Source organism: Topomyia yanbarensis, chromosome 1, assembly GCF_030247195.1.
Source record: "Topomyia yanbarensis strain Yona2022 chromosome 1, ASM3024719v1, whole genome shotgun sequence".
Classification (NCBI taxonomy): Eukaryota; Metazoa; Arthropoda; class Insecta; order Diptera; family Culicidae; genus Topomyia; species Topomyia yanbarensis.
The window spans coordinates 68,277,969-68,414,699 of record NC_080670.1 but is presented as its reverse complement, the minus strand read 5'-3'; the positions used below and the strand labels follow the sequence as shown (position 1 = coordinate 68,414,699).

The 136,731-nt window shown below is 38.1% G+C and overlaps 5 protein-coding genes and 1 long non-coding RNA gene across 10 annotated transcripts; 2 read left to right on the top strand and 4 right to left on the bottom strand.

Moving 5' to 3' along the window:
• The first annotated feature begins 21,796 nt into the window (after window positions 1-21,796).
• Window positions 21,797-34,097, top strand: LOC131677860 (uncharacterized). 3 transcript variants are annotated; one of them, XM_058957935.1, is made up of 4 exons: window positions 21,797-21,921; window positions 22,400-22,998; window positions 33,607-33,739; window positions 33,836-34,097. In XM_058957935.1, exons 2-4 carry the CDS (start codon window positions 22,416-22,418, stop codon window positions 34,095-34,097), a joined length of 978 nt encoding a protein of 325 aa, XP_058813918.1. In that variant the 5' UTR covers window positions 21,797-21,921; window positions 22,400-22,415. The 3 variants fall into 3 exon arrangements, with proteins under 3 accessions (XP_058813918.1, XP_058813917.1, XP_058813916.1); XM_058957934.1 differs by lacking the exon at window positions 21,797-21,921 and adding an exon at window positions 21,953-22,225; XM_058957933.1 differs by lacking the exon at window positions 21,797-21,921 and having other exon boundaries at window positions 21,953-22,998.
• LOC131677863 (peroxynitrite isomerase THAP4-like) lies at window positions 33,830-35,127 on the bottom strand. The gene is made up of 3 exons (XM_058957939.1): window positions 35,110-35,127; window positions 34,669-34,790; window positions 33,830-34,603 (listed from the first exon to the last, which is right to left on the bottom strand). Exon 3 carries the CDS (start codon window positions 34,595-34,597, stop codon window positions 34,094-34,096), a length of 504 nt encoding a protein of 167 aa, XP_058813922.1. The 5' UTR covers window positions 34,598-34,603; window positions 34,669-34,790; window positions 35,110-35,127; the 3' UTR covers window positions 33,830-34,093.
• A 1,940-nt stretch (window positions 35,128-37,067) lies between these two features.
• LOC131677856 (phosphofurin acidic cluster sorting protein 2) lies at window positions 37,068-132,199 on the top strand. 3 transcript variants are annotated; one of them, XM_058957921.1, is made up of 12 exons: window positions 37,068-37,236; window positions 37,298-37,982; window positions 111,772-112,576; window positions 112,635-112,938; window positions 122,963-123,130; window positions 123,363-123,864; window positions 123,930-124,084; window positions 124,146-124,405; window positions 126,590-126,910; window positions 126,971-127,061; window positions 127,117-127,233; window positions 127,292-132,199. In XM_058957921.1, the coding sequence occupies exons 2-12, from the start codon at window positions 37,873-37,875 to the stop codon at window positions 127,420-127,422; spliced, it is 2,964 nt and encodes a 987-aa protein (XP_058813904.1). In that variant the 5' UTR covers window positions 37,068-37,236; window positions 37,298-37,872; the 3' UTR covers window positions 127,423-132,199. The 3 variants fall into 3 exon arrangements, with proteins under 3 accessions (XP_058813904.1, XP_058813906.1, XP_058813905.1); XM_058957922.1 differs by having other exon boundaries at window positions 37,095-37,167; window positions 37,275-37,982; XM_058957923.1 differs by lacking the exon at window positions 122,963-123,130 and having other exon boundaries at window positions 37,068-37,982.
• On the bottom strand, window positions 57,567-58,858 carry LOC131677862 (uncharacterized). Its single transcript, XM_058957937.1, has 2 exons — window positions 57,697-58,858; window positions 57,567-57,632 (listed from the first exon to the last, which is right to left on the bottom strand). The coding sequence occupies exon 1, from the start codon at window positions 58,763-58,765 to the stop codon at window positions 57,896-57,898; it is 870 nt and encodes a 289-aa protein (XP_058813920.1). The 5' UTR covers window positions 58,766-58,858; the 3' UTR covers window positions 57,567-57,632; window positions 57,697-57,895.
• On the bottom strand, window positions 63,865-64,711 carry LOC131677865 (uncharacterized). The gene is made up of 3 exons (XR_009303442.1): window positions 64,460-64,711; window positions 64,330-64,395; window positions 63,865-64,259 (listed from the first exon to the last, which is right to left on the bottom strand). It is a non-coding gene; the product is annotated as an uncharacterized LOC131677865 (long non-coding RNA).
• A 379-nt stretch (window positions 132,200-132,578) lies between the features above and the next one.
• Window positions 132,579-134,714, bottom strand: LOC131677864 (zinc finger BED domain-containing protein 4-like). The gene is given in 3 exon segments (XM_058957940.1): window positions 132,579-133,899; window positions 133,954-134,260; window positions 134,262-134,714. Coding segments are annotated over 3 exon segments (1,635 nt in total). The 5' UTR covers window positions 134,348-134,714; the 3' UTR covers window positions 132,579-132,657.
• Between the last annotated feature and the right edge of the window lie 2,017 nt (window positions 134,715-136,731).

The following is a 136,731-nucleotide window of genomic DNA, read 5'->3' as shown; positions in this document are numbered from 1 at the left end:
GGGTTGTTCGATTATAGTTGACGGGTAGGGTAAAGTGTTGGTAATCTAAGTGCAATTTTGATACATCTGATCTGCAAAGTTTGAACTTTCTTTAGTTTCGATTTGCTGGCGTGTCCCCAAGCTGAGACAAGATATTGGACTTGTGAATGGATGCACACGTAGTAAAATTGTATAAGAATGCTTTGTGGGACGTACGATCTCACTTTCCAAAGAGCACCCGATAGCGATGAAACTTTGTTTTCAAAGCTTTTGATGTGTGTATCCCAGGACAAAATCGAGTCCAAATGGAGGCCCAAGTATTTAAAAGTGTTTACTTTTTCTACATATGTGTCATTTAAACAAGGATTTTCATGGTTTGGCATTTTTTTCCTAGGTGAATAAAAAATCATATACTTTGTTCTAGACAAGTTTAGTGAAAGTAAATTCGCATCGAAGAAACTTTTAAGAATTTTAAGGTCGTGTTCAATGTAAGAGATTACTGTGTTGACGTCTGCACAGGGATAAAACAGAGCAGTGTCATCAGCAAAAAGTCTAGGTACACCTTTTAATTTCAAATTGCCAATATCGTTAACGTAAAATAAAAATAACAGAGGTCCTATGTTGCTGCCTTGAGGGACACCTACCCCAACAGGGCGACATGAGCTGCGAGCACTTCCAATTGACACATACTGTGATCTGTGCGTCAGATAACTGTTCAACACATTATGAGCAACTCCTCTAATACCATACAACTCCAGCTTATTAAGTAGTATGGTGTGATTTATCGTATCAAATGCTTTTTTTAAGTCTAGAAATAAACCTCCAACTATTTTTTGTTGTCAATTTCACCAGCCAGATAATCAATCAACTCTGTGATGGCCGTCATTATGCCACAATTCTCCCTAAAACCGTATTGGAAATTGTTCAGTATTTTATTAGTTTCGATGAACTCTACTAACCTATTGACGAGAAGCTTCTCTATAATTTTATTTAAAACCGATAGCGTCGATATAGGGCGGTAGTTACAGGGGTCACTTGTGTTTCCAGACTTGAAGACTGGAGTCACTTTAGCAGTTTTAAGGCAGTCGGGATAAACACCAGTTTCAATAATTATATTGAACACTTGAGTGAGGATTGTAGCAAAAGATAGATAATTGTGTTTTAAAATACTAGCTGGCAAATTATCAGGGCCACTACATTTCTTAGCATCGAGGTTCCCAATTAAAATAGTTACTTCGTTAATATTGGTAGGCCGTAAGAAAATTGTGGTACGGTTTCGTTTCACATATCTTAGAGGGTTGACGTTGATAGGACTTACTATGCTGCTTGCAAGATTGCTACCAATATTTGAAAAATACTCATTAAAAGTTTCGCAGACATCTTGCTCATTTTGAATTATTGAACCATTTACTGACAAATTGATTTTTTCCTTAGCCTTCGTTCGCCCAAAAATAATATTTATATTTTTCCACAGTTTAGAATGACATGTGGTATTTAGTAGGTTTTCATAATATGACCTTTTGCTTGATTTTTTGATTTTATCTACCTTTTTAGTTATATGGCTTAGCATCATTTGGAGGTGAATATCATCAGGTTTTTTCCTTACTTTCGTTAAGTAGTTTGACTTCATTCTCATTAGCTTCCAAAGATCGTACGTCATCCAGGGGCAGTATTCATTTTTTGCAGTTATTACTATGGTAAATGTTTTGGTGCACTGTAGGAGCATCTGGTTGTATTTTGTAGTAATGTCAGACAAGGTGTTTTTAACGTTTTCGACGCAATCAACGCTCTCAATGTAACTTTTAAACATCGATTCAAGTTTGAAGTGATCCACAACTTTTTTAGTGAGTGTTTGCTTTTGTTTGTGTCCAAATAGCTGAATCGTGGATATAATTTGCAAGTGATCGCTAACGTCAATGAAGATTGTATCGTTACGAACTCGAAAAGCGTCGTTCGATTTACATATAAAATGATCTAGTATATTATTACTTAAAGGCCTGGTGGGGATACTGTTCGAGCAGATGTAACCATAAGACTCCAGTAGGTTTATATATTTATGTACTACATTGTTGTTACACAGATTTAATGGTATGTTTACATCGCCTGAAATAAAGCAAGGTGCGTGTTTACTGGAATTATGTAACCAACATTCCAACATTTCATAGAATCTTTGAAAATCAAACGATGGAGGCCAATAGATACTAATAATGCTATAACTACGCCCATCAATTGTGAGATCAGCATGGATGGTGTGCAGACCGTCTGTGAATTCATTTTTGGTAACATTATAATTTATTTGGTTTTTAATATATAGTGCTAGTCCTCAATGTGATGAATTTCTGCACGAAAAAATTGCATTGTATCCAGGAATGTTGAAAATATGACAGTTGTCCACTTTAATCCATGTTTCCCCCAAAATAATTACATCAATTTCAATATTACAGTTTTCCAGAAAGTATAAAATATTATCAAATTTATCTAGTTCATTCATTCCACGTATATTCCACTGAAGTATTTTTAAACTTTTAAAATTAACATTTTTATATTGCGCAGTAAATTCATTCAAATTATCATGATAGAAAGTTCTGAGTCGCTGAGTTTGAGTTTCCATTTTGAAAGGTTACGGACAACAAATGACAAAAAGGTGGCGGTAGATGAGAAATCATTTTTGTGGGTCAGTTCCACTTGCATTTTTTCTTCTCTTAGGGGACGGGGACGAAACAGACATGTTTAATAAGCGTGACATGAGTTTGTTCAAATCTTCGCGATCTTTGATGATCTCAGGTTTAGAACTGTCAGTTTCTTTTGCCAGAATAACACCGCCCCTACCAGCCCATACGTATTTCAGATGCAAAGTTTCTTGTGCTTCACGAAGTTCTTTTAATATTTCTAGGGAAAGCGGTGTAAGTTCATCGCGGATTGAAACAACTGTAGCTTTTCCGTTCAGAAGAAGTGCGCTATCAATTGAAGTCGACAGCAGTTTCTCTCAATTTTCTTTTTGTTTAGTATTTCCTCTTTCAGCTCCATTTGTTTAAAAACAATTCTGATTGGGACGAGTGAATTACCCGGTGTTTTGCTTGCGAATATTCTATTGGAAGAGACTATCGAGTCTGGATCCAATGATATTCCAAGGCAGGACAATGTCTTTTTCACGAGCTCTGGTGCGACTTCATTAGGCAAAACAGGAATCCCAAACAGCATTGCATTATTACATGATGCAAGCTTGTTGGATTTATCGAGATTTTTTCTAATTTGGAGACAATGCTTGTTAGGTTGGCGTTCGACTTTTTCAAAACGGAAACCTCTTCTTTCAATGAGACGTTTTCTGCTTTAAGATCATTGAAATCTGACACAATTTCGTCAAATTTCGCAGACAAATATTCCTGGGACGTTTCAATAGCAGATGCTATTTGCTTCACTTAATACTTGACGGTTTCCATATCTTGGGCAACTGCAGTCTTAAGTTCGATTGCAAGAGCAGAGACTATAGATGAGGTATTGTTTTTCATCTCAATGATCCTTTGGTATGTAGCGGAACAGTCCGACGAGCAAAAATAATCTAATTCTTTAACGCGTTTGACTGCGCTACCAATGATATTACGACACTTGAAATGTGCGCTACAGAAACAATAGAGGCAAGTAACAACTTTATTTGGATCAATTTCTTTTTTCTTGCATACTACACAGACAGTTTCATCATCAGTCATTGTTGAAAAACTAGGTTAAAAATATTTGAAAACCAACAGTAGTCGACAAAATCGAATGTAATAAGTTACAAAAGCACAAAATAAAAAAATGCAATAATAATATAATAAAAATACAGCAATTGAAACAAATTTATACAGTGGAACAGTTGCATTGTTTTTTACATTTTTTTACTAATAGATTGTTGCAGAATACAAACCATAGATCATAGTCAAATTATCATCACAGAGACCAGTGGAGCCGACAGAACCTACCTTATGTAAAAATCACATTTGTACACAACAGTCACGGAACCCAACCGCTTTCACGCAGGAACTGTGCGAGGCTATGGTAAATAGAGCTCCAGGTATATTAGCAGACTCAACGAATGTTAAATCAAGAAAAAGACCGAGCAGTCCAGATCGCATCCAAGCTATTAGACGTATAGCCGCATACGTCTGTAGCACGCCTCTATCTTGATCAGCAACAACCGCAAGTATGCTTCAACGAATGCGTGCCAAGGTGTTACTAAAGAAACATATATGCTCTTGTTTACACTGCCTAGCCAAAGTCTCTCCCCTGTGCAGTATACTCGAGTTGCACCAGAACTATTGGGTGTATAGCCGTGTGTAATCGAGAAACTACACAATCTATCCGAGATTGACCTCCACAACCGTTTAAGCAAGCGCACTGCAGTAAAAAAACAGTACCACTGGTTACGTTCAAGCAAATTAGAGTACCACAACTGAGTGTAGGGTGACTGTATTGGCAGATCACCACCAACACCACACAAACAGTGAAGACAATCAAATGGTATACAGACTTAAATCCTACAAAAATCACTTTTTTAACACCATTTACACAACATTTAGGCACTAAAAAAGCATTCACGTTCACGATACAGACAACAAATCTATGTAAGAACACTGTTGCACAGATGTATAAAGAATTTCGCATTTTTTTTTCAATTAATTTAGATTAAAGCCGGGAGCAGAATGAAGACGTGTATCAACCACAACCGTGCTGCCGAAGATGAACCACAAACTTCACCACAAATTGGGTCATTCGATTCGAGTTTTCGCCGTTTTCAGACCATTTATATTATTATTTATGTTCTTACGAACGAATTTAAGCGGTTAAAATCATTTGAATGAATGAAAGAGTGAGGCATCCTTCCTAATAGGACCTAAATAGGCACGTTACCCTAGGTAGCTTATATAAGATTACGACGCTGCGACGAAATTTCTTACCGAAATAGATGAATGGTACACAATGACAATCATTGTTCTTCGATCAAGACACACCTCATAAAGCCATGCTTTTAGGAATTGAAGTGCTATCCTTTCTATAGAATTCGGCTTCCCTCGATTTCTAGCGTTGAGATTGTTGCTTGTCAAATGACTATTTTTTATAGTATTGTCCTACTAGAGCTGTAGAGCTAGATTCTCGCAAGGGCTCCCCGTCAGAATCACTCATTAAATTACAGACGAGACGGGTAATGTCACCCACTAACACTCTGCTTAACCTTCCGGCAGTCGCGCTAGTGCGCTGAGTACACGCTGCTCTGAAAATCTAGCGAAATTGTCTTTGGGCACCAGCGGGTGTTCGTTCAGTGAGCCATGTGCGCGACTTCCGGAGGGTTAAGGTCAATTGCAGCGAGCCGTGATTCTGAATGTGATATTCATTACACGGTTCAGATATGTACGAGCACTTGTATGATAACGTGTTCGATCGCATGTGCGTTTGTATGTCGCGTGTGCTAACGTGTATGTAACTTCGCGTGTATGTATTGAATTTGATGACCGTGCGTCTTTCCACACATTCACGTGTGTTCTTGGATGACCTCGCGCAGACCGTGAATCTGACATTTAATATGCGGTGTACGGTTTAGATGCCAGAAGAAAGTGAGTTCTTTCATATCACTATAGTCCCCGGTGATGTCGCCGGATTGTCATTAGCATTATTTTTTGATTGGTCCAACTGCATGTATGGATCTAAGTTGCTAGGACAGAGGGTAAAAAGTTCCGGACGTGACCGATTCATAATCGCAAGAGCATGGGTGTTTGTGAGTTCACGTTTGAGACCGAGTTTGTAACTTCATAAGTACATTCACCTTATTACCAGGGTGTTATCAACTTTGCGTGAACGCGGATATAGGTGTGCGTGGCTGATCGTGAATGGCTTAAGCGGTCGTATGTTAACGTGTTTGTCACATGTGCACAATATTTCATAGGTAAACATAATTCCAGTGTAAAAAAATTAAAGAAATATGACGGTCTCAATTTCCCCGTAGGGAGGTCCGAATTACCCCTACATTGTAAAAGGATGAAAAAACCGTAGAGGTTTGCAAATCATTGCCTAGCGCTGCCATTGAGTGGTGTAAATGAACATTTTATGGCACCAAAATGTAGCTAAGGCTTCAAACTAACAATTAGGACTTTTAAACGGTAACTTTTTTCACATCTATCCACCTAAAAGAGCGATTTGTTTAAATAGGTCCGAATAGCCCCGGGTTCCCCTATGTAACTACACGTCTATACATTATTTTTTATAAACGTGGCCATTCGCATGTTCGCGTGTGTTTTTGAATTTTCCCACGCGAATTGTGAATATACTTATTTTTTAATGCATGGTTCAGATGCTAGAAGAGAGTTCTCCCATTTCACTAGAGTTGCCGACCATGTCGTGTTGTCTAATGAGTATTAGCGTCATTTTTTGATTAGTCCAACTGAAGGCATGAGTTTGGGCTGAGGGTAGAGACTTCGATTCGAGATCGAGATACGAAGAGTTTAAAAAAAGCTCGTGGGATGTCTCTTTTAAAAATTTTCATCTTCATGCATCCATATTACCCATTTAAGGTTCAAGTTACCTTTTTTGAGCATGTGTTAGATTTGAACGCTGGGTAGTATGGGTAGGAAAAAATGTGTTCAGCTTTGCCCCCGGATTATTCATTTAAACCTTTTCAAAACTCTAAAAGAAGAATATCAGTCGATTTATTAGATCATCCCGATTCAATTCATGCAAAATACCTGCGGGAAAAACTATCGATTTAGCTAAATGGTGCTTTTGAAAAAGTGGCTGTGATTTTTTGTCACACTACCATACCGTGCTGGGATACACAACACAACTGCGCAATGAAAAAACAACAGCCACTTTTCAAAAGCACCATTTAGCTAAACCGATAGTTTTTCCCGCAGGTATTTTGCATGAATTGAATCGTGATGATCTAATAAATCGACTGATATTCTTCTTTTAGAGTTTTGAAAAGGTTTAAATGGATAATCTGGTGACAAAGCTGAACACAGTTTTTCTTACGCATACTACCAAGCCTTGAGGTAACTTGAGCCTTAAGTCAATTATGTTTCTGATGTGCAAAAGAATATCATTAATTATAGTGCAAATAAACGCTCGGTATTAAATTAAATTAGAGGTAATGTACTTTTCGATTTCTTATCATATGCCTCTCCGTAGTGCAACGTTTCGAAAGGTTTTTCCTTCATCATCAGTGGAAAGCACGGTTTGAACACAAATTAGTTTTCTCATTATGAAAATTTTCTCACGACTACAAATATTTTTGTCAAGAGAGGTGTAATATTAAATTTGTTTCCGTGAATGGCTCTGCTCTACACTACTAGGGAAACAGCAAACAAAATTTAGTTAGTCTACCTTAAGCTACACAATTACGCCGATCACATCAAATTAGATAACAAATATTTCAGATTAGTAAAACATGTTATGATACAAATTAGAAATGGATAGAGGAGAATCGCGGAAGCAGCCACGAACACAGAGATAGAGGGGGTGTGGGGAGGGGGAAGACGGGTGAGGAATGGTAACTGATGGTTAGGCTTCGTAGAAGGTATTTTTTAGCTTTCTATACTTTTAACTAGCTGAATATGGCGTGGTTGTTTTGTTTGGAAGTTATATGCTGAAACGAAATCAATTTTCACTCTTTTTATTAAAATAAACGATTCCCGGCTAACTACTCTTTCTCTGGGCAAACTAGGAGATAGAACGACAGATTGGCACTTACCTTCTCCAAAATGACCTCACAATGATCTTTTTCGGAACCGATTATGTAAAAAGACTAGTTTAACTGCATTTCACGGTTATTATTGAAAGATAATTTTTAAGTTAGATTAAATTCTATAAATTTTATCTTGCGCAATCATTACTTTACAAATTACAATTTATTCATTTTCGTTGGCTAGCATGGTGCGGCCGTTAGTTGGGTGGGCGCCTTGATGGGTAGAAACTACCGGATAGACTGTTCGTCCGGACAGAGCAGACAGGTCATGTTAGGGGTACTCACATACCTTACTGAGCGACTCGCCGGTCGCAACGGTGGTGGTGACGGGTCGTCGGCGTTCGGTGAGAGTTCACGATGGCCGGGTAGTGTGGGATAGCTGGATCGGACTACCACCGTAGTAGTGGTTGCTGATGTGACGACGAAGGGGGGGGGGGCAGGATGCGGAGTCAGGCTTCTTAGTGTTGGGTCCAACGTGTCTTTTTTCACAACGGTATTCCACATCGATCGTAATGGCGAGATCGATGAGGTATAGTCACCCGCGTGGGGTGATCGATCGACGGGATGCGGGATCGTGTGTTGACGTACGATCAGGGCGTACTCGAGCGGACACTAGATTTACAGGGTGCACTAATAAGAGTGGGTTTTTTTTTAGAGGGGGAAGCCGCACGACATATTTTAATTCGGGCATGCGTCTAGCTATAGGACCTCTAACTTTTCGACACGCTCACTGCTGGTCCTGATAGCAGCGCTTTTCTTCGTCCAAAGGACACCACTCCACGAACTTCCCGCCTCACTATATCACAACGATCACGTGATTTTTAATGGCACACTTCACTTAAAATTTCGCCCGAATGTAGCTTTTTGGTTTAATCCTTAAACCGCGCTCGAGGGACCGCATTCCCGTCACACTAGTGTCGTACTTAATAAAAGAGACCTACCCACATCACTTCATCTCCTTTTATAGTCCTTGCTCTCTCTCCCATACCGGAACTCTCACTCTCATATCCCGAACGCAACGAAACCTGCCAACTATATTGATCGTGGCTCTACATCCCGTAGACGCAGAGTTTCGTATGTAGCCACCCTAATACTCAATTAGCGATTATTTTTAAATTGACGGTTATTATACCCTAGCTTTCAATGTTCTTTTGAGAGTGATTACTTCGCTATTTTTCCTATTTTTTTTTGGCGCATGGTTTAGTATTATACCTAGCTAGATTTTAAAATTATAGGTTAGTAAATTCATTATACAATTCAAATATTTCGATCAAAGTTTGCCCCTTGATTCTGCTAAATTCAAATTTATATAATTATCACTCTCAAATAGATAAACAATATAAAACAAAACAAATTTTCATATTAATTTGGGTCGAGTTGGAGAAATTGAAACCCGTTGGTTACAATACTCCCCGGGCTGGGAGAAAAAAAAATCGAAGATTTTTTTTGTCAAATGTTTATACTGGATTAATCAAATTATCTCTAAAAAGTCTTAGTACATCAATTATACAGCATACGGATAAATCTGAAGACTCAAAGAGGTTCTTAATCCGTTCAGATAAACCCTAAGCGAGACCTTGAGCTCGTCTATTCACACCTCCGCTTTCCTGCATTCGAAAAGAGTTAAAAAAAAGTAAGTGAAAATCTCTCGATATACGCATACAGGACCACGGGAGCACAACAAAATTGATAGCAATGTTTTGCTCTTATTTTCTATTTAAATCCAGTGTCGATAATCTGTAGATCTCACTCATTCGCCTTCATTTACTCTATCCCAATCATTCCACTATAGAGGCCTCTGGAGATTTTAATCACGTTCGCTCATATAACCCACTCTCTACAGACACATATATCATTTCCACTGACCTAGCATTACTACTCCACTAACCTTATCTAATTACCTCCACATCTACTACTACCACTATTTATCCTAGTATTTGCGCGCATACTTTGAACTCCCTACCCGGGTAGATTTAATTATAATAACAAGCAAGCCTATCTGGACTGAGCTCCGCGTCCGGAGTAAGACTGTGTGCGAGGACGGCTTCTCGCCCAACCTTTGCTAGTAATGGTGGTTATCTAAGGTAACTCATTCCAATTAAATGAACCGACCCGCTCTTAGAGGCAGTTGAAACCTCATCCTCTAAAGTGGTGGACCCGATTTCTAAATTATAACTAGCTAATGGATTTTTTTTTCGGCCTGGCATCTGTCTGGCCACGATGAGTAATTTTAAAGAATTTCCGTGTTTATAGACACCCTCAACGATGATTTAAAGATATGATCACTGGATTCTGATTGCAAAACCTACGTACCACGAGAATGAGCTATGGAATAAACTGACTAAAAGCTATATATCTTTCTCTACATGTCCTTGTTTGACCTTTCAGATATCAACTTAAGTATAATAGGAGTAGTGAGACAAATTCAATCGGCAAGCAAGAATTTTATGGTGTTTCAACTGGTCAGCCCGGTTTAAGGTGAACTGCTGGCCAGATGCCCAAGGGCTTACCATCCATATCGACAAAGTCATACGAGGAAGTGCCAATCTTTGCCTTGACCTTGCATGGCAAGTATTGGGACCCGTATTTAGCGTTGTAGCTATCTATGGCACTGGAAAGGCGCATATTTTTGCGGTAAATTAATTGACCAGTCTGAAAAGTTTTTGGAAACCTCTGATGTCGCAGATTGTACTGTTTCCGACAAGTGTCATTGGCTTTCACTAGATTGGCTTTTACTTGATTGTAAATATCACCGAAATGAGTCGATTTTTTTTCTTCGACCTGATCAGCGGAAAGGTTGTTTTGATGTCTAGATAAACGGTGATCAGTTCCATTGATGAACATTTCATGTCCATGGGTTACGTAATATGGAGTAAAGTTACTGGAGCTGTGGACACTGGTATTGAGGACCGCCTCTATCTCCGCTAGTCGTGTATCCCAGAGGCGCTGGTCGTCACGAGCATAAGTTCGAATACAAGCGTTCACGGTCCTATTAACCCGTTCCACAGGATTGGCTTGGGAGTGATAGCGTGAATTTAACCAATGGTGAATTCCAAATTTGTCTAACAGACTCTTGAACTCGCGAGATAGGAAGCTCGCCCCGTTATCGATGATGATTACCTCGGGAGTGGAGTTTTTGTAAAACCATCCATTTTTTAAGTGTGAGCATAGAGCGGAGCTCTCAATACGTTTCATGGGTTGTAGTAGAACCCATTTACTGAATAGGTCCAACACCACTAGCAGGTACTGGTTACCTTTTTTGCTCCGGGGGAGAGGGCCGACAAAGTCCGCGGAGATGATCTGCCAAGGATGATCAGATATTCGCATTTCTCCCATCGGTGGAGTAACCGGAGTGGACGGTCCCTTCACTTCCTTGCAAGTCGCACAATTTTGTACGTATTGCTTGATTTCTTTGGCCATTTTTGGCCAATAAAACCGCTGTCGGATTCGAGCCAGAGTTTTATCGTAACCCAGGTGCATGGCTTCGTTGTGATTAGCCTTCAAAATATCTAGACGACCTTCGGAGGGCGGAATCAGCTTCCACTCATATCGTTTATCAGACAGCGTGTTTCCAGCGGATACAAATTTATAAATTTGACCATCCGACACGCGGAAATCTACGTAATTGTCGGGATTTTGGAGAACTTGCTGTCGTAACGAGGTATACCATGAAGAGTCAGTGGTATTTGAAATTGAAGCTACACTCCGTGACAATGCATCCGCCACCACATTTTCTTTCCCCTTGCGATGAATGATTGTCAGGTCGTATTGCTGCAATTTCAAACTCCACCGACTGCAACGTGATCCTACTTTCCAGGAGGTGGTTAGTATATGAGTTAGCGCCGATGAGTCGGTCACTAAGGTAAAGTGACTGCACTCTATATATCCGCGGAATTCCTCTATGGCCAATAAGGCAGCCAAGGCTTCTTTTTCCGCAGGGTGATAGTTCCGCTGGGGAGTCGTCAATTTGTGGGAATAATACGATATAACATGCTCCCTCCCATTTTGAGTTTGTGTTAGTACGGCGGCCACGGCTACGTCCGAAGCGTCTGTTTGGATTACAAACTCCTGACTGAAGTCAGGGCTACTCAATACCGGGGCAGTGATCAGCCGTTCCTTGATCGTGTTGAACGCCTTTTCGGCAACGTCGGACCACTGTACTACTTTACTTTTAGTTTTGAGCAATTCTGTTAGTGGTGCTACTATACCACTAAAATCGGGAAGGAAACGTCGGTAGTAATTTGCCATTCCAATAAACCTCCGTAGCTTGGTAATGGTTACCGGTCGCTCGTACTCCACAATTGGGCGTACTTTTTCTGGATTAGGACGTAGTCCCGTAGTGGATAGAATATACCCTAAAAATGGTAATTCTGTAACTCCAAACTTCGACTTTTCTAAGTTAATAGCCAAATTGGCTTGACTCAGACGCCGAGAGACCTCCAAAAGTAGCCGAACGTGTTCCTCAAACGTTTCCGTTACTATGACTATGTCATCTAAGTATACGAAAACGTTTGGTTCCAACTCCCCGAATCCCAACACCCGATCCATCAACCGAGATAGCGTTGCTGGACTGTTAGTTAGTCCAAACGGGAGACGGGTGAACCGAAACAGTCCTTTACCCTGAACGCAGAAGGACGTATATTTACGTGACCGTACTTCCAACGGAATTTGAAGAAATGCCTCAGACAAGTCTATTGTTGTGAGATATTTCGCCCGCGGAAGTTGACCAAGTATTCGTCCTGGGTGGGGTAAAGGGTAGGAATCACGCACGGTCCTCTCATTAATCTTTCGGGCGTCCAAACAAAGTCGAACTTTTCCACTGGGTTTTATCACGGGCACCACATTCAAGGCCCAATCGGAATTGGTGCGCTCTATGATACCTAAACTTAACATGCGTTCTAGTTCTTGGGAGACTAATCCCTGCACCTTTGGAGACATCACATACGGAAATTGTCGTACGGCTGGCTTATCTCTCCATTCTGGTTTCAACTCTATATAGTGCGATATTAAAGGGGTGGCGGAAATCTTACCTGATTCCGCGACTTTGAATGTTTTCTTGATATGTTCAATTTTCAACAGCTCCTCTGGAGTCAAAGTTGAATTGGGGGGCAGTTTTGTGGATTCCAACTCTTCCGCGAATGCGGTGTATTCAATTTTAGGTATAATATTGAATTTATTCCAAAAGTTCATTCCACATAAACAGTTTACAGCAAGCTGAGGGACGACTAGAGTCCTGACGATCTTAGTTTGTCCATCCACCGTAAACGGAATGAACAGCTGTCCTTTGATATTTAAGACCTCTCCGCTAGCTGTTTTCAAAATTATAGGATTATCCAGAGGTCGTAGCTTAACCTTAATTTTATTAAAAATAGATGCATTTATCATTGTTGATTGGCTACCACTGTCCAGTAGAGCCAGAGTGGGTATGCCGTAAATGTTCAGTTGGATGTAGGGCCGATTATCGTCTTTACCTAATAGAGTAATCTGATTTACTTCTAATGGAAGGGCATACATACTATCTGTAGCTACTTCCCATCGTTCAGGATCAGCCTGCTCACTGAAGTTTAAGCGCGATGAGTTTGCATGGACGAACCGCGACTTTGGTCCGTCTGGATGCCGTTTTTTCGACAATAGGGACAGTTTGTGGTTTCGAAGCCCTTGAATCCACAAATTAAACAAAAAACTCGCTTTGGGTCTGGGCATTCTTCATGCTGATGATTTAATTTACCACAATTATAGCACGCATGCACCCCTGGGGGTCGATGAGAGTCAACCAGTTTGTCTAGCGCTGAAGACTGCCTTCGCCCAGAGTTGTTTCCTGAGTTACCAGGTATATTACTATCAACTGGAATAGGAAGGATCGCTGAGTTGTTTTTCGAAAAACTTCGATTCGACGGACCTCCGTGGGGAGGAGCATTGTTGTTGTTGGGGGGACGAAGGGTTTGTTGATTTGGGCGGTTTTGAAGCCCACTGTTGGGTGAACGATTATCGACTCGTGCCGGTGGTTTATTACTTTCCTTTTTGTTTTCCTGGAAAGCCGCTACGGTATTTACCTTCTCAGTTCCAAACATCTTATTATAAAGGGAAAAGTTATTTGCATCTACTCTCCTTCCCGCGGCGATCAGCGACGGAAGGTCATAGATAGGAAGAAAAGTCAACTGTTTGCGGTAATCACTGCGCATATTTTGATTAACTATTTTCATTTTCTCATCTTCAGAAATGTCACAGCTCATTGATCGAAACAATTTTCCTATGTCATAGTAGTATGACTGGAAAGATTCGTTCCTTTGCTGTTTTCGCATGTACACCTTCATTTTAATCATGTTATCAAGATCCGGGTGCACGAAGGCACACCGTAATTCCATAACCAAATGATCCCAGTTATACAAACGACCAGTAGAACGCATCGAATGGTACCAATTTAAAGCTGGCCCCGTAAATAAGTGCAGGGCTGAATCGAATAGCACAACGTCTGATACTCTTTCCGAGAGTGCCAAATTTTTTACTTTAAACAAGAACTCATTCAAGTTTAATCCTTGATCGTCCCCGGCATACTTTTCTATCGCCCATTTGGATACGGGAAGAGTATGGTGCGATGGTAATGGCGGTTGTAAATTCCCGTAATTATTAAGCCCGAAGGGTCGGGAATCCGAGAAGGGAGCTCCGGTCTTGTAAGGAAGAGCGGTTGAAACAGGGTTCGCCCATTTTACGAATGAATCACACCCTGTTTGTTGGTATGATGATGGGTTTGGAAAATTATATAAGGTAGGCTGAATTGACACTGAAGGAATTGGGTGACTAAATGAATTGGCCGCCACATACGTGTTTGTTGGGTAGGAGTTAAAAGTACTCATACCAAGGCCAAAGGGCTTAAAGTTACCAAAACTCGACCGGTTATTGTGCACTATCGGTTGGCCGAAGCGCCCTTCCGCAGATGAAGACACCACAGGAAACGCTAGAGGAGGCAGTTCATGAACGGCAGTTGGTTCCTCAATTATCTCAGTCTGTACCTGCTGATTTCTAGTTTCATGATTAACTGTTAACTGCTGTAATTGATGCTCTAATTGAGCAATTTCCGCTCTTAACAAAAATTCTCGCTCTTCAGCCCTCTTTTGCTTCTCTAATTCATGAATCAAAACTTTCACATTCACTTCCAAAACTTCCAAATTCATCGGAGCTTTCGATAAAATTTCCGCTAAAGACGGCATACTCCCCCCTTCTAATTCATTTTCCTCCCCATCTGCATCACTGTCCGTGGATTGCAAGATAACAGCTTTGTAATAGAAATAATAAAGGTGGTCAGTAACCTTCGTAAAAATTAAAGCTAAATCGTCTTTAGCATTCTCGGGGACGTACTTCAAGGCCAATTGGGTTCTTGCGCCAAGATGAAGTAAACGATCTTTGCACGCTGTTGGGCTATCGCCTTTCTTTTCCCGGAGAATCATCTCGATCTCCTCCAATTTACTCTTACACAGTTCTATCTGAATCAACGGGTTAGATTTCAAGGTCATGCTTCTTTTTCCTTCTTCCTTCTCAACTCTTAATCTAGCTCTCAGACAACGTCGCATTTGCGATTTGTCACTCTCTACTGCGATTTCCCGAACTATCACTTCAAAAGCAAGCTCATCATCAGCTAATAAATCCACCCGCATATCCTGATACCATTTGTCGAATGTTTTGTCCCGATTAAGAGACGGAGGAAATGAACCGTATGACTCCATTTTGTATCATAAAACACGGAACGCAACCTAGAATGACCACGAAAGCATTGGAGGGAAAACCAATTAATACAAGCGTCAAATCGCTTCGGCAATCTAACCGAAATGAAAGCCTACTAGGACTCTTCAAACTTATTCCGTCTGCTGTCGATGTACTAATTACGTTGTCGAGAATAATTATCATGCACCGAGTCTAAACAGACTGATCGCGAAAAATGCAGTGCCAATTTATCGTTCTTCCCCTTCACAAACAGAAAATATTTCGAAGAAATATTTTATTTAATATTTTACGCTGTTGCGCCAATTGAAACGAAATCAATTTTCACTCTTTTTATTAAAATAAACGATTCCCGGCTAACTACTCTTTCTCTGGGCAAACTAGGAGATAGAACGACAGATTGGCACTTACCTTCTCCAAAATGACCTCACAATGATCTTTTTCGGAACCGATTATGTAAAAAGACTAGTTTAACTGCATTTCACGGTTATTATTGAAAGATAATTTTTAAGTTAGATTAAATTCTATAAATTTTATCTTGCGCAATCATTACTTTACAAATTACAATTTATTCATTTTCGTTGGCTAGCATGGTGCGGCCGTTAGTTGGGTGGGCGCCTTGATGGGTAGAAACTACCGGATAGACTGTTCGTCCGGACAGAGCAGACAGGTCATGTTAGGGGTACTCACATACCTTACTGAGCGACTCGCCGGTCGCAACGGTGGTGGTGACGGGTCGTAGGCGTTCGGTGAGAGTTCACGATGGCCGGGTAGTGTGGGATAGCTGGATCGGACTACCACCGTAGTAGTGGTTGCTGATGTGACGACGAAGGGGGGGGGGGGGCAGGATGCGGAGTCAGGCTTCTTAGTGTTGGGTCCAACGTGTCTTTTTTCACAACGGTATTCCACATCGATCGTAATGGCGAGATCGATGAGGTATAGTCACCCGCGTGGGGTGATCGATCGACGGGATGCGGGATCGTGTGTTGACGTACGATCAGGGCGTACTCGAGCGGACACTAGATTTACAGGGTGCACTAATAAGAGTGGGTTTTTTTTTAGAGGGGGAAGCCGCACGACATATTTTAATTCGGGCATGCGTCTAGCTATAGGACCTCTAACTTTTCGACACGCTCACTGCTGGTCCTGATAGCAGCGCTTTTCTTCGTCCAAAGGACACCACTCCACGAACTTCCCGCCTCACTATATCACAACGATCACGTGATTTTTAATGGCACACTTCACTTAAAATTTCGCCCGAATGTAGCTTTTTGGTTTAATCCTTAAACCGCGCTCGAGGGACCGCATTCCCGTCACACTAGTGTCGTACTTAATAAAAGAGACCTACCCACATCACTTCATCTCCTTTTATAGTCCTTGCTCTCTCTCCCATACCGGAACTCTCACTCTCATATCCCGAACGCAACGAAACCTGCCAACTATATTGATCGTGGCTCTACATCCCGTAGACGCAGAGTTTCGTATGTAGCCACCCTAATACTCAATTAGCGATTATTTTTAAATTGACGGTTATTATACCCTAGCTTTCAATGTTCTTTTGAGAGTGATTACTTCGCTATTTTTCCTATTTTTTTTTGGCGCATGGTTTAGTATTATACCTAGCTAGATTTTAAAATTATAGGTTAGTAAATTCATTATACAATTCAAATATTTCGATCAAAGTTTGCCCCTTGATTCTGCTAAATTCAAATTTATATAATTATCACTCTCAAATAGATAAACAATATAAAACAAAACAAATTTTCATATTAATTTGGGTCGAGTTGGAGAAATTGAAACCCGTTGGTTACAATGCTTAAAATATGTCGTTTTTTGACTATCTCAGAAAGTTAACAACATAACCCTAACAAATTATTAGTGTTAAATTGCCACGATAGGCCTAGCTGTGTTAAGATAGGTTGAGCCATTCTAGGACAATAAACCCCTTCATACCCATGTTGTTTAAAAACAACAACGTTTTAAACAGGCTGTAACTTTTGAGTTAGGCAAGATTTGCTCACAAAAACAAGTAGGGCTCATAAATGTGGCTATTACGTTTCACCAGAGCACTATCATTTACAAGTATCAGCTCAAGAACTGAACTTATTGCAATTGAGTGCTACAATATGACGACACGAATGAACTCATGATGAATGAAGTTTATATTTGACAACACACGGTGGTTTGTTTACTTTGTCGATTGCGTGAGTTCGAGCGCAACAAGTGCTCATTTCATATGTATCTTGGCGTGTATAAATTCTATTTCATAACCGTGTTCCTTTCGCATATTCGCGTGTTCTTGGATATTCGCGCAGACAGCGGATCTAATACTTTATTCTTAGTGTACGGCAAAAATTCTAAAAGAGAGTGAGATCTTCCATATCACTGGAGTTCCCAGTGATGTCACCACCGTGACCGATTAATGAGCGCGCGAAAGCGGACGTTTGAAGACAGCGTTTGAAACTACGTAAGTGCAAAAACGTTCTCCTTATTACCGGCGTGTTATTAAGTTTGCGCAATCGCAAACGTAGGAGTGCGTTGTTAATCGCGAAGGGCTTAAGCGTTCGTATGTTAACGCGTTTGTCACGTGTGCTCGCGTTCATGTGACTTCGCGTGTACGAGATTTGTAACCGTGTGGCCATTCCTATATACGCGTGCGTTCTTGGATGGTCACGCGGACCTTCTCTCTGATAGTTAGTTTTCAGTGTACAATTTACATTCTGACAGGGAGTAAGTTACCCCATATCACTAGAGTCCTTGGTCATGTCGCCATGTAACGTGGTGTCCAGTGGATATGAGAGTTTTCTTTTTTAATTGAACCAATTGAAGGCATGAACCTAGTCTGCTGATATCAAGGATAGAAACATCCGGAAGTGACCGATTCATGATCGTGCGACCGCGGGGGTTTTTAGGTTCACGCTTGAGACCGCGTTTGAAAATTTCTGAGACATTCACTTTATCACCGGGATGTTACCGAGATCGCGGGTGTAGGTTCCGTGGATGGTCGCGAAAGGGCTCAAGCATTTGTATATTAACATACTTATTTTTTTCTGCTGAATTTCAGTTTTTTCGCCTCTTTTGCCGAAATCTCAACAGCTGAGATCTCAGTAAAAATGTTTGACTGACTCTCAGTAAAAGTGACGTTTCATAACTGATACTCGGAAAATATTTCATAGAAAATCAGCTAACAAATATACTGAGATATCAGTTTCTAAATTTGCTGACTACACGGCTGTTGGGAAATTACCAAGCCGAATTGAGTCGAAACGTGTTTGTCATGTGTATATGACTTCGCGTTTATAATTTAGATTTTATGATGTAGCGTGTATTCTTGTTTGATCGCACGCGAACCGTGAGTCTGATGCTTAATTTTTAGCAATGCAAGCAAGATGTACAAAAGAACAGACTAATGAAGTAGCATAGAAAAACACATGTAACATGCAATCCAACTCGTCTAAATGCAGCAAATGTTGTATATTTATCATTAACGCCAATAGCATGCTGTTAGACTTTCATCATGCTATGCTGGCCGGGAATGGATGACTCACGTGCGTCGGTAAATTCATTGTACCCTAATTTATCCAACCCGACTTTCCCGAATGAATAGAACCAAATGCTCAAATTGATCACCAGAAGTGTTAGCAACTATTCTATCATATACGCCAGTTCTGCATCCATTCCCTGATTCAACTGTCACAAATACTTAGACGAACACATACATAGATACACATACGACTAGCACATAACAATTGTACACTAGTACGAAAAACTACGATTATTACAAAGCGACAACTAATAGGTTTCTACTTATTCTACTTTATTAAATTAATTTAATTGGTATATGCATGATGACGAAGTCGACCGATAAATGGCCACACAATGACTCCCACTGTGAGCCCCGTCCACGAATACCACAAATAGAACAATATTTGCAAACACGGCACACAGCAAAAGTCAATCCACGTCGACCCGCCATGCGCCCACATCACCGCGCACAGACCAGTGGTTTAGCGTTGGTATGCGCAGGTTCAGAGTATGAAGAAACATATAACATAAAAAAGGCGCATAAGCCCTCTTGGTCTCCTCGATGCACCACTATCGAGGCGTAATGCAATAACCATCTTAAAGCAATTGTCTGTCAGAGATTCTGTAGGACTGATGCACGCAATATGCTTGAAGTTGTTTCCAATACCGTCAACCCCCTAAACCTTGGGAAGGGTGTTTACGTTGGCGACATCTTTGTGATTTTGCAACATTATTGAAAACTGATAAAACCATTTAGACTGTCTTCAACTACGTTTTCCACGCAATTGGACTATTATAAGTATTCTAGGACTAGGAGAATTGTATTGAGAAGGAAAAAAGAGCAGCTTCTAGCACTGCGAGGGAAGCACCTATCTTCATAAAAATGTTTTTTCGTGTTCCTTGCCACCACCGTTTTTAAGCAAAAATAGTTTTGAAATTCTATATGCACTAGAAAAAAATTAAAGGGTTGTGTATAAGACACGACCACTGTGACATTAAAAGTATAGCTTTTCTCAAGAGTGTGCAACATAATTCGCGAATAAACTTGCATCTATAAAAACTCATTTCTTATTCATTCTCGTCTCATTCCAGCGGAGAAGACTATTGAATCATTACATGAAACATGCTACGATACGTTTTAGTTTCCTCTGCTGCTCCCATATGTTACAACTTACTATCTAATATAATTCTAAAACCAAGCAAAACAGCATGATTTCTGCTATTCTTTTAAACTAACCGGTTGTTTCAAATAATCGATTAGCTCTTCCCCTTGGCATTAATCGAGTACAATAAGTAACCATGTGAAAAATATGCAGAGATACTCTGACTGAACAAACAGGAGAAAAAGAATTTTGTGTCCAGTAAGGGAGACCGAGGAGGGTTGAACAGCTTTTTGTTTTTATTAGATAAATCAACAAAACCTGTCATTCGATGATAGCTTATTTTTAAATTTCCATCTGTTTATTTTTTATTACATCACGTCAGGATAAAATCAATAGCAAAGCATCAATATATTGATTTTTGTAACAGTGTTCTCTTTGTTTCAACTCTCTTCCTACCGAGGTAAGTTGAAACAGCAATCAATATGAGTGAAGCCAAGTAACCAATTATTTTAAATATTATCAGACACTTTTGTAAAGTACTATTCATGCTATTGCTCTATTTAAACGACTTAAACCATTTTCTGAAGTGAATGAAACTTTCGTTTGCTGATGACTTCAAACTATTTCGCCTTATCAAGAACGCTATAAACACAGAATTCTTGCAGTCCCAGTCCCAGGATGATGCCAAATGCTTCCAAGTGTTCCAAGATATATGTTTTACTCGCAAACACTCGAAAGCTAATTTCGACTACAATATTTCACAATTTGTTTTTAAACGGGAATCGTCTTTTGGGAGTCTACTTAGATCCCGAACTAAACTTCAAGCGCCACATTGAGTACACTATTTCTAAGGCCTTTAAGCCGCTAGGATTTATTTCAAGAGTCGCTAAGAACTTTACGCATATACATTTTTGGTGGTATTCGACGGGGATAACAGGTTGAAATGGTGAGTTAAGCGAAAGCGAAATTATGTGAACAAAATTCCCCCCAGAGGCAAGATTCGAACTTGCAACTCTTGGGACTCCGGCCCAGTGCACAAACCCTTATGTTATCCCTGGAATATGTAAAGTCTCAGAAAAAACACATGATTATCCCATTGGCGACAGTGATCGTACCCTACATCTAAAGCGAGATCACATGCAATCGCAGCTGCCACCCTGCTGGAGAGAGTTAAAACAAAATTCAGCTCCATCGCGTTCTTTTTTCTACTACCAAATAGACAAATAAACATAAATTAGCTTCGGCAAATTTCTTAGTCACTTCATGGACTATATCCAATGTAATGTGGAATGTCACGCTGCTTTCGGGGCCCAGAGGAACAAAAAAATCGAAAATCGAAGAAATCCAAAAAACAATACTGAGAATCTTTTCTAAAAACCAATCAACAAATCACATTTTACGCAAAGATGAGTAAAATTTGTTAAAAAGTAAGTGTAACGTTCTAGGGTTAAAAGTTTTTTTTTTATTCATGATTTATTTTAGTTTAAAAGTATTAATTTTTAATTTTCAGAAAGGGGTAAATCATTGGGATCAATATTCGTACATTGAACCAAAAGGTTGAAAACCACTGCTATATGGGATCAAATATAGTTGACGCAATTGTAAAAAAAAACAACATGAATAGGTGACAATGGTAGACAGGTGAATATGGGCTCGACACCTTACCTAGTGAAAAGGAATCCTCAGTTCAAAAGTAATAAGTATCTTGTTATACAAAATATTTTTATACAAAACTTGACACGGTGTTTTAGCTCGCTAAACTATATTAAAATTTTATAATATGCTGGAACAATCTTTTATTCCCTTAGCCTCCCAACGACGATGAACCAAAGCAAATTGTGTTGAATAGGTACGGTAAAAGGGAATGCGAGAAAAGATGTAAGAAAGGTATGTATTTCAAACCGCGGTGCGATTCAAAACCACTTGTGCACACAATTGTCGCCTAGAAGGAGAAAAAATGTGTTTGTACCAAGGAAAAAAGTGAAAAATAAACAAAAATATTTCCATCTAGTTCAATCATGAGACGCTATATTAGAATAATGAGCAACATTAGTTTACTTCTGTTTTTCTTCGGCGTATGTTTTGTCGCGACCTCCAACCTAGTATGGCTAGATGTGCATCAAGAATCTTCTCCTAAACCACGTGTATTCTTTGCGAGTCGATCGCCATTGGCATTATACACCTCGTAAAGGTAATATTCGGTACCACAATACCATGGGAGGAAAATACGATTGTCCGCTGGCTAGACGGAACTGTTATTCATTCATAATCAGACATTACATGGGAGCAGACCATCGTTTTCTAAACAACATTTTTATATGCCTGTATATATTTCCGATAAAGAGTTATTGTTTATTAAAAGCAGTGTGTTCCACAAAGCAATGAATATTGCCGACCTAATTCCAAACGATCTGAGTAACGATGGCGAATACGCGACGACCAGCAATTCTTCCTTGGACGTCGAGGTAGACAGTAGCAGTGAACCATTAACGATTGTCCATCGACGAGAGCCACAATCTAAAAGGGAGCACAGCATTTTGCCAATTTCGAGCACGGTGATGAATATTGACAAGCTCGAAACACGTGTCTTGCGATCCTCTAGCCGAATACAGGGTGGGAGCTCTGAACCAGATAGCATTTCAAAATTGCCACCTATTCTAACGTCACCACCGGCTCCGTTGATGCAGATTTGTTCGAACAACCGTGGTTCCTCAGTGCTAACAATCGATCATAGTAAATCCGGTGCAACAGTTGGTATCCAGCATGACATGAACATAGGATATAATAGTGATGAGTTCAGCATTCACAATTTTAGTAGGCTACATACAAATTCGCCAGTTACTAGTGCCGGTAGTATCAGTTTACTAGGAACGAATGTGTCCTTGAGAAGTTCGGATAATGTGGACAGTTTTGAATCTTACGAAAACAATGTTTGGAGAAAGCGTGCACTAGAGATAGAGAAAGGTGCGTATTGTTCTAGTTTAAAGGCAAATTTAAGAATAATTTAACTTCACCTAAAAAAATTTATAAATATTTTTTGAATAAAAACAAAATGGTAGACTTATTGAAAATGTAGGATGAATGTATGGACTGCGAAGAAATTAGGTCCAACCAGTTTGTATTGCGATTTTGTTGTTGGTTCTTGCAAAATCAATTAAGCACATGTACCTTTTTTATCTACCTCTGATTTGGTTAACTATTTGAAGCGATTTGATCAGCCTGATGAATTCGATAAAATTCGACTGTTTCTTGGATTCTGACGGATTGTTTGTGACTTCGTATGGTTCATCTGTAAACTATGACAGGTTTAGAAGGACTTTTTGGAATATTTTCAAAACTTATTGGAAGAATAAATACTTGATTTAATTGACCGAGTGGTGGAGTTGAGCTTTTCTAATGTATCATATCATTTATGCTAAAGTTTTTTCAAATAACTTACTGCCCCTAAAAGCATAAGAGTCCCATATTGAAAAACAGCAAGCCGAGAAAAACGCTGTTGAAGATCTACATTTTCATTGAGCCTTATGAATGGGACAACCATGTTTTTATATTTTTTTATTTGTACATTGTGATTCAGTGGTGATACAGAATACAATCCAACAGATAACTCATTTTCAATAGAAATCCATATGGGACTCTTATGCTTTTATGGGCAGTTTAAAATATTGATGTTAATTTTCGTTTTATCTATTTTTTGAACATGTATTCAATTCCCAGATGAGTTTTATGGCGACAAATTTGTTTTTTAACATATTTTTATCTCTTCTTCTTATAATCTTCCTTTATAAATTGATTATTAATCTTATTCAGGAGTTGACATGCTTAAAATCTCTAACCCAAAAAGTATGCTACACATCATTTTTTGCAAGGATTCATTGGAAATCTACGAAAATCTCCTACAGAATTATAAAGAGCAATGAATTAATTTGTATATGTAAAGTAGTTCAGAGCTAAAGTTTTCAAGAAATTTCTCTGAATATTGCATAACGAGATTCATAATTGTTATTATTTGATGCCCCTTAACTCTGAAACGCTCAAGTCCCGAAAGCCTGTGCACAATTTGGTAGCGGTTCGTTGCTTCGCAGGATTACGCAATACGTTAAAAATTTGTGTGGGATTTAATATGAGAAAATAATTTATTTCGCATTTACATTAATAAAGGTAGCTATTTAATTCAATATAAAAAAAACTTTATGAACCTATGGTTCAAACCTTGGTTAACAACTTTGTCGAATTAGCTACGAGTTTAAAAAAAATAGTTTTGCGTTACGTTACGAGTTTTATAACGTATGGTTAAACCAATTGTAGAAATTCATTGTTTCTTCCAAAATTGCAAGTGCACCACATTGACATTTTAAACTTAAATAAATGAGAATATATTCGTCGCAGAGATTCGGCACTTTTGAATGAAATATTCAAAGTAATCACGACGCACCGGTTATGTACCAGACATTATCGACATAACTTTTTTAATTACACCCGTTATTGCTTGAGCTCTAAATGAAGGAGCTTACAAACGCGAAATAAGGTCATACCAGCCGGAATTTGAGCAGGAACACTGATTGTTTTCCGCCAGCATTTCGACTGGTTTTCACAACCGATGCCGAGATAATTTCCAGCTGATCTGACTGGGCCACTTACATTCATTGCGAAGAATTAAAAAAATGTAGTGTATGTAAAAATATAAATTTCGTATATTATATTGGTATTCTACAACCTTAAAACCATCAAAAATCAATATGTGATAGATGGAAGACCACTTAGAAGCGTATTTTAAAAAATTAATGAAATCCTGAGCATATAAATGAAAAATTGCAACACTGATATAAAAACAACAATTTTGAAAAATTAGCAAAACAAAAGGGTCATGTCTCAAGCATTGGTACAAAGACGGTGTATGTATGGGGCGGAAATAGTACCCATATGATCATTTAGGACCATCGCCGATTGTGGCAAGATAGGTAGATCTCGGGGTGTTTGAAATGGGATCCACCTTTGAAATATCCCGTAAAATAAGCATAACTTCCGAGGACGAGGAGCATGGCATTACAGCCATCAAAACACTTTGATTCAGTATTGTGGATTGTAAACGATAGGCCATGTGAACTACTATTAATGGGGCATTGTTTCTATCATTGAACGACCATGAATTCCTCTATAGTAGCACCATAGATAGTCCTTAAAAACCATTTAAGGCCTCAATAATAAACCAAACATTGCCCCATTATTACACCATACATTGAGTTATCACTAAACCATTATTTGGCCTGCGTTAAGGCAAAGCGAACCAAGCGCTCCAAAAACGCTAGTACATCCAATATTGTACTAGCAACACCCATGTCTATTTATTTTTGAGGACACAAATAGCAAACCAAAGCAAATAAGTATTCCTTAACTTGCTATGTTAATGGTAAATTATCCAATAATGCTTTTTAGCATGAAACATACTAGAAAATAATTATGGCGCTCAGTTCGGTTTGGCTTAACGCAGGCCATTTATCCCATTCAACTACCACGACTTCTACCATGTGTGGTCCATAATTTGTTTGACCATAGGGCCCATACACTAACATGAGAACATGGGGGAGGGATAGCTTCAAAATATCTTAGAAAACCTTCTCTAAAGGGGAGGAAGGGTTTGTCATTTTTTACGTAATATCATATAACAAATATGAAAAATGAAATCATTATGAAAATTATTCTTTTTATAGGAAGAGAAAACTATTTCTTATTTGTGCCATGGACATTCAGGTTATCAAACCAAATCTAGGCACCATGGGAATTAGTACTGCACTGGCAGGATACGATCGTTGCCAACGTGTGGAGCGGCTTAACAGTTATGTGTCCAACAAAAAAAACACCTTTAACAGGCCAACGAGGGTACCCGGGTACCCACAAATTTAAATGCTCATAACTATGGCTTACTTTAACCGATTTGGACACTTTTAGATGTTTTGGATTCAGGAACTCGTCCACTTTTTGATTCTGTGCATTAGAACCGGAATAATGGATCTGGTTTTTGGCAATCCGGATTTTCCGGAGTAATGTTCCAGTACTAGGATATGATTTGTAAATTTTAATAATGTCCTAGCAATATGAGTATCAAAACTCTTCAAATTGTCTCGGAAGTCTGTTTTTTATTGTTACGGGACCCTATGGCAATTTGAAAAATGGAATTGGAATGGCCACTCACGGCCCCACGGGAACCTGCTCCGGAATGTCCGTTCCGGGGTCAAATCACCAAATGGTTCCAAAACCACGAGATACAGCCTACTGATGCAATTCCAAGAATTTTGATACCCATATTGCTAGTATTCCATTGAAGTTCGCAAATTGTACCCCTGCACTGGAACCTGCTTCCGGAAACCCGGATTCCCGGGAACCGAATGATGTAACCCGATTCATTTTTACCAAGTCCAAAAGTGGATGAGTTCCTGAATCCAAAACGACCAAAAGTATCGAAATCGGTTGGATATTACCTTAATTATGGGCTTTTTAGTTTTGTGGGTACCCACGTCGGCATGTTACGTAGTAAAAAAAAAGCGGGAGCCCCTCCTCACTCCCACCCTTACTATATCAACAATATTATTAACCCAAAAACTTGACGTAGTGAAGTTCTAAGATGTCACAAAATTTCAATTTCCAGCTATGGATAAAACATAGGAATTTAATTAATTGAAACTTAAAAAGGTACCCGGGTACCGCGTCGGACACACAACGGTTAAGGACGAACGACCATTGGTATCGAAAACGAAAGATGCAGTTTTTTTATACACCGGGTACTAGATCCTCACGAAAAAGGAATCAGCGGTACTGTAACAATATTCTACATAAGATGATTGATTTTCATGAAGGTCTAACACATAGTTCGATAAAAAACTGATTTTTCGTTTTCGATTTTCGCATCATTGTTTGTTCCTCCTTAATTATCGATGGTATTGGAGCAGTTACAGAATTTCTCAATTCTTTGTGATACATTGTTCTATTTGGAAACTTGAATCACAATCACATCGTCTGACGAGTGTGTTAATATCCTTCGTGATATTAGGCTAATATACTTCTATTCAAACTTTCGCTTCAATATCGCAAAATATTCGGAAAATGTTCTGTCATGCGATTGCCAAAGATCTAAAATGCTACTTTTTGAATGTGACCGCAGCCGTGTCCTGTACACAACCCTTTAATGGTTAATTACGAAAACCATGATAAGATCTTAGGTAGCGGGAAGCGGAGTTCAGGGGAGAGAGGTTGAAAATTTCTAAAAAAGTCTTACGTAATTAGTGTACTGCTCTTTACATTACACCGCAATTTTCCCATTGCTTACAACATCAAGGGACTGATTTTTTCTTGTACCCTATCACAATGACGATAGATGCTGAACATGTTTAGAATATTGTTTGTATTTTGTTTAGATGATTTTGTTAGAGGGAATAATCTTATCGTACGTTACTGAAATAAGTCTCATTTGATCAAACTTACCCCGTATATGTTCAGGAAGAGCGATAACTGGAAGCGACAGAAGGGTTACCATATTCACAGATTTTTCTGTAATATCACAGATTTTTTTTCACAATTTTTATCACAGATTCTTTTTACAGATGACAGATTTTTGGAATTTTGTTGAAAATTTCACAGATTTTTGGAAAGATTGATTTTTCACAGATTTTTTGGAAATTTCTCACAGATTTTTTTCCTGTTTTAGTCATCACAGATGGTAAAAAGATTTTTTGACCGAAACACAGATTTCAATGTGGCATCCCTGCGATGTTGCTGCCCATGCCAGCAAAACAAGATCGTTTAGTGTGTACGTCAATATGTCCCATGGTACAGTCGGAAAACTATTAGAGAGAGTAAACTTTAACAGGCTAAGTACACGGAGCGTGAGAACGGCCTGCAATTCGGCTTCCTTATAGGCAGGTCTACAGTGAATGCTATCCGAACGATTGCGGAGACAGCAGAGAAAAGGATTTCGTTACTGCGTGGTGGTTACCTCAGACGCGAAGAATGTTTCAAAAGTGTTAGCTGGGAAGCATTCGTCCATTCGCTGTACTACATGAAGATTCCTGAGTACCTCTGCAGGATATTAAAGATCTACTTTTAGAACCGAACACTGATCTACGAGGCAAACATAAGAGAATGAAAATTACGGTGGACGTTCCTCGGCCCGACGGTGTGGAACGCGGTGTATTGAATCTTAACCTTCCCAGAGGTGAAACGATTGTCGGTTTCGCGGATGATGTGGTGTTCCAAGTAGTCGCGGAACCACTAGAAGAGGTAGAGGAACGCGCCACGGAGACCATTGCCGATTATAAACAGAGGTGGTGTTGATTAGCAGCCGAAAGACAGGAACAGGCGAAAATCGCTGTCAGGGGGGGGGGGGGGGGAGTGATAACCGACGACCGACTAAATCTTACAGCCACATCGATTATGCTAAGGGGCAGACGGCAAGAGCGACCATAGTTTTGGTCGAGGCGCCAGTGCACCGGACACCACGAACCAACTGGAATCGCCGGACCGAAACCCGTGAGCAGGCTAGTTCCAGATGCTAGGGATTAGATAGAGTAGGTCGTCGGTCTTCAGTGAACCAAATGCTACGCTCCATCCGGTATCGTCAAACCGACCTAGCCAACTACTGGTTGACCCGTTGAGTAGGATGTATGGATTATTCGAATAGAACGACAAAACTGAGAGCAAAATCACTCACGCAACGGGCATCAGTATCGGGAGAATTTCCGCCGTCAAGATATAAATGGCTCATTAAGATGGTAGCTAAATATCTCGCGAGAACAGGAACTAAATGACTCACAGAAACGGGAGCCAAATGGCTCACGGAAGTTCACCGCTGCGATTATCCAAAAAGGTGCTCGGAGCTAAGAGGTAAACTGGAAGTCAAATAGCTGAAAGGACAACAAATTTAATGGATCAAGCGATACCCCAAGTAATCTGCGTGAAATTCCCCTGAAAACTATCCTATCCTATCATTCAAAGGCATGTCAAACGTGTCTCTTAGCCCCCGAGCACTCGTGCTTTTTTGAGAATTTCCGGTATCATTTTGTTGCAAAGACTTGTATTCCACAGATAAAATGTTCTGGCAAATATATAATCCTTTTTGTACAGACACATATAAAGTGCAATAATATTAATATTATATAATATAATATCTGAAATAGATTGTTAAAATTTTGAAAGCAAGCAAAATGGAAATTTCATCATTTTTTCTGTTCGAAATATCTTGTGATCTCAATCATGTACAGGGTAACTATGTTCGGCAAATCTGTTCGGAATATCAAGAGCTAGCTTTCAATTCTGCCACTAGGTAGCGCCAATGATCATGCTATTTTTTGAATTCGCTGTACATATCCCGACAACGAATCAGCCTACCCACAATGTAACGCTTTGATGCAATTTCGTGGGGCAAAAAGACGGTAGAAAAGTAAGGACAGTCCCCGCCAGTGCCAATGCACTTTTGATGATTTTTAACCTTACTATAAAACACACAGACATTGTCAGATCTCGATGATTTGAATCTAATGGTATACGCCACCCGGCACTCCGGGTCGCGATTGAAAAGTTTCAGAGTAAATGAGAGTAAATGAGAAAGGCAAAATGCACTGATGATTCCTGTACGATTCATAAATCCATATGACTATCAAATGAAGTTTTTAGTTCTCTGATGCGGCTACCTAGTGCGCAACAAAATGGGGAAAATGTAATAATTTTGAAGATATGTGCGCAACAGAGTCAAATGACTGTCATGTACCAAGCAAAGAAATCTGCAAGTCTTCCAGCACAAGCGATAAAACAAAGCTTCCATTTCCACCAGAGCTCGAAAAATTATAGTATCCATAGAATGCTTGCCAGGCTGTTTTATACGCAATAGAAAAAAATGTCAGAGGTCCATTAGCGAAGCTTTACATTTGTGGAGCACCTTTGGATTCATTCCAGAATGTTTTCCAAAAGTCCATAGGTAACATGTCCTGTGTCTGTGTATTGTTATATTTGACCGATTTTCATAGTTTTTGTGAGAAGTCGGTCCATGTGCCGCAACGACGGAACTATCCAAGCAATCAAAAGTTCGGATAATATCAAAAATTACTCATTTATGTTCACATTAAGTTTTTAGCAAACTTTCAAGCTTTAACTTAGAATTTAGAAGTAGATTAAACTGCTATTAGAAATTACACTGTTCGGAAAATTGCTTAAAACGAAAAACGTAAGCATACCTTTCTTATATGAACTTTTTATTGATTGAGTAATGGTTGCTTGAATTTCTTAAGTAAAACAAACAGTTCAACCCCGCTATCTGAAATCGACCTACGGAAACATCCACAAGAACGATCAAAGGAAAATCTTTTAAAAAATATATATTTTTTTTGTGTGACCCCCTCCCCTCCCCATCCAGAAAAAAATTTGTGCTGCGCTGGCATTTCATTTATCACTCATATCTCGCTTTGGTACTGTGACAATAAAAACTCACATTTTCACACGAAAAGTTATTGGCACTCACACAACTTCTTCGGATAAATACAACGTCTTATTTCTCCGGATAAATAAAACCGCCGGGGAATGAGCGAATGAGTTTATCACGGTATCTTTCTTGCGCTCGCTGCCGTGCTGTCGCTATTCCAAAACATGAAAAAACAAGTCTATCGTACTTCCTTGTCGCTTTTCTTTGAAATTAAGTGTATATTTTGACGCTTTTATTGATTTTCACGAAATTAAAATATTATTCTCCGGTTCTCCGATGAGAAGGAAAATATCAAATAAATTTCATCCGGAAAATTATTCTCACACTATTTGTGGAGACGACTCATCTTAGCTCGGAAAAGTTGGACATCGGATAAGCTTTTTCTCGCGTGAGTGAGAGAGAATTACAATGTCTAGTGCTGGGACATAATTAAAAAAAACAATATTTGTATCGGCCTTATTAACGTTCAAAACTATCATTCCTGTTTTTCCAATATTTTAAAAAAAGGACCGATATATTGAAAGATTAGTCAATGCCACAACAAAATATATTATGAATGAATTTATATACCGGTTGTATCGCTAAGAACCAACACTTTTTGACGCTTCGTTTAGAAGTTCTAATTTTGATTTGATTCACATTCAATAAAACCAAAAACCAGTTCTGCAAAGTATTATTATACTATGTATAACCCGAAACATCGATGTTGTGGGAACCTAAGAAGGTTATATACCAAAAAAATCGTTTAACCAATGGAAATTATACTTGCTACAGAGATGGTGTATTCAACTGAATATCTCACAAGTGCTAACAAGCCATATTATTATTTTAGGACCATCATTGCACTATGCAATGGATGATTTATGATATTATTTTCAAAGGTCCTTACTATGGTATATTTATGGTGCATTATGGGATTGATTAACTATAGCGGACCTTAATATGGTCCCATATAGTATCTCTAACCATGAGCATATGCTTGGGTAACCATTAACACAAACAACTCTCATTTATCAACAGAACCAACGTATTATAACATAGATATGTTCAGCATATGTTACTGCAGATAATATAATTATCGCTTGCCAGTTTAATTTGTAGTAATTACTACTTATACTTAGCATTTCCATTTGTTAAACGAATACAGGAATTGTACGTATGTCATTCATCTTCGCCTTTATAGTATCTAGGTTTTGTTCGGATTATATATATATATATATATATATATATATATATATATATATATATATATATATATATATATATATATATATATATATATATATATATATATATATATATATATATATATATATATATATATATATATATATATATATATATATATATATATATATATATATATATATATATATATAAACTCCCTTATCTTGTTTTATTTCATCGCTCATTCTCATTTCACCTTTTCTACGTCTTCGCTCGGTTACCAATCCCCTTCGCACATGCGATATTTTGCAGAAACCCTAACAATCCCACACCCGCTGTAAACTGTGTTACTAGACCCTATAAGGTAAGACCGTTTTCTGAACTCCGTTCTTTTATTCGGAGAACACGATGTCGAGTTGCAGTGGAACAGAATATATAATTCTGTCCAGTCTGCTGTGTCTTCTTATGACTACCTATGATCTAGTGCTGTAATTCCAAGAATTTGGCAGTAGTAATTATGTTTTGGTCTCATTGTAGTACCGGCTGTGAGAATTTCATACGTGACCGTATTAAATAATCTAGTATAACTGTTTATAGCATTTTCGTTTCTACCTTGTGCTACACCGGTGTAGTGCAAAAAAAGAAACAGACTGAACACTACACTGGTTCAATTTTTGACTTTTAGCTCCACCAGACTCTACTGATTCTTTTTGTGGCCCTTAGTGATTGTGCAAATTCTGGTACCGATCGCTTGTGTCTAAGGACCCTCCGAAAATTTCAAAGTTTATATGGAAATTAGTATGGAAAACCGGTTAACATTGAAAATAAATTCTTAAAAAATCATCTCATCAATCAATTCATCAGAACACTATATATTTCTAAAGGTATTCTTCTACTGAACACATTCGTGGAACATTGTAAGTTTGTGAAAATTCGCTGAGAAAAGTTATTAACTAAAGAAGGAGCATGACTTCAAAACAAGTGGATTTTATTATTAATTATAGCAACCCTGTTTGAGTAACTGTATTTGCCATACGAGAGCGGTGGGTGGCAAGTCTAGGCCATGACGTATCCATACGAACATGAAATTTGACGTATTCACAATAGAAATACGCCAGATTTCTGCTCGTTTGGATACGTCAAACGCGTCTTGGCGTTTTCGTTTTTTTCTTGGTGCTACACCGGTGTAGTGCAAAGAAAGAGATAGACTGATTACACCCAAGTTTGAATGAGTGTAGCACCGACTACACCGGTGTAGTGCACTGTCAAAAACGAATATGCCATAACTAGAGTGCTCTAGTTTACACTTGTATTACGATGGAGCAATTCAAACAGGGTTGCTATGATGAATAATAAAATCCACTTGTTTTGAAGTCATACTGCTTCTTTAGTTAATAATTTTTCTCAGCGAATTTTCACGAATGTGTTCAGTAGAAAAATACCTTTAAAATTATATAATGTTCTCATGAATTGATTGATGAGGTGATTTTTTAAGAATTTATTTTCTATCTTCACCGATTTAATTTGTTGAGGGTCCGTACCGTAGGCACAACCGATCGGTACCATAATTTGCGAAATTACTAAGGGCCATAAAAGGAATCAGTAGAGCCTGGTCAAAAATTGAACCAGTCTACTGAACACCCAAGTTGGAGTGTGTGTAGCAACGACTACACCGGTGTGGTGCACAGTCAAAAACGAAAACGACATTCGTTCTACCTAGTATTACTCCGGTGTAGAGCAAAAAAAAAAAGAAATAGACTAATCACCCTAAGTTCGAATAAGTTTAGCACCGACTACATCGGTGTAGTGCACTGTTAAAAACGAAAATATCATTAATCTTTTTTTTATGAGCAAGGCACAAACATGATTATTTATATTACAAAAAATCCTGAAAACATTCATTCGAAACTCTTTCCTTAATTACTTTCAAATTTCAGATTATAAAAAGTCAGCTTGTGATCGAGAAAGAACCCGAATGCGTGACATGAATCGTGCATTTGACATGCTGCGCTCTAAGCTTCCACATGCCAAACCGTCAGGAAAAAAATATTCCAAAATTGAGTGTCTAAGGTAAATGATACGGACAGCACATAAACCCGATCAAAATGAAATAATATCAATAAGCCAAAGGATGTCATCTGTTCATCTTTCTTAATCATATTTCAGACTAGCCATTCAATATATTCGGCATCTTCAACGAGAACTGCAATACCCAACAACACCATCACCTCAGGCTCCTGAGTATTATTATGATATGCCTATGTACAATCAGCCGCCTCCTTCAGCACCACCGCTGGCTGCACCATCGACAGTACTCAATATGGACCTCAACAACAACTCTGTTAGTCAGGTGTCGACTACGCAGCAGAACTCACAATGGTTTATTGCCAGCAACGCCGATGGTTACAGCTACTATTACTTACCTTAGTCGAAATTAAATCGTTTTGTCACCTTTTTGTAAATTGCCGTAAGATGATTGGTTAAAGCAGTGTTTTCAGTTTCCATGTCGGTTCGAATCTCCAATGTTCCATTCTCATGCAGCTTGAATACCTTTTTTAAGGCTTTTACGGCAGGATCCTTCGCGAAAGACATGCGATTGATATTTTTGGATTCCAATTCTAGTCCATTTTCATGTGCCAAACCCTCTTCCAGTACAGTAAGGCCAAAATTGTGAGATACCATAAACGCTAGTTGAGTTGTACCAGGTCGAATACGCAAGAACCCAGTTTCTAGGTGCATAGGGGCACCTGACTTCGGGTTCCATGAACGAGCTTCATAATTCAATAGTGGTTGCCCGATAGATTCAAATTTCAGCACTTCATTGTATGTGAACTGTTCTATCGTGGGAAAATGTCCTTTAGCACTAACGGATTCCCAGGAACCAATAAGCCACTGAATTGGTTTGAGTGCTTCGTGAATTTTTGCCATTCAAATCTGAAATTGTATTATGTTGATGGTAACCACTTCGATGTCATTTAATTATTATTGTAATATTGTACATTTTGTATACTTTCTTGACCTAATATACAGTGTAAACCTTGATCTAATATAATGTGTAAACTAACAGATTTTCGTAATTAATAAAATAAAAGTTTCGTTTATTAGGAATTCGATTACCAGTCAGGGTGGCCAGATAAAATTCCTTAATATCGGTAGGGTCACTAAAAGTTTATCGGTAGTTATCGGTAGGCCGGGTTGTTGTCCCAAAAACGTAGTATTGACATAGAATTGTAAAATACTGACAACACAGATCTCAGACCAAATCCAACAAAAAAATGAATGTTGAGTAGGATGTGTCCAAAATCAATAAAAATCGGTAGTTTTCGGTAGGAATAACGAAATATCGGTAGTTTTGCCTTGGTCGTCTGTGAATCGGTAGGGAAGACCAAAATCGGTAGGACTACCGATAAATCGGTAGGTCTGGCCACCCTGTTACCAGTATTCTTTTTTTGCGCTGTCATTAGACGTACCGGGGCCCATATTATTGGCTCGAATTAAAACTCGTCGAAATGGCAATTGACGATAGATTCATCCGGAGTGTTCATTTGTGTTTGCATTTTGCTAGCGTTGCCAATTTTATTTTGCGTTCATCACCTAATGTGGCTACGCCACATCGCTTTTGCGCGTGCTGTCGCTACCGCTCAGTCGGACTTAAACTAGGGATAGCCCCTATGTTTGAGTAAGCCGGGCAAACGAGTGGATCACAGGTTCGCTTGCTTCCGACGGCGGGTCGGCTAAGCCGCATCGAAATGGTACCCCTTAAACATTCTAACTAGAATCGTCACCGGAGCCGGAATACTAATTAGAACCAGCCAGCATTCCGGCTGAGCTTAACTGGAAAGTTTAGAAAAATTAAATCTGGAAATTAAAATTTTCTGGCAACGCTCCAACACTCCGTTGAATTCTAACGATTTCATCACTTGGGCGCCAGTTTGACGATATGAAATGAACTTAGTTTGCTTTCGACAAGTTTTGATTCGAGCCAACATCCAGCCCTAAGACCGGGGCCCATATTATTGGCTCGAATCAAAACTCGTCGAAATGTCAATTGACGATAGGTTCATCCGAAGTGTTCATTTGTGTTTGCATTTTGCTAGCGCTGCCAATTTTATTTTGTGTCCACTACCTAATGTGGCTACGCCACGACGCTTTTGCGCGTGCTGTCCGACTTCGCTACCGCTCAGTCGGACTTAAACTAAGGATAGCCCCTATGTTTGAGTAAGCCGGGCAAACGAGTGGATCACAGGTTCGCTTGCTTTCGACGGCGGGTCGGTGGCCACCTCGCCCGGCGGATCCTCAGCGGCTTTGCGTCGCTTCGGTTCCTAGGCCCCGGTTATGCGGCTAAGCCGCATCGAAATGGTACCCCTTGAACATTCTAACTTGAATCGGTTGTGTCACCAGAGCCGGAATACGAATTAGAACCAGCCAGCATTCCTGCTGAGCTCAACTGGGAAGTTTAGCAAATTGGGTCATTAAGCTATATATAGTTTTCCATTCTATTCGATACATTTTAGGTCCAATATACATAATATAACATTATTTAAAAAAAATTCGTTGTAGTGCTTAAAGAGGATTTTTTTTGTTTTTTTTTAAATAAATCTTATGTAAACTTGGCAACCATACATAGGAAAACAGCGGTTATTTACATCTGGCCTATCAAGACAACACGCAAAATGAAAAAAAACTATATGCTTTGGATGGTGTTTATGTCAAATTAAAATAACCCTGCGGGAAAACATGTATTAATTTTTTCTGACAGGGCATCATTTGTCGTGAAATTCGATGTGTCAAATCCTTCTGATAGTGTCAAATCCAGACTGTCAAAATATTTCTATATTTTAAATTTTAATTTTATTTTCTCGTTTCCTGAGTTGGAAAAAACATTGTTGCAATCACGAAAATCAGCTATATCGATGTATGTAATCAAAAAAGATTTTTTTCTCTCATTTAATGGCCCAATTTAATCTGGAAATAAAAATTTTCTGGCAACGCTCTAGCACCCCGTTGAATTCAAACGATTTCACCACCTGGGCACCAGGTTGACGATATGAAATGAATTTTGTTTACTTTCGACAAGTTTTGATTCGAGCCAACAACATCCAGCCAGAAAAATGTGAACACAAATGAACACTCCGGATAAGCCTATCGTCATTTGACGTTTCGACGAGTTTTGATTCGAGTCAATAATATGGGCCCATAATCGGCCTCTATTGTTGAGTACTGCGAACTCAAATGTTGTGGTGTTTTGGATGAGCGTGTTGAATGTCACGTGCTGTCAAAATAATATTTGTTTCTTTGTCTGTTGCACAATAATCTATGTTGCTTGCTCTCTTTTACCTATTGTCGAAGTCTTTCAACGCCGCAGGGACGCTGGCTGACAGACTGCGTCCGCCGTCCGTCCATTCATAAGTAGAATATTTTTCTTTGTGCGCGGATGTGTTTTGCTGATGATGAGAGCCCAACCCAAACTTCTTTCGCTGAATAAAATTCAATTTTTGGTGTGTTTGAAGTGAAAAAAGTGTTTGTATGATATTTTGCTTGAAAAGGAAGCTCAGTTGTTGGGAATGGTTGGTGATTTATGCTGTAATAATATATTGAATTTCAGTCCAATGAGAATAGTTTTTGCAGTGATCGATTGAAAAAAGGCTTGCACGGTCTCCCAGTAGCAGCGATTAATGTGAAGAGATCTAACCATAGAGTGTAAAGAAAAGAGAAAATATCTTTTTCGTGTTGAATCTAAAACCATGGTGATAAGAAAAGTTTGAAACGCAGTTGAATTTCATCTGAAAAAAGCAAAAGTAACAAAAATGGTGTAATAAGAGAGAGTGAAAAGAAATTGCGCCACAGTCTTTTTCCACTTGGCAGAGATTTGATACATTGGAGGTTGGTCGCAAACCGACCCTAGATTTCGCCGCAGCGTATTCATTTATTTTAGAGTGGTAAAAATGATTATTTATAGTGGCAAACTGCTGTATTGCCCTTCAAAGTAAACGCCCATTGTTTCCCACTGTACCGAACCGATTGAACATAAAAATCGGGAACCAACTCGATTGTCCAGGGTAAATTGGCTGCCAAATTGAGTGATAGGGGCTGGTTGCCATAGTGCTGGACTTGGATGCCATCGTCACTTCGTGCCGTGGGATTGTATTGTAACATTTTGCATTACTAAAAAATAAACCAGAAGGGAAATATCTGCAAGCAAAATGACCGACAAAGTGACTAAATTCGAGCGGATGGCATCGGCAAAGCCGGTCCCTATGAAGTTGTTCGCCGCTTGGGAAGTAGATCGTACGCCGTCCAACTGCATTCCAAGGTAAGCTAAGCATAAGCTTATGAAAGTTACCGCATACTTGTACGGGTATTGTCGAATATTGTTGAACTCTAATAGTGTTTTTGTTTTTACATGACGCTACACCGGTGCAGTGTAACAAAAAGATAAGCTGATTTTTTTAAAGCTTGAATGTGTATAGCGCCGACCCAAAAATGTATTGTCAAAACAAGAATTTCATAAAATTAAACCAATAAAAATATCCCTGACCTAAATAATCTCAACACAATAGGCTACCATAAGAATAATAAATTATGAATTCAAGCAAATATAGTAAAATGGTCGCATGGGCAAATGAGAACCTTTCATTATTTTCTTTTCCCTTAATAACTCGTCTAAATTGTATTTGCTGCTTAAATATTTTTATAATCTATGCTAGTCAAAATTATAATCTTCCAATACGCACTGAAACATCATTGAAAAGTTTTGTGGTAACGTCGTATTAAACAAAGGAGAAAATAAACAGAGAGACTCATAAGCATATATTGCCCATCAAAGCATAAAAGTCCCATGTTGAAAAACAGCAAACCGAGAAAAACACTATTCAAGATTGTCCCATCCATTGAGCCAAATGGATGGGACAACCATGTTTTGGTATTTTTTTAATATTTTCTAAACTTATTTGTGCAGTGTGATTCAGTAGTGATACAGAATACAATCCAACGGATAACTCATTTTCGACAAAAATTCACATGAGACTCTTATGCTTTTATGGGCGGTATAGGGCCATTTCAATGAGTATGCAAGAATTATACCTACCTTTTTATTCAATCAGATTAATAAAATCTTATCGCTTATATAAGTACTATTTTCTATTCTTTATTATTATTACTATTATCTGTTATATGTACTATGAATGCCCAAGATCGCCACACTCCGATTTTGGATTGAAAACTGCGATGAAACATTTTGTTTGCCAGTTAACCTTGCACACTCTACGTATATTAGAAAGCTTAATATTTGGCTACAATATTCGAACAGGAATGCAATCAAAAATAGTTCTCATTTGCAAACTGCTAAAATTTGCTTTTTTAGAAATTTCAAACGTATAATAGGTGCTTATGTTTGCCGTTACACATAGGTAGGTTGAGCGTGACTGTTAGTTGGATATTGTTTACATTATTTCCCCTATTGAAAACACGTTACTTAACAATCTGCCCGACCAACAATTGTACGTGATTCCACTTCACATCAATCGCCGAGATCATAGTGATGATGTGAAAAGCAAATTGTTCAACCATCACACACCCATCCGGAAGCCCGAATGACCGTCGGTTCTTCAACTAGTTCGTTGACCACTCGCTACCGAGTGAAGCTGCCGAACTCTACTAGCGCATATAGCAGTGGGGTGTACGTATAATTATGTGAAGAGGAAATGGATTACAACTGGCGTAGCTCCACAAATCGTGGATGAATTGAATATGCATGGTAGCTACTGCTACTGTGTTAGTTGACTGAAGAAGCGTAAAGGAATTTTATGACTCCCACGACGCCTACGACTAAAATATTTGGAAATGCAAAATTCGAAGAACAGAAATTTATTTGTCGTGAATAGTAAACCCACCACAAAACAAATTTTACAAAAAGAATAGAAAAAAGTATTCAGTTTTTCAGTGAATGTACGGATATGTCACATTTTTGACGATGATGAAATTATGATGCATATGTTCAAACTAAGGCAGGGAGCAATAATAGCATATGCTTTCGATAGGAATAAATAATATACCTTTATCACTTGTCTTACACTATCCAAACAGTGTTGCTGCAACTGTTTTATAGTGGAAAAGCGGGTTAGGTTAAATTCAACGATGGAGTAGGTGTCGGGGTAGTGGTATTTACCGAGAAAAAACCTTGCATTTGGCCGACGCATGTTCCTTGAAAATAATCTCTGTCTATTTTACGACCATCCGTTGAATGTAGGGGAAAGTGTGGCAATATCGCCATGTGGGACTAGTGGCGTACCCCTGTTTTCTAGGCAAAATTGCATGTGTTTACATGAATGATCTGAGAACTATCATTAGATAAGAATAATAAATAACAATTACTAAATAAAACTAATATTAAGTCACAAAAAATACAAAAGGCAAAAGTAATGTCAAATTTTTTATCACTATCAAGCTACATATACATAAGCATACAGGTATCAATAGGGGTAACTGGTTATTTTGTTACATTTAGTATCCTACAACTCAAATTGCATCACTTTCCCCTATACGTAGGGTGTGATAAATCATAAATTCTAAATTTATATTCGTTATTTTTTTTGCTCACTCGTTCTAATTTTGACTGTGAAAGCTTCTACATATTTGTTTTCTGTATTCCACTCTAGCTCCAGACAGGCTTTAACCCTTTCGAGCCCGGCTTTTTTTGTGCAACAAAAAATATTGTGCTAGAGCAAATAAAAAATGTATTGATGGCAATAGGTCCTTAAATGTAATATCTACAGGCGTAATGCGACCCAAAAGTGCAAAAAATGTGGAAAAATCTAATAGTTTCTCGAATAGGAAGATCTGAATAATTACCTATATAGGGTAGACGTGCCCCGACTGATCCCTAAACACCCATTCTTCAAAGAAAATCATCATTTTCGGCTAACCCTTTAAAAGGCCCAGCGTTTGGGGCTATTAATGAGTGTTATATTAATAGAAACACGGTTCTCTCACTTAGTTTAGAATATATTTACATTTATTTCGTAAAACTGTTTTGAAAATATACTGCTACCGCCCGTTCGAAAACGTCAGTCTTTGTAATGTTTGATGTATTTCCAAATGCAAATATAAAGACATATCGAGCTGGATCAAAAAGAAATTAAGGTGGGTTACTGGTTTTTACCTGATTAACAGTAAATAACCCCTGGATTCTTAGGATAAGTTGAAAAATGAGACCACAGATTACAGACGTTCATTTATTCATTTTATTTTTTTCTTTGCGATTTTTACCAAAATTTCGAATTAAAAATAGTTGTTTTTACAAATTTGCATCACTAACTTATGTTTAGAGCATTTTTTTGAAAATCGAGCTAATTTTCTTGCGTATTTTTTCAAAAAACTCTTCACCAATCTGACACTTTTCACTGCATCTAAATAAAAAGTAATAAGAAGAGGTGCCAGACTCCTAACAAGTAAATTTCATAAGATTGGAACACTTCTCACTTCATATTGCTGCATTATGAACGAAACGAAAAGGTGGCAATACAGTTGCCATTGCCTTATAAAGGGTTAACTGAACGTTCGATAAGGAACACAACGACGATATTTAATTGAAACTTATATTTGTATTGAATTAAATTCCTTAGCTTTCTCAATATTTTAGCGCACATTGCATTCTTCAAATAAACTATGTAAATAAATTTAATCTATAAATTTGGAACGTCGAATTTTCGGAAGTTACGACGCCCTCTATAGAGGAAGAACATATAAATGTAAGTAATTTAAATATTCCAAAAACTTCTTCGCATCCCCAACAGAATTCGGTTGAAATTTTAGTCTATTGCCAACATTTTAATCGAATGAAAAGCCCAGCGAAAATTAAAGAAATCCATCAAAGAATAATTTCATCCTCTTTCAATATAATTCTCGGAACAGAAACTAGCTGGGATGAAAGCGTAAGAAGCGAAGAAATTTTTGGAAATCAATTTAATGTATTCCGGTATGACCGTAATTTGTCTCTTTGTCAGCAAAAGTCTGGAGGAGGTGTCCTCATAGCCATAAATGCAGATTTTCCTTCAGAAGCAATAGACACCACGAAACACATAGAATTTGAACATATATGGGTAAAAGCAGTAATATCAGAAGTACACATATTCTCCTCTGTGTATTTTTCACCTGAAAAAGCTCTCAATAAATCATTTGATTCATTTTCAAACTGTAGAATCTATTATGTCAAACATGGAACCTGAAGTAAAACTGCATATTTATGGTGACTTCAATCAACGTAACACAAACTTCTTCGTAGACATTGAAAACGAATCTATCTTACTCCCAGTCATAGGCGAAAATGAAACACTTCAACACTTATTTGACAAAATTTCGGAATTTGGCCTGCACCAAATCAACCATGTAAAAAAAACAAAATTCATATTTAGACCTCTTACTCACGAACTGCACTGAAGACTTCTGTGTTAATGCATCTTTAACTCCATTATGGAAAAATGAAGTATTTCACACAGCAATCGAATATTCAATTTTCATTCATCAAAACTCTTCCCCGAACGACTTGGAGTATGAGGAAGTGCCGGAATACCATAAAACCGACTTCGAAGAAGTCAAACGTAGACTATGTAGAATAAATTGGCAAACTGTATTGAGTATAGAAGGAAATGTCAACGAAGCAGTGGCTAAATTCTATTTAATTGTAATGAATTTAATCTTTGGAACAGTACCTGTAAAAAGAAGAAGAAGAACTCATGGCGGTCAACAGCCTGTGTGGTTCAACAAACATCTGAAAAACCTAAAAAATAGAAAACAAAAGGCACATAAAATTTGCAAGAAAGAAAATAGCATAGAAAATCGACAAAATTATTTGGAAATTTGTTCCCAACTCGACATAGCCAGAATATAATCATAAAATCGAGAATGAAATCAAGACTTGTCCAAAAAAATTCTTCAATTACGTGAAAACGATGTTGAAAAGTAGCAACTTTCCATCCCAAATACATTTTGACGGACATGTAGGAAATAACAGTACAGAAATTTGCAATTTATTTGGAAAATTCTTTCAAGAAGTGTATACTTCACATTCCGATACAGACCGCGACTACTTTTAATTTATACCTGAATTTTCAAATGACATTTTCGTCCACGAACTATCTGAACAAGAAATTACCACTGCACTAAAAAACCTAGACGCATCAAAAGGACCTGGACCTGACGGAATTGCCCCAATATTTTTAAAAAATCTAGCAGAAGAACTTAATCTACCATTACACCGTATTTTCAACATGTAACTGAAAAATGCAACATTCCCAGAAATATGGAAATCATCCTTTTAGTGCCAATTTTTAAATCAGGCTCTAAATCAGACATTCGAAACCAACGAGGGATTGCCATAATCTCTTGCATTCCAAAATTATTTGAAAAACTAGTAAATGACAAAATATACCAGCAAATCAAAATCAAATAATAAGCAAACAGCATGGCTTTTATAAAGGCTGCTTAACAACATCAAACCTTTTAGAATTTGTAACATTCACTATACATGCAATGGACAATGGCAACCATGTGGAAACTCTCTACACAGACTTTAGTAAAGCATTCGACCGTATTGACATACCTTTATTACTCTTCAAAAATATGACATGGAAAATAAACTCTTGAAATGGCTCGAATCATATTTAACGAAACGCGAACAAACAGTTCGCTTTCAGAATATACTTTCTGAACCATTTCGTGCCACCTCTGGCGTACCCCAGGGTTCCCACTTAAGTCCTCTTCTTTTTATTTTGTACGTAAATGACATTACCTTTACACTCAAATATCTAAAAGTGCGTATATATGCAGACGACATGAAACTTTTCGTGGAAATAAGAAATGTCAAAGACGCTGAAGTATTCCAAAACGAAATCAACCTATTTCACACATGGTGTAGCAAAAGTCTACCCCAACTTAACGTAAAGAAATGTAACACAATAACATTCAGCAGAAAAACTTCAAATATTCCAATAGAAATACACTTAGGAAACAAAGTAGTAGAAAAATGCAAAATTGTTCGTGACTTAGGCGTAATCTTAGACTCCAAGTTCACATTTGTGGAACACTACAATACAATAATAAATAAAGCAAGTAGTATGCTGGGCTTTATTAAATGCTTCAGCTATAATTTTGAAAACCCCTACACAATAAATCAATATACAATACACATGTCATGCCAATTTTGGAATATTGCAGCGTAGTATGGGACCCATACACTGTCCTGTACAAAGAACGCATCGAATCAGTCCAAAAACAATTTCTTTTGTACGCACTTCGTAAACCAAACTGAACGACATTTCCTCTTCCATCGTATAAAGCACGTTGTACGCTCATTAACACACAAACACTCAAAGAACGCAGCGAATTTACCATTCTTTGCTTTATCAACGACATTATTTCTCAACGTGTACAATCCGCATCATTACTCTCGCAAATCAAATTTTATGTACCTATTCGTCAACTAAGAACTCGTAATTTATTCCAAGAACAATCTTTTAGGACAAACTATGCTAAAAATAGCCCCATCAATAGAATGGTGCGTCATTATAATGAAAATTGTGCAATAATCGACCTTTCTATGTTCAGAAAACTTTCGCGAATTCGAAAATCGTTGACTCATAATTTTATCCCCAAATCTAGGAACATTGTCTATGGTCCGAATATACGACATTAACTGATTAATGATTTATCACATATTGATCTTTATTTGGTATTAGTGGTTGTGAATTAGATCACAAAATTAACAAATTATTTTCTCGAAAATCATTACACGACACTCGGAATATAATTCATGGATCCATTCTTGCTTCGTCAACTGGTTATAGTTGCGAGCATATATGTTACAATTGACCATTCGTGCGCGTGGAATGGTCCACAAATTAAAAAAAACACTTCCACTTTCGAGATATAGTTAATGAAATTTACGATTATGTGCCTGATCTTAATCTTTGGACGTAATCAATTTCACTGAAACGTAGTTTATTATTCATCGATTTTTTAACCGATTCATGACAGTCGAGCTCGTGAAACTGTTCATGATATAGTTCATGAAGTAATTAGTTTTCCACACAACCTTAATATACTTACGCAAACAATTACAAGGAACGAAGACTATTACTCATGGATTATTCGCTCTGCTCTTTGGTTTTGAAATTTAGCTATTGTGTACAACTGCTAGCAACCAGTCTCAGGCGCGAGCATTAGATACAAGAAAACTACTAGGACCTGTAAATTTGTTATTCTTTTGTTAAGATTCAGTGTAATGTTCGGAATTAAATGAAACTGCACTGAGCACCAAAAATACATAACTTAGCCACAATTCATGTCCGTGAAATAATTAAGAAAACTATAAGACACGTGACTTTGTGTAAAAAATCCGACGGTAAGCTCAAGACTAAAATAACACGACGAGATTTTACGAAAATCGTTGCACATCGCTCAATTCTTGACTTTTTCAGTCAATAAAGTTAATACAAATCAATGTATCATCAAGTTATGAACTAGAATCATAAAAATATGAAACATATTCAGACACAACCACCTACTAAATATTTGAGTATAACGCCATCTTTTTTTGCGTGAACAAGTTTTGTGGAAACACAAAAATTATTTTCAATACGAGGTTTATTTATCATTGATTGACTTGTGACCTATTTTGAAAGAGTTGGGCAGAGTGATCTTGACTTTTCGCGATGCTGGTGTACTGATGTGGGGATGCAGAGGGTAAGATTTCTGGGGCGTGTGACGTTTGGCATAAATACGTTAGGCATAAATACGTTAGGCGTACATACGTCAGGCATAAGTACATTAGGCATAATGGATGTTAGGCATAATGGACGATTGGCATAATATACGTTAGGCATAATAGACCGTTGGCATAATGTATGTTAGGCATAATGGACGATAGGCATAATTCACAAAAATATAAAAATAATCGCAAGGCCTTCGTTATTATAGAGATATCAATCCAACACTTGTTTTTCGGGTTTAACGAGAGACTTCAAAATGAAAAATACCATGCGACATATTTGTCCCTTGCAACTTTAGGGTTTTTTTTTTCTTTTTTTTTCGCGGACGAGATGAAGAAAGCATCCCTTGATTTAAGTCAACAGTTTGGTACACGCACATTTCAAGCCTATTATATGTATAACCAATACAGTTGCATCCAAATATTCAAAAAAGCCAAATAATGAACAAACATTAGGTTTTGGAGCTTATGGAAACTTTCATTGTAATGTACAGAATCAGCCTCAGGCTACAGATTTTACGTTTGTGACGATACCTTTTTCGTGTCGACACCTCGTCACAGTACACAAATAAACTCTCTCTCATATCAGACAATTTCCGTAATTTTATTTTGATGGTCTCAAGAATATAATCATTGAACTTGATAATATAATATAATCATTGAACTTGATAATATATATAATCTTGAAGCAGCAACATTCTTATATTCGTTGAATAAATAATAAAATGCATCATTCTTTCTTTCATGAACTGTTCTTCAAGAGCACATATTATCTACTTGGACATGTATGTATGCACCATACATGTATGTAAGAGCTAATCTAAGTTGATGTACGTTATTCATACCTTAAGGTGTTATATACAAAGTTGGGGTGATGAAATGAGCTAAGTTCGTGCTTTTTAGAGAGTTTTCTGTAAATTTTATTTGAAAAAGTGAGACAGTTCGTCACAATTAATCTTCTTAAGACAGATGTCTTCCGTTTAATTCCACTATATTAATAATAATGAAAAACAATTGCTTTTCACCAACAATCAGATATTAGTATTTCAACTATTACTTGTAGTTTTCTTCAGTGTTCATAACAGTCTAAAGAAAATTTCTATTTTAGTCATTTGTAATTTATAGGTTATACGTATTAACGCAAGCTAAATTTCCGCATACCACACATTCGGTCTGCTTCTTTTATTTGAACACTTACGCTCTTATCATTCTAGGCCATCATCGCCAAAATTTATTTTATTGAAGTGATAATTTATGCCTTACGTCCACTACGCCAATCATCCATTATGCCTAACGTCCATTATGCCTAACGTATGTTAAAACTGTTTTACCGTTGCTTAATTTTCCAAATATAGAACAATAAATAATTATTATGGGTCATTGAAATACAGTCGTTAGAATTTTCTTCAAGCTGTAACGTCTGTATGTGCTGCGAAGTTTGTTACAAGAGAAACCGAAAATTTGGAAAAGGAATTGTACTGCCAAGATTTTTTTTAGTTACATAGGCGTCAATATTCGTCACGCCGACACACGCCGGCGCGCCGCCGCCGATAGGGTCCAACTGTGCGACGCCGCCGCCGCCGGCCAAATACGTCGCTTAGGCCGCCGCCGATTAAAAATGCATCGGCGCACAACTCTAGTCTACATATGCTTGACGAAAATAAATAAACTAGTAATAAAAAGTGTTCGAAATTTTAAATTGCGGTATTTTTTCCATTAGGTATTTTCTAATGAAATTTGGTTCTCATATCCACTGGACAACCCGTTCCATGGCGACATGACCTGGTACTCTAGTGATATGGGGTAACTCGCTGCCTGTCAGAATGTGAATTGTACACCGAAAACTAACTATCAGAATGAAGGTCCGCGTGACCATCTAAGGACGCACGCGAATACATGAATGGGTTACAAAATCCAGTTTTGTACACGCGCAGTCAAATGCACGCGAGCACACGTGACAAACACGTTAACATACGATCGCTTAAGCTCTTCGCGATTAACAACGCACATCTACGCCCGCGATCGTGCAACACCCTGGTAATACAGTGAATGTTTTAGCACTTACGAAGTTTCAAACGCGACCTACAAACGTCCGTTTTCGCGCGATCATCAATCGGTCACGTCTGGAAACCATTACCCTCTGTCCTAATAACTTAGGTCCATAAATTCAGTATGACTAATCAAAAAATAAAGCTCATATCTACTAGACAACACGTTCCATGGCGACATGACCGGCACTCTAGTGATATGGAAGATCTCACTTTCTTCTAGCATCTGAGCCGCACACCAAAAATAAAGTATTAGATTCACGGTCCGCGCGCGATCACCCAATACACCCATGATACACACGATCGCGAAGTCCTTACGTCCGCACATACCTGAACCGTACAATGAATATCACATCCAGAATCACGGCCCGCTGCAATTGGTCTAAAGCAGTGTTTTAGCGGGCGCCATTGCCTTGTCTCGTCTACAATTGTAGGGTGTGATTCTGACGGGGAGCGTTTGCGAGTACCTAGCTCTACAGCTCCACTAGGACAACTCTAAAAAAAGAATCTAGACTTTGAGGGTATATTAAACTGTTCAAATGTATTTGTGTGTTGTATTTGAATTGATCTACAGCTCATACTAGATCCCTGGAATAGATCATTCTGCTTTTATTCTTTGTAGCACCGTGTAATAGGGTAATGAGTCTGGTCCGCACTAGTTTTAGAACAACTTTTAAATGAAGCTATATTATACTTTTAAATGAAGTTCTCCGAATAACGTATCAGTGTAGTGTTTCATAAACATCTATGAAATGTCTTTTTACAGCATAAATGAAAATAAATGTAATATTCTGTGCATCTATTATAACCGCAACAATTCAATAATCGCCTCCTAATGGTGTTAAATTTTACCTCATCGAAAGAATCTGTTTGAAACGCAATGCCTTTTATTTCATTGCGCCGAAAAATCTCTAACTAGGTTTTCAGATCATGGACGCCATCGCAGGATTTGTGGAACAAATCATTATACGTTTTTATCTCATCACAACAAACAGAAACATCAATCACATGAAAGAAAGCTGTTTCAAGAAGAGCTCCCAGAATTGCAGGAAATAGTCTGGCAACGACTAAAAACTGGTAATGACGAGTTCCACATAAAAAATTGCATTGCCATGGGCCGAATTTTATGTACAGATGAAAACATAATCGCTGGCAATCAGCAATCACATACACGGTAGCACACATGACAAACACGTTAACATACAAATACTGGAGCCCTTCGCGATCATCCACGCACACCTACGCCTGCGATCACGCAAAATTGACACCACCGGGTGATAAAGTAAACGTTTGAGCGCTTACAAATGTACTAACGCGGTTTCAAACGTGAACTTACAAACACTCGTGTTCGTGCGATCATTAATCGGTCACGTCCGAAAGTCTCTACCTCCAGTCCTAGCAACCCAGGTTCATACATTTAGTAGGACCAATACAAAAATAACGCTTTTATGCACTAGATTCAATCTTATAGATTCTAAATCGCACACTGCAAATTAAGTATCATACTCACGGTTTGTGCGATCATTCAAAAATACACTCGAATACTAGAATGGCCACACGGTTACAAAATTGAATTTACGCACGTGAAGTTGACATACAAACGTTTGAGGCTTTCGCGATCATCCATGCACACATACGCCCACGATCTCGCAAACTTGATAACGCTCCGGTCATAAAGTGAACGCTTTAGCAATTATAAAGGTACTAACGCTGTGTTCTGGACAGTAAATTTATAACAGAAGCAAATAAGTGATTTTAAATTTCAAATGTTTCTAAAATATTTTCTTATCACACTTGTGATTACCATATCTGTTACTTATCAGGACATGTTAGCTTCAGATCCGTCCTTAGAAAGTCGGACTTCATATATATCCTAGCGAATTAACATAATATATACCTAATATAATATATAATATAATAAAAACCGGGAAGCTGAACCAGGTATTTTTGGGTTCCTCGAGAGCTCATTGACAGAATCGCGTAGGAAGCTAGTTGTTACTTCAATTGATTGATACTATACAAAAAAGGGAATGATTCAAACGTCTGCCAAGTCTTTAAGAATGCATATTATGCACCTCAAACCATCAAATCTTGCATCTTACCCTGTTCTTGAAGATTTATAATGAAAAAAATACTTTGACACTCTTCGAACTGTTGAAACCAAAGTGACGAGCGAGCTATCTTTTGACGAAGCTTCAACGCGAAAAAAATCAGTAATAGTAGCACTTTCCCGAGCTGATATGGTCTAGCTAGATCCTCAAATGAATCGGCCATTACGAAGCAAATTTACTCTGTAATGCCGATATGAAGTTGGTTTGGCTTGGAAAACTAACTAAGGCCACTTTGCATTGTCTTTTTTAGACCCTACCAGAATTATGATTTTTGTAGTGGTTAAATGAAAACTTCACTCAACGACGTTTATTTAAATGTACCTGATTTTTATAATCTTACAGAACACTGTAAAAATTTGCTGTTTTCAAACTAATAACCTAAAGCACATCCTAATTCACACCAGTTATGTTCCTGACATTACCCACCTATCTTTTTTGGCTAGCGTGCTCCAAAATAGTAACCCTCTTACCGTATACGTGATATCATATATCAATTGCAAAATTAACGAGTATATAATGCAACAAATTTAATAAAATTAGTTTGAAATATTCGCGTAGTAAGATTTTGTTATGGGTTTAAGCTTAAATAAAAAAAAATTATCTGAAGATGCATAAAAGATAAAAAGCCAAGGAATTCGACAACGCAGTTATAATACAGGCAAGCACATACGTGAACTTGTTTAAGTAGGTACGTTTGTTGCGTACATTCGGACACCTTGACAGAGCTAGTCAACATTCTTTTAGACTTAGAAGTCATACATACGAAATAAACAAATCGGTTGTCTTAAAACAGAATCCTGCTGCTTGATTATTGCGACGTTGGACTCATCACGCGAATAATCAGTGTGTTTGCAATAAGTCTGATAACCTTAACATAGACAAGTCAGAAAATTGGCTATCAACAGTGGTGAATCTTGTAACTACGCACAAAAACTTCTTCATAGTCTATACCAATCTATTCACAGTCATAATTTATATGGTATGCAAGTCTATAACATCCACCCAGATCGAGGCTATGTTTAACAAAATCTAACTAAATCAAAACAAACTTCGTGGAATGATTCACATGTTTAACACGCAGGTACCTCTCAAGGCGAGCCGGTAGCAGTCAGACATTTGAAACGCTCCGCCGAAGAGACGGATGTTCGACGGAAATAAAACAAAGACTAGGTTGGAGCATAAACCTATAGATGTAGGGTGATGAGGCTACGATCATCCTACCAGGGGGAATGTTGCACTATTGCGTTAATTAGTAGATGTGCAATCGATACTGCTCTAACGTCCGGCTTCAACTGAATAGGGTGATAATAGCATTAGGATAAAAATGGGTTCACCGCCCTACAGACTAGTAAAAAAAACTTCTATTATATGTGTAGCTATGATATATGCACCCAGACTTGCATATTGAAGATTAAGTCTACGTAAAGCAGAGGATAGGCGGAATACACTCAGAATAATAATAACAACCACTAAACGGTGTGCATGTTTTATCCACAACCCATAGCAACGAAGCCGTTCAGATGTCAATCTTGTTGCCATATCAGCAGCAAGTGCTAATTCCTTTGTGCTGTAATCAATCTACGGATTACTGCATCTGGATTGTTGGCTTAAACCATGAGAGACCAAAAGATTGGAGAAGGAAATAGCTACGCAGCAGTAACTAGGTAATATTTTCATGACGAAAAAAAACTACTCAGTGCCACATTATTATGCTATAGCTTATTCCAAGTTCACGCGTATTATTTTTGCATTTTGTTAATGTCAAATGTCAAATCACGAAACGTAAAATTTCTAGTAACATTCATTGTTTTATTTGATCAGATTTTTCAGCCTACAGATTTACTAACCAGTAGATCAAGTTGGATTTGTCATGTCGAATAGTTAAAAGAATGGGCATTATTCAAATCACGTATGGTATTCAAAAGAAAAGGTATTTGAAATAATTCCGATCCCTTTGGTTTTCAATGCACTTGGCTTAGGACAAGGTCACGTACAAATCATCTCAATAGTTTTATTTTTATGCTATAGCTGTCAGTAAAAATATACGCTCAACTCATTATATGTGAACTGAACATAACTATCATGTGTATATGCAACCTAGGATGTCATAAATTATGTCTATATTTAGGATAGAGAGGAGAGAAAACCGTATTTCCATCGATTTTTGGGTGGGGAATTTGTGAATGACATACATGACATGCATCTATGACAACGGAATGAGAATTCGGTAAGAGCAGTTCACAGAAGGCAGCTAAGAGAAATGTAATTTTCTCAGCGCGTGTAATGCCCTACCAGCGGGGTGCTGATTTTATTGTGACGACTGAAATCATGGACGTGTGCTACGTGTTTAAACCATATATTGTTTCTACGCAATTCATTTCTTTCCAAGATTAGAAATTACTCACAATAATTATTGTAGAACTCTTAAGTCTCGAGAACTTACTACGCAGTCATTAACCTCTGATACTGCCTCACGAAAATGGCCTTTATGAGCAACCGTAGCAAAGATCTTCACGGTGCTCTTAAAACCGTTGTTAACCAAAACAAATGCACATCAATTGGACATTCGTTATGCGAAATACATATCCTTATCCTTATTCAAACATTTCAAAATTTTAAAATAATTCATTGGGAGAATCAAAAGTTACAGAGATGTCGATTTTTATTAGGCTTTTTCCAGCATACATTCATACTTAGATAAAATCGGGGGCAGATCAAATCGGGAGTATGCAATATATGCATTACCTAAAGCATCATTCGTACTCTATCATGGATTAGGGCACGTGGAACTCTTGTCCCTAGTCAGAAGATAAAAACGGCCACATAGTAGGCATAGGTTACCTACTTCTTCTGGGATTACTTTGTTGGTGTTTTTAGTCTTATCTGTCACTGCACGGTAAGTCTTCTTTTACAAACTATCAAGCAGTGCTTTATCGTGTATTGCTAATTGTGCTATTCCAATGGCGAAATTTTAATGCTGGGACTGTCCCTGTTGAGTGCGAATAAGAACGTCTGTTTATGGATTCCTTCTAACAGAGATACATTGAAGGTCGTTCGCTGGCAACATTTTGACCGTGCTGTTGAAAACAATTTCAGACATTGGTGTAGTCCTTACAATGGCGGTGGCTTTAACACGTCACATACATATCCTATTCGAGAGAAAAACCATAAATACATTACATGTAAATTATTAGAATTGTAAATCTGATATGCTACTCGCTAGAGCAGGCATCCCTCAGGAGTAAAGCATCGCTCCAATGCTATATAATATTTTTACCTCTGATCTTCCGAATCTATTTGGCGGTCACTTTTCTGTGATGATACTAGTACCTCTGCTACGGGTAGAAGTCTTCGCGTAATTTGCAGTCGCAATGCTATATGAATGTCAATACGGGTAAGTTGTTGTGCATACAGGCAGCAAAAACACATCAAAGCATTCAAAATATCGTTCTTGAAAATTTTCCAGTCGCTACACCAACTTACTACCAGTTAGATGATATAACTAAACAAACAACAAATTGGCACAATGCTATATTTCCACCGAAGAAGACAAATTCGTATAGTCCTGCTAAGCCATGATAAGTTTCGGCTTCACTGTGTCTTATCGGTAAAACAGAACTTCTGCTCGGATGGGACATCACGTTTGACCAGTCTTTCGTTTGAAACACAAAGTGAGTTTTCGTTTTAGAAATTTAGCGTCAAGCCGGCCCTAATCTATACCGACCATAAGTTAGTGTCGGTTTCTGATGAGGCGAAGTCGAAACGCACCCATGACTTTATAAACAAATTGGCGCTAGTTAGACACTAAATCCAAACAGTTCACACAATGTGTGTTAACGCCTAAAGCAACTGACTGGTTCCGAGTGATGTCTCGGTAAGCCAAGCACAGAAGCTCTGGGTCGCTGATGAGTATAGGGAAACGAACTGTCTGTTGGCATGAAAACCAAACACTATACAACCTTTTCATCCAAAGGAAAAAATGGATTACCCAATTTGCGTACAAGGGCACAAGTTAGATTTTAATATTTCTTCAAAATTCAACTTTTGAAAGTGTGGTGCGCGTGAAATTTTAACAAAGTTAGATCGTTTCTTTACTTTATTAAAATCGCAAAAAGCAGCTTATTTGTGCCCCCTATAGCAATTAATCCCCTAAATATGCCGTAGTGAGATAGACAATATTATTCAAACATTAGTAGTCTCAAAACTTCAAGCATTAGTAGTCTCAAACTGCAATATGAGTAAGATTTCGTTTATTGGATAAAATTGTGTCTACCTTAAGTTTGTCAACCGATCTCCTTACTACAATCGTCTTTTGACGCGGATTACACGGATTATGCCACGACAGTACACGAAATGGTAAACAGAGGAAAAGAAACGCGAGAACATCCGTGGAAAGACTTCACCGATGTAAGTCGTGTGTGACGATTATCAGGATTAAAAGAATGTCATACACAAGAAGAATTCGGGATCATTCAAAGATTATGTCGTTCAAAAATTTGCTTTATTGTCTATTATAATAACTATTAGGTATGGCGCTCCTGATACCGCATATGTCGGTGTTAACCCTTTCATGCCTTACTTTTTTCTAGTGCATGTAGGGTTTCAAAACTATTTTCCCTTAAAACGGTGGAGTGAAGAAACACGAAAAGCTTTTTTGCAAAAAGATAAGTGCTTTCCTCGCAGTGGTAGAAGCTGCTCAATTTTTACCTTCCAATGCTCAATACAATTCTAGAATATTTCCAATAGTCCAATTGCGTGGAAAACCGAGCCAAAGGCAGCTTAAATTGATAAGTTTAATAAGTTTTCAATAATATTGCAACACTTATATTCTGTCGTCAGCGTGAACTGTCCCTGGCAGCACTGCTCGATCGGAATCCAATCAGAATAAGTACAATAACTTCAGTTCTAGAGCTGATCCGTGTAACTGTTAATACTCAAATGAAAGGCAATAGTCACACTTACTTGTTTTTGTGCGCAAATCTTGTCTCAATCAAAAGTAATGTTTAGAAACGTTGTTGTCCACAAACAACATGGGCGTGAAGATGTTAAGTCAGACTGAACTAAGTCACAAAACCTCAAAAAGTGAGGTAATGATAGCACTGGGTAAAGAATTGCTTGAGTTGCAATCGACGTTTGTCAAATTTGGAGCATGTTATAACTAAAAAGAATTATGACAAATTATTACCTAAAGAATGCTGCCAATCAAACTTTAAACTCGAAATCAATACGTCATTTAGTCCAGTCTTACTTAACACCGCCCATATAAAGTACTCTCTTGTGTTCTGTGAAGTCTCACTAGAGTAACGTATGAAGATGATCTCACTTTTTGACGGTGTGTTAGATATCAGTACAGTTGAGGGCTAGAACATCCATTCTACTTAAACTATGTATTGGCTTTGAGCATATAACGGCTTACTTATAAGACCAGTCCCTCACTTTCTTTATCACCAATTAAGAGGAGGTTTGGTCAAAAATCCACCTAGATTTCGGCATGATAGAAATATAAACGTATTCAATAAACACACTTGACAATCGAAACAGGATGTGCCTATGCCATTTCATTATCCCACAAAAAATCCCAAACTTCGATGTATGTATGTTTTGACCAAATCTAAAAGAACCTCTCCTTAAATAGTACAATGAACATATTTTGATTTAAGTATTGGAAAAACTCACATTATTCTGCCGGAAAAAGGCATACCTATGAATGTGCATATGTCGATGACCAATGTCGTTAAATATTTTTTAGCTGTGCTCTCATCAACTTAAACTAGGATTATTTTGCCTTTAACAAATAGGATTAAGGATTAAAAGATATTGTTCCTTTGTTTCATACAACGTAGAAACATTGCACGTAGACAGGAACACACATATACATCAGGTGTTTAGTTCTGAATGTTCTCACGCAATTCAGAGTTCTTGCTTCTATATTCATTCCAATAAGGAGACGCTCGCTAGAAAATTAACTAATTGTAGTTCCAGCCTAAATAAGTTTACTTTGGATTTTCTTACAATCCCCAAAATCTTTTTTTTTCAGTGCTCAAATAAATGACTACATATTTCAGCTTGAGCATGAGCGTAATGATCGTGCAATTCGTAGTTGTTAGTATATGACCAAAACAAGCGAAGTCGTACAGGGAATCGACGAATGGGGCCTAAGATTAGCGTGAGTTCTATACTTTGAAATGCCAATAACGACACCGACAACGTTATCGGGGAAGGAAAAACGTATTTGTATACGAAATGTTGTTATGAAGACAGCGTATTTCTACATTTCCACGTTTGACACGGTAATGAGTTTTTATTAGTAGGATGGGGTGAAGAGTTACACAAATGTGGATTCATATTGATAAATAAACGATCTATACAACTCTCAGAAGTGTTATCATGTGTTTAGTGCTCTGGACAGTCGGCTGCTGGGAATTTATGATTGATATATCGTTTGTTTAATTAATTATTCAATGCTCGGTTTGTAAAAGATGCAACTTCAACTCAGAATAGCCGACTGTCGAGAGTTTTGCTTATATTTAATTGAATCGAACAACGCTTGAACGATTTTATTATTGCTTGTTTCTGTATTCCGGCGAAACATAATATTACAATATAAAGAAAAGCGATTATCTTTACAGTCTCGAGACATTTGTCGAAATAGATACGCTAACGTAGGTAATGTAATTGAAGATTTCGTAATCCACAAATTAGTTATTAAAAATTGGTATTAGTATAAGAAAGGGAATGACAACTATGTATTGGTTTTGTTCTTTATGAACGATTGATTAAAATGGCGACTCTAATACTAGGATTATTCGCACGCGTTGTCATGCTAACTGAAGTGCATTCTGAACGGTATAAAATAAGTACTACCTAAGCACATGAAACAACCGACTTTGTATGTCGAACATACAACCGATAACACGTACAAGCTTTTTTTGTTAATTACTAGAACAATATTGAAGGCAATCGGAACGAAGAACTAATTTAAAACAACAATGTACTAAGACCAGAAAATGCAGAAAAGGAAATAAAGAAAAGAATTCTTGTTCCGTCGCTTTTTACGATAATAAAACAGCTGCAATATTATTATGCTCATGATAATGATGAAATATGGTTAACATGACAATTAATAATATTATGTATGTTCAAAATTATAGGGCAATGTTGAAAGAAGTGAGCCCTGTTTTAATTTGTGGTCATGATATGATTTTTCTAGAATGTGTTACAATGTTTTTCCAAATTGTAGGGAGAATTGGGGCATCCAACTTTTCTTCTTAAAAAATGCACATACATGAAGATGAATGTAGATCTGGGAGTTTTCGTGGTTGCGAAAATGTGATAAGAAATTGCATTAATGCAAGCAAGTTGATAAAATGTTTCGGGAAAATTTGCACCACGCAATCCTGGACAATGCGAGAGTAGGTCTACGTCCTCTAAATGCTTATGAAAGGCGAGCTTGCACCGAAGCATGGCAATGATATGCATCGATTTACATAGACCTCACTAGTACTCACAGAATTTCGGGTAACTCACTTCTGTGTTCTCACTTCCCAATTCTATCTACAACACTCTACTCAATAAACTGACAAAAATTAATATAATGAACATGATGTAATAGACTAACAGCATACCAATAGTATGAAAATAAAACATTTGTTGCCACAAATTGGTAGCTAATTTTCGTTCTTTCTCGTGAATTCAGTTCTCAATCTACATGTGTTCGGATTTCCAGACAAAACCTTTCTCACAGCAGCTTTTGATTGTAGCAGCTTGAAACTGTAAATGTTTAATTTATTAGTGTGTGTTTATAAATATAATATAATTCTTGTATTACATTGTTTGGTTTTTCTTTAATCACCTCGTGCTAGCCCTAGCAACATAAATCGCAGCAGTGTGAATGGTAGCTCATCTGCACAGATCAATATATGTTTATGGCATCAATATATGTTTAGATTTAGTCTTAATAATTCATATTCTACCTTGATAATGTAACAAGTTCAGGTATTTGAATCGGCTGCTTTTAGTACCGATTCCACTTACTGTTCCTATAATTTCATTTTATTTTAGGTTAACTTGTAACATATTGTAGAATTTAATCTGTATACTCACATGAAAAACAAATTAATATATTTCTGTGATAAACTAATCGAACTGTGATAATTTTCCTATATCTGTGATTTACTTCTGTGATATTTTAGTATATAAGTTTTAATTTAGAATAATATTTTACCGCACATTGACTGAGCTCGAAAGAACGTGATTTGCACTTTTGCCTCTTCCTATATAAAATGACACATTAGGTAGACCGTCACTGAGCTGTCTCTAGTGCGATGACAGAATTGTGCATTCCGCCAGACCCAGTGGGTTTGCCCACCATGGTTGAACTCAACAATTCCCCGACCTGTAATCCTGGTTCGGAACCAGCCACCGGATCAGTGTTACCCTCATTTATCTCCAATACCGCTAGGTTGGCGGTTGCACGTCTAAATAGCCCGCCGTTGGTCCTTACCATGGCCTGCCGTACTCTTCCATCGCTAGACACGATTAATTCTTCGACGATCCCGCGTATCCATACCTTGCGACGTTCACCTTCCACAACGTAGACTAGATCTCCCTTTTGCAAAGCCTTGGATTCTCCAAACCATTTGTTTCTTTGGTTGATACTCGGAATATACTCCTTTATCCAGCGCCGCCACATGTTATCTGCCAGTTGTTGAGAACGTTTGTAGGAGTCCCGAAGTGCCTGACCCACATTCGTCGGCGTTATAACATCCTGTGGTTCGTTAGGTGCTACTCCTCGTAGAAACATATTTGGGGATAGAGCTGCTACAGACGATTCCTGTGGGGCGAACGTAAGAGGACGGCTGTTTATCATATCTTCTGCCTCGGAAAGTGAAGTCAATAAAATTTCGTCATTGAGTCTGCGGCCGTCGTTCAATACACTCATCACCTCTTTAACCGTTCGTACCATACGCTCCCACACGCCTCCCATGTGTGGCGTGGCGGGCGGATTGAAGTGCCACTTAGTTCTGGCATTTGTGAACTCTTCTGCGCACTCGTCCTTGATTTCCTGAAACTGTTGTAGCATCTCTTTACTAGCCGATCGTAGATTCGTTCCATTATCGGAGAAATACTCCGCTGCTGGTCCTCGGCGACATATAAAGCGTCGGATGGCCATGACACAAGACTGACCAGTAAGGTTGTGAGCTACCTCGAGATGAATGGCTCGCACTACAAGGCATGTGAAGACCACGACCCACCGTTTTTCTGTGCGTCGTCCTACGGTTACATCCACCGGGCCCAGATAATCAACGCCTACATAGGTGAAAGGCCGTTGAAATGGAGTTAATCGTTGTACTGGAAGTGCCGCCATTCTTGGCGTGTGTGGACGGTTCTTATGAATTTTACACCAAACACATTGCTTTTCAACCTTAGTGATCAAGGAACTTATCTTTGGTATCAAGAATCTTTGCTTGAGTTCGTTCTTCACCGTCTCTCTGAAAGCATGACCGAACCTTTCATGAAAATACTGGACTAACTTTTCTGTAACTCCGTTGGCCTTCGGCAGTATAATCGGGAAACGCAGGTCAAATGGTAGAAACTCCGCATTTGCACTACGGCCTTCCAACCGTAGGACTCCGGAATCATCAAGAAGAAGCGTCATTCCGCGTAGTACACTCGAGTTCTCCAGAGTAATCCATTGACTACGATCTGATTCCTGATTTCTGCGAATTGTTTTTATTTCGTCTCCGAACGCCTCGCTCTGTGCCATTTTGAACAGCACCTCTTCGGCTTTTTTGAATTCTGCTTGGCGTATTGGAACTCTCACTGCAGACAAGTTCGTCACAATTCGTTTTGCCTGAACTTCTGTCGGCTTTAGGCTCTCGATGGGCTGTCCACGGCCTTTACGTCTACAATTAGAAACGAATCTAAACAGACAGGTCACTGTTCGCACAAGTATGTTCCATTTAGAGACTCTGCTGACATCCATGAACTGCTCGGTCAATACTATGTGATGAAACAAAAACGTGGCTCTCATCTCCGTTAACGTATTTGCTGGCGGTAGAACTTGTTGTGGCCATGAATCTGGTGATTTATGAATGAAATCGTGTCCATTGAACCATGGACTTCCTGATTCCAGCGAGGGTTTGCGCCCCCATTTCGTTAAACAATCAGCGGTGTTTAATTTCGACGGTAACCATCTCCAGTCCGCAAGACACGACAAGCTCAGAATCTCCCCAATCCTAAAACCGACGAACTGTTTATATTTACGTTGGTCGGATCGAATCCACGACAACACAGTTTGCGAGTCGCTCCAAATGAATACTCGATTAATCTCGAGTGAATGGTTTAACTGGAGTGTCTTCACCATCCGTGCTGCTAGCACTGCGGCCTGCAGTTCCAGTCGCGGAATCGTTAACTGTTTTAGCGGAGCAACTTTGGATCGGGCCATAACTAAGGAGCATTTTACTTCTTCGTTGACGACGATCCGTAGATAACCAGCGCAACCGTAAGCATTCTCCCCAGCGTCGCAAAATACGTGTAATTGAATTTGCCCGTAGTCGTCTGAGTGAACAGTCCCAAAATAAGACCTGGGAACTCGTACTCGTTCTATTTCAGGTAGCATTTCCGTCCACTGTCGCCATTTAGTATATGACTCATCGTCGATTAGCTCGTCCCACTCGCATCCGGTCCTCCAAAGGTCTTGAATTAACATCTTGCCCAAAACTGTAAAGGGTGCTAAGAGGCCCAAAGGGTCAAACAGCGACATGACCGCACTGAGAACCTGCCTTTTAGTTGGTCGCTCTTCCTGGTGCATCATATCCGTCTGAAACGGGACCGAAAAGGACAAAACATCCTGGACTGTATCCCAGATTAAACCCAAAACTCGTTCTTGATCGGTGGTTTTATCTTGACTAAAATGTACCAGCTTATCGACATTGGATTCTCCGAGCTTGCTCAGAACATCTGTTGAATTCGATGCCCAATTCCGGATTTCAAAGCCGGCTTTCGAGTGAATGTAACGGACTTCCTTAGCTCGTCGCACCGCTTCATCTTCGGTGTCGAGACTATCGTAATAGTCGTCGACATAATGTCGATCAATAATCGCTCTTGCCGCATCCGGAAACTGTATTGCATATTCCTCGGCATTGCGATTTTTAATGAATTGTGCCGAGCATGGAGAGCTAGTGGACCCGAAGGTAGCTACGTCCATCACGTACACATCGGGGGACTTCTCGGGGTCGAATCGGAAGAGGAATCTTTGTGCCGATTTGTCTGCTTCACGTATACGCAGTTGGTGGTACATTTCGCGTACGTCACCACCAAATGCGATGGCCCTTTCCCGGAATTTGCAAATTACAGAAGGGAGTGAGGTTAATAGATCGGGGCCTTTAAGCAAGCGGGAGTTCAAAGATACTCCGTCGACAGTCGCCGCTGCGTCCCAAACTAGGCGGATTTTGCCCGGTTTCTTGGGACTAAGAACTACATTTAATGGTAAATACCATACCCTATTCGCATCTGCATTACCAAGCTCTATTTTCGATGCTTTATGGCAGTACCCCTTCTGCTGATACTCCACGATCTGCTGGAACACATTCCGTTGTAGCTCCGGATTTTTGGCAAGTCGACGTTCTAGCGCCTTCAATCGTTTCATTGCCATCGGGTAGCTATCGGGAAATGTTGTATAATCCTCTTTCCAGATCAGACCGGTTTCGAAGCGATCCCCTATTCTGATTGTCGTTTTCTCCAAAACCTCTCGTGCTCGCTGGTCCTCGTTAGATTCCAGTAGGGGAACAACAGGCGTACAGGACTCCTCCAAGCGGTATTGTGTACCTAGCATCTCGTGTAGTTCCTCGTTACTCACAGGTTGGATTGAATGGTGGCTGACGAAAACGCGGGGCGATATTTTTTGTCGGGTTACTCCATACACTGTCCATCCAAGGGTTGAGCGCACTGCGATCGGTTCACCAGGGCCTCCAACTCTAGATTCTAACGGCGCAAACAAATGCAGATTGTCCAATCCGATTAGCACCCTCGGCGTATCTTTATTGTAGTCGATCACTGGCAAACCGCGCAAATGCTTGAAACGTTTCGCCATTTCCTTAAAGTTGATACTTTGCTGCGGTAATACCAGATCTGTAACGGTACGCGCCTTTGCTAGCTGATGCCTAATGTCGCTTCCCCTTGACGAGATCGATAGATTTACTCTCCTGGACTGATCTTCATGACGTTTCATGTTGGCCGTCCACACGACGACTAGTGGTTCCGGTATTCCTTCTGCGTTGAGTCTATCAGTTATAGTGCTTTCTACCAACGTTGTGGATGCGCCTTCGTCTAGAAAGGCGATGGAATCAACCGAGTTTTCCCCGTAATAAAGGGTTATCGGAATCATCCGGAATAGAATGGAAGCTTGACATTCGTGAGTATTCAATTCAACGCGTGCGACCTGAATGACTTCTTCGGCACGATGAAGTAGCGGGTGATGACCACCTCTACAGTTGTTTACATTACATTTGACGTTGAACGTGCACCGTGCGTTGCCATGGTCGTTAAGACAAACTGGACAGAGTTTGTGTTTCTCCACAACCTTAGCCCGATCTCGCAGGCCCAACTTAACGAAGTCGTCACAAAATCGCAACTTGTGGTCGGTTCTTTTGCATACGACACACGACTTCTTGCTTTTTTGCTGTGCCGGGAGCAGCATCCCTCCAGACTGTCCGCCATGCGTTGTATGAGCGTGCAGATATTCATTTCTTTTTGGTTTACTGCTTCTCATTGGCTCTCTTAACGTATGTTGTTCAGTTCCGGTAAACTCAGTTACTTCCGAAACTTCGGAAACGATTTCGTTTGTAAAGTCCGTGAATATTCTGAGCGGAGTTCCACACCTGCCTCGCTTGAATCGTACCCAGTCAAGTTTGTACGAAGGAGGCAACTTGCTAACCAACTCCTGTACAAGCATAGGGTTACTCAAGTGATCTCGCAATCCGGCTGCTTCGAGGTGGTCGCATAATTGCTTGACGGTGATCCCGAAATAAAGAAATGTCTCTAACTTGTCCAGTCTAGGGGCTTGAGCGTTCCGAACTTTCGCTACCAGAGTTTTGAGTAGCTTTTCGGGATTTCCGAATAATTTGCGCAGGTCCTCTACGACCTCTGGCACGGACTCGGGTAATAAAAGGCGGCTTTGGACGGCTTCTTTCGCAAAACCCTGTAGACTATCCTGAAGTCTCTTCAGGTTATCAGTATTTGTGTAACCGCAAGCTGCTGTCGTGTATTCAAAGCAGCTTATAAAAAGCGGCCACACCTCTGGCTCACCTTTGAAGATTGGCAAATGCCTCGAAGCAGCTTGTCGTGCAGCTAACTGCGCTTGAGTTGGACCACGGGTTGGTGACGGATTACTCTGTAACAACCCCGACCTGTTTTGCCTTCGACGGTTTAATATATTACGAATGGTTGCTTCTTCCTCCTCCGTCCAGTCTGCATCGTACAACGGATCTATTTCCTCTCCCTCGCAATCCGTCTCCACGTGAGGATTCTGCTCATGTGCAAAAGATACAGATCCTTTCAATGGGCGTTGGAGAATAACCTGTTCTAATAATCGATTGTTTACGCTGCTCGATCCTGTTTTGCTTTGTATTATGTTGCCTTTTGTGGCAACCGAACGTGCACCGATGACATTTCCGACTAGACTGTCTCGCTTTAGCTTTTCCGCCTTATCCTCATCTTCGATGGCCTCTCTGTCGCCCGATGAAGATGTAGTAACTCTCTCTTGCTGCTTCGGATACGCACCTCGAGGATCCTGCCGGTTGGATTTCATCCACTGCTGGACTTTATCAGCCGCACCTTCCGGACTTTCCTCGTCTACTTCATCATCCGTACCCTCGAATTGACGGGATAGCTCTAGTTTCATGTGCCGGAATTGGGTCCGGAGTGCCTGCTGCCGTTCTAAAAATTCCCGTTCGTCGGACAGACGTTTCTCCAATAGTTGCCTCTCCTTAAGCAACATATCTTGTTGTTGCGCCCGCTTTCGCTGCAGAAAGGAACGCTCTATCTCTAAGCGCCTCTCATAAAATAATTTTTGCTCCTCCAATTCCTTCTCTTTAGCTTCCTGCTCTAGATACAATTGTTGGAGCGAAGATTCAACATTAGACCCTTGTGCGCTTCCTTTGCTGATATCGGACCCGGCGTCGCTCTTTGTACCTGTTTTTCTAGGCGGCCCTTTCTTCGCGGGTGCCTTCCTACCAGGTTTTGGTACCTGTAGTTGAATGCTACACTTCGAGCAACTCCAGCTTTCATTTTTGACCGCTTCCGTCACACCGGCACACCGGTAATGAGCCCACAGGTCACAAACGTCGCATTGGACCATGTCGTCCACCCCGTCAACATCCTCGCAGAACGAACAGTTCTGGTTGTTTCCTTCCGCTGGAGCTGTGCTTTCGGCCATTTTGAGGTTAGATCCGCGATCAAACAATTTTCAAGTTTGTTCGGATTTCCAGACAAAACCTTTCTCACAGCAGCTTTTGATTGTAGCAGCTTGAAACTGTAAATGTTTAATTTATTAGTGTGTGTTTATAAATATAATATAATTCTTGTATTACATTGTTTGGTTTTTCTTTAATCACCTCGTGCTAGCCCTAGCAACATAAATCGCAGCAGTGTGAATGGTAGCTAATCTGCACAGATCAATATATGTTTATGGCATCAATATATGTTTAGATTTAGTCTTAATAATTCATATTCTACCTTGATAATGTAACAAGTTCAGGTATTTGAATCGGCTGCTTTTAGTACCGATTCCACTTACTGTTCCTATAATTTCATTTTATTTTAGGTTAACTTGTAACATATTGTAGAATTTAATCTGTATACTCACATGAAAAACAAATTAATATATTTCTGTGATAAACTAATCGAACTGTGATAATTTTCCTATATCTGTGATTTACTTCTGTGATATTTTAGTATATAAGTTTTAATTTAGAATAATATTTTACCGCACATTGACTGAGCTCGAAAGAACGTGATTTGCACTTTTGCCTCTTCCTATATAAAATGACACATTAGGTAGACCGTCACTGAGCTGTCTCTAGTGCGATGACAGAATTGTGCATTCCGCCAGACCCAGTGGGTTTGCCCACCATGGTTGAACTCAACAACATGCATGATTCAACAGTCATTATTCCACTCAGACAAGACCATGCTTATTCCCCACAAACATAAAATACTCTGTGGATTAGTTCCCTAGTCGGTCAAATCGACATGAAGGAATTAGTTTGCTAAGTTCAAAGAAATGTCGATTAGCATCACCCAGCTGTACATTGAAATTACATACGACAAAATGAGTGCAATTAGGAAAATTATAAAATGAAAACTACTTGCAATGGAATAAGAATAGTTGCATAGCAAAGGGGGTTAATTTTCAAAGATAGCTGATCACCGCCTAAATTACTACTTCTTGCAATTTAAAAAAATATTCCACGACGTAATTATAATTTCACTAAGTCGCTCATAAATAGTTTTTTTTTAAATTGCTACTCCCTTATACTGCATCCTTTATTCTTTAACTGCATAGTTTTTAAGCTAAATGCATGACACGAACATTATTCTATTTTGCATTATTCAAGCAATGTTTCATGCATCAGTTCGAATAACTTCAGTTGCAAGGCATTTAGCGAATACAAGGGAAATTCCCTTGTATTCGCTAAATTCTAAATTAAATATTAGTATCACGCTTCACGGCCACCCCACTAGCGCTAACGCAGTGTTTTGTTGGTTGATATTTCCTTTCTCGTGTGGTACTGCAGCGCGTGGCTGGTAAGGTGCCCTTCCGAGCACCTAGGTGTATGGCTTTAGATGGAAATGCATATTTATCATATTGTTTTATACAGTAATACCCATCTTTTTAGAATTGCTAATCGAATTCGGGGGAGATGGAATGACTTCATGATCTTGACAGAGAAGGTAACAGGTATCTTTCCCAGCAGATACTTACAACAAAGGTGCCGTACACTAATTACGTGAGGCTCTTTTAGAGCTTTTCGACCTCCCCCTCCCCCCAGATAAGAGTTCGTAAGATTTTGGTGAACTCCCCCTCCTCCTACAAAAGATCTTATCATGATTATCGTATTTAAAAAAAAATGATAATTCATCAAATAATAAGATAGTGAAAACGATATGTAGGGGAACCCGGGGCTATTAAGACAGTGGGGGTAATTCGGACCCCCTCGATTTCTCAGAAAATAGCAAGACTTTCTGACTATCGTACATATTTGTGTAACCGCTATTCTGAAACATTAATTTTGAGAGCTGAAGTTCTTTGTTATTTGTAGAAAGGAGATACAACGTGTTTCGTTGTTTTGCAATTCTCAAAACAAAAATCATTATAATGGAAAAACCGTGATTAAAGCAACAAATAAAAGTGAAAAAAATAAAAGGTAAGTGTTTTGGAAAGCTTGAGGCTCGTATTTTATGGAATGATTTTTGTTTGGATGAAAACAGATATATTTTCGAGACGGTCACCACTTTTGTGCGATATGAGCGTACGGGGCTATTCGGACCCCCTATTCCGTCAACCACAGTTCAGCGGCTTGCGGTTGCGCACACCATTGCACACGCCACAGCAAAGAAAATACATGGGCCGCCAATCGACAGCTGTGATATACCAGATAAAGTTTTTGTGAAGCAATTTATTTATTTTTTTTGCTTCTTAAGGAGTCTCTCTTGTAACTAATTCATAGATAAACATAATTCCATTATAAAAAAAAATTAAAGAAAAACTACGGTCTGAATTGCCCCATAGGGAGGTCCGAATTACCCCTACATTGTAAAAGGACGGAAAAACGTAGAGGTTTGCAAATCGTCGCCTAGTGCTGCCATTGAGTGGCACCAAAATGTAGCTGAGGTTTCAAACTAACAATTAGGACTTTTGACTGGTAACTTTTTTCATATCTATCCACCTAAAATGGCGATTTGCTTAAGTAGGTCCGAATAGCCCCGGGTTCCCCTATAAAATTATTACAAGAAAGCTCATGACAAAATTTAACGGTAATCATCTGCAGAATTTTAATTGCATGTCAATCTCGCCCAGTAGAAAGAATAACTGTTGTCAGATATTCAGTAACTCCAATATGGTCCACATGATCTGCTTTGCTATATTCCTCTTCCTTTGAATCTATTTTCTTGTGATGTAGAATTTAAAAGAGTTTATAACCTCTTCTGGCATGAATTTATTCTGAGTTCCAGCTGTGACGCTTATCGTACGCATAGCTCCGAGTCCAACCATTTTCGAATTTTCTTAAATTAAAATACAGTTCACACTCTGGAACTATTCGACATTCAAGATCCTTGACAATCGCATGTTAGAACATTTTCAAGATACCTTGCGGGTTTGAATCGAACGTTTGAAAAGAACAAAGTCGGTCTAACAACACGAAGGGTATCAACACTTCTTAACTTGTAAGGCATATTGTGACTTGAGTTCCCGAACAGAACAATGTACAATCAAAAGCCAAAAAAATACTTCTTTTGTTTGATATACAAGGATTATATGGTGCAAATGAAAATAGTTCCCTTTTCTTATTAAAAAGAATATTTTCCTTATGGATTTATTTTTTAAATCTTGTTTTATGATATTACGTAAGAAAGGACAAACCCTCCCTCCCCCTCAGATAAGAATTTGTAAGATATTATTGAAACTCCTCCTCTCCCCATATGCCCTTACGTAATTAGTGTATGCCCCCAAACATGACCAGACACCATGCACTTTTACATCACGTTTGCCTGTGATGGTCATGTAAAAAGGAATACGGGTTGCCATCCTCATTCTCACCATGCGAACCTCATTGGAAATACCTGGGAAGATGTTTCTCCAAGTCATTAGTAACGGATGCTACCTCCCCATATTTTGACTTGCAACATAATGACATCCCGATCAGAACATCATAACAGAAAGCTATCAAATTTATATCTCATGTTGATATAAATTACTCTCTGTGTTATCTTTATGATATACCGATCAGGAATGCAAGAAAACTTATATCAAGATTATATTTTCTGGTGCTATCATTGGATTAATAATATGATATTAATGTACGCATACAACGATGATGTTACAGTAAGTTATATATTCTTTCACAATTATCTTTGAACGCTAACGGTTACAAAAATGACAGTATATTTGCTTATACACTGAGGTCTCTTTTTATGCGTCGTAATTCAACAACAAAATTTTCTAAGTTTTTGATTTTTTTGATTTGGATTTTCAAAATTTCGCGTTTTAAGTATGGACAAGTTTTAGATGCAATTGGTCGGAGACAGTGGCGGATCCAGGGGGAGGGTCTTGGGGGTCCGGACCCCCTCGAAAATTTTTAACATCTTGATAATTTTCAAAAAAGTTTCTTTTTTAAATTCATTCTAAGTTCAAAATCTTTGCAAACCAGATTCGATTACCAAAACTGATTTTAATTAAATGAGGATATTACATATTACGTATTGTACAATGAACATTTTAAAGTCGAAATTTTGGACCCCCTCCGAATTTTTTTTCTGGATCCGCTTCTGGTCGGAGAACTTGTCAGTGAGGTGTTTGATTGACTTACTTGGTTACAGTTGGATTAAGAGATGACATTGCCTATTTTCTGAGACACTCGTCTGACACATAACTTCGAGTAGGAGGCGTACGATTTAAATGTTAAAGCCATTATTATAACAAGCTTTGGAATCGTGAAGTTATCAAAGAACTTTTCTAAAGATTATAATTTTCCTATAAAACTTATTTCGAAGAATATGCAGGAAGTATCAAGCAGTCCAGATGAAATAAAGATACGCGAATTGAAATCAAGAAGCATTTTAAAACTAGTTTTCATGGCTTAGTCTAATGAGTATATAATTAATTCTCCTCTAATCTGTGCTGCATATTGCGAAAACGAATTTTCGGGTCACAAAAAAACTATCTGATATATTATACTGATCTTTAAAATTTTCGTAGTGTATTTTGAGGATCTTGGTAAGACTTTCAGTGCGATTTCTCCAATTTATGCAGGTTTTTATGAACACTTAAACCTTATCCAGTTTGTGGCTTTCTAGTTTGTGCGTTTTTTAAATTTCTAAACTATCGCGACTTTTTTATTTTATCCTCCGCATAAAAAGTGTTTGAGTTTACTTGAGTATATTTAATAGTTGAACTGACAAGTGATTTGAATGCGTTTTAGATAATCCTTGAAATATCTAAAAACTTTAGTGCAAAAATATTGTTAATTTCCTCCTTAAAATTTAATCAAATTTGGAAAAAATGTGTAACAGAAATAACATGAAATATTCAAGAATCCGTCCCATCGAACAAACATCAACAATTTCTCGAATTTCCTCATAAATCTGTTATATTCGCAGTTGATAGATATAAATTCTATGAAAGATTTGCATTTCTAGCAATTTATTGGGTGCTAGATAATTTAACTGGTTTGTTTAGTCTTCCCCATATCAAAAAATTAAAGGGTTGTGTACAGGACACGACCACGGTGACATTAAAAATATAGCTTTTTTATCTATCACACATATCGACACACGTTCTTGTTCACTCGCCTGTTTTCATATGTTACAATTTGCTATATACCCTCCCCATTAAAACATAATTTATTGAAGGTCTTTTAACGGTAATCTATTAATTAATCAAGTATCTCACTAGGTGATTGGCATTATTTGGCTGATCCATCTAGTAAAAATAGGCTGGTCTGTCCAGAAAATATATTCAAAAGAAAAGTTCCATATTGAGAGCTGTGATGAGGAAACCCACGCCCGCCAACGGAAATATACAGATTCTCCATAAAATATGAAATTTCATTTTCCATTTAAATTTTCAATAATGTACTAATGAACTTAAGTAAACAATCTTAAGTGTAAGTATTTCTTGATCGATTAGTGGTGGAAAAATGAAATTACATTGTTATGCAACGTTCGCACTACCAGTTAAAACGGGTTTTTATGCTATCTTGGTGATATTTTTCTTGTTGCTAATTATTAAAACGTGTTATAACTCTGTAGTGTAAACATTGTATTATTAAACCAATTCTGCAGCGTTTTATGTTATATAGGTGTTTTATGTGGTAATAGGACTGACATAATTATATGTTCAGTACAGCGGTTTGTTTCATAATTTAGAACAGATTTATTTTAAAATTTAAATTAGTATACACAACCGTATTTGTTGTATACCTTAAAACGCAATTAGAACTGTGTTTTAAATACATAGGGTAGGACAGATATTCTGACTGGTTTAACTGGGAAAACAATTTTAAGTCCAGTAACGCTCAAGACATGGCTTGAATTTGAATCGAAAAAGAACACCCGCTTCAACTGCTGCTGGGACGGTAAGTTCTGTTTTAAAATTTTCCGTTGTGTGCAGTACGAAACAAAAGTGTTTGAAATTAGAAAACAAAAAGTTCTGCTGGGAATGTGATTGTTTCCGATGCAATTACACTCAGATTTTTCACGCAGGGGATACAGGCCGTGTAAATGAAAACCGCGTAAATTTAAAAAAAACGCGTTAATGAAAACCGCGTAAATTTCAAAATCCGCGTAAAAACCTGAGTGTACTCTCCTATATAAAATACTACGCTGCTGAACAGTGCAATAACTACAGAAGCACGTTGTCAGATGCCTTACTGATAAAAAACATATAACCGAAATATGAAACATGAAAACCAATTGGCTCTTTACCCTACGCAGCTACAAAGCGCCGTAAACATGGATTAACAAGTTACAACGCACACGCATGCATAAAAATAAATATATTTTTTTCAAACGCAGCACTCTTAAGCAGCACACACCGTATTGAATTAAATCCAAACCACCCCGCCCACCCACTTTGCAAATCATTCTGTGACACCATGCTGGTACCCGACAAATCCGCACACGGCCACCGCTGCCGAAAATGCATAGCGTCTACCGCTTATTGTAGTGCCCAGACGCTGCAGCCATGCTCTTACCCGTTCGACATAAGAACAAAAACATTCAAACGGGTACGCGTCACCTCTATTTATAAACTAACCGTATATGGTTTAGTCACTTAAGTGCGAGTGTGTGCAAATGCCAACGTTACCGAAAATCGATAGCGCTTATTGCATCGCCCGGAGACGACGTTGCTCGTGTGAGATAAGAGCAACAACTGATTTAAACGGACATGCGTTGCTTCTATTTATGACTTTTCGTGTTTCATTGAGCAACTAAGCTGCCCTCTTTTGACGGCTGTGTCTGAGAAATCTGCCTCACGAATGGTATTTTTCCCGTTTTTTGTGAACTTTTTCATTTTACCAATTTCCAAAAGTCTACTTTTATTGGGGAGATATTAAATTATTACCAATATTTAAGTTAGGTGTTTCTGAATCGGTTGGTGTATGAATGATTAAAATCCATCTAGTAATATCGGAGTTATAAGCGTGCAAACCTTACATAGTTTCGTTACATGGGAGATAGTTTAGATTTTAGAATGACACCTAGCCCCAGATAGTGGAGTAAGACATTTTTAATGTCAAAATGCCAATAACAAATCCCCAAAAGAGACTTATTTTGAAACCTGAAAACACATTTGTTGCTTTGAATCTATGCGGAATCCTTAGTAAGAATTCTCTTATTCTCCGTAAAATAATGTACGTAAAGTATCCGTTCAATGTTACCATGTCGCATCGACATTATTTCTAAAAACCACGTAAAACACGTTAACGTACAAGAGAAGCGCCAAAGCGCACTATTTAGAATCTAAAAATAGCCCCTCTTTCCTAATCTGAAAAGATATTATAAAGCTATTCAGTCTATCGTCATATAGACAGCTGTATTGGTGAGTAAAACTTAATAAAAACAAAGCGTATGGCACCAGGAAAACAAAGAGCACTTAGGCTTGGGCAAAGTTCAATGTGTGCGTTCTGGAAACGTCTTCTGCATCTATAATCGTTTTGCCCTTGACGCAAGCGTGGAATATTATGCTAACTTTAAACATCAGTCGAAAACAACGTCGTTGGTTCATGCAGGAAACTTCCCCATCAAACTCAGAATACCCAAGTTCAAAGCGGCAATATCGACAAATAATAATCTGCATGTCATATATTCACAATAACAATCAGCCAGCAGGTATGCAATCATTTGGCAATGCTATAAAAGCTTTTGATGCATGAAGCTTTTTGCTCCCAAAGCAAAAAGCGCCTTAATGTATGCTTTATTTTTCTCGTATTCTATTTTTAGACGTGCACGCTAAAATCGTTGATATTATACAATAAGTAATATAAGCTACCCGATCAGAAAGAAATAACATAATTATTACAGACTGAGTGACTTTGTTATGATAACAAGTTGTGTTATAACTTTGGTCTCGTTAGTTGGTAAAATAACAGAAAACATAACAGAAATTCTTCTAGTATATATCAAAAATATGACAACCTGTGATAGGCTTCTATTAGAATTATAACAAAATTTATTAGGTTCTCCCACGGCCAATATAGCTTTTATTACCTATTGTATAGTATCAACGAATTTAGCGTGCAGGTCTAAAAATAGAATAAAATAGAAAAATATAGCATACATTAAGGCGCTTTTCGGTTGGAAGCAAAAAGCTTCATATAGCAAAAGCTTTCCATAGTTTTGTCAAGTGATTGCATACATGCTGGCTGATTGTTATTATGAATATATGACACGCTGATTGTTATTAGTGGATATAGCGATTTGAACCTGGGTATTCTGAGTTTTATGGGGATGTTTCCTGCATGAACCAACGACGTTGCTTTTGACCGATGTTTAATGTTAGCATAATATTCTACGCATTCGTCAAGGGCAAAACGATTATAGATGCAGAAGATGTTTCCAGAACGCACACATTGAACTTTGCCAAAGCCAAAGGACTGTTTGTTTTCCTTGTATAATACGCTTTGTTTTCATACAGTTTTGCGCACTACTACAGCTGCCTATATTACGATAGACTGAATAGCTTTATAATATCTTTTCAGATTAGGAAAGTGGAACTATTTTTAGATTCTAAATAGTGCGCTTCGGTGCTTCTCTTGTACGTTAACATGATTTACACGATTTTTAGGAATAATGTCGATGCGATATGGTAACATTTAGCAGATAATTTACCTACATTATTTTACGGAGAATACGACAAATGTTACTTATGATTCCGAATAGATTCAAAGAAACAAATACCAAAGATTTGAGGCTAGCATTTTGAGATTTCAAGTAAAGTCGCTTTTGGGGTTTTGTTATTGGCATTTTTAAAATGGGGAAGATTAAGCAAACCAGTACAATTATCTCACATCTAATAAATTCGCAGAAATACAATTTTAATAACTAATAATTTTGATAATTAATTTTAATAGTTAACAGATAATCATAAAATTCGAGAAATTGTTGAAGTTTCTTCGGTGTGACGAATTTTAGAATATTTCATGTTTTCTAAAATACATTTTCTTTTCTAAATTTTATTTAGTTTTAAGGAGGAAATTATTCAATATTTTTACATAAAAGTTTTTAGCTATTTCAACCACTATCTAAAACACATATTTAAATTGCAACAGCAAACAATAATACCAGCTGGGATGTGTATTTATTCAGAGATTTCTAGGCCATTTTGAAATATTGATAGCTTTATGCAGCATACTCACAAATATTAATCTTTCAACAATTTGAACAGGTCGCATTATTCCTTTTATAACTTTCTACAAAATGAATCAAGTATTTTGATTATTGCGAAAATTTGTTAGTTCGATGTTTTTTTAAGACGAACGAAGCACCATCGAATGCAAAGGAAACATTAGTACATATGAGCATTAAAAGTAATTGGCAGTTCATTGTAAATGTCAAACTGTCTTAGGTGGAATGAAAAGATACAACAATTTCAAACTTAAACATTTTTATGCGGGGGTTGAAATAAAAGAAATTACAATGCTTTGGTAATTCGGAGAACGCACAAAATCAGATACCCACAAACTGGACAAGTTTCGGTTGTTTATAAAAACCCACATAAATTGGAAAAACGGACTGAAGATCCTCAAAGATCCTTAAAATTCATAACGGTATTGTGGAAATCAGTATATATCAAACAGTTTTTTATGTTCTGGAAATTCGTTTTAGCAATATACACAATTAATTAAAAGAAAATTATTTATAGAATCATTTGACTAAACCACAACAAATAGTTTAAAAATGCTTTTTTTATTTCAATCCCCGTTTCTTTATTTCATCTGGAGTGCTTGATACTTCCTGCATCTTCTTTAAAATAAGTTTTATATGAAAATTATAATCTTTTGAATAGCTTGTTGATAACTTTGCGATTCCAAAACTTTTTGAATAAAGGCTTCAACATTGACATCATAAGCCACATATTCGAAATAGCGTGTCAGACGAGTGTCTCAGAAAATAGGTAATCTCTTAATCAAAATGCAACCAAGTAAGTTAAACACCTTATTTTCAAGTTTTCCGACCTCTTGCATCTAAAACTTATCTATTCTCAAAATCGTGGAACTTTGAATGTCCATGTGGACAACGCAAATATAAGGAAATCAATAAAAACTTCGCAAATTTGCTTTAAAAAGTTGAATAAATACGCATAAAAAGAGGCTTCAGCGTATTAGCAAATAGACGATCTTTGGTGTAATATAACAATCATTCACAGTTGATCGATTGATTTGTTTATTGGGGCTTTAACCAACTGGTCATTTGCCCGCTTTACAGTTTACAGTTAGCGTTCAAAGATAATTGTGAAAGAATATATAATATATTATAACATCACCGTTATATGCGTACATTAAAATTATATTAACAGTTCAATGATATCACCAGAAGATATAATCTTGATATAAGTTTGCTTGCCTTGCTGGTAGGGATATCACAAAAATAACACAGTGAGTAATAAATATCAACATGAGATATAAATTTGATATCTTTCTGTTATGTCGTTCTGATCGGGTATGTTGGGGTCAATTATGCTATCTCATGTTGTTATGATCGTGTTATATTGCTATCAACGTTTGTTATAAATGTGATATTCGTAGAGAATTTTTTGTTAGAATTTTTGTTATTTTAACACCTAACGGTTTCTGCTTTATAGCAAAATTTGATAGGAAATTTTTCGTAACAAAATATCAGCATGAGTTATAATTGTGTTATTTCCTCCTGGTCGGGATGTTCGGTAGAACACAGTACAACATCGCGCAGCCGGACTTAGCCATCCTTCATATGTATAGGGATCTGGATTCGAACATTGTCATGTACGGTGAAATGTTTTACGTTGTTCGGCTCAATGAAGCAATCTCTAACTTATTGAATTTTATCAGAACTGTAATGCGCACATGGTGAAATTGTATTTGGGAACCTTCCGGTATTTTCGGCGCCATGTTCACTTTTAGTAACAGTTGTACCTCACTTTCACTAAACTACTGGGGCAACGACACTATACTGTTTGCACGATGGATAGTTGGCAAAACTGCAGTTGGTAAACTGGCTACTGGTAGTATAAACAATAAAGCGGAGTGGTTTTTAGTTTCTACTTAGGGCGAGATGAAAAGATAGACTAACCCTCCTATTAAGTTGAGAGAACCGATATCCAAATCTCTAGTTCCAATACCCAACGTGCAAGTTCTTTTCCAATTCCCTCCCGATTTTGTTTAATTTTATTCGAATTCGAAATACTTTGGTTTATTGATTCATTGATACTTTGGTTATTATTGAAGATCAGAAAGTTAAATATTTCTTCTACAAAAATATTACCAAAGCTTCAAGAGTTCTAGACATCAAGGTACACGAATTGATTCCAAATGAATAAAATTACGTGCATAGATAGGTCAAGGACAACTTTTGTAATCAACTAAGTGCAGAACTTCCGCGCACGTAATTTTCCTACTAGATTCTGTGTGCGTAGTCCTTCACGTTTTTTGCATATTGCACAATAGTTTTGATTAAATGGAGTTTTTCCGCCAACGTTTTTGCAGAGCTACTGAGATTCCTCTTGAAAGCTCGGACTACCCGCTGTAATTTTTCATACTAGATCCATTTTGGTCATTTTTTTCTTTCACGAAAATTTGTTTGCGCCGCTAATGTTCTTCCGACTCTTTTTTCGCAACGGTTGCACATAATGCCTTATGGTCCCAAAGCCGTATTTAGGAAGGTATCACTGTTTACGTTTAATTAGTTAGTTTTAGATACATAGGTCTACGTCTTTCTTAATACTTTTTTGCTGTTTTTTCTTGTTAGTTTAATTAGGGTGGTTCTTGTGCCTAGGGTGTTCAAAGTACCAGCCTTGTCGGATATGTAAAATTAAGTTACGCAATAATCTACAAGGTTATTGAACAATCAAGTTGAAGCAAATATGATAAATAAACCATATGGATTCATGTCTTATGATTTTTTGAGTAATCTACAAAGTTATGAATCAATCAAATTGAAGCAACTTTGATAAATAAATCAGAAGCATCCACCTGCTATCCAGTTTAGCCATAGTTTGCTAATAACACTATTATAAATTCGCGGTATACTGAGAGAGAGGGTATATTGGTCTTTCAAAAAGTATCACATATCCAATCTAATTGACGACTTTTAGTATCATCGCACAAATTGACTATTTCTTAATTGGTTTTACCATAAAATATTGAACGATGAAAACACAACTCCTGAAAAACACTATTTTATTTTATCGGTTTATCGTAAATACTTTTGCTGAAATAGCAAAATTTCCTACTCGTCCATTGAAGAGTTATGAAGATTTTTGTTGAAAAACACACTCTTTTAAGAATTAATCAAGTGGATTTTGTTATCAGCTTTTAGATGCATACAGTCGAAATAGTTTGAATTTCTCTATATTTAACAGTTCAATTATCTATTAGTTTGTTTGCTTATTGGACTAGCCCGCTCACTCCTTCGTAGACAAACGTACACTTTTAACCACCGTCACCACAATGAGTCTACTTGGTTTATGCCCCCCCCTTTTTATTTTGGTCCGTATTGATTAAACTTTCTATCTGCCTGAACTTTGTCTCACAACAACGTAAAATAAAGTTTGGTACCGGCTTGCTCAGTCATTTGGCATATTTATAGAACAAACACGGAACAGATTTGCACAACGAAAGATCGTTTACAGGCGGTGTGTTTTCGTTGCCTTCGTAGCAATTTACCTTGTCGGATCCATTCAGTGATACATGCGGCAAATTCGCACAAAATTACCGCGAAGAAATGGTTCATAAACGTCGTAACGTTCTCGGCAGTGAACACGATCATCTATATGTTTTTACTTATCGAAGTAGCTTAGCGCTAATTGTTATTGTGCAAACTTGCCCATCTTTAACATTTCAACATTCGTACCATTGTATTTTGTGCATAAGCTTCAGAAACGAAATCTTTGAGAATCAGCGGATGCTTATTTGAGAAACATTCACGCGAATGCTGGATTAATCAATTACTTCACTTTGAGCACAGCTCACACCTCACATGTAGTTTCCCTAGCTATTATCCTTTATGTCATCAAAATAAGTAGAAATATTTTACAATTTTACAAGTCACTAAATTTTAATACATTTATCCTCAATGTGCAATGCAATATTTAGTAGATTCTTACATTTCTGTCTGAACTTTTCATCGCCACAAATTAAACCCAGTTCAATACAAGCTTGTGCAATCGATAACTTTGTTTTCCCACTTTTTCAACTTTCGGTCTGTTTTCTCATCTTTCTTTTGGATGTATTCATTACATGCCATTTGGTTTGTATTCTCACGCTATACCTAATGAGAAAATAACTTCCTCAACCGGTTCTTATCTTAGCGATCGGGTGGGTATTATGACGTCCTAAGACACGAAATATTATTATCTATTTTTTCGGGATGACGCCGTGCAGTTGTCTTATCATGTTTAACATAATATCAAATAGTTATTGTTTTCATCATACGAGTGCTTGACGCAAAGTGACTTATATTTTTTATTACAGCGTATGTACCCACACACTTAAAAATATTTACATCTCACAAGATGCACATAACAGGAGCGTCACAATTCTCTTGAATTTACATTCAAGAACATGTAAAAATGCGCTTTGTTCACAAATCTCCATTCAACCGAGTTCTACATCAAAAGAGACACAATATTTTATTTTACATGGCAAAACATGTAAAATTCAATTGTTAGACAGTAAAATACGTCGCAATATTGTTTACGTCAAATGTAATTTTAATTTTTTCTAAGTGTGCAGGTTTTGGCTCTGATTTGAAAATTCCATGTCATTCATTATTATAAATAATAATAATGTCCAGTACTCGTACTAGTGAAGTATGGCTATTGATTATTTTCCGAGCCACATATCTGCCGCCTTGCTTGTTTGGTAGAGATAAGATGCACCGGTTGGGCATTCAGGGGGTAACAACTTTCTAATATTGATCGTTATTTCTGGTTTCACAAGGTTGCAGTACTATGTCATGTTCGGAGCCTTTCGTTCAAAAGTTTTTCCTGTGATATTTTTATCTCTGCATTTATTAGCGAAGATGCAACGTGAATAAACTTTTTGAAATAAATCTTCTGGTGTTATATCAGCATATTTTCTTTTTTCTATATGTTTAATGTTCAGCGCTACGAAATTTCTTGCTATTCGTTAAGCCTATGCACTGGTTTAAATTACAGACATAAATTGAGGTTTGATGGAAAAGAATTAAAGAATCTTGAGAACAACATTGCAGATTGTTTTTTACTGGTGGCATTCTGTTAATGAGAATTCGACTGATAGTGCGTACAGAAAATAATAAACATGTCTGAGTAGTCATACAAGTTAAACTATGCATATATTTTCACATTGATAAGATAATTGTTTAGCAAGCGGTCATTGCACGGTGATCCGGATCTAGTGTTCAGTATTTTAGACTTAACTATTGATTCTAGGACTTTGGTATGTTTAGAACGAATTTTGAAAACAACATAAGATGGTCTTCGGCGGAATTTGGAAGCAGTTTTTCTCAAAAAAAACTTCGCTGAAGAGCTATAAAATAGTTTTTTAATCGATTGTGGGGGTTTTAACTTTAGCGTTTTGATAATACCGGGGAATCAATTGCGTCGCTATAACTGGTTTAGTTCTATATTTCTTTTTGGTAATCCCTCCCATAGGCTGAAGGCATAGGGAATGACGGTATTGCTAACTTCTTTAAGTAATATCAGATGTGTCCGTTTGAATAAACTAAGTGTTCATTTCTAGGTCCGCGCTGAATTGCCCATGATTGCAAATCGGTCTCATAAAGTTAGGAAATCCCATAGAAAATGGGACAAATATGCGATCATGGGCAGTGAACGTTTAGATCAGGTTTAACGATGCATTCAACCTGGTTGGATAGTTGGGTGTGGATGAGTAGATTAGTGCATCAAATCTGCTTATAGGAGACATTGGGGGTCGATAGGTCAATTGGGATGAATTGGAGGCTGCGGCGGGGATCATGATACTGTTGGGAATATGTGATGACATCATCACAGTTCCTCGATGGCGGAGTGGTTAACGCACCCAACTAGAGACTGGGAGGACGCAGGCTCGATTCCTGCTTGAGGACATATCTTTTTTCAGTGTTTCCAATAAAAAGGTGAATTTTCACCGTTCCGGTCATTCTTTCTTTGTCTGTTTTCCAGTGGACACGTTTATAAATTTACTTGACGGTGTGCTCAGTTTTTCTGTTTTTTGGCTCACAATCTCATTCCCAAAAGAAATCCTTTTTGAGTTGTTCGCGCACAATTCGAGATGAGCGCAACACTCACGAAAAAAATCGATGACACACACACACAAACAAACTTTATTAGTATTTGGTTTCGTATCTTTCTTCTACCACCTTACATTCCCCCCACCCGACCACTACAAGCAATCTCATTATCATTGACGCTGCACTGCATTTTGGTTTGTTTCATTCTCTTCTCCGCTGCTATAAATAGCTCATGATCTGAAACTTCTAGTAAAAAAACCCTGCCATCAGATATATATCTAGGAATAGGGCCGACAAACTTCTATTTGCTAAACACACCTCTTTGCTACCCGTACCATGACGATATACACCTTAGCTGATAATGCAACAATTGCTACTTGTCTTCTGAAAGGTTTTATTACACCCAAAACGGATCTTTAGAGCGAAATGCATCTGTTTTTTTCGCTCTCGAACTCTGAGCGAAAAGCTCCCAAATGACTCATACTTGTGCAATACAATATCGTTCACGATTCGTTCCAGTCCTGATTCTACCTATATCTTTTTTCTATTAGGGCTTAGTTCCGAACACATTCATACAAACGGAATATTAATAAACAGCGGGAAAATAGTACAATGATGATGCCTTTAATTTTTGGTTACAGATTTACATTCAAAAACATTTCGGGAATCAAAATTCGAATTTTCGACATTAATGCACTCGACCCTGCCTAGTTTAGCTCAAATTTAAGCGTTTCGTACGGGATTTCACGATTTTTCTAAATTTCTCATCATTGTAATGCTTGTTCAGTCTGTTGTCTTCCACCGAAAATAACGCTCGCGAACTTATTCTACTTTCTACTTTTGATAGTGTGAAACGGGCGACTGAAAACAGTTACTGCACCCAGTAATTCGAAGTCAATAGTCAGCACCATTAAGAAAGAAACTAATACCAACGAAGGCGGGTTCACACTCTTCAACAGTAAATGTAGTTAGTGGGGAAAATATTTCCTTGCTGAGAAATAAGGTCTCTAAGTACAATGGCAAATCGCGCGAATGAAATAACCTGTCACTAACATTTGTTTGACAATTTATTTTTTTACATATTGTAAATACATTGGATTCTCATCTTTCTTTTACTTTATGTATTTCTTCTGCCTAAACTGGTGGTTGACAGTTTTAGAAAAGAGCGCTCGGTTTACAGTCAACTTTGTGTTATCTCTGATATATTTTTAGGACACCAGAAATTTATCCGGTTATTCACGAATGCCTTCGTTTATCATAAACAAATGACCACACAGGATGATAATCCACGAAATACGAATTGAACTTCCATTTCCTAATATATGCTACGATAGTATCCACAATAGACCAGCTGGAGCCTCAAAATATAAGTTTTGCAGTCTGTTGGTAATTGCACAAGTAATGTCGCATGTTTTGCCTTGACCTTTCCATTTGTGGCATGGAGTTCAACTGATTCATTCTTCTGTATTTACCCTTGTGGTACGCTAAGAGAAACCAAAAGACTCAATTATTCACTACACTGAAGCGCATTTCACCAGTTTACACTCTTATTCACAAAAAAAGTGAACCTGCCAGTGAACTCCTCCAGAAGCCTAGCGCAGTCCCGTACAACCTGTTTTCAATTATCTCGCTCATTAGCGAAGCCCTTAATAACGTGTTGTCGCACTCACTGGTTCTCGGCGGACTACGCTCGTTGTTCGTCCTGAACGTTAGAGTCAGTTTAATAGAGCAACAGCACCAATTCATCATATGCATGCAAACGAAAGAAGGCAGACTGGAACCGTTGTCAGACCTGCCTTTACAAAATCGCCAAGCGCTTCTTGGTTCGCGTGACTAATTCCGTTTTCTGGTAGAGCAGGAGGCATTTGAAATGATTGTGGCAATTTTCACTGGGCATGGCGTTTCATCATACAACCGTAGTTCGGAGTTACTTCATCTATGTCATCAGATATTCCGGTTTTTCTATTCAACGACTGTCATATCCCTTCACAAGTAATACAACTCAAACTGCTTGTGAGACAAATGATTGGGAATTACCATTACCTCTGTTGAGTGGAATAACTTCTAACTGAAGCTATATTATCAATTTTGTTTGACATAAAGTATCAGTATACTATTTCTTACATATCTATATCATACATATTTAACAAACATCACGCAATGTTAGTCATGAATGAATGCAAACTGTTTTGTTTATAATTGTGGATGCAATAAATTTTGAAATGCTCATAAAAACCGATCCTGACGTACTAGAGACAAACGAGAAACACCATTTTTCATCTACTTTCCAGAACACAATATACGGCCACAGCACACTCAAGTTGTTTTTTCGTTGGAAATAATACTTTGGTTCCTCTGGGGCCCAATAGTGCAGGGAGTGTCGATATCGACGAACTTACATTTTCAACGGAGTACAAACTTACGTTTCTACCGGGGTAGTGACGCGGATACTCTCCGAGCTTCAGAGGTAGTAGCAAAGGGACCAACAAGGTAGCGCCAATGAATATAAAACCGCCGCGAAACAACAAATCGGGTTCAGAAGAAATTCTTTTACCGGGGAACTCTTCACCGGACTAGACTACATCCTCCGCCGGGGACTAGTTGTATAGCTATGTGGGATATATAGGTGTGGCAGAACACACGGTTTGCTAGTGTAGGCAACCAAAAGTATGTAATCAATCCAGAAGCACAACGGGTCGACGCATAGCGTTCACGCGATTCAATGGCAGCGGAATGAACGGTATGACGAAAACAAGTCAATTTATTCTGTGTTCACTCACACCACTCATGCAAGATTCATCTTAGGAATACCAAAGTGCCATCTTCACCATACCTGTATATACGATATTGGTTGAATAGTACGCGATGTAGCACCGGGCTGGGGTCTCGGGATGTCAGCGCACCAGGCCAGGCTCCATCGAAGTCGCTGGGCCGACCTCACCACGCCACCGGTTGACTGGAGGAGGTGACTGAGAATTAGTGTCGGGAGAACTTTCACTAATCTGATCTCAGTCCATCGCATGGGACTAGATGAGTAGTGTAAGAAGAAGTACTGGTTTCGAATCGTTATGGTGGCAACATACCGGAAGTCACCTCGGCATCCTACCGGTTTGCTCGTGGAACGGAGGGCCAGGATAACAGCTGATATCGTGACATGGTACGTTGTAGTAGAAGCAGGTCCCCGTTGAATAAATTTCCCGACCTTAAGCAACGTAGTGAGACGAATAGCGAATCTACATTAATTTACTGTTGCATTTCTTTAAGTGGCCCACAACCATGGATAAAAATTTATTTTGCTAAAGAACATCTTCTCAAAAAGTTGCTTCACTGTTTCGTTTCAAATTGAATCAGTATACTTTCTTCGGTGGAAAGTTCGGTATTTGTCATATTTTTCAAACAGTATGAACTATGAACAAAAAACCCGGTCCACAAGCAGGGCCACACGCTACGCAGTGTAGCGTGCTCATGAAACGCAACGCAGCGCACCGTTAATTGTCATCACAATATGTGGTTATGTTTAGTACATGTCGTAATCAACAAATTACTGTATGAATATGGAACCCTTTTTATACTGGCATTTGCGTTCGTTGCCTTTAATATGATTTAGTTTACGCATTCCAGTCCATAATATCATAATAACATGCAAACTAATGCTTGTGTATTTGAAACAACAATCGATCAACCACTCGTACCCAATACATTTTAAGATACCGGAAGAACTTTTGTGTTAGTCGCTAGATACCTTGCGTTCATTTTTTCAATTCACTAGATCCACCTACTATAAAATATTGAAACCAATTCCCACATTTGTTCTATATTCACTAAAACCGTCTAATGGTTAGTTAAATTACCTTACACTGGTATTTGATTGTTGCTATGTTCTTAAAACATCTGTACATGAATGCAACAAACTAAAAAAATGCTTATCAGTTATTCCTACAGTTTACTTCGGTTACTACACATTATTGGTAATCGAGTGTATGTCAATTACGGCAGCGCTGCGAAATTGAGTCACCACATCTATGAATAGTTCGCTACCTAAATTCCATTCATTGCATAAAAAATTGTCACCTTAGTGTCGCTAACTATTGTAACAACGTTAAATGGCGTCACACGCATGACTATTAACTCTCAATGCTCTTTTTGCACGCAAATTTACAACAGAATTGTAGGTATTGTTCAACATACAACAGTTGTTGTGAAGTTAATTTTCTCTGCTGCGGCGACAACGATAGAGTAATGAAATAAATCTAAGCATATCCCACCCACTTTCAAAGGTGTCGATATTTTATTCATCCGTTTGCGGTTGTTCTATATTTGTGCCTGATTCCCTGCTCTGGTAATCGATTCAGAATGACAAATGAGTAGTGCAATGGTGCCCTGTGTAGTAAATGACGCAAAAGTTGAGCTTTTGCTTTTCACCAATCTTGGATATCTTGATTGCATTGCAACATTTGTTAACCCATTATGACACAGGGGTACTCCAATGTGAATCACATGAAGTGATACGTTTGATTCCGTCAAAGATGTGTCAAAGGCTATGGGAAACACAGAAACACTATTTTATACGGTTTTGAAAATGAAATAATCTTTTTCAGAAAATTTTATTTCCTCAAATATAAACAATAAATTTTATGTTGTTTCGCATATGAGCGACCAAAAATAAAAGTCGCAATGATAGAACATGCTTCGCAAAACCCGTTTCAAACATATTAGAATATAAAAATCGGAAATAAATTTCAAGCGTAAAAATCGGACAGAAATCCTTTAGCATAAGAATCGCTTGAAAAGTTCTCACCCGTAAAACTCGGCAAGGATAAACCTCCAGCATGAAAATCTTTTAAAAATAAATTAATCGCTACGTATATGTTGTTGTTCAAGATTAAAAGTCGGCTATCAAAAACTACTTTGCAAGAATCGGATATATTTTTTTCCGGTTTTTACTGAAGGTTTTTTTATTCGACTCTTACAAATTTCTACCATCAAATTCAACAAAATATGTTTATTACATTTCGGCCGCCATTTTCCTCAACAATACAAGGTTCAAAAATATAAATAAAATCATTTCGAAATAAAAACTGTTTTGGAACAGATAGCAATATAGTTGCACTACCCAGTAAAAAATCATGATACTCTATTTATGAAAGAAAGTATAGGGAGAAATCCGTATAAAGCTTATGTTAGCTGCAGTCATGCCAGTTTTTATGTAATCATTTTCGTAATTGCTAGTTTCACTCTTTTTTTCTTCACCACCTTCGTGTAATAAAGTGTCTATATCAATCCCCAACGGTTATCGATTGGAAATTAACCAACTGTCAACTTATCCTAAGATTTCGGAGAGATTTACAGCTTATCTGGTAATAAGCTGGAATTCCCCGTCATTTCTCTCTCAATTTCTGACCAGTTCAATTTTTCTCTGTATTCGTATCGGACTCTTTTGAAATACATACAAAATTAGGAGGACTGACGTAAGAATATTTGCAAATCTCCTAACAAATTGAGGTTTAATTTTCCCATATGAGTAATAATAAAGCTATTCGATAGTGAAATTTTCATCAAAAACGCATTAAAAGATGGATAGTAGAACGGCAACAATTTTGACTTTTTTCGGAACACTGCTAATTCGAATGGTAATTGGTAATGATAATCATATGGAAAATATGAGCTTTTTCCGATAGCTCTAGTTCCCCACAAGAAGTTTCAAGTTTCTATAGTAATAAATATGGAAACTCGCAAATAAAAACTCAAATTCCAATAAAAAAAAATTACGGTAGCTCTGCGTACCTCAAAACTTACGATCGCATAGATTATTTTATAACGAATAGCTTTGTTGAAGATGGCATATTGATTGAAGGTTTCCCTAAAAAGTTATTTAACTTTGAAGACCAATCAATTTTTTTAAATTTCCTATTCTAACCATGTGCGAGAAAGAGAGGCAACACATAACTTTATATGAAAATATATTTTTACTGCAAAATCGGATCAATTTGCAGTCTTCGGCAATGTTGATCCTTACACCTTAAGCTATATATCTGCAAATTTTGAGATGCACAAGATGATACTGGCATTTTGTACTGAAATTATTGTTTCAATTGCCTATTTTTCATATATTTTCACATACAAACTAGAAAACTCTTGTGAGTGAATTAGTTTTCGAAAAAATCTCATATTTGACAAGTGGTATGTGAAGCCAATTACCGTTTGATTTAACAATGTTTCGAAAAAAATTGCTGCCGGTCTAATGGATAGTTTTGCGTATTGAATTTCATACGTTAGGGTATCCTAACGGGTTAGGTTATCCTAACGGGTTAAAATCGTTCAAGAATTGAATTTAATTCAAAATATTTGATTTACACGAATCCATCTATCGGGGAGTCATTTCATGAAAGCATCAATCGTGTTTCTCACCCGAACGGGAACACTTCGACGCACTAGTTAGCTATATATTGCATCATACAGTTATTAGAGAGGAATCGTCGGAAACAAGTAATTTGAACGACAATTGGAATATAGCTGCAAAGTTGCACTTCATGGACTTTTATACTCTTTGCAGAGGTTTTCGCCACGTTTGACGATCGCCGTAAAGCTATTGTTATGAAAAGGATATTACAATATCGGATATAGATAAAGATAAATGTATATTTTCGTTCAAAAAGTTGTCAAAATGGAGTACACACCTTGTATGCATATCCACAATGAATACTTTGTAATGTGTACCTAGGCATACTACTGGGTTGTTTCAAGATGTTCCCTTCATGAAGTAATTGTTCCAGTCCACGAAATTGCTGTTTTCCAATTATCCAATCCAATCTGTTTAGACTGATATAATGGACGATTTGCATTCTGTAAATCCGAGTTCTACACAAATCAACCAAACAAAATGTGACAGTTTTATTCTTCTTTGTTTCTAAGAATTGAAATGACGTTGTCGATGATGGGTGTAAAATAGAATGTATATTAAACACCAATGTTCAATGTTCGTTTATGTTTTGTAATGAGAATTTAAATATGTCTCGTGAATCCTTTGATTTTTTTGAAAACAAAACAATCTTCACTTGAACGTTCAGTTTCCGTCTAGCATCAACGGGTGACGTACGATCACTTCTTGGGGATTATGATACCGTGAGAACTGGATGGATAGGAGCGCACAATTTATAATATAAGATAAACGGTTAAACTGTGGCATGTACTCTTCAACATCACTTTTCCGTCGTGGAAATGACGATTATATCATACAGAAGCTGCTGCTCCAACATTAATTTTGATTATTTGTATTTTTTTCTATATTGTATATTCCTCCAGAATAAAGCGCCTATAAAAGACATATGGTACAGCACTTCGACGAAACGAGATCTATAATAAAATCAGCTGATGATGATATGTATAGGTACACGTTATTTACAATTTCGAGTAATTTGTTTGTGGTGTTACTCGATATACACGAAATCAATAATGATCATATCAATTTTCGTTCTACTTATGAAAACGGATAATTTAGTTGAATAACAAGAATACGAAATATTTTGGAAAAGTGTTCAAATATGTAGTATTTTTTTTAAATGATTTGTTCAAAAAGTTTTCTCAAAATTACTGTGACCTACTTTACATGTGATCGGTGTTAAATCAAATCGGACTAAATCGCTGTAAACTGAGATAATGATTGCACTTGATAAAGAATTTCTTCAGAAATTCATTCAACCTGTACCAGGTTTGAAATATATTGCAACAAGCATGAATTTTATCAAAAATTCATTTCAAGTTATAACGTAAAGGATACTGCGATTCAAACTTTAAACTCGTATTTCTCAAAAACAACACAATGTTACTTAGTCCGGCCTAATTTAACACCGGCCATGTAGAACCACATTAACTGAAAAATGTGAAAAGGGTAACTAAAACATAGGAAGTAATACATACAAGTAAATAACAGAAAAGTTCATTAGCTATGTAATGGTTGACGTTTGATTGCATGCATAGACGATTTATCTCATTAATCTTCATTCATGGGACCAATGCTAAAAATTGACGCCCCCTTCTTCCTTGTCATACATTTCTTTACCTCCTCCCCAATCGCTAGTATCTAATAAAAATTTTCCCAAAAAAAAATGTTTTTCTTCAGTTAAAGTTATGTTACGTCACATTCTAACTTACTCCCTCTCCCCTATAAGTCACAAATTGTCACATTTTGACATACCTTAAAAGTGTTTTTTGAAAATGGTTCTTTGGCACCCCTTACAGGTTTTGCAATGAGAAGCTAAGCACCCTGTATACAAGAACGTATAAATGATTTCACTTTTCTGCACTCGGCACCTGTTGTTGGTTATGTGACATCGGGTTAGGCGTCTTTGCTACGTTCCGAATTTTGCGCGTGATACATGAGATCGTGAGTTTTTTAAGTTTATTTTTATCCGCACCTTCGGCCGTTCTTGATCGAAATGATAAATTCACTACCATATGAAAGATACCTAGAGTAAATTGCACCACTTGCGAATTTTTTGTAACAGTATTCTTGAGCACACAGGGAATGCTTTTCCGGTGCTCAGGTTTTTATGATTTTATTATTAGAATATTTCATAATTCCTATGCTATATTTCACTCTAACCACAATACTAAGAATTGAACGAGTGACAGTAAACCTCCGGAGGCGCCTCGTCGAAAACTTGTTTTCCGGTGTACATCGTAACTTAAAAACTACTGGACCGATCGTTTTGAAGTTCTACGCAGCCACATTTCAGAATGATTGCTCCAAGTAGGTTTTGAGTTGTTATGTACACCGCATTTTTTTCGCCTTGAAATATCCACAATATTGAAAATTGCAGAACAATATCGTTACTGAACTGTATAGCTAAAGTTCTTGAAAAGTTTATTTATAATGCGACGTATACTGCATCTTCTAACATAATTAACGAACGGATTTGTAAGAAAACGTTTTCTAATTCCAGCTGTCGAAAAGCATCAACAATTGGACGCAATATATTTTGATTTTACGAAAGCACATGCCTAGCGACTAGGTTTTCCTAGATAGGTAACCAGTTGACTGCATACTTACCTCTCTAAACGACCAGCTTTCGTTAGAATTGGTACCACACACTCAAGCACGTTTGAAACGCCAACCTGTGTACCTCAAGGAAGTCGTAGGGCTACTTATCTTTCTCATATGCATCAACGATCTCTACACCCGCATCAGGTCTGGTAAACTACTCTACACTTATGTTCTGAATATCTTTCGTTCAATTGCCTCAGGATTCTACTACTGTGTGCTTCAAGATGATCAAGATCAACGTCGATAAATATAAGGTGATAAGTTTGGGGCACTCGACAACTCTGACGCGTTCCGATTACAGTGAAGACCCGTTTTTATCAGCCCCTTGGCGAATTTTAAGCTGATAAAATAGGGATATTGATAAAATCGGGACGTATATTTTTCTATCTTTTTAATAATCCGAAGCTCTTAAAGTGTTCTTCTTTGGTTATTAGATATAGCCTCGGAACCTTTTCTGATTATCTATACATATAAAACTATGTTGGCGTACGTAAGACCGCGCATCACTTAAGAACGGCATGATGGATTTGCGCAATTTGTTCTTCATTTTATTGATATCATGAATGCTCGAAATAATTTCAATGATGAATACTGTTTTCGGCAGGACGAAGTTTGCCGGGTCAGCTAGTTTACTTTAAGTTTCCCTTAAGGCGAAAGGTTACAGGATCGGCTGCGGCGCTGTCTCGAATTTTTAAAACTTTTATGTAAAAGATATCAACAATCCCTCTCGTGTAAAGTTGCGCAAGGAATTAAGCTATTTTTTGGTATAACTAAAATTTTAAAATTTTGATGATTACTCACGGCTAGCATTTTCTAGTTCGAACCAAAATATCTCCGATATTTTATTCAAAAGTACCCCATATTATTGCATAGGATTGTAGCTTGCTTTGTGTAGAATTTTTCGTTCGCTTACATTACATAGCTACGATGCTTCGTTTTTGAGTTATTCATATTTTAGTAAAGTTGATGAAATACCCATATTTGCAGCCGCATTTCTACCAAATGCCGTATGTCCAGTCTAACTTCAGTGAAAACGAATACAAAGCGCACGCGCATGCAAGATGTCGGTTTTGTGCCAGACCGGACTAAGCGATATTACATTGATACAGAGAAAAACGTGTACAAAGATTGAATCTTTGCATTCTTTACGGTATTATCCGCAATGGATTCATTTCATAATTCATGCTAATGATAATATTTTTCAAATCTGGCGCAAATGAAATGTAGCTGAAGAAGAAATTTTTGATTCAATCCTATCATTTTCTCTTCTTTTGAGATTTTGCTACTTAGTCCGGTCTGACTTTACACCGATCATATAGCACAATGGTGAAACAGGTAAGAAATCACAAATGTCGGTTAGCCGCATGCTACCGCATGGTTGCAGCCACGTGTTTCCCCATTGATGATTTCTATAGTCTGACTGTTGGTTTGAATATTTCATTCTTTCCGATATGTTATTATAGTTACTAAACTGCCTGGGCGTTCAATAATAAGGGATGCCGTTGAGGTGGAGCTTCCATACTGCATTGTCAGTAGCTTTTCGCAAGTTGTTGAGAGGTGAAAATTTGGTTAACCTCCCACTAATGAAGAATAAATAGACGATAAACTGCTTGTCGGGGAAATAAACGCACAATTCAAATGTTTATATTTACCAGGCTGCTGATGTCAGCTTGTGAGAATTATAGGTGATTTTCCGTAAATGTTTGTTTCTATGTTTGAATGAAGAACTTTTCTCCCAAACCTTTACACAAAATCACATTTTGGAGAGCATACTTCAGCATAGTATGCATATGTATCATTAGTCGATTGTTCGATCTAGTAAAAGCTTCTGCTAAATCGAGAGATTTTGAAAATGGCTGTAGTTTTTAAATGTCCGTGTTTGTTTTTGCAGATATACGTTTCCCTACGTTCTTATTGCTGGCTTGAACCTTTCGAATAGACATTCGTTCAGTTTACTCTTCATATAAAATAATGAGGGAGTAGTACACATGTCCCGTCTATAATATAGATAATAAGCTGGATTGTTGCAAGTACCAGTCAATCACATTGCTGAATGCCACCTACAAAGTGTTCACCGCTGCCCATAGAGAAAAATGGGGAATTCAGAGCAGGTTTTACTAGGGCATGCATCACATCAAACGAAATATTTTCGATTCGACAAGTCTTTCAAAAATGTTGCAATTACAACGTGCCACCAGTTTATAGATTTCAAAGCCGCATATGATACAATCGATTGAGATCACCTATGGGATCTAATACACGAATATGGGTTTCTAGCTAAACCGACATATTTGATCAAATCGACTATGGATCGAGTGATGTGTTACGTCCGAGTATCGGGGACACTATCAAGTTCTTTTGAAACTCAGGAAGGACTATCTAATGTTTAATATCTTCGGAAAAAATGCGGTAATAAATGGTAATAAATATGTACACGAGAGCAAGAGGTTCGAAGGAAGAAACATTACACCTTATGCTCATATGCTCGGTTCTAAACCAAGAGGCGTGATATAGGATCATGTCAATCATCATTTCAGCACTCTAATAACCAGACCTCGAAAGCGAAATTTCCATCTCGTTACATCTTAGCAGTTTAGAAAATATTGCAAACTACTATTTTTTTGGGCTATCTAGACTACTGTATTACTACTACTGCATTTAGATGCGACCAAAGTTGAATTTTCTACGACTAAAAAGTCGGTGCAAGTACTACAAAACACTGAAAATTACAATTATGTGGAAGAATTTAAATCTATCGTGAATAACCATGAATGATATAACCTTAAATTATTTGTATGTGAGCGAAACATTTCTAGAAGACCGTTGATAGTTTCTCATGTAAGGAACAAAAATATCTTCACAATACAATACAGAAAATTTATCTTCACTGGATTTATTATGAAATTAGTATGTATATAAGCGAGACATTTCTAGACTATTGCTGATAGTTTTAACTCAATGAGCTATTATATCTTCATATATAGTTCAGAAAAAAATTTATTTTCAATTCCGATTTGTTATTTGGCCGAGTCTCATATACCAATCGACTGTGTGTGTTTTTTTGTTTTTGTTTTAGAGGATAGCAAAAAACTTCCAAAAAAGCCCGGAGGCTGCAGGAAAAAAAATATATTAAACTGTAACGTCTCAGGGAGCTGGTTTGTGTTGCCACCCGACTCGCCAAAAACCACTACTCTTGCCTAAAACCTGAATCCTCCCCGGCACTACCTTACGGCATTACTTCGGGGAGGGGGTTTTTATGAGTATAACACCCACTCTAATTCCACTACTTAGCAGTTAGTTCCTTCAGTAGGGTTACAGCACTACTCCTCGACGGTGGTGTGTTCTTCACCATCAACATAGACTGGCAAGTTCTACATGGTAGTCGGAAAGCTAGCAGGGGGTCGAAACTTTATGCTCTTCCCCTACGAAGACAATCTGGGCGGCAAACTTCAGAGTGTCTAATTTACCTAGCCCTTCGGCTCCCTTGTGCCACTCTGCACCGAAACTTTCTTCTCGTACCAATCAGCACCACTTACTCGTTCAGCTCCCGACTTGTTCGCAAACTACTCGGTTCAGTCCCCAACGATGGATCTGGCCTACTCCGAAGGAGAATTCCTAGGCGAGACAGGTTCTCCCGATACCGAGCGGTAGATTTCTCCCGATGCCGATGTTCGTTTCCGTGAGTCAATTAGCTCCTCGCTTTGTTCCGGTCTACTCGATGTAGACCCAGCGATGGACCTAGCCTACTCTACGGACCAGCCAGTAGGTGCTAAGGTCCATCCAGCGATTCCGGGTGGAGCGTAGCTTCCGGTTCACTGGCGCCCCAATGATCCATTGCTAGCTATTCGACGCGGTCTGATCCCCGGCTGTGCATCTACCCTACTCACGAGCTATCCGGTAGGGTGTTAAGGTCGGTCCGGCGATTCCGGTTAAGTCTGACGTCCGTATCACTGGCGCCCAGATGACTCGAACCCGGTTCTACGTTGCGTACTACTCAACTGGTCGTAACCACTCTATTGACAGCGTCCCAGGTATGCTCGTCGTGGCACATCTCTTTAACGATACTGTCAACTATCACACCCTATGAAAACTTCTCCGAACCTAGACCATGTGTTCCTGTGTCTTTGCACGTTTACACACTCCGGACAAAGGAGTACCGAAGCATGTCCAAACCGGTGCAAGTACTTCCGGAAGCATCCGTTCCCATACAAAATTTGCATCAAATGTAAGTTCACATCTCCATGTTTCCTATGCACCCAAGCTGTCACATTTGGGATTAGTCCTCAGACATAGTGATGCATTTTCGGGATCACGCCGGTGATAACGCATACTACCTCCGACGATATTGTTCTGTAACCACTCGCGACTCGTACGGGCATCAGCCGGAATGTCCGGTTCAGCTTTTCACGGCTCCGTTTGGTATGCAGCGCGGCACCCCAAGGAACCCCATATCGATGCATCGATGACGAAACGGTAGATAGCAGACATGGCATGATTCTCGTTGTCTTCGCCGTCTTTTCACAGACGTAGTGGACGTGGTTGTTGAAGCTCAACCGGTCGTCAGTTATCACTCAAAATTCTGCCCTCCAACGTCGATCTGAATCCGCTGAATCGCTTTGACGCTGCTTGCGGTGGGTTATTTACAGCTTGACTCCGTACATCCAGCTCTCGGTCGCGTCTATTGTCTCCGTCACAAACATCTCCACTTATTCAAATGTCTCACCAATCACCGTTAGTTACATGTCGTCCGCGAAACCCACACAGAAAAATTCACACGACTTGTCGTGCTTTCTTCAACGAATTTTATTATAATTCTACACGTGGATTGAAAATTACAGTTTCTTGAAACGGAAAACCAATGCACTTCAATGTATTTTTTACACGCTTATTGCTGTAAATGAATGACATGACATTACACGAACGAAAGTGTAAAATTGTATGCTTTTTGATGCTCTAATTGAGTGCATTGATTTTAACGTAATTTTCAATGAAAGTTTTGATTCATTCTTTGTATTTTTACATACGTATTGATTTACATGTCGTTTAAACTTCATTATTTTTTTGTGTGCGCGATTTTCACTTTCCTGGGCAGCCGAAGAGTTATGACCCCATCGTATACCCGTTCCAATTTGGACCAAGAATGGAGCCTTGAGGAACGTACGCTGTGAATGACATTGACTTCTGTCCTTCGCTCGTCTCGCACAGCAGCACTCTGCTCTATAAGTAGCTCTTCAGGATCTAGCATAGATAGTTGGGAACCCTCATTCTGTGCAGCGCTGCAGCAATGGCTGTCCAGTTGGCACTGTTAAATGCATACTTAACATCTATCATGACCACAGCCCAGTATCGATATCCTCTTCACTTCTGTTTAGATGCCTTCTCAGCACTCTTAAACATTGTCAGAATTGCATCCACTGTTGACGCTTCTTGCGCAATCCGAGCTGCCTCTTAGTTAGTCCGCGCGGCTTCGGCTGCAGTACCAGCTTCTATACCTTCCAAATTTCGGGGAACCTTTATTTAAACACATCTGCAGCACCATCCTGAACACGTCCGGATATGCCAGGATCGCACGTTTGGTGTTCTATCCGGACCGGGGGATTTCTTTGATTTCAGAAACTTCGATGCTTTGTCGAGCTCATCGTTACTTACCAATCGTCCGTGTATGCTCCTTCTTCTTCGCCGTACGGTGGTGGTGGCCAGATAGTTGGATCGTGCTTCGGGTAAAAGACCCTCGATAATTATATTCAGCTTACTCGGGCATATTTTGGCTGGCGTCGTCGAATTCTTCATTTTCGCCATCACGACTAGGTACGCGTCGCCCCAGGGATAAGCGTCTACTTCTCGTCACAGTTCTTTGGGGCAATCTGATTTTTTAAGTCTCTCAGGTTACTCTCCAAACCCCAGGCGTTGAAGTAACCACCAATGACTACCGGTTTCCGACCGATCAACTACTCGGTTAACTGCTCCAGCATTAGGCTGAACTGCTTTACTGTCCACCTTGGAGGAGCGTAATAGCTACACACGAAGACGCCATTGATTTTGGCGATCACGAAGCCTTCATATGAGCGTTCTACCACTTCTTGAATGGGGAATCTGCCCATAACTTTTATCACAGCCGTTCAATCGATATGAGAGTTCCCAAAATCGATTTTGAAGCGAGAACGCCCTCCAGCACTACGAGACTCATCGTATTGGTCGAGTGCATGCAACCCAAGGCAATGCGCAAGCAACGATACTGGATTATCTCCAGTTCGATGAAGTGTATGTTCGAGGGTACTTTTTAAGGTTTTAGACCACCCCCCCCCCCCCCCTCCGCCTAAAAGGACGACCGATTGCTTTGCGATGGCTTCAGTCTTCTTGGATATAAAGGGGGCTTTTGACTCAGTTTCTTTCTGAGAAGCTGCACCAGAATGGTCTTTCACCGATTTTAAATAACTTTTTGCTAAATCTGTTGTCTGAAACGCACATGCATGTCTAAGTTTCCTGTTCTACAATTTTTACGTAAATGACATTGACGATTGTCAATTCATGCACGCTAGGGCAACTTGCAGACGACGCGCAGTGTCGCCTAGCCGAACAAAACCTCTAAATTTTATTTTGGATTTTTCATGATTTAACTTTTTTTTGTTTGTAAAGAGATTTGATGGAGTTTTCTCAAAATATTAGGTGTTGAAGACGAAAGATAGATTTTTTGCAGAACTTAAAAGGTGAAATAGATGATCAATTCTGTGAAAAATGTATTCAAACCTATGTTATTCAAATGACTATATATTTTTAGTTAGGATTCATTTGAAAGGTTATTCGCTGGACTTATAACTTTCCATTTGGTTGATACAAGTTTTTTTTCTTACACAGGCATGAAGCACAAATAATAAATCGTGCATTAAATTAAAATTATAATGTTCAAAGTGGCTGTACTTTATTTTGAAACAGATCACTTGTAGTTAATGATACTTGAAAATTTGTGTATGTTCCGAAAATGAATGTGCTTTTTGCCCCGAGGTATGAAAAAATGTGATTTTTATTATATGTCTGAAGGAGACGTATGATTGTGTTTGATTCCCCAAGGTACGAAATATAATTTATGAATGTCTACCAGCATTATCAACAACTGAAAAAATGTGTATTGTGCTAAAAATTCGCTACACCAATTTTTTTGAAAATGAATTTTCATATATTGTGCACCTCAATATTCGTTAATGTTGAATTTTCGAACCACGAACCAAGTACCAAAATTTTGAGGTAGAAATAAAAAAATAACATCAAATATGAATTCAGTGCGACAAAATTACCCCAATGTGAAGTTTTCATCAAATTCGGGCCACTTTTGAGGTTTTGTCCGGCTTTTGTATGGAAGATGATCACTGTGCGACGGGGTGGTCTCTGTTACAGCGCCCAAGGCATTTGGGGGTGTTTCTGTTTCCGCTCTGCCTCGAACATACACTTCATCAAACTGGAGAGAATCCAGTATCGTTGCTTGCACATTGTCGGCGTAGCCAGAAATTTGGTTTGGATGGAGTTTTGACGAAAATCTTAGGTTTTTCAAAAATGTTGGCGGGTCTATTGATGACATTTAATCTGTAGGCCGCGATCGACTGGGTACTACCGTGTTCTGCAGTAATAGCGAAATGGGATGGTGTGAGCGGGCATGGGTGCTATAACCCTACCGTAGGCAGAACTAAATACCTGTCGCAGGTGTCAGTTATGTTGGGTGGCGGACTACGAGACAGGTTAGGTCAAGTTCAAAAAGTGGCCCAAAATACCACTTTACTAACAATCAAGCAGAAAAGGATGAGCTGAAAATTCGCATCTTCGAAACCATAGCATTGGAAGAGCTTTGATGAACGGGGCAGAATGTGTCGAAATGCGGGGATCGAGCGACGGCATAAGAGCTGGGCAAAATGCGCCAACGCGTATTAAGTGGCAGGCGATCAGCGAAAGGATTTGTGTAGTGTGGATCAAATCCACAGCATTATCAATGTGCACTGACCTCACGAAGCCGAGAAAGATGCATTTTATGCGCAGCTGGAGCATGTCTATGATAGCTATGATGTCATCGGTGACATAAACATCCTGATAGGCCGGGGCATTGTATAAACCGGTTATCGCACAGGATAGTCTGTAAATCTTATAAACAATGTGCAGAAATTCTCATGATTGATAAGTATATTATGACGAACACCTAAATAGCGAAGCAGTAGACGACAAGAGTATTGCAAGAATCAGCTTGGAGACGCGCGCAGTCGATGACAGATTCCGGATCTACCTAAGATTCATGAAAAAATAGGGCGGTTGGACCGCTGGCAATGATCAACTGTCATATAAGCAACTAAAACACAGAGTAGAGGAATTGGCTAGAGCACTCCACTGGGTATTTTTGAAGATCTGGAAGGAGGAGATTTTACCGAAGTATAGGATGTAGGAAGTAGTATGTCCCATCTATAACAATGGTGTTAAGTGGGATTTTTGCAACTAATTACCGATTAATCGCATTACTGAACTGCCCTTGTATGCAAAGGTGACGTAAATGCCATCGAGTATATTTATCAATTTTCAAATCTTGCATGGTGCGGGTAAAAGCTTGCTTTCGCCACTTTGCTTTTCGTATTTCAACAAGTTATTTTTTTTAAATCGTTTGCACTGAAAGATGCACCTTTGCATACTAGAATAGTAAACGTCATCTACAAGGTGTTCTCCCAAATTCTTTGTTGCCGCCTATCTTCAAGCTATTTGCAATAACACTCTTGAAAACTTTGCTGAAGACACTAAGTCTCGAACTAAATTTGCTGAATACTAAACCTCCAAAGGCTGATAGTTTCCAAATTATGGAATCTTGGCGCCATTCAATTCGATACCCAAATGTACACCATAAATAGCGAAAAACGTTAAAAATTTCAATTTTTTATTAGCAATCTTAGCTAGTGGCACTTTATATAAGTGATAACCCAAAAAAAATCAAATGCACATAAAACCGATTCTCACCAGTTAGAGACAAGCGTAAAACATCATTTTTCATCAGTTTCTATGTAGGCGTTTTCATTGAGCTATTTTGCTTGATATTTACATGATTTATCAACTATAGGTTCCTCACTAAAATATTAGTTATAAGATCCCATTCTCACAACTTATAAAAAGTCCCCATAACGTTTAAAACATTAGGTTCTCAACGCAATGAACAGATAATAAACTTCCAAAATCATTATTTGAATATTTAATAAACTAGTCAGCATCAAACTTTTTTTTCTTCAATTCAAATATTTTGGTTTGGAGGGGGTTTAACCCCCAACCCCCCCCCCCCCCCCCCCTTGGCTACGCCACTGCCTTGGGTTGCATGCACTCGACCAATACGATGAGTCTCGTAGTGCTGGAGGGCGTTCTCCCGCTGGAAAATCGATTTTGGGAACTCTCATATCGATTGCTCATCCGATGCGACATTCTGAACTCGGTGTGATTGGAAACTTCAAGAGGCTCGTTGAGCTTAATTCTCAAACCCGAGTTATGTCCTTGTACTTCGACTACATGGTACAGCGCATCAATCCTTCTTCGTATAATCCCAACCGCATCCATCACCCTAATATTTCTGATTCTACTGTATTCTTCGACACATCCACGAAGGATCGTGGAATTCCGGACCATATTCGCCCGTAAGTGATTCCCAATATATTTTATAATAAATTCCGATAAGTCGACTGTTACAAAATGTTGTACACTGACGAATCAAATCTCGATGGGTCCACTGGCTTAGGTATCTTCAATAATACTATCACTGCTTCATTCAAGCTCAATGATCCCGCTTTAGTTTACGTCGCAGAGTTAGCTGCAATTCAGTACACCCTTGGGATCATCGACACTCTGCCTACATATCACTACTTCATTTCGGAAAGCCTCAGCTCTGTCGAGGCTCTTCGTGCGATGAAGCCCAAAAAACAATTCTCGTATTTTCTGGGGAAGATACGGGAGTCCTTGTATACGTTATCTAAAAAATCTTACCAGATTACCTTTGTTTGGGTCCCATCTCATTGCTCTATCCCGGGCAATGGAAAGGCCGACTCTTTAGTAAAGGGGGACATTAGATGGATACATGTACGAAAGACCAATCTGCTTCAACGATTTTTTTAGTATTTGTCATCAAAGGACACTCAACAGCTGGCAAACCTTGTGGAGCAATGGGGAACTTGGACGGTGGCTACATTCGATTATCCCAAAGGTATCAACAAAGTCATGGTTCAGGGGGATTGATGCGGATCGGGATTTCATTCGTGTTATGTCCCGGCTTATGTCCAACCACTACACCTTGGATGCACATTTGCGGCGTATTGGGCTTGCGGAGAGTAGTCTGTGCGCTTGTGACGAGGGCTATCAAGACATCGAGCACGTTGTCTGGGTATGGGCCGGTTATTAGGACGCCAGGTCTCAGTTAAAAGATTCCCTTCGAGCCCTAGGTAGACCACCCAATGTTCCAGTTCGGGATATGCTCGCAAATCGCGATCTTCCCTTTATGTCCCTTGTTTATATTTTCATAAAAATGATAAATATGCCAATTTAGCTCCTCTTTTTTATTTCTCGTTTTAGAAGTTCCCTGTCCTGCCTTGTGGAGCCGATCAGCATCAGAGTGCCATTATGTGACCGCCGTCGCCTTTACCACGCAATTTGAGGCGAGAGCGACCCGATTCCGCAGGTCCTATGAATCCCACTCATCAACCCGGGTCTTGACGTTTGGCATGTCGCTGATCTCCCGTTTGCCTGAAAGTGGCAAGTCTGGTCTTCTTACCTGTCAACATATCCGCCTACTCTCTTCTGTTCGTGATATAACTGCTTCAACACCGATGTTGGAAATAATCCACATTTGCAATCTGTATTCCTAGTTTAAGATAGCTGTATTTTTGTCATAAAAATATTCTTTCCCACCTTGTATATCGAACTGTATTCCTAGTTTTAAGATAGCTGTTCAATTTCTCATAAAAACCTGTTCCCCTTTCAAACTGTATTCTTAATTTAAAAATAGCTGTAAAATTTTTCGTGAAAAAACTTATGTTCCTCCTTTTGCTGCAAAAAAAATTCTGAAAACCTATTGTATCCTACTTTTGTATATAGCATTGCATTTCTAGCTTTAAGATTGCTGTAAAAAATTCCCCTTGTTGTAAAAAATATTTCAAATTTGTAACCTTCTAGTTTTAAGATATCCAAAATGTAAAAAAATGAATTTGGCACCGCTAAGCTAACGCATTTGTGCCTACGAACTAAATAAAAAAAACCTGTTTTAATCCACCTAGTGGTGCTATTGTGCCTTTCTCATTTGTCCAAACTACGATTCCATGGCTGATTATGTTCAATACAATGCTGTGAATGTATATTACCTATTCAGTACGATTTGCACATACATACAATGGATCGACAGCCAAGATCTTGAGATACGATGTGTCGACACTGAAACATCGCTTGAAACTAGCGGCGGATCAAGGAGGAAGATCCGAAGGGTCTGGATCCTGCCTAAAATTTTCAACTTGTTAAGAAATTTTAAACTAGTTTTAATTTTAAAGTAGCAACCCCTCATTGCATACTCCTACCTAAGCCTATATAGGTCATAAAATTTAGGTCTGGATTAGGTTGACGATTTTTATAGTGATTGCATAACATTTCTATATGAGAAAGGCGAAAACAGTTATTTAATTTTGTTATTGAAATTTACGTTGTTTCGTTTATTTCCTAAATCTAGAAACTGGTTTCTTAAAAAAATGGCACAAAGGAGAAGCGCAGACTGTCCAAGATGCAGCTCGGATTGCGGCAAGGAGCATCGACAGTGGATGCAATTCAGACAGTGCTCAAGAGTTCTGAGAAGGTATCTAAACAGAAGTGAAGAGGAGATTGCTGTAGTCACGATAGATGTTAAGAATGCATTTACCAGCGCCAGCTGGGAAGCCATCGCTGCAGCGCTGCACAGAATGAGGGTTTCCGACTATCTACGCCAGATCATGAAGAGCTACTTCTAGAGTAGAGAGCTGCATAAGAGACTAGCGAAGTGCAGAAGTCAATGCAAGTCACAGTGGGCGTTCCTCAAGGTTCCATTCTTGGTCCAACTCTTTGGAACGCGATGTACGATGGGGTCATAATTCTGCGGCTGCCCAGGAAAGTGAAAATCTTGGATTTCGCGGACGACATGTAACTAACGGTGATGGGTGAGACACTTGAAGAAGTGGAGTTGTCGGTGACGGAGACAATAGACGCGATCGAGAGCTGGATGAACGGGATCAAGCTGCAAATAGCTCACCACAAGTTGTTGGTCAGCAACTGCAAAGCGGTAAAGCGGATGCTGATCACCGTTGAGGTCACGTGATTGTATCGAAGCGTGCACTGCACAGTGGTCCCAAAGAGCAAAACAGCGTTTTTTTAGATTGCATCAAAACTGTTGACTTTAGCAATGTGGTGTCTTTGAGAAAAAACTCCCTTTCTTTCTGTCTTATCGGATTGATGATTAATCTCCCTAGTAGTGAGTTACGAAATTTATTTTCTGCAATAATTCAGATAGACAAACACTTACTTCAGTAAACTACTGGAGAACTCACTGAAAACATTTTACCTGAAGACTTAAACTCTCTAGCTTTTATGCTTTTTGAAATATAGGGGATTATTTGTGAAAGGCCCCTTAAAAGCAGTTTTTTCATCATAAGTTTTCTTCTAGATTTTTTCCACTATATAAATGTTTTAGAACATTGTTTAGGCTGTTAAACTGCATTACTTTGCCAAGGACGGAAACTTGATATCGCTAGTAGGTGTGGAGATATTAACGTTTCGTGATTGAAAATAGCTCTTTTTTCCAATACCGATAACTTTTAAACGGGCAAACCACTCGGTAAACAAATTAAAGTGCAAGAAAAGCACAACAAATGTTGGAAAAATCAGATCTCCCCAAGGCGTCCCTCTATGGAAATACTCGAGTTAAAGTTTGTCTCATTCCGTCATCAAATGCATGTTCCCCTATTTACCATTTTGTTGCACTTGCGCTATTGTTATGAAGTAGGCGCAACGGAATTGTCAGTTTCTAATGTCAGACGTATGTATTAAGTTGTTAAACAACTGTAACTTTCGATTTACTTAAGACGTGCCAACAAAAGTAAGAAAGGCTAATTATTGCGACTTTAACCCTTCATTTCAGAGCTAATAGTAATATATAGTAATGTAATTGAATGAGACAAACTTCAACTCTAGTATTTCCATAAAGGGCCGCCTTGTGGAGATCTGGTTTTTCCAGCATTGGTTGTGCTTTTCTTGCACTTTAATTTGTTTATCGAGTTGTTTGCTCGTTGTTGCCCGCTTAAAAGTTATCCGCATTGGAAAAAGAGCTATTTTCAATCAAGAAACGTGAATATCTCCACACATACTAGCGATATCAAGTTTCTGTCTTTGGCAAAGTAATGCAGTTTAACAGTTTAAACAATGTTCTAGAACATTTATATAGTGGAAAAAATCTAGAAGAAAACTTATGATTTAAAAACTGCTTTTAAGGGGCATTTCACAAATAATGCCCTATATCTCAAAAAGCATAAAAGCTAGAGAGTTCAAGTCTTCAGGTAAAATGTTTGCAATGAGTGTCTCCACTAGTTTGCTGAAGTAAGTCTTTATCTATCTGAATTATTGAAGAAAATAAATTTCGTAACTCACTACTAGGGGGATTAATCATCAATTCGATAAGACAGACAGAAGGGGAGTTCCATTTCAAGAAACTTTCTCAAAGACACCACATTACTATAGTCAACAGTTTTGATGCAATCTAAAAGCCCCTTTTTTGCTCTTTGGGACCACTGTGCACTGTAGCAATTTGGAGTGATAACCGCGAGGGCAACAAAAGCAATAGCGAGAATCATGCCAAACGTCGGCTGTCCGAGAAGCAGCACGAGATGTCTGCTATCTACCGTTTCGTCATCGATGCATCGATATGGGGTTCCTTGGGGTGCTGTGCTGCAAACCAAACGGAGCCGTGAAAAGCTGAACCGGACATTCCGGCTGATGCCCGTACGAGTCGCGAGTGGTTACAGAACAATATCGTCGGAGGTAGTATGCGTTATCACCGGCGTGATCCCGAAAATGCATCACTATGGCTGAGGACTAATCCCAAATGTGACAGCTTGGGTGCATAGGAAACATGGAGATGTGAACTTACATTTGATGCAAATTTTGTATGGGAACGGATGCTTCCGGAAGTACTTGCACCGGTTTGGACATGCTTCGGCACTCCTTTGTCCGGAGTGTGTAAACGTGCAAAGACACAGGAACACGTGGTCTAGGTTCGGAGAAGTTTTCATAGGGTGTGATAGTTGACAGTATCGTTAAAGAGATGTGCCACGATGAGCATACCTGGGACGCTGTCAATAGAGTGGTTACGACCAGTTGAGTAGTACGCAACGTAGAACCGGGTTCGAGTCATCTGGGCGCCAGTGATACGGACGTCAGACTTAACCGGAATCGCCGGACCGACCTTAACACCCTACCGGATAGCTCGTGAGTAGGGTAGATGCACAGCCGGGGATCAGACCGCGTCGAATAGCTAGCAATGGATCATTGGGGCGCCAGTGAACCGGAAGCTACGCTCCACCCGGAATCGCTGGATGGACCTTAGCACCTACTGGCTGGTCCGTAGAGTAGGCTAGGTCCATCGCTGGGTCTACATCGAGTAGACCGGAACAAAGCGAGGAGCTAATTGACTCACGGAAACGAACATCGGCATCGGGAGAAATCTACCGCTCGGTATCGGGAGAACCTGTCTCGCCTAGGAATTCTCCTTCGGAGTAGGCCAGATCCATCGTTGGGGACTGAACCGAGTAGTTTGCGAACAAGTCGGGAGCTGAACGAGTAAGTGGTGCTGATTGGTACGAGAAGAAAGTTTCGGTGCAGAGTGGCACAAGGGAGCCGAAGGGTTAGGTAAATTAGACACTCTGAAGTTTGCCGCCCAGATTGTCTTCGTAGGGGAAGAGCATAAAGTTTCGACCCCCTGCTAGCTTTCCGACTACCATGTAGAACTTGCCAGTCTATGTTGATGGTGAAGAACACACCACCGTCGAGGAGTAGTGCTGTAACCCTACTGAAGGAACTAACTGCTAAGTAGTGGAATTAGAGTGGGTGTTATACTCATAAAAACCCCCTCCCCGAAGTAATGCCGTAAGGTAGTGCCGGGGAGGATTCAGGTTTTAGGCAAGAGTAGTGGTTTTTGGCGAGTCGGGTGGCAACACAAACCAGCTCCCTGAGACGTTACAGTTTAATATATTTTTTTTCCTGCAGCCTCCGGGCTTTTTTGGAAGTTTTTTGCTATCCTCTAAAACAAAAACAAAAAAACACACACAGTCGATTGGTATATGAGACTCGGCCAAATAACAAATCGGAATTGAAAATAAATTTTTTTCTGAACTATATATGAAGATATAATAGCTCATTGAGTTAAAACTATCAGCAATAGTCTAGAAATGTCTCGCTTATATACATACTAATTTCATAATAAATCCAGTGAAGATAAATTTTCTGTATTGTATTGTGAAGATATTTTTGTTCCTTACATGAGAAACTATCAACGGTCTTCTAGAAATGTTTCGCTCACATACAAATAATTTAAGGTTATATCATTCATGGTTATTCACGATAGATTTAAATTCTTCCACATAATTGTAATTTTCAGTGTTTTGTAGTACTTGCACCGACTTTTTAGTCGTAGAAAATTCAACTTTGGTCGCATCTAAATGCAGTAGTAGTAATACAGTAGTCTAGATAGCCCAAAAAAATAGTAGTTTGCAATATTTTCTAAACTGCTAAGATGTAACGAGATGGAAATTTCGCTTTCGAGGTCTGGTTATTAGAGTGCTGAAATGATGATTGACATGATCCTATATCACGCCTCTTGGTTTAGAACCGAGCATATGAGCATAAGGTGTAATGTTTCTTCCTTCGAACCTCTTGCTCTCGTGTACATATTTATTACCATTTATTACCGCATTTTTTCCGAAGATATTAAACATTAGATAGTCCTTCCTGAGTTTCAAAAGAACTTGATAGTGTCCCCGATACTCGGACGTAACACATCACTCGATCCATAGTCGATTTGATCAAATATGTCGGTTTAGCTAGAAACCCATATTCGTGTATTAGATCCCATAGGTGATCTCAATCGATTGTATCATATGCGGCTTTGAAATCTATAAACTGGTGGCACGTTGTAATTGCAACATTTTTGAAAGACTTGTCGAATCGAAAATATTTCGTTTGATGTGATGCATGCCCTAGTAAAACCTGCTCTGAATTCCCCATTTTTCTCTATGGGCAGCGGTGAACACTTTGTAGGTGGCATTCAGCAATGTGATTGACTGGTACTTGCAACAATCCAGCTTATTATCTATATTATAGACGGGACATGTGTACTACTCCCTCATTATTTTATATGAAGAGTAAACTGAACGAATGTCTATTCGAAAGGTTCAAGCCAGCAATAAGAACGTAGGGAAACGTATATCTGCAAAAACAAACACGGACATTTAAAAACTACAGCCATTTTCAAAATCTCTCGATTTAGCAGAAGTTTTTACTAGATCGAACAATCGACTAATGATACATATGCATACTATGCTGAAGTATGCTCTCCAAAATGTGATTTTGTGTAAAGGTTTGGGAGAAAAGTTCTTCATTCAAACATAGAAACAAACATTTACGGAAAATCACCTATAATTCTCACAAGCTGACATCAGCAGCCTGGTAAATATAAACATTTGAATTGTGCGTTTATTTCCCCGACAAGCAGTTTATCGTCTATTTATTCTTCATTAGTGGGAGGTTAACCAAATTTTCACCTCTCAACAACTTGCGAAAAGCTACTGACAATGCAGTATGGAAGCTCCACCTCAACGGCATCCCTTATTATTGAACGCCCAGGCAGTTTAGTAACTATAATAACATATCGGAAAGAATGAAATATTCAAACCAACAGTCAGACTATAGAAATCATCAATGGGGAAACACGTGGCTGCAACCATGCGGTAGCATGCGGCTAACCGACATTTGTGATTTCTTACCTGTTTCACCATTGTGCTATATGATCGGTGTAAAGTCAGACCGGACTAAGTAGCAAAATCTCAAAAGAAGAGAAAATGATAGGATTGAATCAAAAATTTCTTCTTCAGCTACATTTCATTTGCGCCAGATTTGAAAAATATTATCATTAGCATGAATTATGAAATGAATCCATTGCGGATAATACCGTAAAGAATGCAAAGATTCAATCTTTGTACACGTTTTTCTCTGTATCAATGTAATATCGCTTAGTCCGGTCTGGCACAAAACCGACATCTTGCATGCGCGTGCGCTTTGTATTCGTTTTCACTGAAGTTAGACTGGACATACGGCATTTGGTAGAAATGCGGCTGCAAATATGGGTATTTCATCAACTTTACTAAAATATGAATAACTCAAAAACGAAGCATCGTAGCTATGTAATGTAAGCGAACGAAAAATTCTACACAAAGCAAGCTACAATCCTATGCAATAATATGGGGTACTTTTGAATAAAATATCGGAGATATTTTGGTTCGAACTAGAAAATGCTAGCCGTGAGTAATCATCAAAATTTTAAAATTTTAGTTATACCAAAAATAGCTTAATTCCTTGCGCAACTTTACACGAGAGGGATTGTTGATATCTTTTACATAAAAGTTTTAAAAATTCGAGACAGCGCCGCAGCCGATCCTGTAACCTTTCGCCTTAAGTGCAAAATTTAAAAAAAATGATGTTTTTATTTTTGCATTTTTCGGATCTCTAAGATAAGAAATATGTGCCCAAGAAAGGATTTACTCGAATTAAACTTGGTTCGTCTCCTAGAGCCCATCAAACTACTAACAATCAATTTTCATATGAAGCTGATAAAATCGGCTCAAAAGCTGATAAAATCGGGGGTAGATAAAATAGGGGGCTGATAAAATCGGGTCTCCACTGTATACCCTTTAAGCCAGTGTCATCGAGAGGATGGATTCTATGCGTGACTTGGAAGTGTTATTCGACAGACAACTTCGTTTCGGCGAAGACTTTTTCAACATGGGGCTTTCTGAAACGGAACACAATAGATTTTTTGGGCTGCAATCTATATACTGCGCACTAGTCAGGAGCACCTTGGAGTATGCTGTGCAAATAAGGGCGCCATTCAACTTCGTTCGAGGTAATCGGTTGGAGCGCGTTCAGAAATACTTTGTACTATTTGCTTTCAGAAAGCTGCCTTGAAACCGTCTTCCGCTATATAAAAATAGATGCTAGATTGCCGCACTTTCTTGCAAAGAATGTTCATTTTCGAAATGTTATCGAACAGTATTGACTGTCCCGACATTTTTTCAAGGATTAATATGTTTATGCCTTCTCGTGGTATAAGGAATCGTTCGCTTCTGTGGTTTCCTAGACCCCGTACAGCTTATGGTCAGAATAGTCTAGTGGACAACTATTGTATCAAATTCTACGAAACTACTTTAGTTTACTTCAACACCATTAAATCTAGTTATAAGTTAGCAATTAAAAAATTTCAATATTGAATTTAACAATGATATTAAGACCGTCGATATCTAGTCCAGATAGTGATGTCACCACTCTGACGTCGGTGTTTTGCTTCGTAGAGGAAATAGGCCGACGGAAAATAACCAGAATATAAATGAAGGTCTATTATTTACCAATAGAAAAGAGTTCAGTTTATGTGTTTAAATACCTATGGCCGATGTTACACCTTTGATTGGAATATAATATCGTTGAAATCGATCTAGCCATCTCTGAGAAAAACGAATGAGATTATTTGACACATACATACATACACCTACGACGTCGGGGAACTCTCAGTAGGAGTGAATTCATCGTCGGGGTCTATCCGAGTAGATCGTGATAAGGCTTGGAGCTGAATGACTTATGGAAACAGACGTTTAGTGGCCCAGGAAATCTACAGCTAAACGGTTCACTGAGACGAGAATATGTAGTATGTCTATGATTCCTCTATGTTCTCAATCGATATAATATCCGAAGAGAGTTTCAAGAGTCGTAACAAAACGTCTTATCACATTCATCAAAACCGTATTCATCTATGTACATGTATTTCCAAAACCGGACCTCCGATGTAAACAATTTCAGGAAATATTAATTTTCATTTGAGATTAAGGATTAATTCTGTTTATCCATATCTAGCCAAACATGTCAAATGGTTCTAAGTGAAAATGACAGTTTCTCTTTGTTAACTTTCTCTTTCGCTAATAACTCGTACGTTTATACGTTTGTTCATTAACTCTTAGCATAATATGCTAGTCGAATTCAGCGTTTTTCGATATATCCTGAAACAATATTGAAAAGTTTTATGCTGAAGCCGTAATAATCGAAAGAGAAAGTAAACAAAGAGAGACTCTCATTTGCACCATTTGACCATTTGACATGTTTGTCGAGATATCTATTAAACGATCTGATCTTTTTATTAACACGACTAGATATTTGCAGTGCTCGTTCAACTGAATCAAATAATTATTAAAAATTATTTGCGAAACGCTTCTTTTAAAGCACTGTCAATTTCAATGATAACCATGATCTACATTTGTACCTGTCCAGGTTGCCTAAAGAAGAAAACCTGTTTTACAAACTTTTTTAAGCGGCGAGGGGATTGGACAACGAAACATGCTTTTTCAGATGCGATACAGATAGGAATCCAAAATTATCACTGGTTATAAATATGTTGCTCAAACAAACCAGTGGTTGATGACTAACACTGCGCACGGGCAAGGTCATCCGCAGAAAGAAAGTGATTTTTTTGCTCTCCATTCGCCGCATTCTTGTCATTTACTTCGACACGTTTCTTTTGAGTCATGTCTCTTCACTAGTGCATCGAAACAATGTGATATTTTCGCGCGATTGTCATCATCTGGGCGATTTAACATCACCATGAGACATCGGGATATTCGGCATTTAAAAGTAATGCATGCATTGAGTGTCAAGATAATTTATTTTTATTGCGCTCTCGAAATGCAGCCGAGCTTTGCTTGCTTTCGCTCAGCGCTATTGCGGCAGTTCTTGATCCACAGAGAAGGTTACACCTGAGAATTTTCAACAGCTGTGAAGCGGGGTTTGTCTTTCACCCCATCGAGCTAAGAAGATTATAAAATCGGAATAACGAATTTTTCTGTGCATACTAACAAAACATTTGACTAATTGCACACCCTTTCTGTTGCATTGATTCATTATTTCCGCAAGTGCAATATGAGGATGAACTTTATAATATTGTGGTGAAGTGCGATGAGAACTAATATTAGAAACGATACAGTACAGTTTACTAAATTGCTCAGTACGGTTTAATTTGTAAAAGATAATGCAACGACAGCAGGCAATTTAGTGAATCTGCGAAACATGCATCTAAATTTTCCCAAATGAATCATATAGTTTTCCTAATATTCAACTTACACGTGAGTCATCTCGTTTCGCAGTTTTGTCACGACAGTATGTCAAATAACGTAGCCAACGGATTTGAACTGACAACTAAATAATCGATTTGCACAAATGAAAGTAGACCTGTTTTCACTGGAAACTATAGTTAAGGGGGTCCTCTACATACTATGTACGAAATTGAGCGGTTTTTTTGGGAATAAAGTATCTACTAAATAGAGTTTGAATTTTTATTTTAAAGTAACATGTTTTTGCTTTAAAATTTAATGTTGAAGTCCAGAAGGACTACGTTTTTATTTTTGATGGTCAGGTTTTAAATGCTTATAATTCAGTCATGTCACGATACATTTTCGATATCTGTATATATCGCATAAAACGCTTCTAATGGCGTTGTCGCTTTTACCGGGTGCAGTGCAAAAAAGAGACAGACTGATTACATCCAAGTTTGAATGAGTGTAGCACCGACTACACCGGTGTAGTGGACAGTCAAAGACAAAAACGACATAAAAACAGATTCCAATAGATAAAACTATAGATTTGGGCCGGCATTGAAATGGACCTTGGTATCTAGCGGGGAAATTAAATAGATCAAATGTGTTGGGTGGTCAGCTGCCGTTGTGTGTGATTCTCGCTTTGCAGGCAGGGTACGATCACCGTCGCCAGTGCGATAATCATATGTTCTTTCTGGGATGTCATCATACCCAGGGATAGCATAAGGGTTAGTGTATTGGGCTGGAGTTTCAAAGGTTGCGAGTTCGAATCTCGCCTCTGGGGGAATTTTTTCACATGATTGCTTAGCTTCACTCACCATTTTCGATCGTTTTTCCCCGTTGGATACCAGCAGTCCCACTAAGACAAGCCAAGTTTCGATTTTATTAATTCTCATCAGGTTAATCAAAACTTCTTTTCTTGCGAGCCCATTAGTAAAAACGGGCTATCGATCTCTCCACAGTAATAGCACTATATCTCGCCTTTTCTGGTATTGTATGAGCATTACATCAGAATATAGGGCTTTAAAGCAGATATTGGGCTACGTTACGTTACGCCCGAAGACCAAGCACGCTTTATGGATTTTCACTCATTCTTAGCAGACCTGTGTAGTTTGATATCCAATAGTAGTTCAGAGTCAAAACATTGCTAGGTACGAACCACGGATATTATTCGCTTTTTGGTGAATATAATCATTGAAGTTTTGTTTGAATGAACAGATAATTTCACTTGTCGAAGGCTCTTAATGCTTGTTACCATAAGTCACATATTGTTCAGATGCAATGTCCAGAAAGTAGTATTTGATAATCCCCAGCAAACCTGTAGGTTGGAAATCCAAGCTCACTGAGTTTCCTCAACAAGCCGTCGGCAACCAGGTTCCGTAGTAAAGGTAACAGAACGCCACCCTGAGGATAGGCGCAAATACTCGACTTCCTTATCTCTGCCTGTCTCAGTGACGAGCAAAGAATGCGGTTACTAAGCACTGCGTTAATCCAACCCAAGATACATGCAGATAGTCTATGACCGCGCGTCGGCTGTTGTCCAGAATAGACTGGAAGGACACATTGTCATAATCACCCTCAATATTTAGGAATATAGCCAAGCTAGATTAATTACAATGTTTTAGGAGAAAATAACTTAAACAGATAGGCCTAAAACTCTTGGCTTCTTCAAAGCTTGAGCGCCCACCTTTTGAGAATATATCTAACAGTTATATGGCGCCACGACATTATTGTATAGGTTCTTCCAGCCAGCCGTTCTGCAGATCTTTTCTTATATACGCTACAAGAGGACCTGAAAACTCTGGGTCTACATTTAATAAAATCTACATGAAAACTTGTTACTTAGTTGAGGGCTGCAGTATATAGCCAAGGTGTACCAAAACCGTTACTAACAGAAAAAATTACCATAAATTTGGCATTTGGCATTCGAAAGAAACAGTATCCATCTTCTCAGTAAATTTCAAAATGATTAATCGAGAGAATCGAAAAATATTGCGGTTTGAAGTTTTATACAAATCTTCATAAGGCTACCAACATTCCCCCTTGGATTTGGTCTGACCTTTATAAACAAAAAATATTTGGCAATTTATTTGGTACGCAAGATATAGTATTCAAGTATATCCTCTGCAAATTCGAATTTGTATGGGTACATCAACAGGATTTCTACCAGACTTCAAGTATTACCACATTTATGATGTACAAAGGGTGATCTTAAAAATCTACACTGAAAAAATATGGAAAAATAGAGTTGTTTACCCAACGTTATAGTAAAATGTTTCAATTAAAGACTCGAGTAAAAGTAGGAATAATAGCTTAGCGGTTTTATATGGAACAGATAGACAATTATTAATAATATTTAAAACTGAAACAGGTATAAACGTACTAAATAATCATTGGACAAACATGGATTAATACTTGAAGTCTGGCAGAAATCCCATCGATGTACCCATACAAATTCAAATAACCATAACTTTCGATTTCGTCAATAAAATATTCTCAAACTTGCAGAAGATATACTTGAATACTCTATCTTACGAATGTCATGTACCAAATAAAACTCCAAATACTTTTTTGTTTGTAACGGTCAGACCAAACCTATGGGTGAATGCTTGTAGCTTTATGAAAATTGGTATAAAACTTCGATTCTCTCGATGGATCATTTTGAAATTCACTGAGAAGGTGCTTGGATACTATATCTTTCGAATGTAGAACGCCAAATTTCTGGTAATTCGGTTTTTGGCACACCGTGAATGTATATACTGAACCAAAACAAGATGCGATGCGTGCTAAACGAAATGTCTAATGTCTCATAACTCCGCCATCAATGTATTGAACGTTACACTGAGATAAATCACTGCATATGTCGTCAAATCATGTTAACTTTATTGTTAATTTTCGGTTACTGGTTAACGTAAAACTTTCGGTTGTTACGTATTTAAAAAAATCCTGGCACATAGGGTAACAAGACTATCAGTTTTTGAACCTATTGCTGTTTTGTTTGACCATCTATTTTCTTTTTTTCTCTTGCAGATTGTGCTCCTTAACGATAACACGACTCTCCCTGCTCACACCTCTGCCGCCCGATCTCACCTCTCTATCGCTGGCGGTCAAAATGCAAAGCTCCAAACGTACGCTTCGTTCGCACGAGATTCCAGTACCCCAATCTTTGAGCGTTGGCTTTGGGAGTACGCTGAGCGGTGGCAACCTCGCCAGTGGTGGTCCCGGTGTGATAGGCCAAAGTGGCCAGCTCAATTCTCCACCATTGCTCGAAACAGAACTTGATCTCCATTTCAGCCTGCAATATCCTCACTTCATTAAGCGCGATGGCAACCGATTGCTTATTTTGTTGCAACGGCGGAAGAAGTATAAAACCCGTACTATCCTAGGTTATAAAACACTGGCCGAAGGTGTGATCCGAATGGACGCGGTTCTTCAGAAATCCATGGACATGACGGTAGAACTTAATGGATCCAGCAAAGCAGGTCGACAAGGGCTCACGATAGCCACATTACGTGCCACACAGGTCACTTCCATTCCAGTGGATCAAGACAATAAAAATAACAATAGTTTACTTGTCACGGATCGTGTTAATGAGTATTCCGACGAGGATGAGGAGCAAGAGTTCAGCTCCGGTGACGACAACGACGATGGACTGTCGGGTTATGCTGCGAAACGGAATTATGCTGCAAAGCGGGACCCATACAAGAAGTTTGATCGAGGTGACAACGATGAAGGAGGTGATGAAGGAAATTTGCTTCCTTCGAATCAAGTGGACAGTGACAGTGATTTCGATAATTTAGGGAAGGATAAAGGATCTCGAGCAAAAATGAGTCGTGTAAGTCTTGCTATTTCATTTTTCAAACTTTTAATGTTAATCAATGAATTTTCCGTAGCAACGAAACTTCAAACAACGTATAATTTCACTACTAAAGCGATTTAAAGTTCCTGACGAGCTTGAAGGGGACGCGCAAGAACGCGGACCTTCTTTGCGTGGCAAAAGAGATTTAGATGCACTCTTCCAAGAGCTTGAGTCACTGTCCTGTGGCGAGGGGGACGATTCCGGTCAAGATATGGACAGTTTGTCAATTGGTTCTACACCAAAGCCATCATTGAGGCCATTTTTTGAAAACACAAAGCCGACATTAACTCATCAACAGTCTGCTGTACAGTTGAGCTCTTTGCAAAAAAGCACTAAAGGTATGTATGTTGGAAAGACATATTCGTTCAAAGGGGTTTGTTGATTTGTTTTTCTGATCATATCGATTTGCGACGAGCTGTTCATTAGATAGACTTACTTTTCCGTTGCCGAGTGAAGAGCCAATTTTTGTGTGTCGTTTAAGAGTATACGTTTGTATGTGGATATTTCGAAGGTAAGATAACAGCATGTGCGATTTACTGAACCTCTAAAATACGTTGGTATTTAAATTAAAAAATTCATTAGTGATATTTTGTATAGATAACGATATAGTCTTGTTAAAAGAAATGAAGCTGAAAACGGGACACGTCTTGTATCCGCAAATATTCTGATAAAACTTTAAATCGGTGTATATTAGAGAGCCAGCAAGTATTTGAAGGGGTTATATACAAAGTTGGGCTCAAAATTAATTTTTATTGCATATTCCGAAAACACATACTTTCGACAATATCTGTGTAACATTTCATTCAGATCGAAGTATCAGATTTCAAATTACAGCCGTTACCAGCGCGCTGAGTCTATCAAGAAGCACGTGGCACAAAACACGTTAAACGCGATTATCGCTTAAAATAGTTTTTTGAATGGTACCATTGCGGTTAACGAGATATCTGAAAAACTTTTCCATCGATTTTAATTTTTTTAAATTGTTCGTGTTTACAATCTCGTGTACTGTTCCTTTTTCATCCAAAAATGTTTGATTTTTTGCTATGGACCGTAGCGATCAGGCGTACCACAATACATTTTCTTCAATATTTTTTACTTTTTTGAATTCAGTTAAGCGGTTTGGTTTGGAGAGTGTTCATCGAAAACCTCTGCAAAAACGCATTGCGGAAAGGGACTGTATCTCCGACAATTTTTAATATTTTTTTTGATTCAACATGTTTTACATTTCTTAGAAAAGAAATGTATAGAATTCGCTCAAACTTTCAAGATTTTTTCCGAGACCCGGAGGGCCGAGTCTTATATACCAATCGACTCAGCTCGACGATTTGGGACAATGTCTGTGTGTGTATGTGTGTGTGTAACGGACAAACTCTCATTCGTGTTTCTCAGCAATTGTTGAACCGATCTTATCCAAACCAATTTTAAATGAAAGGCCTATCACCCAGACAGAACGCTATTAAATGATTTTTGATTCTGATGTTTAGTTTCCAAGACATGAATCTCTGAAGGTGCAAAAATCGCGTTTTTGCAGTTTTTTGAAATTTTTTGCCGAAATTGACAACGTAACTAAACAATTTATATATTTTTAGAAAGCTTATACGAACGAACTATAGGTTGTTGAAATCGGACTATTATCAAAAGAGATATTTAACATTAAATGCGGACGAAAGATTTTTATCATTTCCCATAGCCAGAAATAAGACCAAAAACATTCAATGTATTATTAGCGCCAAAACGGATAATTTTAGGTCAATAGTATCTTCGGAGAATTTAAAGCATACAATATGCCCTTTCTTTTGGTATTGTAATTTTCCTGATTAATCCCCCTAAGAGTGAGATATTTTTATGAATTTTCTTGGAAGTGATTTTATTGAAATAATGCCTTCAGCAAATTTGTAGTTCTTACTGCTGCGAATAACTTTACTGAAGACATCAAATACATATTTCTAATACTTTAAAAGTTATTGCTTGTTGTTTGTGGATTTCCCTTTGTCGCCTATTTATTGTTCAATATAGTAATAATCCATTCAAATGAGCCAAATATTATTTCGTCAAACGAATTTCGTATTTCATTTTTCTATCTACAACCGCTAGAATAACCACTTAATAATTCCAAGTTGCCTAGATGAAATTTGATCACTTATCGGTGCAAACATTTTCATTTGCGCGAACCTTCTGACTTATAACCATCGGATCGATCTGAAACATATCTCGGAAAATGAAAAGCGAAATGAGTAACTCCAAGCAGTGGTATAGCCAAGAGGATGCTTTGAGGTTTATACAACACCTCCCCCCTCACAAAAAACAATTGGATTGAAGTTAAAAATTTATTGATGCAGACTGATTTATTTTAATATTACAATGATTTTTATCTGATCAGTACATTGATAACCTATTGTTTGAAACATCATGAGGACCTTTGAAAAAATGTGGGAATGCGATCCTGATCTATTGTCTAATAACATCAATATCAAATACTTGCCTAAAACATTCCAATAGAAACTCATTCCAGAGTTCTGAAATCAATCATAATCATAATTTCCTATCATTTTGAGTTCAGTTTTGAAGGGGTGTACTGTAATATGGATTAGGGTCTTTTTTAATAGGAAGCGAAACTGGAATTGCTTTAATGTCTATGAAACTTAGATCTGCTCACCGAAAAATTGCATAACTTCCAACATTTGCTGAAAATGTTTTTATTTTGGGAATGCGTCGAGTTGAGACGAAAACATTATAGAATTAATAACGAGAAAACATCCTTCCAAAAGTAGGGGAATTTGTGAAAAATGGCGTTTTCCGTTCCGCCAATTTTGCATGTTTAGTATCTTCGATGAATTTTAGAAACGTTAAACAGCACATCATTTGATAAAATAATTTTGGCGAAGATTTAGTATTTATTAAAGTATTTATGGCGAATTTTCTCTTCAAACATATTTAGTTCCAGACTAATATCTTCAGCAAAATTTTGGGGAGTGCTATTACAAACCACTTTGTTGAAGACATGAAGGCTCCATGTGCTCAAGATATTGACATATTTTAGGCTATTTCTATTTAATTTTAAATTAAATTATTATGAGATTAATGTTTATGATAAATCTCTTCTATTGTTTATAAATGATAAAATTTACATTTACTCCAATGCGAGAGTTTGTAAAGCACATAATAGAAAGTTATTTTAGAAAAAAAACTAGATTAAGGAATATTTCGTAAATATCATTTTATAACTCAATATACTCCATATACGTAGTATTCATGCCTACAATAAAGTTGTTTTAAATGAAAGCCTCAACAAATTCGCTAAAGACAGGAACTCTGTTACAATTTTTTGAAAAACTGATTCTCCATAATTTTAAAACTTCAAAGATGGCGGTTTCGTAAATAAGTAGAAAATAAGTCGTTCTACACTCGTCCACAAGAAACTTCTTCGAATACTGCCTGTCTATTATAACCAAGGATGCAAAATGCCTACCTTTTCTGCGGCTGTAATTTTTCTGCCTACATTCTCATTTCTCTTTTGACGCTACTGTAGTTCGCTATTGCAGGATGCCCAGCGCTGTACGGCAGTCTGTAAGCAAAGCAGTAACATGACAAAGAAATACTGCCCCCAGTACAGCCACCAGACGCGAGCGGTACAGCTTCTCTTTCCTTATTTTACACTTTTTAATATTTTTAATCTATTCAATATTTTCAATCACAAAGGACAGCAATAAATGCGGTTCGTTTACGCCACGACCGGCATCATCGCTTTCGTGTGCTGGCCTCTCCCTTTGACTACGCAGAGAAAAGTGTACAAAGCGAGAGAACAAACTTTACTACGCCACACTCTCACCGAGCAGTCGGAGTACAGCAGCAAAACAAAAATGTATTCTACTGCTCTACGGGAAAATGTACTCGATTTTGGCTACCGTTCTGGTAAGAGCTGTAGTGATGCGTCGCTGTAGCGGGCTGTACGGCTTGTGCAAATGTAAATATACCGAAAAAAATGTAGTTTACCAGTACCTTTGGCATCCCTGATTATAACACATTGAAGAACTGATTTGATCAGCCCTCAATTTTATCAGCCTCATATGAAAATATTTGTGATTGGCTCTTGCAGACAAACAAGGCTGAATTTGAGTAAATCCTTTCTTGACTATGTTTTCCGTATCTTAAAGATGCAAATATGCAAAAATATAAAAAAACATTTTTTTAAATTTTTGCGCTAGAAGACTACTTTAAATAATCAGAAATAGGTATTACACTACATCAAGGGAAGGAAAGAATATTTTAACAAATGACAGAAATACCTACCAACCAATTTCCCGTGATCCAACATCTTGCTCTGAGGGACTTCCATTACGCCCCGTTGTACCGCACATCACCGCCCCCTCATATAAACTCTCGAAATTCATCGGGAAAATCATCCAAAACTCCATCAACAGCCAGCGCAACATAAAGGACTCGTTCACATTCTGCACATTCTTCAATTCTGTAAAACTATCCCCAGAGTTCATCTTAATCTCATTAGATGTTAACTAACTTTTCACCTCTATTCCGAAGCATCTAGTCATTCACGTTATCATCAATAATAGGAACGACATCAAAGAACAAACTGATATAAATTTGGACCTTTTTCTTGAAATAGTAGAATTTTGCATAGATTTCAAATACAAATACAACAACCAACATTACCAACAAGTTTTCGGTACAACTATGGGCAATCCTCTATCGCCAATCTTAGCTGAACTAATTATTGAAAATCTTCTCAATTCAGTCATCCGGTTATTAGACTTCAAACCACCATTTCTCAAAAAAATTGTCCTGTTCACCTCTGAATTGGAAACAAACAAACGATTACCGTTCTTGGATATGATGCTCGTTCGGCAAGAAGATCAACAAATAAAAACGGAACGATACATGAAACTCATCGCCAGCGGTAGGTTTCTAAATTATCATTCTCATCATCAACTACATCAAAAGCTAAATATGGCTTAAAAGCTATGTTAGCTTGTAAAGCGCGATTCAGACGATACATCAGCTTCCGTCAACGTCAACGGAACGTCACCGTTCCATCAGGATATGGTAAATACTTTTCTTTTGCGCCCGTTCACACGTGCCTTACGTCAAAACGTTTCGTGCCGTTGATGATATGTGTGAATGCCTCCATTTAACTGCATGTAACTTATCCTGACGGAACGGTGACGTTCCGTTGACGGAAGCTGATGTATCGTCTGAATCGTCCTTAAACCGATTATCGATCAACCTAAACACATCACAGCTGCAATAATTGAACAACAACCAAGCCTTAACGACTACCCTAAGAGTCTATGCCGCAGACTCATAAATCGCATGAATGAACACAGCGTTACACCAGCAAACCAACCATCCGATAATTCGCAGCATACCTATCGTTATATTGCATACATACCACAGCTGACCAGCAAAATCGATAAACACCTGAAAAAAGAATACCCAAACATACGACTAGCAATATACAACATCAATACAGTAGGACATTTATTCTTCAAAATCAAAGCCACCATCTCCGAGGAAAACCAATACAACGTCATCTATAGCATACCCTGTTTAAACTGCAACGCATGCCACTTAGGAATGACAACAAACAGGTTAAAAACAAGAATCAACGGACACAAAAAACTGCAATGCGTGGGACAAACTTCTTTCTCAAGGCACCAGCAACACCGATCCACAAATCATAACACTAAGAGAACGGACAGCATTTATGGATCATAGCATAGCATTTGATCACAGGTTCGATTTAAAACGACGCAAGAATGTAGACAGACACAACAGAAAACAGTCACTAGCATATCTTAAATTTTGCCACATTATGTCCACCGAAAATAGCATAAACAAACGAACCAACACACAGGGACTAAGTACTATACACGCAGGAATTACACACACATCAAAAAACTCAAATGAACACAATCTCGATAGACAAACAACCCGAGAAATGTCATAGTTGCTATAAAAACTTGAAACACAAACACCAATGTGACAAAACTAGCAGAAAGAGATTAGCCAAACAGATAGGAGGAAATTTTTCAAACCGTACCAGCAGACTAGCAATTCGATGCAAAAGGAGAAAATACAATCGACCGCAAAAATATCGACGCACTTGCACATTTTTCAGACTCCATTACATTTTACCAAGACGATTTGATGTTAGAGATACACACACAACTTAACAACAAAACGAAATAGACTTTGTAAGTCTAACACACAGTAAACTCTCCCTAACTCAAACTGAAACAAAAACTGAAAATTATATAAAAATGAAATTAGTTTTAGAATCCTTGAAAAAGGTGGAATAAACCACCGATACGTCGGAGTTGAAGCGATACATCGTTTTTGCTGCTACCATAGACTGCATAGCCGAAACACCTCCATTCGTATGTTCCTAATAAGATTATGTAAATTAGAAAGTATTTGAAAATTTTTAATAGATGTGACGGAAGGTTATCGAAAAGTTCCGTGAAAAAGAAAATTCCAGTAATGATAATGATTTTTCCCTAACGGGTTTCGAGAGTTTTTTATTTGTACTTTTGCATTAGGATTAGGAATAATAATTCAGATCAAAGATACTGCTGGGAAGTCATTTTTAGAAAAAGTCGATATCGAAGTAAAGTTTGAACTATGCACGCATGTACTTCAGAGGTAGCGAGATATCAAGAGCTGAAATTTCAGTGCTTAGTTTTCAGCCGCGTTGGGAATTTGAGTAAACGCTATTGAGTATGAAATTCAAATCCATCCGAAAATTTGTTTTTCGAATTTTTTAACTCAGCACAACATATATAACCCCTTTAGGAAAATTCAGTTCTTCCTACATAATGCATTCATTGAAGAATTTATATATATGTTATCAACGGAGCATTAGCAACAATTCGTTAGTATTTCTATTTCCGCTTTTCCATTAAATTGGTTTAACCTTTGAGATTTCTTGCACTGATATTGGCCTATTGTAATTTGAGCGATTCTCTGAGACCTACCACTATCCCATGTAGTATGTGTTATCAAAAACATCACGAAGCATCAAGTTCTAAATGTTCTTAATCGATATAATACCCGAAGAAAGCGATAAGAGTTATAAGAAATGTATCATCAAACTGTTAGGTGGATTAAAAGCTTTTTTTTATAGTGCTATCAACAAATTGTCTTTCGTTTTTTTTCAATAAAAATTAGTAAAAAAAACCCTTAAAATATCAATTCACGAGTTTAGCTCACTGTTCCCCTCAACTTTATATGTAAGCTCTTGGTTCGAGTTTTGGGCAATAAGATTACCGTCAAACGGGGCTACATGCAACACTTCATCTTCAAAGTGATGCAACTAAACTACTAAAAATTTAAAATAATAGTCAACATGCCCCAGCGCTAATGGGAGTATGAAGAATACTACTAGTACATATTAGATCAAAACATAAGTTCCTTTTTTAGGATAGACAAAAAACATGCCTGTTGCATACTAGTCCCCCTAATGGGGTAACATACAACATATGATCAGCGTTGAGGTCTACTGGAGTATCTTATCGTTTACTTCTAGTACAGAGACCAAGTTTTCTATAATTCGGTTTATTAATTTAATTTAATTGAGTTCATCTAATTTAATTTTAATTTATAGTCGCTCGCGCAACTTGTTTGAAAACTATAAAACGCCCTACCGAACATATCCGTACCTAAATGCGCTGTGTCGGGAGAACGAGTGACGAGAGAAACGAACCAAACGTTCCGTTCATCGCGGCGGGCATGAATTGAAGGGCTCAGTGCAAGAACGGCCCAAGTCAAAAAATATCAAAAGTGGGTTAATCGCAAATTATTGTATGTTATTATGTAATGTTATTATGCAATGACACCGACTTCTGACCTGAAAACTTAATTTGAAGATATTTATTTGAATAAAATAAAATAATGGTATTTATTTGAATAAAATAACATTCGAAAAAATCTTCAAATATTCAAAAGGAAGAACGGCCCAAGACGAATTATTTACTTTAATTATATTCAAAATACGTTGGTATTTTCAATACTACACACTCAAGCCTACCAGTGCTTGCCCCTGGTTTTCAATTCTAGGAGAAAATTGTCCAATGTGTTAACTTTAGCCACAGAATACCATAGAATCTCTTTGAGAAATTTCATGGAAATGTCTCATATCGTAACGACAGTGTAATCTGTTGGATTTCGTTTCAAAGAGTCATCATAATAACATAAAGTTGATATAGATAGATTGACAGATTAAGTTGGCTCGTAATTTTAACAAGCTTTCAAATCAAAAAATATTTAAATGTTCAAATGTTTTCAATTTAAATAAATGCCTTCACTTTCACACACTCTGCTATTATAAGTACTTTGGCTTTTTCAATATTTCGAAAAATTCGAAAATTTGTTTCACTTTCTTATACATATAAAACAAAAATGTAATACAAAGTCCCGGTGGACATTTCACATCTCCTTTCCCCGCCTTCGTGGACAAGCGTGGACTTTCTCTTAACGCTTCTACACCCCTAAATTGTCCACGTGGTATATGGCTAGCCCCATTTGGAATCAGAGTATATGCCATCTGATAACATTGATTCTTCGGAAAGTTCTGTTTTCAATTTGGCTTTGGAAGTTTCTGAATGCCGTAATATTCAAGATGAAAATTCGTTCATGCTCCAAAAGATTTTCAATTACAATTTAATTTAGACCAATCGTTGAAAGTCCACCGAGAATGTTTAATTTAGTTAATGTAGATAGGGAGAAAACTCGGCATTTACATAACTTGAATGAAATTTCATTAAGCTCTCTGTATCCTGCCGGGCGCCCAATAGATCACAAAACATACAATGACCTACACTGCCCATAAACGCATAAGAGTCCCATGTGGATTTTTGTCGAAAATGAGTTATCCGTTGGATTGTATTCTGTAACACCACTGAATCACACTGCACAAATAAAATTACCGGGTTTGTTCAGAAAATATAAAAAAAAAAATACCAAAACATGGTTGTCCCATCCATTTGGCTCAATGGATGGGACAATCTTGAACAGCGTTTTTCTCGGCTTGCTGTTTTTCAACATGGGACTCTTATGCTGTTATGGGCAGTACAGCAGCTGCTACCATACATACCGTATACGTTATGCACAGTTTCTACAAAAATTTAAGGACATCTACAACAGCGGAAGATAACGATGTTGATAAGTTCCTCGATAATAATTAGTGGCCTAAGTTCATGTTTTGGGGATTTCGTGTTTTTTGTCCACGCTAGACCGGCCCAAGTGATTTTATTTTTTTTTATAAACGAAACTAAAAACATTGAATTTATGTTCAAAACTATCCTGGCATTATATCATTTAGCTATATGAAAAGAAAAATTTATGGTCGCAAAAAAAAACAAATTCTGTTATTTTCATTTTCCGTTATATCTCAGAACAAGTTTTTTGCAGTTGGGCCGTTCTTCCACTGAGCCCTTCAATTGAATTTCGTTTCCCTTTCAAGCTCACACAGGGATGTCAATTTTCTAAGCTTTGATCGCAGCAATGCACGCTTGTTCAATATTTGTTTTGAACCGGTGCAAAAGGGAATTGAAAAAGCCGTTGCCCATGACACTCACCCTGCTGTTCCTGTTGAATGCAGGTAACATGAACTCCTGCTGATTAAGCTTAAGATTCGTAAGCACTCGGTCGTTCAATATCCGGGCGCATGTTGTAACCACTAGATTCTGATTCATCGTTCCGTTAGAGTGCTTGGAGGAATCAACCGTAACATACTCGCAGATGGATTCTGCAGACGATACAATATTTGACACCATTCAGTTTATTTTGTTTATTCTTATATACACCAACAGGTTACTTAGATTAGGTACATTTAAGGAGAGATAAAAACTTAGCTTAGAATATAGTATTACTTGTGCCCAAAGTCCTCATATACGAAGTTTCTAGCATGCGTCAAAAGGAAATCTGTCTGAGTGAAAGTTCCTTTAATATTTGGTACTATTATCGTCATCATTACCATATTTTTAAAAGTGTCTCCATACCCAATTTGTCGTATGCTAGTATTTTGCTTTAGAAGGACTTATACTTCTTTAATATTTCGACGATAGTATGATAGTATCATGCTCAGGACCAATAGGCAAAATAACTATTTCAGGTACTGATTACGTTACGATCCTTGTTCTATTATCCAGTTAGAATCAACGGCTTGTAAAATTTGCCACATATGCAAATTGTTTGCCAAACCAACAATTTTTACTGAGTTTATGTGTCATAATAATATTTCATACTAATAAACTGTTCATTATGTTTGTACTCGTCATATAAAAGAAATAATGTGCATGGCTTGTTCTGTTTGTTTTCTCTTTTCATTTTCTTTCGTTTTTACAGATTTTATGCCAGAAAAGAAAACAATTTTAGAGAAGCGTGACTCACTCGCCGAAAAGAAAAGCAATTCCGTAACAATTGCCAATAACATAATTAATAGTACGATCAACAACAATATCAGTAATAACAATCATACTAGCAATTACAATAACAGTATGAGTAACAATCAAGGTTTGTAGCTTCATATTTCAACCATATTCTGTCATTATCTGCTATTCTCATTGTATTCTGGGTGTGCTTTTCATCAACCTAATTTTTCTTGTGTTGTTTCATTCTTGGTTCAATCGTTAGTTAATCAGCTTCCTTGAATTGCGCAGCTATCGTTATCACCACAATCTTTTCCATATTTCAGACAATTGTTTTATTGGCTTATAAACATGAATCTTTGTCGTTCCTTTCGTAGATCGATCAGGCGATTGGAAGAATGATAGTTCCGGCAACGAAGGAGGTGCGGGAAACACGGACCCTGAAGCTCTTTCATCGGATCCGCAAAATGCGGGGAGTCCACCGAAAGAGAAGGAAACGGCGGCAGTGGAGAAGAAGAATCGTCTATTCCGTACCAGCAGTAGCACTCCCAATAGTGCCAAGAAGCAGAAACAATCTCTTACTTTTCCTACCACTGCTGATCAACCCAAAGCATCTCCACTTGAAACCTGTTTATCACCAACAAATGTTGAACCACGCAAATCACTACTGGAGCAGCTATCACGAACATTTACAACTGAAGAATCCCAACTGCCAGACGTGGTCACGATCGTAGGCCCACCGGAAACTAGCAGTAGTCCCTCTTGCACTCCTCGGCTTGTGTCGCTCATATCATCTACTTTTCGGCCAACATTTTCTCCAAATAACACAGCCGAGGTCAAAGCTATTACGCAGGCGCTGATGAATAAAATTCAAAAATAGTAAAAACTTTAATGCGGGTAGTACTTGAAAAAGTAGATAATTGATACTATTTCATTTGTTTCAGTTGTAACTCAACTGCTAAGCCACCAAACACTGTCAAGGTGCTTCTAGTTGGTGGGGACTGGTTACAAGGCGCCGTTTTACGTCATTATGTCGAGTTATTGGGAATCCGTCCTCCGGATTGGGTCAATCATATCAGGTTCTATATTGTCCCATTAGGTTGGTGGTTTGATTGGACTGGTAGTGTTAGTTTAAAAAAAATCTCACGTTTTTTTTATAGGACTATGCGGTGTTGCGAGATATCTTAGTGTGATCGATTCGAGTTACTCCAATATGTTTGGAACTGAAAATTGGCAGCAGAACTGTGAACGGGCGGCAAACCTGGAAAGCGCACAATCGAAAAACGAATCGGCGGAGATTATCAGCCGGATACAACGATATCTGCACTCGGCTGGACCTTGCACACAAGTTCCTATCGCCGAAGCGATGGTTAACTATCGGGATGAGGATTCTTGTCAGATATTTGTGCCATTTATAAGTGTAAGTCGAATGATACCCTTTATTTTATTTTAATGTTTGAATTGAGATTAGTATGTAACCGTAATTAAGTATTGTATTGTTGATACAATTCCTAAGTTATGTAAATATTTTCTGACAATTTAGAAATTCTTTTGTTGTATGATTTCCAGCATACGACGCTAATACACAAGCCTTCCTTTAAATTTTGTGGCTTTGTTCGACAAGAATTTATCATGTTCTTTGTTACCCGTTTATAACAAGACATCAACATGAAATAGATTGTGTTGTCAGAAAACTTCGTGATTTTTCGCGGGTCTTTTACGTCTAGTAAGGTTTATAGTGCCAAGAGCTTAATTATACTAGTAACAGTGACATGTGGTGCCATGGAGCAAAGCTAGTTTGATGCGTCTTGGCCGCTTTGCCGAGACCTAGGATCCGCGTGAACTTTTATCTTTATCTTCAGAAAATGAACAGTCGGTATACTACAATGTGTCCCACATTTATACGTTCACCCTATTTTTAAGGATGTTTTTTATCCAAGAAACTAGACCAATTTATTTGAGTATGTTTTCAAGTTCAATTACCGAGATTTCTCCAAATTTTGGAACCCTGATGCGTTTAGTTCGTCTGTTGTAATTGTTTTAGTAAAAGTGGTGTCCCGAATCACTAAGAAACAATACGCTTTTTTCCCAAACATTGCTTTATTCATGTAATTATCAAGTAATAACCAACACGACATTCCTACCATTTTTGAATACAAGTTTCATTCACTTCGGCTTTTAAACACTAAGATTTTTCAGATTTATTGCACTGATTTTGTCCTAAAGGGTGTACGGATTCAAATAGCATCATGATTAACGCCGAAGCGAAAGAAACTTATATTCTAAAATGACGAGAATTTGATTGAGTAGTTTAAAGTGTTTAAGATTTTAGATTTTAAGAGCAGCGTGCATTCAGTGCACTAGCGCGACTGCCGGAACCCAGTCAAAAAGGGCAAGTTGCTGGCTAACGGGGGACTATTTGCCAATTCGGATGCACTAATTGCCCTTCAATTTGCCATCAAATTGCTGGCAATTTGGGGGCTATTTCAAATGCAACATTTCGGCGATTTGCCGCCGTCATTTTTAATCGCCTTTAATTGCCTAATATTAAAATTAAAAATAATGCTTATTTTCGGATTCATTATCTAATCACATATACTTACCAGTATACTAGGTAATCACCACCAAATTATAGGAAGAATCAATGGTGAAATTGGTATTGCACTTCAAAACTTATCACAATCTGACGTTCATTAAGGTTTAGGTCAGAGATCTTGTTCTACTATACATACACACGATTCCACAATTTTCCACATTCGTTGGCTAAATGAAGTGCACTAGACAAACAAAGTAAATGTGAAAATACACCAATTGTTCAAAAAACAATTTTAAGCTTGTTTGAAAAACGCGAAAAACAACCAAGTCCATTTCAGCCGCCAGAAAATTTGTCTAAGTATTGAAATTGCCTTTAAATCGCATTCGCAAATTGCATTTGTTCCGAGGGGCAATTTGCACAGGCGAGTTGAGTCAAACGTCAAGCTTTTTAAATCGCCTGACCATGTTCGTCCGCATTTTTTTGACAGGGAAGGTTCATGAACGTACGCACACGAGGCAACAGGACACACGTTACAAAAAAAAATCGCAACAGATTTTGTTCTATCTATTCCAATGCTGTTGCTATTTCCGTGTTGGAATAGGTAGAACAAAATACATAGTAAATATTCCTGGGACGTGTATCCTGTCGCCTTGTGTGCGTACAGCTTACATTTGGAACATCATTTTTCTCTAAAACTGCAATAATAGGTGAACAAAACTCATTAAAGTTTTCAAATTTAGATGAATGTCGTTAATTAAGCGTCATAACAAATTTAGAAAATTCGTTGCAGCTCGAATATAAAAAATATTCTGCAAAATAGGGTGAACGTATGAATGTGAAACACACAGTACTTTTCGAGTTTTGTGATGTTGGTTACAATCCCGCAAGGATTTCGGAAAATATTCTGTCGAGTGTCTACCAAAGGTAATTCCAGAGTTTTTGTAGATATCGTAATTTCAACAGGTCAACCAGAACAGTTAATAAATTTATTTGTGTTTTAAATTACACATCCGGAAGTTTTTAGTTTTTCACTATCATAAAACATAACTATCGTTTGTTCCACTACAGGATGTTAGGATAGGATGCCTGGAGGGGCCACAACTGTCACTGGATTTGGATGAAACAATGACACTTAATTCTCAGCAAAGCTCCGATCGAATACTATCCAGCTCGCCACCGCAAAGTGGGCGAGCTTCACCACCAGCTCCTCTTACACCGGTTGCTCTGGTGGCGCATCAATCCAATAGTGGTACCCAGGAATCATTAGAATTGCAGATTGATTATTGGCCATTGGCGCGGCCAATTTTAGATGGGAAAGATAAATCGCAAAGCAAGGGTCAGGATCCGACCGGCAAGAACAGTATTAAGAGCACCTTCCGGCACTTACAGGTATGTTTTTAATATAATTCACAGTATATTAACATTTGATTTATAATGCTTTGACTTCAGGTTTGGAGATTACCTTTGGCTCCTAATAATGGCGAGTATTCAAACGGTCTTACTCTTAGTTATGCCACCAAGGAAAAAAAGCAGAAAAGTGGTAAAATAATTTAGTTAAGCTTCCATAACATATCAATTAACAATATGTGTTTTAGTAATGCGATTAGGCAAAAAGAAGGAGAAAGACCGAGACGCAGAAAAAGAGCAATGCGTTGAAGGCGTAGCTCGGTTGATCTGCTCGCCAAGACAGTCGCATCCAGTTCCTATGCGCGGTAAAATCATACTAAAGAATAACATTCGTAAATTTTTACGGTTTTACTCTTTTCTTAGTGTACATCGATGGTACCGAGTGGACTGGAGTCAAATTCTTCCAACTCTCATCCCAGTGGCAGACACATATCAAAAATTTCCCCATCGCGTTGGTTGGAGCTCCGTTAGCTTCGGCCGAAATGTTAACCTAGTCAGTTCCCTCATCCGCTGCGGTAGTAACTGGGGTGAGATCTACCAAGATGGCACCGGTTTCACTGTCATCTTGTCCGAAACCTCTAGCTGTCGGAAGGTCTGATAAAGTGTGCTTCTCGTCTACTTCGATTACTGTCGTTGGACGACCCGGTACCAACGGTGGTAGTGATCGTGGCACTAATAAAGCAACAGCTACTGCTCGGACAACTGTCAGCGGTTCCTCTCGAATCTTACGGCCCCGCAGTTGGGCTGCAGCAAGCCGATCTCGCTGCGATTAGAAAGATCTACCATTAAGAAGTTCGACTGTTGTTAGTTGAACTAGATGTTTTGTGTAAATTTACGCGCTACAATAAGGCATAGTGGCACCAATGGAGGTCAATTACTTTTGGTTTCGCTCAAAATTATGCAATTAGTTTTTACGTTTTTGATGTCGCCGATTTCTCATGTTGTTACTTTCCTCCTATTAATAAAATTCATTATGTTGCGTGAGTGAGAGTATTTAAATTGTACAATAAATTTAAATTTGGTAAGGAAGCTCTTTGTATCACAACGAACGATTGAGCAACCAAAAAATAATGGTTGCTAGGGCAGACCAAACTTCGTTTTATAATATTGGAACACAGGCGTCGTCCATGCAGAGCGAACTTTAGGATTGTGGTTCTTAAATGTAAAAGTCGGGTGAAAAATAGCTTCATCGTGCAAACAATACCTATTTTTACTGAGTCGTTTTTGTGGAAATTTATGGCTGAATGAGCATTATACTTAAATGAGTAGGCAACCAATTCAGACTATCGCCTAAATGTAGAAATTGATGCAACTACGGAGAGTTAAGCATAGGCAGTCCTCAGTCCGTTTGAAATTTTAAGAATTTCGCATTCCAATAGAATTAGAGAGACTTTATGAAGCACAGCCTGCTGTTCCTACTGTTGTTTTTGCAACTCAATCGAAATTTGCTTTAGAAATACAGTTGATTATTGAGTTATGTTTCATACTACATTGTCAAGTTCCATTTACATTACTTGTGGTAGAGATTATGAAAGGTAAAAATTAAAAAAAAACCTAGAGATGACTCCTTGTCATATATGTTATTACGACCTTGATTTACGTACTATTTAGTTACGTAATTTATGAAAGGTCCTAATGCTAAATGCGATGCCGTTTGATAGTTATCAGCAACACAAATGAAAGGAGTATTGCCGACTACACTGTCCATGACCGCATATTAGTCCCATTTGCGTATCTATGAAGCTGAAAAAACGAGCGATGCAGTATGCATTACGTTTGCGCTATTTCTTTAACAATAAGTTTAACAATAAGTTGAGCAACCCAAACATGTCAATAATTGTTTTTCCCATTTCTCATTAGAAAAAAAAATGAGGATGAAACTTAATAAGACTGATATGCCGCCTTTTTCTATTTAGTTTTATTGGAATCTGCTCCATCATTTGATTCCGAAAGTCAATTCAAAATTTACTCAGGCAGTTAAAGTGGTGCTTAAGTTTACCCTCACACATAAATAAGGCAGTTTCATTTAACTCTCATTTTTCCAGTTAATTATCGTAACAACAGTTTTTACCAGTTTCGTCTACTAAAAGAATGTTTTCCAAGATTATTTGCACCTCTTACACATGATTTAAAAAAAATCATGAGGGGGTTGTGATGTGCTTTAAATTTTGTTTTAGTTTGAAAGAGAGGTTTCGTGTCAAATTTTGACATAGTATGTTGAGGCAGGCCCAACAATTTATAAACATATGGATACTCAATCCTGAGTGATTTAAGATGTTCCATAAATATGATTGGAAATTGAAATGATCAGTCCCATTGCGATAACTTTCCATATAAGGCAGGCATGTAGCTATTTAAAATGGGACAATCTGACTCGTTGTTTTGCCACATTATGTAACATGTTTTACCGAAGAAAAAAATGTTTTTTAAGAATTTGTTGCGTACTAGAGAAGGGAGGGAGGATAAAGAAATATGTGAAAATTTATTATTGGAGTCAATGTTGGCAAATGTTACGTTACGTAATTTATAAATTGTCCTCGAATGTAGCACAAAGTAGACCTAAAATTGGGCCAACAAAGCATCATCGAGCAAAATTCAAATGGGACAGATATGTGATCATGGGCAGACGTGTTTAAAATGATGCTTTTATGTTTGAGTGCTGCGCAACAGTTTCAAATATGCAATGAAAATTTATCAATATTTAGAGGGTATATATGGAGATTGGTGGATCCAAGGAGGGGGGAGGGGGTGGTTCCCCTCTGAAAATTTCTAATTTGTTGAGAAATTTCAAATTAGTTTCAATTTTATATTAGTTTTAAACTCAAAATCATTTTAAACCAAAATTGACCACCAAAAATGAGTTTCTTTAAATAAGGTTACATATTACGAATTGCAAAATGTTTATTTCAAAATCGAAATTGTATACCCTCCCATTTTTTTTATGGATCCGCCCCAGTATATGCAATTTGTAATCATGACGGATACCCTTGAAAATGGCATCAAATTAATAAAAATTATATTCAATGGTAAAAGTATACTAAGTACCGATGTAGTCAGTTGTTTAATTTGGTGGTCCTGATTTGGAGAGCCAACGCACGTGTGCCTTGAGTATTTAATTGTTTATTTATACAAGTTATTGATATTGGCTATTATAGAATGACTTAATGTCACCCTAGTGATTTAGTTTAGATGTTATGTTCGCAATCACAAAACATCTTAAGAACAACAAACGGTCCCGCCATTTTCCTACGTAAAAAAGGGACAGTGGAGAGATAATAGTCTTTTTGATAAAGTATATGCGGTGACATTGTGTGACAACCAGAGCTGTTAATTTTCAACAGCTTTATTTGAACTTGAAGGAAGAACAAATCTCGACTCATGCCCTACTATGTTCAAAACACAGTTGCTAGTTTTATCATTCATTCAAACAGCGCAGCGCGCTTTATACTTTTCATCCATTTTCATTTGTCTTGTGAGTATCTCTCTACTGGGGCACTGACGAGATTTTCACACAAAACTAGCTTGAAATTACTTCATACAGTTCATGTATGCTTAAAAATGCTAAATTGATCAACATTTAACCCAAACTGTCCACTACAGAGTAGATGACGGCTTTGGCTGATGAATGAAAGACCTTCAATGTGAAATGAAGGCGTTCGATTTAGTCATGGAAATCCCACCAACTTGAAAGTGAATGATTGAGGAAGGTTTTGAATTTGAATCTTGATCACGGAAGATTCAACTGAAAGAAAATATGGCATTTGAAAATGAAAAATCGCATCACTGATGATAACACGTCAACGGATTAGCAATTGTTCAATTGCATCCGTTTTTGGAATTTTCCAAATATCTCTGTTGTTCTCTATCTAAGATTTTAGGGAATGCGACTCTTGTTAAAATAAGGATATGAACGTATTACTAACAAGACGAAGATGATCACCTACAGAAAAAATATTGCTAAAATTAAAAGTAACAACCAACGTATACTGCAGGTTTGAAATTAACTTTTTACCTAGTTAAGATAAATAATCAATATAAAATAAATTTTCAAACTTAAAGTATGCTAAAAGTGTAAAACTCTTATTTTTGCAAATATTTTTTTTGCACTCACTCAATTTCGTGACCGATCCCAAAAGTGTTTGCTTGACTGGTAACTAAGTTAATTTTAACTCATTTCTATTCACTTTAAAAAGTAGAAAAAATTGGTTTAAATACAAGACCACCCATAGCATTGAGTTTTGAAATACACCTCTACTGCCGCTAGAAGCACAACTGTCCCATGTGTATAGGGATTCCCATAGCACATGGGACAGTTATGCTTCTAGCGGCAGTCTATGGGTGGCACACTATGATATAGCTGTGAAAATGCAACTGCAAACACAATCCTCACGGAAACCAGCAACAACAGCAGAAATCGGCACATTTTGACATTGTCATTTGGATTGTGATATTAATTAACCACGAATGAGCAAAATAAACCCGTTAGAATCAGGGCCTCAACTGCTAAACTTTTATTTTGTGGAAGCTAGTCTCTCATTTATAAGCATTACGAAGGAAAATTGAAATAATCGAAGAATATACGGAAATCAATATGACTGATAGTGTTTTGAGCACGCACTGGATGGTTAGTTAAACCGATTTGTAACAATAAATATTACAGAAAAGTAATTTATATAATCATTGTAGAAACGCCAGGGTATTAAATATTCATGTTACTGAAAATGAACGTTGTTCGCGAAAATATGTGTACAGAATTGTTGTATCCTGTTTCCGTTTTGGAATTTTTACTGTCCTTACCTTTCCAGTGCTCTGAATACATGTTCTGTTAGGGCATATCGCTAGGAATAGTTTACCGTGGAATACTTATTCGGTTGTTGAATACGCAGCATCACATTAGTCGCATAATAATCAATACTGGTATCGAACAAAAGCAATGAGTAAACTGCTTTTCTCTGGACTAGATACGTTACTACGTATTTCACATTTAATATAATACTTAAATACGCTCTACTATTCTACACGTAAATAGACAAATTTCATAAGCTCATTCTTGTAGGACAAAGTTTAGGAAAGCATGATATACATTTCAAACAGCCATAATGCGTAGTTTTAAGACCCATCAGAAGCATACACATATAGTAAACGGAAACATATTCAACTGTATGTTTAAGTAGGGTACCTTGAACCGTGAAAGTCGTCAAACAGCAATGCATATAAAGTTTATGGAAATAGAAAATAAATGTGATTTTTTTGTTATTTACGAAAACAACATTAATGTATGCTTGATAAAAATAGAATACAAAGAATTTTCCCTAGATCTAATGTCAGTTATCAGATTTTCAATGTGACTTCCGACTAGAGATGCACCGAATATTCGGTCGACCGAATATTCGGGCCGAATATCAGCCGATTTTGATTTAAGCCGAATATACGGTACGCCGAATAATAAAAACCGACATTCGGCCGAATAGGATCAGTAATGGCCTAATAGTCATGAAATATTTAAAAAAAACAAAATAAAATAAAATTCAAAGAAAATTTAATTTAAGTCAACGCATTTTCTGATGAAGTCATAAAATAATTAAAATTGCGCTTCATGCATGTAAGCATTTCGCCATTCTCTGGCAGTAGCCGATTACGATGCTGCTCATATATGAGTCCTTCGGTGGAAAACAACCTTTCACTTACAACAGTACTTGCAGGAGCTAAAAGGTAACGCGTAGCGATTTTCAGTACATGTGGGTATTTGTGTTTGTTTGTAGTCCACCAAGCATACGGGCTTTGCTTTCTATCAATATTTTTTCCCGAAAGATACTGTTCCAGCTCGTTTCTAATTGTGCAGATGGACGGGTCGATTGTTTGTTGTCGATTTGCTCCGACTTCCTCAAAGCACTTCCAGAAACCGGATGAAGTCTCTGCAGGTTTCTCCAGTTCAGGCCTTGTTTCTCTGGCTTCGTTACTTCGATTTGATCAAGGATCTCAGTTACGATTCGATCAATTAGGATACGGTGATTGTTTTCGGAAATGAAGTTCAGTTTAAATCTGGGATCTAGAACAGTGGCAAAGGTAAAAACATTTTCCTCCAAAATATAATTAAACCGGGCGTTCAAGCTTCTTAATAGGGTTTCTTTTGTAGGTTCGACTCCTTTATGATTACTACTATTCTTTTCTAAAAACAGTCTGAGGGCTGCCACATACGGAATTACCTCAGATATGTTCGATTCATCGGAGCTTACGATTCTGGTTATTTCCTCAAATGGCCTCAAAAGCTCAAGAAGACGGCTTGTAATATTCCATTCATATTCCGTCAAATTCTTTACCGTTGGAACTTCTCCTGCGTAGTATGTTACGGTTGATCTTTGGTCAAGCATGCGTTCTAACATATAGAACGAAGAATTCCATCGTGTGCGAACGTCCTGCAGGAGTTTTCTTTTGGGTAAATAGTATTTGTCCTGGATTTCGGACAGTTTGTTGCAAGCTAGTGGAGAATGGTTGAAGTGTGTCACAATATTGCGTGATTTTGCTATAGCGTCTTTAACAGTTTTTTGACATTCCAATCCCTCAAGAACAACTAGTTGAAGCGTATGAATAAAACATCCAACGTTCGGCAGTTCGGCATCATTTAGCCCTTTCAGCATGTTTGCCGCATTATCCCGCAAGATCAGGTGAACCTGAGATGTGGATATGTTCCAGGCACTTAACATTTCGTGCATTTTTAGGCCAATTCTCTCTCCGGTGTGGGAGCCAGGGAACTCACTAGTGTTTAATATGGCGTGTTGCATATTGCTGCATTTTTCTTCGTACCAATGTGCAGTCAAACTTATCACTGCTTTATTGTTCGGAGACGACCAAATGTCTGTCGTGAAAGACATGTACCCACCATTTTGAGGCAACGCATCCTTTATTGACTTTTTGCACTTCTCGAACATTTCAGGAAGTACCACTGATGTAAAATGCTTCCTACTAGGAACCTACAAAAAATTGAAATTAATGATGGTATCAAAAATGCTACAAAAATAATTTACTTTATACTTCGGCTGCAGCTTCGCCATCAAGCGTAGAAATCCTTCATCTTGAACCATTGAAATTGGTTGGAGATCCAGTACAAGCATTTCTGCGATTGTTTTTGTAATTTCTTTAGCCTTTACAGAATTTTCCTCCCATCTGAAGCTGCCAGAAAAGCTCTCTTGGATGGTAGGCTGCGCCGCAGGTTTGGTAGCTTTTCGCGTAGCTTCTGATTCTCGGTAAATTCGATGTGCTTCGGAATGTTGCTTCAAATGATTTATCATTCCAGAATTTGTAGCTGCTTTTCCGGTACCACCGCGCGATAGTTGCACTGCATTCTGCGCACTTGGCTCTTCGACCACCATCAATTTCGATGAAGAACTCCCAAATCGCCGAACGTTTGCTTTCCGCCATTTTTAAACAAATATAATAGACCAGGAAATCTTAGATTTTCAAAAATCCACGCGTTTCTGAAGACGACCGTTTTCAATAACAAAAATGGAGTGAGAAGTTTGCGCGCAAGTGTTGGCAGTTCCACACAATAGTTCCTACATTCATAGTTAGGTGGAGACATTATCGGCGGCCAACTGTCGATTGTAATTTGACGCCATGCAATAAGTTTGACACATGGTGGTCCTGTTGTTTACATTTTGAGATTACATTTTTCAAAGTAAATATGGGGAAGCATTTTAAATATATTGGGAATCATGTTTTTGGAAGTATAAATGGATTCTGAAATGCCCTACGATTAAATTGTGCTTTTTCACTACTTTAATATATATATATATATATATATATATATATATATATATATATATATATATATATATATATATATATATATATATATATATATATATATATATATATATATATATATATATATATATATATATATATATATATATATATATATATATATATATATATATATATATATATATATATATATATATATATATATATATATATATATATATATATATATATATATATATATATATATATATATATATATATATATATATATATATATATATATATATATATATATATATATATATATATATATATATATATATATATATATATATATATATATATATATATATATATTGTTACCGTCATTTGGTAACAATTTAGTACGTGTTGGATTTTAGGGAATATTCTGTATAGCTAAGCTTTCGTCAACGGTCATTTCAAACACGAGTGGGTGGTTAATTAAACTGCATTGGTGGCACTGCTGGGGGTGGCAAATTAAACTGCGTTGGTGGCACTGCTGTCGGTGGGGATTGGAAAGCAATCCACTGAACTGATCCAAAACGGAAGAACGGAGAGAATTTGGTTTGGAGAGAATTTGGTATGGGGAGAAATTGGTTGGAGTCGATTGGAGATGGGAGAAAAATCCCGATATATGAGGCAGAAAAGTCACGACCGCTAAACGAGACGCACGAGTTTTTTTTGCATTCGCAAAAATAGTGAGCCGAATGGCTTCCCTAAGGACGAGCCTCGTTAAACCTTAACCCGCACGAGGCCGGTCCCTGAATTATCGCCAGTTGTGTTTGGGTGAACCCAAATTTAAGCCTGAAAACGCAACAATATCAACGGGTGTTAATACCCTCCGGATTGAGCCGTAAGCTCCGACGTACCACGTGCCGTCCACAAACCGTACCCGTGATCGAAGGGATTTTCGCCCCGCCGCAAACCTTCCCTCCATCGAGAGCCGAGAGACCGTAATCGTCAGGATCCAGATCCGCCGTCCAGATCAGCTGCCATCATCATCACCACCACCACCGCCGCCGCAGATCTTCACTACCCCGCCATCCCACCGTGTATCCACCGTCGTATTGACACAATAAAACGTAGGAGGTATTTATTGATTAAGTGTAGGTTACCACACGTCCGAAATCTCCCCCATAGCCACAACGCCCTGGGACTCGGTGAATAAAAGAGGCCTTGAGTGCCCGCTCCAAGACCAGGAGTCCAAGACCAGGAGTCGGAGTTTTAGCGAATCCCCATCTGGGACAAGCATTTTCCCGAGGCGAGAGCCTTATATCTGGCGCCCAACGTAAAATTATGGTTCCTAGAAGAGAAAAAATATTCGCAGAATATTTTTTCTTCATTAGTTGTGGGGGAGATTTCGAGTATTAGTCTCTCAATTCCACTCTGGTCGCATCACACTTGAAAAATTGGAAACCTTTGCAATTATTTGATTCGCGGTGGTTAAACCACGTGGCAGTGATTGTACGGTCATTAGGGTCAGGTCGAATGCTCGCACTAAATTTATCCTTGACTGGTTAATGACAATCGGAGACATCTACAAAGCGTTCTAGGGGAAGTGATGTGTGAAACCTAGTTGATTTCTTTTGATTGATAAACAAATCTCCAACCATTTCGCATTTATTCGTCGACTTTATTGCACGGCGCGTAAATCATGCCTACACGTCGGTCCGTTTCTGGTCCGGATTTCGGGATATTATACCATAACCTGCGGGTTGACCACCTAACCGCAGGTGAACTTGATTATGAGCTGCTGCTCCGAAATGTTCGCATCGGTGATGACGAGTCCCGTTGTAAACGCCGGCGTAGGTTGAATGGAATTCTGAAAAATGAACGTGAAGGCCATGAATCCATTATTCACTATCACCAAGATCCAGCATTGGATCTAAGTATGTGCCAGCAACGGTACAACGAACTCACTCGCATTCTAACAACTACGCCGAAAAATGATACAGAATTTTGTAAAGCCAGACTGTTACATTTGGGTCACCGATTGGCGGTAATCGAAAATCATTGTC

Excerpts from the sequence above, each read along its gene's own strand:
- LOC131677860 (XM_058957933.1), top strand. The coding sequence starts at position 22,353 with ATGCCTGTATATATTTCCGATAAAGAGTTATTGTTTATTAAAAGCAGT. Across the intron at positions 22,999-33,606 it reads TGCACTAGAGATAGAGAAAG|ATTATAAAAAGTCAGCTTGT; the intron begins GTGCGTATTGTT and ends TTCAAATTTCAG. Across the intron at positions 33,740-33,835 it reads TCCAAAATTGAGTGTCTAAG|ACTAGCCATTCAATATATTC; the intron begins GTAAATGATACG and ends ATCATATTTCAG.
- LOC131677863 (XM_058957939.1), bottom strand. The coding sequence starts at position 34,597 with ATGGCAAAAATTCACGAAGCACTCAAACCAATTCAGTGGCTTATTGGT.
- LOC131677856 (XM_058957921.1), top strand. The coding sequence starts at position 37,873 with ATGACCGACAAAGTGACTAAATTCGAGCGGATGGCATCGGCAAAGCCG. Across the intron at positions 124,085-124,145 it reads GTTCTATATTGTCCCATTAG|GACTATGCGGTGTTGCGAGA; the intron begins GTTGGTGGTTTG and ends TTTTTTTTATAG. Across the intron at positions 127,062-127,116 it reads GGAAAAAAAGCAGAAAAGTG|TAATGCGATTAGGCAAAAAG; the intron begins GTAAAATAATTT and ends TATGTGTTTTAG.
- LOC131677862 (XM_058957937.1), bottom strand. The coding sequence starts at position 58,765 with ATGGCCATCCGACGCTTTATATGTCGCCGAGGACCAGCAGCGGAGTAT.